The sequence below is a fragment of the Puntigrus tetrazona genome, unplaced genomic scaffold, assembly GCF_018831695.1.
Source record: "Puntigrus tetrazona isolate hp1 unplaced genomic scaffold, ASM1883169v1 S000000283, whole genome shotgun sequence".
Taxonomy (NCBI): Eukaryota; Metazoa; Chordata; class Actinopteri; order Cypriniformes; family Cyprinidae; genus Puntigrus; species Puntigrus tetrazona.
In genome coordinates this window covers 254,689-361,381 of record NW_025047944.1, presented here as the reverse complement: position 1 = coordinate 361,381, position 106,693 = coordinate 254,689, and the positions used below count along the sequence as shown (strand labels likewise).

Here is a 106,693-nt window from a genome sequence, read left to right as displayed (position 1 = left end):
TCTCAAAATGTCAGTATTGCAATGTGTTCACCAACAAACAATCATTATAATGTAATTCTGATGTACATTTATTAATGCAATAAATGAATCTTATGTAAGAAACAGGGATATTAAAAAAAAACAGAAACATTTGTTCAAATATGAAATGAAAGGACAAAGCAAAAGCTGGCTTTATAATGTGTTGGTATTTAGTTTTTGAGTGATATAATACCGAGATAAATGTGATATCAACATTTTAATACTGTTAAATAATTAACATCTTTTATGGTCCCGTTGTTCTCATAGAATAACCCTAGACGAATTCTCGATCTCATAGGGTATTACGGCCAGGGAGCAAGAAAACACAGAGGGACGTATATATCCTTACTCCAAAGTTTATTCCCAAATACAATGGTTTATATAAGCGTTTTCAGAGGGGAGTTTTACTCCTCTAGCCATTGAAACAAAAGACATGTTGTATGCATGTCAAAAGATATGTACTTATATAAGATAGAGACATCAAAAGGCAGTTAAGAATATATAAAGAATACTCTTAGACACCAAAACACACTTCTTATTGCCAAGTATCAAAAGTATAGCGTAAACCCATTCACCCCATGGATCGGGGGAGCGCACACACCAATGAACCCTTATAACATCCGGACGCATGTATCTATGAGAGATGCTACAGAACAGTGAGGAAAAATTAAATTGCATGTACACAGAAAAAAGAGAGGGAAAGCATCCATGTGGGAACGGAATAAAGAAACAAGAGTTCCAGGACATGAGGATCTCCCAGAGGAGAGCGTGTCAAAATCTAACTAATACCATCTGAGCAATTGAATTTATTTTGTATTGTGATTATACAGATGCTTATTTGCGTCAATTGTGTGTAGCAATGAACATTCATTTCTAAAGGATCTGAAAAATGTTGCAGCACTGGTTGACTGGGTGAGGTTTATTTCTTAGATCACCAAAATATCTGTGTGTATTGTTATCATACTGATCTTTCACACAGGTGAGGCTGCACGAGGCTTTGATCGACCTCTCCCAGTCAATATATAAGAATAGTTCGGAAATAAAAAGACGCTGCATTTTGGCACACACACAGAAATGCTCATACACATACATTCACGTCATTATGCTGCTGCCGCTGTGTATATCGGGGCGAGGCCATAAAAGGGCCAGAGGGCACAGATCCACCCAAGATTCATATTATCATTATTATTATTATTATTGTTTTTTTTAGCTATAGTAATTGAAAAAATGCATGGAGTGAAATGTAATTACTAACATCAAATATATAAAATAAATAAATGTGAGTAAATTAATTACGTTATGTCAAATCAATCTCAAAAAAGCCATCCAAACAGAAAACCGCCTCATAGTCATTCATTGTAGTACACAAACAGAATTAATAAATCATTTGTTGACTACAATGACGACAAGAAGGTTTTCTTAATAATGTATCTTTCCGTATTTTATGGCCCATAAACAGCACAGGAAAGCTGGTGTTGCTCAGACCACTGATTTAAAACACAATCACAGTTAGACTGATTTATTTAAGGTTCCCCCGTGTACTTATATTTATTTACTAGTATTCGCCTTCTTTCCTCTTTTTTCATATATCATCTACTTTTCTCCCATCATCTCTATTTCCTCCACTCTTTCTTTTATCATCCCTCCTCTTCCTCCGATTTCTTCGGTTATTTCTCTGTTCATTTCATGCTGTACTTCTCCCTATTCTTCTGGTAACTAAATTATATGTAGGAAAATCACAATTGTTTAACAAACATTTCGTAAAAATTGTGCATTAAATCGTGAATCATTTAATTTAGAAAAAAATAATAACTGCTCCAAAAACTGACCAGTTGAAGTAAATGTGTAAAAAAAATAGACTGTAATGATTTAAGGAATGCGTCTCATCATAATACAGGTTAATATGATTGTCTTCTATCTACGTCCATCTATTCAAGACTAAAAAATGTTTTTCTCAGTAGCAGGTGTACAAAGAAATACTGGCGTCATGTGACAAGAAAAAAAGAAAGAAAGACGAACTGGTTTGAATTATTGTTGGAGGTGGTGTATTGTTTAACCCAACCCAGGTTTTAGAAAAAGTCCACCCACATTTATTAATACAGTCATAGACAAAATTGTGAGACCTGAAGTTCTTTCTTCATTGTATTCCGTAACTGGATTAAGCATTACTGTGTTTTGGAATTGGCTGTGCATCAACATTTTGTCTCAGGTAATGTTACTTCGCCTCATTTTATCCCACCGAGCTGTTATTAAAGTTTCAGAATCTAAAATTATGTTACATATTATTTTGTAATAGATCAAATTTGATATTAAACATTAGTAAATAACGGCTTTCAACTATTTTTTTTCTGGCTCCTGACAACAAACTAAACAAAATTTACTACAATATCTCTAGAAACACATATTTCACATGTATATGTGTGTGCACAGGTGGGGGAGGTGCCGCTATTCACAATGAGCTTCATATTCTCATTGTGTGTTTCAATATTGTTACTGTATGGTGAGTTTATGCTTTTTTTGTGGACGAAAAAACACTGGAATTATACTGTATAAAAAAAAATGTGAAATTACTTTTATTATTATCTTGTCTGGTTAAAACATTATTCTTATATCTGTTTGCTTTAAAGGTGAAATAACTGATGGACAATTAGCAGGTAATTCTTTCCATTCGTTCGCTTATAACAAAACCTTCGCTTCACAAGTTTTATTACTGCTTCTCATTGTGATCTCTAGCTTTTCATTATACACAAATCAAACAAAAAGATCTTCACTGTGTAACATTGTTATGAACACATTATTTCGATAGCGCAGAGAATCAGCTTCATTCCCTGAAGAGTATTCAGTACTTCGTTATGCATTGAAATAGCTGGCTGAACGTAGACTTATGTTTAGATCTGTGTATTGTTTTGAATTGGCCTGGAGAAAAACAAATGACTTTTAATTAGTAAAATATATAGTAAAAACTATAAATGCAATCAAAATGACAATAATTAAGGAAAATGTAAATGTTTTCTGTGATTTCATGGTATGAAAGTCTCTAGTATTCCCAGTTAGATAGTGTTTCTTAACAAACTGTTAAGTTTGTTGAAATTTCACGCAAATGTATTTTTTTTTCGTTTTTTTGAGCATGTCACAATAGTGTATGTAACTAATGGAATGTACTAGTACGTCATGGAATTTAACCTTAAAAAAGGCGCATGCTGTAGGTGTGTGCATCCTGCCACCGTAAAAATCTATTCTGTCATAATTGACAGCCTCAGCTACAACCTTGTAGCAACTTCAATAAGTTCAAGGATAATATTTTTTAATGAAATTCGCACTAAAACGAATCTCATTTTTAAACAGTAAATTTTGATGTTTTATAACAGATGACCCCTGCTACAACTACAACGTGCTGGATGATCCCCGAAGAGCCACTAATAATCAATATTCCTCTCAAGTAATGTGTGACTGTGAGATCAGCTGGAACGGCTGGTACCGTCTCTACATTCAGAATCAGAGCGTTCAGATGCCAGACACATGTGTTGATCAGGAGAGCTGTGGTACTCATGCTCCACTCTGGCTGAGAGGAGGACATCCAACAGTTGAGGATGGAGTGGTCACTCGAGATGTCTGCGGTCACTATGACAATGACTGCTGCTCTTTTCTGTCCAATCCCATTAAAGTTAAAGCATGTCAAGATTATTATGTCTACGAGTTTGTGAAACCAGCTTTCTGCTATTTAGCATATTGCGCAGGTAAATATTACTATTATATATATTTATTTATTATTTGTTTTGTTGATTTGACTTTAATCTCTTTCTCCCTCTCTCATTTTATAGATGCAACAAACATCAGCTCCATATATACAATTACGACTGGTAATGTAATGTTTTACAATCTAGAGGGCTACTGTTTAGCATGAGCAAATTCGATTAATTTTGTGATTTTCTATGAATAATTGTGTGAAATGTGCAGTTGATTCAGATTTGTGTCTATGAGATGCTTGCATGCTGCAATATTTTCCATGATTTACAAGCACAAAAAGGAAATTAATTTAATTATTTATAGCCTTTCAAACGCCAATGCTTTGAAAAGGTCTGAACATTTTTAAAAGCACATGTTGCTGTTGCTTTTGCATTGTTGCTGACCATAAAGCTAGACTATATATTGCTGTTGGTTTTACTTTAACAGGGGGTTCTGAATAAATGAGGCACTTTTTGAGCAATGTTGCTTGGGTGTTTTCCCATTGAGAATAAATAAATGAATTCATCTCCGCAACCACCACTAGTGCGTAGCGCAGCAGCCACAGGATAACCGCGACAGTCGCTTACCACACACCAGCTACAGGTGAAGAGGAAAGAGAGAGATAGAGCCAATCAAGTGAAGAGGGATTATTGGGAGGGCAAGGGCCAGTGGAGGGAATTGGGCCAGGAGACCGGGGTTACACCCCTAATCTTAACGATGTACTGTATGTCATGGGATTTTTAATGACCACAGAAAGTCAGGACCTTGGTTTAACGTCTCATCTGAAAGATGGGCAACAAATCTCTATGTGGATCATTAGATCAGCTGTAGGCCCTGTGTCTCACATGGTTGCCGTTGATGGCAACACTGCCCAAGTTGCCCGGTAACATTGCTCAAAAACTTGCCCCATGTATCATCAACCTAAAAAGGATAGTTCACTCAAAAAAGAAAACTGTGTCATTAATTACTCACCCTCGTGTTGTTCCAAACATTCTGTTCATAATCAGCACACAAATGATAAACTCCTAGATCTCTCTGATTCTCCATAGACAGCAAGGTTATTACCACGGTCAAGACACAGAAAGTAAGGACATCATTAAATTATCCCATGTGACACCAGTGTTTCAACTGAAATTATAAGGAGCTATGTATTTTTAAGTCGTTTTTTTCCTTTAAACGCAAAATTAATTCTCATAGCTTTTTAAAATTACAGTTGAATCACTGATGTCTGTTTAACTATGTTCTTACTAGGAAATCTATTTAAATGCTATCTATGCAAGGATCATAAAACACTTGGATTTCATCAAAATTATGTTAAATATTTTTCCAAATATTGAACAAAGATCTTAAGGGTTTCTAATCATATGAGGGTGATGAGTAATTAATGACACAATTTTGGGTTAACTATCCCATTAAAGTGAAAACAGATCTCTACAAAAATCTAAACTAAACTTTCACTGATTAATTTCAGTCACATAAATAGCATGTTTTACAGAACATCTGTGTAGTACACTCTAGCTGGTATTTTGGCACAACTTACACAATGGAGAAAAAAAACGAAAACTTTGCTAAAACTAATTTAAAAGACAAGGAATCATAAGTGAAAAACAAAACAAAACAAACAAAAAAACAGAACTACACAGAAATGGAAAAAAAAAGTTAGATGTTAAATCTTACATTAATCTTGCAGTAGAATTCAGGCATGATCTTAAAAAGTCAGTCTACTCCAAAACTTTTTCCATCAATTTAAGATGAAAACCAGGAGGCTTGTGACTTTCACTTTGACTGCCTAGAAAGTTACACTGTCATGGTTCAGTAAAGTACGAAAAATCGGAACATTATGAAGCAACGGGAATACTTTTTATTCTACTTTTTGTTATTTATATATCTGTGTCTCTTTGTGTTATGACAAAATTTTCATTTTAGGGTGGAGTAACCCTTTAACACAAGTGAAAAGAGATTCTCAGACTTAAATACTGATTTAAACTTTAAAACAAATTATTTCATACTACAGCTATCCAACAATAAAATTACATAACAAAACCTACTTTTGCAAAAACATTATTTAATTTTTTCCTTATTAGCGGTTCCTCCTGTTGACCCCTGCAACAACTACAATGTGCTAGATGATCCTTGGAGAGCCACCAACAATCAATATACCTCTGAATTGATGTGTGACTGTGAAGTTAGCTGGAATGGCTGGTACCGTCTCTACATTCAGAATCACAGCGTTCAGATGCCAGACACATGTGTTGAAGAGTATAGCTGTGGTACTCATGCTCCACTCTGGCTGAATGGAGGACATCCAACAGTTGAGGATGGAGTGGTGACTCGAGATGTCTGTGGTCACTGGGACAATAATTGCTGCTATTTCAACTCCAATCCTATTCAAGTCAAAGCCTGTCCAGGCAATTATTTTGTTTACGAGTTTGTGAAACCCAATTTCTGCTCTTTGGCATACTGTGCAGGTAAGTACATAAATACCACCCCCCATTTGTTTACCTAAGTCATAATTAGATTGTTGTTGACATAAAATTGCTCAATGTTTTTCAGCTGTAGCAAGCATAAATGCTACCTATTCTACTGCCACACCAATGGAAACGTCAACAGCCAGTACAACAATCACCTTAACTGGTAAAGTACAGTGCTGAGTTGCAAATGATGCTTACACTAAATGTTTAATTTAATCAACAGAATGTAATTAAATCTATTTATGAAATTATTTTGACAGCATTCTCATTGAACTGCGTTTTTTGACACAGGTGTCTAAACCTAATTAACTCTGTGTCAGCTAAATCTCTTTGTGGAGCTCTGAGTGTTGTCAGACTACTTGTAAACTCATATTTCCTACTAACACAGCAAAAGATAGAAGTAACTGTCTTAAAATTTGTAGTTGGTGATAATGTATGTATGTATGTATTTTATTTTATTTTATTTTATTTTTTTCAGATACTGGGAACAACAGCATTTCCTACACTACTATCTTGATAGAAACACCCTTAAACATAAAAACCACATTAATAGAAACAACAATCATGGTCACTGGTAATGCAAAAAGTACTACCATAAATACAAAAACTGGTTCCACAACTCCTAAACGTACCGCAATAACAGAAAGTGCAATCAATGACACCACTACTTCAGAAAGCGCAACAACTAGGACCCCAACAACAGAAAGCATCACCACAGGCATTCTATCAGAGACCATGACAACAGAAAGCATCACCACTGGTTCTGCAACTCCAGAAAGCACAACAGTTTTCGAAAGTACAACCACTGGCACCACAATGCCAGAAAGCACTACAACGGATATAATTAAAACAGAAAGCACCACAACTGATTCTGCAACCCCAGAAAGCACCACACTGTTACAAAGTACAACCACTGGCACCACTACTCCACAACAGAAAAAAACAGAGACCGCAACAACAGAAACTACTACACCTAGGAACACAACAGAGACTACAACAATAAAAAGTACTACCGCAACTGAAATCACAACAACAGAAGACACCACAATGAAGGGCAGTAAAACCACTGAAACCACCACTTTAGAAAGCACAAAAACAGAAAATATCACACCTGGTATTACAACTTCAGGAAGTACAAAAAAGGAAACCACAACTACAGAAAGCACCACCACAGGTACTACAACGCCTGTAAGCACAACAGTTGAGACCACAAAAATTCTAAGTACTACCACAGACACCACAACAGACAACATGACAACAAAAAGCACCACCACTGGTTTTACAACTCCAGAAAACATATCAGTGTTAGAAAATACAACCACTAGTACTACTATTGGCACCACCAATTTAGAAAGTACAACAACAGAAAGCACTAAAACAGAAAGTACCCCTGATATTACAACTTTTGAAAGTACAACAATTGAAACCACAACTACAGAAAAGACCACTAAATATACCACAACACCGGGAAGCACAACAGCCGAGCCCACAACAATAGAAAGTACAAGCACTGGCACCAAAACAGACACCATAAAAACAGAAAGCACCATCGCTGGTTCTACTTTAGAAAGCACAACAGTGTTAGAAAGTACTACTGGCACCATCACTTCAGAAAGTACAACAAAAAAGATAACAACAGAAGGTACCACCCCGGTGATGACAACCAAGATTGCAACAAAAGTAAGTACAACCACAACAGATATCACAACAACAGAAGGTCCTACCTTGACAGAAAATTCTACCACACAGACCACAACAACAGAAAGCACTACCACAGGTACCACAACACCAGAAAGCACAACAACCGAGATCACAACAATAGAAAGTAATACCACAGCCACCATAACTCCAGAAAGTACTACATCTAGAACAGAAAGCAGCACAACTGACACTACAACAGAAAGTACAACCAATGGCACCACAAATCCAGTGAGCACAAACCCTGGTAACACAAATCCACAAATTAATACCGCAGAGACCACAACAACAGAAACCACCATAACAAACAGTGCAACTACAGGTATCACAACTCCAGAAAGTACTACCACCAGAACAGAAAGCACCACACCTGACATTACAACAACAAAAAGTACAACCACTAGCACCACAACTCCAGAAAGTACTACCACAGAGGCCACAACAACTGAAAGCAGCACAATGGGGACGACTACAATAGAAAGTACAATCACTGGCACTACAACTCCAGAAAGTACTACCGCAGGGACAACAACAACAGAAACCATCACAACAAAAAGTACAGCCACTGGCACCACAATTCCAGTAAGCACTACCACAGAGACAACAACAACAGAAAGCACTACCACAGAGACCACCACAACAGAAAGTACAACCACTGGCACCACAACTCTACAGAGTACTACCCCAGAGACCCCAACAACAGAAACCACCATAACAAAAAGTACAACCACAGGTACCACTCCAGAAAGTACTACCACCAAAACAGAAAGCACCACAACTGACATTAAAACAATTGAAAGTACAACCACTGGCACCACAACTTCAGAAAGTACTACCCCAGAGACAACAACAACAGAAACCACAACAAAAAGTATAACCACAGGTACCACAACTCCAGAAAGTACTACCACCAGAACAGAAAACACCACAACTGAAATTACAACAACAGAAAGTACAACCATTGGCACCACAACTTCAGAAAGTACTACCCCAGAGACAACAACAACAGAAACCACAACAAAAAGTATAACCACAGGTACCACAACTCCAGAAAGTACTACCACCAGAACAGAAAGCAGCACAACTGACATTACAACAGCGGAAAGTACAACCACTGGCACCACAACTCCAGAAAGTACTACACCAGAGACAACAATAGAAAGTTCAATCACTGGCACCACAACTCTACAAAGTACTACCACAGATACCACAACAATAGAAACCACCATACCAACAAATACAATGACAAGTGCAACAACTCCAGAAAGTACTACTACCAAAACAGAAAGCACCAAAACTGACATTACAACAACAGAAAGTACAACCACTAGCACCACTACTCCACAAAGTACTATCACAGAGACCACAACAACAGAAAGCACCACAACAGGGACCACTACAACAGAAAGCACAAGCACTGGCACCACAACTCCACAAAGTACTACCACAGAGACCAGCACAACAGAAATTACAACAACTGGCACCACAACTCCACAAAGTACTACCACAGAGACCACCACAACAGAAAACACAACCACAGGTTCGACAGCTCCAGAAAGTACTACCACAAGAACAGAAAGCACCACAATTGATTTTACAACAAAAGAAAGTACAACTACTGGCACCACTACTCCACAAAGTAGTACCACAGAGACCACCACAACAGAAAGTACCACAACAGGGACCACCACAATAGAAAGCACAACCACAGGTTCGACAGCTCCAGAAAGTACTACCACTAGAACAGAAAGCACCATAACTGACATTACAACAACAGAAAGTACAACCACTAGCACCACTACTCCACAAAGTACTATGACAGAGACCACAACAACAGAAAGCACCACAACAGGGACCACTACAACAGAAAGCACAACCACTGGCACCACAATTCCAGAAAGTACTACCACAGAGACCACCACAACAAAAAGTACAACAACTGGCACCACAACTCCACAAAGTACTACCACAGAGACCACCACAACAGAAAGTACAACTACTGGCACCACAACTCCACAAAGTAGTACTACAGAGACCACCACAACAGAAAGTATCATAACAGGGACCACTACAACAGAAAGCACAAGCACTGGCACCACAACTCCACAAAGTACAAAAGAAACCACAACAATAATTACAACCACAGGTACCACAACTCCAGAAATTACTACCACCAGAACAGAAAGCTCCACAACTGACATTACAACAACAGAAAGTACAACCACAGGTACCACAACTCCAGAAAGAACTACCACAGAGAACACACCAACAGAAAGCACCACAACGGGGACCACTACAACAGAAGGTACAACCACTGGCACTACAACTCCAGAAAGTATTATCACAGAGACCACAACAACAGAAAGCACCACAACAGGGACCACTACAACAGAAAGCACAAGCACTGGCACCACAACTCCCCAAAGTAGTACCACAGAGACCAGCACAACAGAAATTACAACAACTGGCACCACAACTCCACAAAGTACTACCACAAAGACCACCACAACAGAAAGTACCACAACAGGGACCACTACAACAGAAAGCACAAGCACTGGCACCACAACTCCACAAAGTACTACCACAGAGACCACCACAACAGAAAACACAACCACAGGTTCGACAGCTCCAGAAAGTACTACCACAAGAATAGAAAGCACCACAACTGATTTTACAACAAAAGAAAGTAGAACCACTGGCACCACTACTCCACAAAGTAGTACCACAGAGACCAACACAACAGAAAGTACCACAACAGGGACCACCACAACAGAAAGCACAACCACAGGTTCGACAGCTCCAGAAAGTACTACCACCAGAACAGAAAGCACCATAACTGACATTACAACAACAGAAAGTACAACCACTAGCACCACTACTCCACAAAGTACTATGACAGAGACCACAACAACAGACAGCACCACAACAGGGACCACTACAACAGAAAGCACAACCACTGGCACCACAATTCCAGAAAGTACTACCACAGAGACCACCACAACAGAAAGTACAACAACTGGCACCACAACTCCACAAAGTACTACCACAGAGACCACCACAACAGAAAGTACAACTACTGGCACCACAACGCCACAAAGTAGTACAACAGAGACCACCACAACAGAAAGTATCATAACAGGGACCACTACAACAGAAAGCACAAGCACTGGCACCACTACTCCACAAAGTACCACCACAGAGACCACCACAACAGAAAGCACAACCAAAGGTTTGACAGCTCCAGAAAGTACTACCAACAGAACAGAAAGCACCACAACTGACATTACAACAACAGAAAGCACAACCACTGGCACCACAATTCCAGAAAGTACTACCACAGAGACCACCACAACAAAAAGTACAACAACTGGCACCACAACTCCACAAAGTACTACCACAGAGACCACCACAACAGAAAGTACAACTACTGGCACCACAACTCCACAAAGTAGTACTACAGAGACCACCACAACAGAAAGTATCATAACAGGGACCACTACAACAGAAAGCACAAGCACTGGCACCACAACTCCACAAAGTACAAAAGAAACCACAACAATAATTACAACCACAGGTACCACAACTCCAGAAATTACTACCATCAGAACAGAAAGCTCCACAACTGACATTACAACAAGAGAAAGTACAACCACAGGTACCACAACTCCAGAAAGAACTACCACAGAGAACACACCAACAGAAAGCACCACAACGGGGACCACTACAACAGAAGGTACAACCACTGGCACTACAACTCCAGAAAGTATTATCACAGAGACCACAACAACAGAAAGCACCACAACAGGGACCACTACAACAGAAAGCACAAGCACTGGCACCACAACTCCCCAAAGTAGTACCACAGAGACCAGCACAACAGAAATTACAACAACTGGCACCACAACTCCACAAAGTACTACCACAAAGACCACCACAACAGAAAGTACCACAATAGGGACCACTACAACAGAAAGCACAAGCACTGGCACCACAACTCCACAAAGTACTACCACAGAGACCACCACAACAGAAAACACAACCACAGGTTCGACAGCTCCAGAAAGTACTACCACAAGAATAGAAAGCACCACAACTGATTTTACAACAAAAGAAAGTACAACCACTGGCACCACTACTCCACAAAGTAGTACCACAGAGACCACCACAACAGAAAGTACCACAACAGGGACCACCACAACAGAAAGCACAACCACAGGTTCGACAGCTCCAGAAAGTACTACCACCAGAACAGAAAGCACCATAACTGACATTACAACAACAGAAAGTACAACCACTAGCACCACTACTCCACAAAGTACTATGACAGAGACCACAACAACAGACAGCACCACAACAGGGACCACTACAACAGAAAGCACAACCACTGGCACCACAATTCCAGAAAGTACTACCACAGAGACCACCACAACAGAAAGTACAACAACTGGCACCACAACTCCACAAAGTACTACCACAGAGACCACCACAACAGAAAGTACAACTACTGGCACCACAACGCCACAAAGTAGTACAACAGAGACCACCACAACAGAAAGTATCATAACAGGGACCACTACAACAGAAAGCACAAGCACTGGCACCACTACTCCACAAAGTACCACCACAGAGACCACCACAACAGAAAGCACAACCAAAGGTTTGACAGCTCCAGAAAGTACTACCAACAGAACAGAAAGCACCACAACTGACATTACAACAACAGAAAGCACAACCACTGCCACCACAATTCCAGTAAACACTGACACACAGATCACCACAATAGAAAGTTCAATCACTGGCACCACAACTCCACAAAGTACTACCGCAGAGACCACAACAACAGAAACCACCATACCAAAAAGTACAACTACAGTTACTACAACTCCACAAAGTACTACGACCATAACAGAAAACACGTTAAGTGACATTACAACAACAGAAAGTACAACCACTGGCACCACAACTCCACAAAGAACTACCACAGAGAACACAACAACAGAAAGCACTACAACGAGGACCACTACAACAGAAGGTACAACCACTGGCACTACAACTCCAAAAAGTATTACAGCAGAGACCTCCACAACAGAAAGCACAACCACAGGCTGGACAGTTCCAGAAAGTACTACCACCAGAACAGAAAGCACCACAACTGACATTACAACAACAGAAAGTACAACCACTAGCACTACTAGTCCACAAAGTACTATCACAGAGACTACAACAACAGAAAGCACCACAATAGGGACCACTACAACAGAAAGCACAAGCACTGGCACCACAACTCCACAAATTGCTACCACAGAGAACACCACAAAAGAAAGTACCACAACAGGGACCACTACAACAGAAAGCACAAGCACTGGCACCACAACTCCACAAAGCAGTACCACAGAGACCACCACAACAGAAAGCACAACCACAGGTTCAACAGCTCCAGCAAGTACTACCACAAGAACAGAAAGCACCACAACTGACAATACAACAACAGAAAGTACAACCACTAGCACCGCTACTCCACAAAGTACTATCACAGAGACCACAACAACAGAAAGCACCTCAACAGGGACAGCTACAACAGAAAGCACAAGCACTGGCACCACAATTCCAGAAAGTACTACCACAGAGACCACCAAAACAGAAAGTACAACAACTGGCACCACAACTCCACAAAGTAGTACCACAGAGACCACCACAACAGAAAGTACAACAACTGGCACCATAACTCCACAAAGTAGTACCACAGAGACCACTACAACAGAAGGTACCACAACAGGGGCCACTACAACAGAAAGCACAAGCACTGGCACCACAACTCCACAAAGTACCACAAAAGGGACCACTACAACAGAAAGCACAACCACTAGCACCACTGCTCCACAAAGTACTATCACAGGGACCACAATAACAGAAAGCACCACAACAGGGACCACTACAACAGAAAGCACAAGCACTGGAACATTATTTCCAGAAAGTACTACTACAGAGATCACAACAACAGCAAGCACGGCAACAGAAAGCACAACTACTTTCAACACAACTCCACACAGTACTTCCAAAGAGACCACAACAACAGAAAGCACCACGACAGGGACCACTACAACAGAAAGCACAAGCACTGGCACCACAACTCCACAAAGTACTATCACAGAGACCACCACAACAGAAAGCACAACCACAGGTTCGACAGCTCCAGAAAGTACTACCACCAGAACAGAAAGCACCACAAGTGACATAACAACAACAGAAAGTACAACCACTAGCACCACTACTCCACAAAGTACTATCACAGAGACCACAACAACAGAAAGCACCACAACAGGGACCACTACAACAGAAAGCACAAGCACTGGCACCACAACTCCACAAAGTACTACCACAGAGACCACCACAAAAGAAAGTACCACAATAGGGACCACTACAACAGAAAGCACAAGCACTGGCACCACAACTCCACAAAGCACTACCACAGAGACCACCACAACAGAAAGAACCTCAACAGGGACCACTACAACAGAAAGCACAAGCACTGGCAACACAACTCCACAAAGTACTACCACAGAAACCACCACAACAGAAAGCACAGCAACAGAAAGCACAACTACTCTCAAAACAACTCCACACAGTACTACCACAGAGTCCAAAACAACAGAAAGCACCACAACAGGGACCACTACAACAGAAAGCACAAGCACTGGCACCGGCACTCTACAAAGTACTACCACAGAGACCACTACAACAGAAAGTACAACAACTGGCACCACAACTCCACAAAGTAGTACCACAGAGACCACCACAACAGAAAATACCACAATAGGGACCACTTCAACAGAAAGCACAAGCACTGGCACCACAACTCCACAAAGTACTACCACAGAGACCACCACAACAGAAAGCACAGCAACAGAAAGCACAACTACTCTAAACACAACTCCACACAGTACTACCACAGAGACCACAACAACAGAAAGCACCACAACAGGGACCACTACAACAGAAAGCACAAGCACTGGCACCACAACTCCACAAAGTACTAACACAGAGACCACTACAACAGAAAGTACAACAACTGGCACCACAACTCCACAAAGTAGTACCACAGAGACCACCACAACAGAAAGTACCACAATAGGGTCCACTTCAACAGAAAGCACAAGCACTGGCACCACAACTCCACAAAGTACTTCCACAGAGACCACCACAACAGAAAGCACAGCAACAGAAAGCACAACTACTCTCAACACAACTCCACACAGTACTACCACAGAGACCACAACAACAGAAAGCACCACAACAGGCACCACTACAACAGAAAGCACAAGCACTGGCACCACAACTCCACAAAGTACTACCACAGAGACCACTACAACAGAAAGTACAACAACTGGCACCACAACTCCACAAAGTAGTACCACAGAGACCACCACAACAGAAAGTACAACAACTGGTACCACAACTCCACAAAGTAGTACAACAGAGACCACCACAACAGAAAGTACCACAATAGGGCCCACTTCAACAGAAAGCACAAGCACTGGCACCACAACTCCACAAAGTACTACCACAGAGACCACTACAACAGAAAGTACAACAACTGGCACCACAACTCCACAAAATAGTACCACAGAGACCACCACAACAGAAAGCACAACCACAGGTTTGACAGCTTCAGAAAGTACTATCACCACAACAGAAAGCACCACAACTGACATTACAACAACAGAAGGTACAACCACTAGCACCACTACTCCACAAAGTACTATCACAGAGACCACAACAAAAGAAAGCACCACAACAGGGACCACTACAACAGTAAGCACAACCACTGGCACCACAATTCCAGAAAGTACTACTACAGAGATCACAACAACAGCAAGCACAGCAACAGAAAGCACAACTACTCTCAACACAACTCCACACAGTACTACCACAGAGACCACAACAACAGAAAGCACCACAACAGGGACCACTACAACAGAAAGCACAAGCACTGGCACCACAACTCCACAAAGTACTACCACAGAGACCACCACAACAGAGGGTACAACAACTGGCACCATAACTCCACAAAGTAGTACCACAGAGACCACCACAACAGAAAGTACAACTGGCACCACAACTCCACAAAGTAGTACAACAGAGACCACCACAACAGAAAGTACCACAATAGGGTCCACTTCAACAGAAAGCACAAGCACTGGCACAACAACTCCACAAAGTACTACCACAGAGACCACTACAACAGAAAGTACAACAACTGGCACCACAATTCCAGAAAGTACTACTACAGAGATCACTACACTTCAACAGAAAGCACAACAACTGGCACCACAATTCCAGAAAGTACTACCACAGAGACCACTACAACAGAAAGTACAACAACTGGCACCACAACTCCACAAAGTAGTACCACAGAGACCACCACAACAGAAAGTACAACAACTGGTACCACAACTCCACAAAGTAGTACAACAGAGACCACCACAACAGAAAGTACCACAATAGGGTCCACTTCAACAGAAAGCACAAGCACTGGCACCACAACTCCACAAAGTACTACCACAGAGACCACTACAACAGAAAGTACAACAACTGGCACCACAACTCCACAAAGTAGTACAACAGAGACCACCACAACAGAAAGAAAGCACAACCACAGGTTTGACAGCTCCAGAAAGTACTATCACCACAACAGAAAGCACCACAACTGACATTACAACAACAGAAGGTACAACCACTAGCACCACTACTCCACAAAGTACTACTACAGAGATCACAACAACAGCAAGCACAGCAACAGAAAGCACAACTACTCTCAACACAACTCCACACAGTACTACCACAGAGACCACAACAACAGAAAGCACAACAACAGGGACCACTACAACAGAAAGCACAAGCACTGGCACCACAACTCCACAAAGTACTACCACAGAGACCACAACAACAGAAAGCACAACAACAGGGACCACTACAACAGAAAGGACAAGCACTGGCACCACAACTCCACAAAGTACTACCACAGAGACCACTACAACAGAGGGTACAACAACTGGCACCACAACTCCACAAAGTAGTACCACAGAGACCACCACAACAGAAAGTACAACTGGCACCACAACTCCACAAAGTAGTACAACAGAGACCACCACAACTGGAAGTACCACAATAGGGTCCACTTCAACAGAAAGCACAAGCACTGGCAGCACAACTCCACAAAGTACTACCACAGAGACCACTACAACAGAAAGTACAACAACTGGCACCACAATTCCAGAAAGTACTACTACAGAGATCACAACAACAGCAAGCACAGCAACAGAAAGCACAACTACTCTCAACACAACTCCACACAGTACTACCACAGAGACCACAACAACAGAAAGTACCACAATAGGGTCCACTTCAACAGAAAGCACAAGCACTGGCACCACAACTCCACAAAGTACTACCACAGAGACCACTACAACAGAAAGTACAACAACTGGCACCACAATTCCAGAAAGTACTACCACAGAGACCACTACAACAGAAAGTACAACAACTGGCACCACAACTCCACAAAGTAGTACCACAGAGACCACCACAACAGAAAGTACAACAACTGGTACCACAACTCCACAAAGTAGTACAACAGAGACCACCACAACAGAAAGTACCACAATAGGGTCCACTTCAACAGAAAGCACAAGCACTGGCACCACAACTCCACAAAGTACTACCACAGAGACCACTACAACAGAAAGTACAACAACTGGCACCACAACTCCACAAAGTAGTACCACAGAGACCACCACAACAGAAAGCACAACCACAGGTTTGACAGCTCCAGAAAGTACTATCACCACAACAGAAAGCACCACAACTGACATTACAACAACAGAAGGTACAACCACTAGCACCACTACTCCACAAAGTACTACTACAGAGATCACAACAACAGCAAGCACAGCAACAGAAAGCACAACTACTCTCAACACAACTCCACACAGTACTACCACAGAGACCACAACAACAGAAAGCACCACAACAGGGACCACTACAACAGAAAGCACAAGCACTGGCACCACAACTCCACAAAGTACTACCACAGACACCACCACAACAGAGGGTACAACAACTGGCACCACAACAGAGACCACAAAACTAGTACCACAGAGACCACCACAACAGAAAGTACAACTGGCACCACAACTCCACAAAGTACTACCACAGAGACCACTACAACAGAAAGTACAACAACTGGCACCACAATTCCAGAAAGTACTACCATAGAGACCACTACAACAGAAAGTACAACAACTGGCACCACAACTCCACAAAGTAGTACCACAGAGACCACCACAACAGAAAGTACAACAACTGGTACCACAACTCCACAAAGTAGTACAACAGAGACCACCACAACAGAAAGTACCACAATAGGGTCCACTTCAACAGAAAGCACAAGCACTGGCACCACAACTCCACAAAGTACTACCACAGAGACCACTACAACAGAAAGTACAACAACTGGCACCACAACTCCACAAAGTAGTACAACAGAGACCACCACAACAGAAAGCACAACCACAGGTTTGACAGCTCCAGAAAGTACTATCACCACAACAGAAAGCACCACAACTGACATTACAACAACAGAAGGTACAACCACTAGCACCACTACTCCACAAAGTACTACTACAGAGATCACAACAACAGCAAGCACAGCAACAGAAAGCACAACTACTCTCAACACAACTCCACACAGTACTACCACAGAGACCACAACAACAGAAAGCACAACAACAGGGACCACTACAACAGAAAGCACAAGCACTGGCACCACAACTCCACAAAGTACTACCACAGAGACCACAACAACAGAAAGCACAACAACAGGGACCACTACAACAGAAAGGACAAGCACTGGCACCACAACTCCACAAAGTACTACCACAGAGACCACCACAACAGAGGGTACAACAACTGGCACCACAACTCCACAAAGTAGTACCACAGAGACCACCACAACAGAAAGTACAACTGGCACCACAACTCCACAAAGTAGTACAACAGAGACCACCACAACTGGAAGTACCACAATAGGGTCCACTTCAACAGAAAGCACAAGCACTGGCAGCACAACTCCACAAAGTACTACCACAGAGACCACTACAACAGAAAGTACAACAACTGGCACCACAATTCCAGAAAGTACTACTACAGAGATCACAACAACAGCAAGCACAGCAACAGAAAGCACAACTACTCTCAACACAACTCCACACAGTACTACCACAGAGACCACAACAACAGAAAGTACCACAATAGGGTCCACTTCAACAGAAAGCACAAGCACTGGCACCACAACTCCACAAAGTACTACCACAGAGACCACTACAACAGAAAGTACAACAACTGGCACCACAATTCCAGAAAGTACTACCACAGAGACCACTACAACAGAAAGTACAACAACTGGCACCACAACTCCACAAAGTAGTACCACAGAGACCACCACAACAGAAAGTACAACAACTGGTACCACAACTCCACAAAGTAGTACAACAGAGACCACCACAACAGAAAGTACCACAATAGGGTCCACTTCAACAGAAAGCACAAGCACTGGCACCACAACTCCACAAAGTACTACCACAGAGACCACTACAACAGAAAGTACAACAACTGGCACCACAACTCCACAAAGTAGTACCACAGAGACCACCACAACAGAAAGCACAACCACAGGTTTGACAGCTCCAGAAAGTACTATCACCACAACAGAAAGCACCACAACTGACATTACAACAACAGAAGGTACAACCACTAGCACCACTACTCCACAAAGTACTATCACAGAGACCACAACAAAAGAAAGCACCACAACAGGGACCACTACAACAGAAAGCACAAGCACTGGCACCACAATTCCAGAAAGTACTACTACAGAGATCACAACAACAGCAAGCACAGCAACAGAAAGCACAACTACTCTCAACACAACTCCACACAGTACTACCACAGAGACCACAACAACAGAGGGTACAACAACTGGCACCACAACTCCACAAAGTAGTACCACAGAGACCACCACAACAGAAAGTACAACTGGCACCACAACTCCACAAAGTAGTACAACAGAGACCACCACAACTGAAAGTACCACAATAGGGTCCACTTCAACAGAAAGCACAAGCACTGGCACCACAACTCCACAAAGTACTACCACAGAGACCACTACAACAGAAAGTACAACAACTGGCACCACAATTCCAGAAAGTACTACTACAGAGATCACAACAACAGCAAGCACAGCAACAGAAAGCACAACTACTCTCAACACAACTCCACACAGTACTACCACAGAGACCACAACAACAGAAAGCACCACAACAGGGACCACTACAACAGAAAGCACAAGCACTGGCACCACAACTCCACAAAGTACTACCACAGAGACCACCACAACAGAGGGTACAACAACTGGCACCACAACAGGGACCATTACAACAGAAAGCACAAGCACTGGCACCACAACTCCACAAAGTACTACTACAGAGACCAACACAACAGAGGGTACAACAACTGGCACCACAACTCCACAAAGTAGTACCACAGAGACCATAACACCAGAAAGCTCCACAACGGGGATCACATCAACAGAAAGCACAAGCACTAGCACCACAACTCCACAAAGTCCTACCACAGAGACCACCACAACAGAAAGCACAACCACAGGTTCGACAGCTTCAGAAAGTACTACCACCAGAACAGAAAGCACCACAACTGACATTACAACAACAGAAAGTACAACCACTAGCACCACTACTCCACAAAGTACTATCACAGAGACCACAGCAACAGAAAGCACCACAACAGGGACCACTACAACAGAAAGCACAACCACTGGCACCACAACTCCACAAAGTACTACCACAGAGACCACCACAACAGAAAGCACCACAATGGGGACCACTACAACAGAAAGTACCACCATTGGCACTACAACTCCAAAAAGTACTACTGCAGTGACCACAACAACAGAAACCACCACAACAGAAAGTATGACCACAGGTACCACAACTCCAGAAAGTGCTACCACAGCAACAGAAACCACCACAAGTGACCTTACATCTACAGAAAGTACAATGACTGGCACCACAACTCTACAAAGTACTACCTCAGAGACCACAACAACAGAAAGCACCACAATGGGGACCACAACAACAGAAAGCACAACCACTGGCACCACAACTCCACAAAGTCCTACCACAGAGACCACCACAACAGAAAGTACAACAATTGGCACCACAACTCCACAAAGTAGTACCACAGAGACCACAACAACAGAAAGCACCACAGCTGAAGGAACGACAGGCAGCACCACCACCGGTACCACAGCAGCAGAAAGCACCACAACAGCGAGAACAAGAGAAATTAACCCAAGTCCTTCATAGTTTTAAAGTCTTCATAAAATTAATTATATACATAGTAGCTCCAGAGAAACTAAAAAAAATAAAATCCATATCTATTAAATTGCAGTGGATAAAATAAATGTTTATGCCTGGTCACAGTGTGATCCTAATGATTAGCATTTAAGCACTTCATATAAATAAAAACAATGCACTCTGTAAGGAGATTATTTTATTTGGAAAACCTACTAATGAAAACAGTAACAATTTTAAGGTGCTTTTATAACTATTTGTTATTTTTATTTAAATAATTATTATTTAAATAATTTTTTACAATTTGTTAATCATCCTTCTGTAACAAGGTGTGACGATTTTGTAATTTAATAATAAAAGTAATACAGTGTGTCTTCTGGATGTAATATTGATAAAAAAAATTATAGAATAACCAAATATATAGATTTATAAAGCATTAAGATGGAAGTGTTTACTGAGAGATAATAAAAAGATTATTTTTCAAAATCGTTATATTCGTTATATTATTAACTTAACTCTACATGTTTTTTTTAACTTTCAGATGGTAGGAAGTTACTCTAATGCTTTAAAATGTACAATTGTGAAGTCAACACTTATGTCTGGAAAAACATAAAAAAACTTAATTGTTGTTTTTGTAATATTTACAGACCAATTGTTAACATATAATTTTTAAATAGCTAAAATAATTTAAAATAGTATATAAACTGTGATAAATTACCAGCATAAGAAATGCATCAATTCTAGTAATCCGAGACCCTAAATGCATCATCTGACACTTGATTATTACATTTATATAAACAGACCAAAAATGGGTCTCTCTTGTATCATTCTAAACTGTTTCAAGAGAAATTGGGAGAAATCTAATCATTTATTAAAACCATATATATCAATGAAGTATATATGAATATGCTGCGCCTGAAAGATAAAAGGTAGACGTTAATAACCTAGGTTTAATTATGAACTATGATTTAAATCTCACATTGATTAAGTGACAAGTTGTGTGAATTGATGTGGCAAGATGTTATTTTTATTTTCTTAAGCACTAGACCTACATTATATGTGCTAAACAAAGTTTGGTGAATGTTTTGTTATTATTTAATAACAGAAAGCACCATGACTCCAGGAAGGACCACAACGGAGGGCACCGCAACTCAAGAAAGTACAACCACAGGTACTACCACAGAGACTACAACAACAGAAAGCACCACAACGGGGACCACTACAATGGAAAGAACTACCACAATTGGCACTACAATTCCAGAAAGTATCACTGCAGAGACCACCACAACAGACAGGACAACCACTGGCACCACAACTCCAGAAAGTACTATCACAGAGAGCACCACAACAGAAAATACAACAACTGGCACCACAACTCCACAAAGTACTACCACAGAGACCACCACAACAGAAATTACAACAACTGGCACCACAACTCCACAAAGTACTACCACAGAAACCACCACAACAGAAAGTACAACAACTGGCATCACGACTCCACAAAGTAGTACCACAGAGACCACCACAACAGAAAGTACATCAACTGGCACCACACCTCCACAAAGTAGTACCACAGAGACCATAACAACAGAAAGCTCCACAACGGGGACCACAACAATAGAAAGCACAAGCACTGGCACCACAACTCCGCAAAGTACTACCACAGAGACCACCACAACAGAAAGTACCACAACAGGGACCACTACAACAGAAAGCACAAGCACTGGCACCACAACTCCACAAAGTACTACCACAGAGACCACCACAACAGAAATTACAACAACTGGCACCACAACTTCACAAAGTACTACCACAGAAACCACAACAACAGAAAGTACCACAACAGGGACCACTACAACAGAAAGCACAAGCACTGGCACAACAACTCCACAAAGTACTACCACTGAGACCACAACAACAGAAAGCACCACAACGGAGACCACCACAACAGAAAGCAAAACCACTGGCACCACAACTCCAGAAAGTACTACCACTGAGACCACAACAACAGAAAGCACAACAACTGACATTACGACAACAGAAAGTACAAACACTGGCACAACTGCGGAAAGTCCTACCACAGAGTCCACAACAACAGAAAGCACCACAATAGGGACTTCCACAACAGAAAGCACAACCACTGGTAGCACAACTCCAGAAAGCACTACCACACAGACCACAACAACAGAAAGCACAACCACTGGTACTACAACTCCAGAAAGTACTACCACTGAGACCACAACTGCAGAAAGTACAACCACTGGCACCACAACTGCAGAAAGTACTACCACAGAGTTCACAACAACAGAAAGCACCACAATAGGGACTACCACAATAGAAAGCACAACCACTGGTAGCACAACTCCAGAAAGTAGTACCACACAGACCACAACAACAGAAAGCACAACCACTGGTACTACAACTCCAGAAAGTACTACCACAGAGACCACGACAACAAAAAGTACAACCACTGGCACCACAACTCCAGAAAGTAGTACCACTGATACCACAACAACAGAAAGCACCACAACAGAGACCGCCACAACAGAAAGCACAACCACTGGCTCCACAACTCCAGAAAGTACTACCACTGAGACCACAACTGCAGAAAGTACAACCACTGGCACCACAACTGCAGAAAGTACTACCACAGAGTCAACAACAACAGAAAGCCCCACAATAGGGACTTCCACAACAGAAAGCACAACCACTGGTAGCACAACTCCAGAAAGCACTACCACACAGACCACAACAACAGAAAGCACAACCACTGGTACTACAACTCCAGAAAGTACTACAACACAGACCACAACAACAGAAAGCACAACCACTGGCACCACAACTGCAGAAAGTACTACCACAGAGTCCACGACAACAGAAAGCACCACAGTAGGGACTACCACAACAGAAAGCACAACCACTGGTACTACAACTCCAGAAAGTACTACTACACAGACCACAACAACAGAAAGCACAACCACTGGCTCCACAACTCCAGAAAGTACTACCACTGAGACCACAACAACAGAAAGCACAACTACTGACATTACGACAACAGAAAGTACAACCACTGGCACCACAACTGCAGAAAGTACTACCACAGAGTCCACAACAACAGAAAGCACCACAATAGGGACTACCGCAACAGAAAGCACAAGCACTGGTACCACAACTCAAGAAAGTACTACCACAGAGACCACAACAACAGAAAGCACAACCACTGGTACCACATCTCCAGAAAGTACTACCACAGAGACCACAACAACAGAAAGTACAACCACTGGCACCACAACTCCAAAAAGTAGTACCACTGATATCACAACAACAGAAAGCACCACAACAGAGACCGCCACAACAGAAAGCACAACCACTGGCTCCACAACTCCAGAAAGTACTACCACTGAGACCACAACTGCAGAAAGTACAACCACTGGCACCACAACTGCAGAAAGTACTACCACAGAGTCAACAACAACAGAAAGCCCCACAATAGGGACTTCCACAACAGAAAGCACAACCACTGGTAGCACAACTCCAGAAAGCACTACCACACAGACCACAACAACAGAAAGCACAACCACTGGTACTACAACTCCAGAAAGTACTACCACTGAGACCACAACAACAGAAAGCACAACCACTGGTACCACATCTCCAGAAAGTACTACCACAGAGACCACAACAACAGAAAGTACAACCACTGGCACCACAACTCCAGAAAGTAGTACCACAGAGACCACAACAACAGAAAGCACAACCACTGTCTCCACAACTCCAGAAAGTACTACCAAAGAGACCACAACTTCAGAAAGTACAACCACTGGCACCACAACTGCAGAAAGTACTACCACAGAGTCTACAACAACAGAAAGCGCCACAATAGGGACTACCACAACAGAAAGCACAACCACTGGTAGCACAACTCCAGAAAGTAGTACCACGCAGACCACAATAACAGAAAGAACAACCACTGGTACTACAACTCCAGAAAGTAGTACCACTGATACCACAACAACAGAAAGTACAACCACTGGCACCACAACTCCAGAAAGTAGTACCACTGATACCACAACAGAAAGCACCACAACAGAGACAGCCACAACAGAAAGCACCACTGGCTCCAACAGAGTACTACCACTGACACCACAACTGCAGAAAGCAAACTGGTACCACTGGCTCCACGGAGTCCACAACAACAGAAAGTACTAGGGACTTCCACAACAGAAAGCACAACACTGGTAGCACAACTGCAGAAAGTACAACCACTGGTGGCACCACAACTGCAGAAAGTACTACCACAGAGTCCATAACAACAGAAAGCACCACAATAGGGACTACCACAACAGAAAGCACAACCACTGGTAGCACAACTCCAGAAAGTACTACCACACAGACCACAACAACAGAAAGCACAACCACTGGCATCACAACTCCAGAAAGTACTACCACTGAGACCACAACTGCAGAAAGTACTACCACAGAGTCCACAACAACACCAAATCACAGAGTCCAGAACAACAGACAATAGGGACTACCACAACAGAAAGCACAACCACTGGTAGCACAACTCCAGAAAGTACTACCACAGAGACAACAACAACAGAAAGCACAACCACTGGCATCACAACTCCAGAAAGTACTACCACTGAGACCACAACTGCAGAAAGTACAACCACTGGCACCACAACTGCAGAAAGTACTACCACGGAGTCCACAACAACAGAAAGAACAACCACTGGCACCACAACTCCAGAAAGTAGTACCACAGAGTCCACAACAACAGAAAGCACCACAACAGAGATCACCACAACAGAAAGTATAACCACTGGCTCCACAACTACAGAAAGTACTACCACAGAGACCACAACAACAGAAAGCACAACCACTGGCACCACAACTCCAGAAAGTAGTACCACTAATACCACAACAACAGAAAGCACCACAACAGAGACCGCCACAACAGAAAGCACAACCACTGGCTCCACAACTACAGAAAGTACTACCACTGACACCACAACTGCAGAAAGTACAACCACTGGTACCACAACTGCAGAAAGTACTACCACGGAGTCCACAACAACAGAAAGCACCACAATAGGGACTTCCACAACAGAAAGCACAACCACTGGTAGCACAACTCCAGAAAGTACTACCACACAGACCACAACAACAGAAAGCACAACCACTGGCACCACAACTGCAGAAAGTACTACCACAGAGTCCATAACAACAGAAATCACAACAATAGGGACTACCACAACAGAAAGCACAACCACTGGTAGCACAACTCCAGAAAGTACTACCACAGAGACAACAACAACAGAAAGCACAACCACTGGCATCACAACTCCAGAAAGTACTACCACTGAGACCACAACTGCAGAAAGTACAACCACTGGCACCACAAATGCAGAAAGTACTACCACGGAGTCCACAACAACAGAAAGTACAACCACTGGCACCACAACTCCAGAAAGTAGTACCACAGAGTCTACAACAACAGAAAGCACCACAACAGAGATCACCACAACAGAAAGTATAACCACTGGCACCACAACTCCAGAAAGTACTACCACAGTGACCACAACAACAGAAAGCACAACCACTGGCACCACAACTCCAGAAAGTAGTACCACTGATACCACAACAACAGAAAGCACCACAACAGAGACCGCCACAACAGAAAGCACAACCACTGGCTCCACAACTCCAGAAAGTACTACCACTGAGACCACAACTGCAGAAAGTACAACCACTGGCACCACAACTGCAGAAAGTACTACCACAGAGTCCACAACAACAGAAAGTACCACAATGGGGATTTCCACAACAGAAAGCACAACCATTAGTAGCACAACTCCAGAAAGTACTACCACACAGACCACAACAACAGAAAGCACAACCACTGGTACTACAACTCCAGAAAGTACTACCACACAGACCACAACAACAGAAAGCACAACCACTGGCACCACAAATGCAGAAATTTTTACCACAGAGTCCACAACAACAGAAAGCACCACAATAGGGACTAGCACAACAGAAAGCACAACCACTGGTAGCACAACTCCAGAAAGTACTACCACAGAGACAACAACAACAGAAAGCACCACAACAGAGATCACCACAACAGAAAGTATAACCACTGGCTCCACAACTCCAGAAAGTACTACCACAGAGACCACAACCACAGAAAGCACAACCACTGGCACCACAACTCCAGAAAGTAGTACCACTGATACCACAACAACAGAAAGCACCACAACAGAGACCGCCACAAAAGAAAGCACAACCACTGGCTCCACAACTACAGAAAGTACTACCACTGACACCACAAATGCAGAAAGTACAACCACTGGCACCACAACTGCAGAAAGTACTACCACGGAGTCCACAACAACAGAAAGCACCACAATAGGGACTTCCACAACAGAAAGCACAACCACTGGTACCACAACTCAGGAAAGTACTACCACAGAGACAACAACAACAGAAAGCACAACCACTGGCATCACAACTCCAGAAAGTACTACCACTGAGACCACAACTGCAGAAAGTACAACCACTGGCACCACAACTGCAGAAAGTACTACCACGGAGTCCACAACAACAGAAAGTACAACCACTGGCACCACAACTCCAGAAAGTAGTACCACAGAGTCCACAACAACAGAAAGCACCACAACAGAGATCACCACAACAGAAAGTATAACCACTGGCACCACAACTCCAGAAAGCACTACCACAGAGACCACAACAACAGAAAGCACAACCACTGGCACCACAACTCCAGAAAGTAGTACCACTGATACCACAACAACAGAAAGCACCACAACAGAGACCGCCACAACAGAAAGCACAACCACTGGCTCCACAACTCCAGAAAGTACTACCACTGAGACCACAACTGCAGAAAGTACAACCACTGGCACCACAACTGCAGAAAGTACTACCACAGAGTCCACAACAACAGAAAGTACCACAGTAGGGACTTCCACAACAGAAAGCACAACCATTGGTAGCACAACTCCAGAAAGTACTACCACACAGACCACAACAACAGAAAGCACAACCACTGGTACTACAACTCCAGAAAGTACTACCACACAGACCACAACAACAGAAAGCACAACCACTGGCACCACAACTGCAGAAAGTACTACCACAGAGTCCACAACAACAGAAAGCACCACAATAGGGACTAGCACAACAGAAAGCACAACTACTGGTAGCACATCTCCAGAAAGTACTACCACAGAGACAACAACAACAGAAAGCACAACCACTGGCATCACAACTCCAGAAAGTAGTACCACTGACACTACAAAAACAACAGAAAGCACCACAACAGAGACCACCACAACAGAAAGTACAACCACTGGCACCACAACTCCAGAAAGTACTACCACAGAGACCACAACAACGGAAAGTACAACCACTGGCACCACAACTGTAGAAAGTACTACCGCAGAGACGACCACAACAGAAAGTTCAACCACTAGCCCCACAACTCCAGAAAGTACTACCATTGAGACTACAACAACAGAAAGCACTACAACTCTAGAAAGTACTACTACTGAGACCACAACAACAGAAAGCTCCACAACTGAAGGAAAATTATACAGCAGCACAACCACCACCAACGGTACCACAACAGTAGAAAGCACCACAACTGAGAGAACAACAGAAATGAACACAAGCCAATAATAGTTTTAATATTATCTTTGAAATAATACTACATATAGTGGCTATAGAGAAATGTATAATAAGACTCATATCTAATAAAGTGTAATGCAAAAGTAAATGCTCATGTCAGGTCACAGTGGGATACTAAGAAATAACATTAAAGCACGTTACATATAAAAATGCACTCTAAAATGCAGTTATTTTATTTGAAAAATGTGCTAAAAAAAGCATTAAAAATCTGCTTTAATTACTGTTTGTTGATTTAAATAGTTAATTTTACAATTTGTTAAATCATCTTTCTGTAACATGGTGCGAAATTTGTGTTATTTTTTAATAACTGCAATAAATCACCATCAGTCTTCTGGGTGTAAAATTGATCAAATTTCAATAGTCCAATCAGGAATTTAAATATCTACAGCATGAACTATGAAGTAATTCATGAGAGTTAATAAAAAGTATCCTTTGCAAACTGTTTCCTAGTGATATTCCTAACTTACCATCTAAAGTATGTTTTTCTCAATTGGTTGGAAGTTTCTCTAATGCTTTAAAGTGTACAGTTGGTGGGAAAAAACAAAACAAAAAACAATTGTTTTCTCTGTAATATTAACACTTAATTTTAAAGTAATTTAAAATAGAAAATAATCTATGAAAAAAATACCACAGTAAGCAATGCATTACTTTAAATCATTACTTAGACCCTAAGAGCATTATTTAAAATTTAATGATGAAATGTATCTTTAAAGACAAGAAATTGTTTCTCTGGTAGCATTGTAAATTGGTTGAAGAAGTACATTAGGACAAATGTAACCATTTATTAAAATAGGTGACCATGTATCAATAAAATATTAAGTACTATATGCTGCTCCTGAAAGATAGAAGTTAATAAAAGACCTAGATGTAATTATAGGCTGTGATTTAAATATTACATTAATCAAGAAACAAACACAATACTGAATATTTTTGCTTGTCTGATTACTTAAATGCTAAGTATAGTGTCTTATTTCTTAGCTGCAGCTAATAAAATGGTTTTATAAATTTTTCTTTTGGTTTTATTACAATTGCACGGGTTGCTACTTAAGCAAAGAATTGTTTTTTATGTTACTATTTTCCGAAATATTTCATCCTACTAATGGTCTTTTGACAAACTATAAAGAAAAACAATAAAACCTAAATGAATATGTGGTGTTCCTTTTGGCCACTAAACTAACGAACCATGTAAATTAGAAAGACGTCACAAATAAAAAGAAAAATAAATCTGACCAAGAGAAGCATATTTAAAACATTCATTTATATGTTGATATCAGTTTTAATTTGTGTGTAAATCAACGTGAAAAATATTTATTTTACTTTTTACATTTCTTGTTAAGCACTATAACCTGCATTTTATGTTTTAAAAGTGCTCAATGAAGTTTACTAAATGTCTTGCTATTATTTAATAACAGAAAGCAGCACAACTCCAGAAAATACTATCACAGAGTCGACAACAACAGCAAGCACCACAATGGAGACCACCACAACAGAAAGCACAACAACTGGTAGCACAACTGCAGAAAGTACTACCACTGAGACCACAACTGCAGAAAGTACAACCACTGGCACCACAACTCCAGAAAGTACTATCACAGAGAGCACCACAACAGAAAGTACAACAACTGGCACCACAACTCCACAAAGTAGTACCACAAAGACCACCACAACAGAAAGTACCACAACAGGGACCACTACAACAGAAAGCACGACCACTGGCACCACAAATGCACAAAGTACTACCACAGAGACCACCACAACAGAAATTACAACAACTGGCACCACAACTCCACAAAGAACTACCACAGAAACCACCACAACAGAAAGTACAACAACTGGCATCACGACTCCACAAAGTAGTACCACAGAGACCACCACAACAGAAAGTACATCAACTGGCACCACACCTCCACAAAGTAGTACCACAGAGACCATAACAACAGAAAGCTCCACAATGGGGACCACAACAATAGAAAGCACAAGCACTGGCACCACAACTCCGCAAAGTACTACCACAGAGACCACCACAACAGAAAGTACCACAACAGGGACCACTACAACAGAAAGCACAAGCACTGGCACCACAACTCCACAAAGTACTACCACAGAGACCACCACAACAGAAATTACAACAACTGGCACCACAACTTCACAAAGTACTACCACAGAAACCACAACAACAGAAAGTACCACAACAGGGACCACTACAACAGAAAGCACAAGCACTGGCACAACAACTCCACAAAGTACTACCACTGAGACCACAACAACAGAAAGCACCACAACGGAGACCACCACAACAGAAAGCACAAGCACTGGCACAACAACTCCACAAAGTACTACCACTGAGACCACAACAACAGAAAGCACCACAACTGACATTACGACAACAGAAAGTACAAACACTGGCACAACTGCAGAAAGTCCTACCACAGAGTCCACAACAACAGAAAGCACCACAATAGGGACTACCACAAAAGAAAGCACAACCACTGGTAACACAACTCCAGAAAGTACTACCACTGAGACCACAACTGCAAAAAGTACAACCACTGGCACCACAACTGCAGAAAGTACTACCACAGAGACCATAACAACAGAAAGCTCCACAACGGGGACCACAACAATAGAAAGCACAAGCACTGGCACCACAACTCCGCAAAGTACTACCACAGAGACCACCACAACAGAAAGTACCACAATAGGGACTACCACAACAGAAAGCACAACCACTGGTAGCACAACTCCAGAAAGTACTACCACAGAGACCACGACAACAAAAAGTACAACCACTGGCACCACAACTGCAGAAAGTAGTACCACTGATACCACAACAACAGAAAGCACCACAACAGAGACCGCCACAACAGAAAGCACAACCACTGGCTCCACAACTCCAGAAAGTACTACCACAGAGTCAACAACAACAGAAAGCCCCACAATAGGGACTTCCACAACAGAAAGCACAACCACTGGTAGCAAAACTCCAGAAAGCACTACCACACAGACCACAACAACAGAAAGCACAACCACTGGTACTACAACTCCAGAAAGTACTACAACACAGACCACAACAACAGAAAGCACAACCACTGGCACCACAACTGCAGAAAGTACTACCACAGAGTCCACAACAACAGAAAGCACCACAGTAGGGACTACCACAACAGAAAGCACAACCACTGGTACTACAACTCCAGAAAGTACTACTACACAGACCACAACAACAGAAAGCACAACCACTGGCTCCACAACTCCAGAAAGTACTACCACTGAGACCACAACAACAGAAAGCACAACTACTGACATTACGACAACAGAAAGTACAACCACTGGCACCACAACTGCAGAAAGTACTACCACAGAGTCCACAACAACAGAAAGCACCACAATAGGGACTACCGCAACAGAAAGCACAACCACTGGTACCACAACTCAAGAAAGTACTACCACAGAGACCACAACAACAGAATGCACAACCACTGGTACCACATCTCCAGAAAGTACTACCACACAGACCACAACAACAGAAAGTACAACCACTGGCACCACAACTCCAGAAAGTAGTACCACTGATACCACAACAATAGAAAGCACCACAACAGAGACCGCCACAACAGAAAGCACAACCACTGGCTCCACAACTCCAGAAAGTACTACCACTGAGACCACAACTGCAGAAAGTACAACCACTGGCACCACAACTGCAGAAAGTACTACCACAGAGTCAACAACAACAGAAAGCCCCACAATAGGGACTTCCACAACAGAAAGCACAACCACTGGTAGCACAACTCCAGAAAGCACTACCACACAGACCACAACAACAGAAAGCACAACCACTGGTACTACAACTCCAGAAAGTACTACAACACAGACCACAACAACAGAAAGCACAACCACTGGCACCACAACTGCAGAAAGTAGTACCACAGAGTCCACAACAACAGAAAGCACCACAGTAGGGACTACCACAACAGAAAGCACAACCACTGGTACTACAACTCCAGAAAGTACTACTACACAGACCACACCAACAGAAAGCACAACCACTGGCTCCACAACTCCAGAAAGTACTACCACTGAGACCACAACAACAGAAAGCACAACTACTGACATTACGACAACAGAAAGTACAACCACTGGCACCACAACTGCAGAAAGTACTACCACAGAGTCCACAACAACAGAAAGCACCACAATAGGGACTACCGCAACAGAAAGCACAACCACTGGTACCACAACTCAGGAAAGTACTACCACAGAGACCACAACAACAGAAAGCACAACCACTGGTACCACATCTCCAGAAAGTACTACCACAGAGACCACAACAACAGAAAGTACAACCACTGGCACCACAACTCCAGAAAGTAGTACCACAGAGACCACAACAACAGAAAGCACAACCACTGTCTCCACAACTCCAGAAAGTACTACCAAAGAGACCACAACTTCAGAAAGTACAACCACTGGCACCACAACTGCAGCAAGTACTACCACAGAGTCTACAACAACAGAAAGCACCACAATAGGGACTACCACAACAGAAAGCACAACCACTGGTAGCACAACTCCAGAAAGTAGTACCACACAGACCACAACAACAGAAAGAACAACCACTGGTACTACAACTCCAGAAAGTACTACCACAGAGACAACAACAACAACAGAAAGCACAACCACTGGCATCACAACTCCAGAAAGTACTACCACTGAGACCACAACTGCAGAAAGTACAACCACTGGCACCACAACTGCAGAAAGTACTACCACGGAGTCCACAACAACAGAAAGAACAACCACTGGCACCACAACTCCAGAAAGTAGTACCACAGAGTCCACAACAACAGAAAGCACCACAACAGAGATCACCACAACAGAAAGTATAACCACTGGCTCCACAACTACAGAAAGTACTACCACAGAGACCACAACAACAGAAAGCACAACCACTGGCACCACAACTCCAGAAAGTAGTACCACTAATACCACAACAACAGAAAGCACCACAACAGAGACCGCCACAACAGAAAGCACAACCACTGGCTCCACAACTACAGAAAGTACTACCACTGACACCACAACTGCAGAAAGTACAACCACTGGCACCACATTTACAGAAAGTACTACCACGGAGTCCACAACAACAGAAAGCACCACAATAGGGACTTCCACAACAGAAAGCACAACCACTGGTAGCACAACTCCAGAAAGTACTACCACACAGACCACAACAACAGAAAGCACAACCACTGGCACCACAACTGCAGAAAGTACTACCACAGAGTCCATAACAACAGAAATCACAACAATAGGGACTACCACAACAGAAAGCACAACCGCTGGTAGCACAACTCCAGAAAGTACTACCACAGAGACAACAACAACAGAAAGCACAACCACTGGCATCACAACTCCAGAAAGTACTACCACTGAGACCACAACTGCAGAAAGTACAACCACTGGCACCACAAATGCAGAAAGTACTACCACGGAGTCCACAACAACAGAAAGTACAACCACTGGCACCACAACTCCAGAAAGTAGTACCACAGAGTCCACAACAACAGAAAGCACCACAACAGAGATCACCACAACAGAAAGTATAACCACTGGCACCACAACTCCAGAAAGTACTACCACAGAGACCACAACAACAGAAAGCACAACCACTGGCACCACAACTCCAGAAAGTAGTACCACAGAGTCCACAACAACAGAAAGCACCACAACAGAGATCACCACAACAGAAAGTATAACCACTGGCACCACAACTCCAGAAAGTACTACCACAGAGACCACAACAACAGAAAGCACAACCACTGGCTCCACAACTCCAGAAAGTACTACCACAGAGACCACAACTGCAGAAAGTACAACCACTGGCACCACAACTGCTGAAAGTACTACCACAGAGTCTACAACAACAGAAAGCACCACAGTAGGGACTACCACAACAGAAAGCACAACCACTGGTAGCACAACTCCAGAAAGTACTACCACAGAGACCACAACAACAGAAAGCACAACCACTGGCACCACAACTCCAGAAAGTAGTACCACTGATACCACAACAACAGAAAGCACCACAACAGAGACCGCCACAACAGAAAGCCCAACCACTGGCTCCACAATTACAGAAAGTACTACCACTGACACCACAACTGCAGAAAGTACAACCACTGGCACCACAACTGCAGAAAGTACTACCACGGAGTCCACAACAACGGAAAGTACAACCACTGGCACCACAACTCCAGAAAGTAGTACCACAGAGTCCACAACAACAGAAAGCACTACAACAGAGATCACAAGAACAGAAAGTATAACCACTGGCACCACTTCTCCAGAAAGTACTACCACTGAGACCACAACTGCAGAAAGTACTACCACTGGCACCACAACTGCAGAAAGTACTACCACAGAGTCCACAACAACAGAAAGTACCACAATAGGGACTTCCACAACAGAAAGCACAACCATTGGTAGCACAACTCCAGAAAGTACTACCACACAGACCACAACAACAGAAAGCACAACCACTGGTACTACAACTGCAGAAAGTACTACCACACAGACCACAACAACAGAAAGCACAACCACTGGCACCACAACTGCAGAAAGTACTACCACAGAGTCCACAACAACAGAAAGCACCACAATAGGGACTAGCACAACAGAAAGCACAACCACTGGTAGCACATCTCCAGAAAGTACTACCACAGAGACAACAACAACAGAAAGCACAACCACTGGCATCACAACTCCAGAAAGTAGTACCACTGACACTACAAAAACAACAGAAAGCACCACAACAGAGACCACCACAACAGAAAGTACAACCACTGGCACCACAACTCCAGAAAGTACTACCACAGAGACCACAACAACGGAAAGTACAACCACTGGCACCACAACTGTAGAAAGTACTACCGCAGAGACGACCACAACAGAAAGTTCAACCACTAGCCCCACAACTCCAGAAAGTACTACCATTGAGACTACAACAACAGAAAGCACTACAAATCTAGAAAGTACTACTACTGAGACCACAACAACAGAAAGCTCCACAACTGAAGGAAAAATAGACAGCAGCACAACCACTACCAACGGTACCACAATAGTAGAAAGCACCACAACTGAGAGAACAACAGAAATGAACACAAGCCAATAATAGTTTTAATATTATCTTTGAAATAATACTACATATAGTGGCTATAGAGAAATGTATAATAAGACTCATATCTAATAAAGTGTAATGCAAAAGTAAATGCTCATGTCAGGTCACAGTGAGATACTAAGAAATAACATTAAAGTACGTTACATATAAAAATGCACTCTAAAATGCAGTTATTTTATTTGAAAAATGTGCTAAAAAAGCATTAAAAATCTGCTTTAATTACTGTTTGTTGATTTAAATAGTTAATTTTACAATTTGTTAAATCATCTTTCTGTAACATGGTGCGAAATTTGTGTTATTTTTAATAACTGCAATAAATCACCATCAGTCTTCTGGGTGTAAAATTGATCAAATTTCAATAGTCCAATCAGGAATTTAAATATCTACAGCATGAACTATGAAGTAATTCATGAGAGTTAATAAAAAGTATCCTTTGCAAACTGTTTCCTAGTGATATTCCTAACTTACCATCTAAAGTATGTTTTTCTCAATTGGTTGGAAGTTTCTCTAATGCTTTAAAGTGTACAGTTGGTGGGAAAAAACAAAACAAAAACAATTGTTTTCTCTGTAATATTAACACTTAATTTTAAAGTAATTTAAAATAGAAAATAATCTATGAAAAAAATACCACAGTAAGCAATGCATTACTTTAAATCATTACTTAGACCCTAAGAGCATTATTTAAAATTTAATGATGAAATGTATCTTTAAAGACAAGAAATTGTTTCTCTGGTAGCATTGTAAATTGGTTGAAGAAGTACATTAGGACAAATGTAACCATTTATTAAAATAGGTGACCATGTATCAATAAAATATTAAGTACTATATGCTGCTCCTGAAAGATAGAAGTTAATAAAAGACCTAGATGTAATTATAGGCTGTAATTTAAATATTACATTAATCAAGAAACAAACACAATACTGAATATTTTTGCTTGTCTGATTACTTAAATGCTAAGTATAGTGTTTTATTTCTTAGCTGCAGCTAATAAAATGGTTTTATTAATTTTTTTTTTGGTTTTATTACAATTGCACGGGTTGTTACTTTAGCAAAGAATTGTTTTTTATGTTACTATTTTCCGAAATATTTCATCCTACTAATGGTCTTTTGACAAACTATAAAGAAAAACAATAAAACCTAAATGAATATGTGGTGTTCCTTTTGGCCACTAAACTAACGAACCATGTAAATTAGAAAGACGTCACAAATAAAAAGAAAAATAAATCTGACCAAGAGAAGCATTTTTAAAACATTCATTTATATGTTGATATCAGTTTTAATTTGTGTGTAAATCAACGTGACAAATATTTATTTTACTTTTTACATTTCTTGTTAAGCACTATAACCTGCATTTTATGTTTTAAAAGTGCTCAATGAAGTTTACTAAATGTCTTGCTATTATTTAATAACAGAAAGCAGCACAACTCCAGAAAATACTATCACAGAGTCGACAACAACAGCAAGCACCACAATGGAGACCACCACAACAGAAAGCACAACCACTGGTAGCACAACTGCAGAAAGTACTACCACTGAGACCACAACTGCAGAAAGTACAACCACTGGCACCACAACTGCAGAAAGTACTACCACAGAGTCTACAACAACAGAAAGCACCACAGTAGGGACTACCACAACAGAAAGCACAACCACTGGCACCACAACTCCAGAAAGTAGTACCACAGAGACCACAACAACAGAAAGCACAACTACTGGCACCACAACTCCAGAAAGTAGTACCACTTATACCACAACAACAGAAAGCACCACAACAGGGATCACCACAACAGAAAGCACAACCACTGGCTCCACAACTCCAGAAATTATTACCACAGAGACCACAACTGCAGAAAGTACTACCACAGAGTCTACAACAACAGAAAGCACCACAATAGGGACTACCACAACAGAAAGCACAACCACTGGTAGCACAACTCCAGAAAGTACTACCACACAGACCACAACAAAAGAAAGCACAACCACTGGTACTACAACTCCAGAAAGTACTTCCACACAGACCACAACAACAGAAAGCACAACCACTGGCACCACAACTGCAGAAAGTACTACCACAGAGTCCACAACAACAGAAAGCACAACAATAGGGACTACCACAACAGAAAGCACAACCACTGGTAGCACAACTCCAGAAAGTACTACCACAGAGACAACAACAACAGAAAGCACAACCACTGGCATCACAACTCCAGAAAGTACTACCACTGATACCACAACAACAGAAAGCACCACAACAGAGACCGCCACAACAGAAAGCACAACCACTGGCTCCACAACTCCAGAAAGTACTACCACACAGACCACAACAACAGAAAGCACAACTACTGGCACCACAACTCCAGAAAGTACTACCACAGAGACCACAACAACAGAAAGCACCACAACAGAGATCACCACAACAGAAAGCACAACCACTGGCTCCACAACTCCAGAAAGTACTACCACAGAGACCACAACTGCAGAAAGTACAACCACTGGCACCACAACTGCAGAAAGTACTACCACAGAGTATACAACAACAGAAAGCAGCACAGTAGGGACTACCACAACAGAAAGCACAACCACTGGTAGCACAACTCCAGAAAGTACTACCACAGAGACCACAACAACAGAAAGTATAACCACTGGCACCACAACTCCAGAAAGTAGTACCACTGTTACCACAACAACAGAAAGCACCACAACAGAGCCTGCCACAACAGAAAGCACAACCACTGGCTCCACAACTCCAGAAAGTACTACTACTGAGACCACAACTGCAGAAAGTACAACCACTGGCACCACAACTCCAGAAAGTAGTACCACTTATACCACAACAACAGAAAGCACCACAACAGGGATCACCACAACAGAAAGCACAACCACTGGCTCCACAACTCCAGAAATTATTACCACAGAGACCACAACTGCAGAAAGTACAACCACTGGCACCACAACTGCAGAAAGTACTACCACAGAGACAACAATAACAGAAAGCACAACCACTGGCATCACAACTCCAGAAAGTACTACCACTGACACCACATCAACAGAAAGCACCACAACAAAGACCGCCACAACAGAAAGCACAACCACTGGCTCCACAACTCCAGAAAGTACTACCACTGACACCACAACTGCAGAAAGCACAACCACTGGCACCACAACTGCAGAAAGTACTACCACGGAGTCTACAACAACAGAAAGCACAACCACTGGTACTACAACTCCAGAAAGTACTACCACACAGACCACAACAACAGAAAGCACAACTACTGGCACCACAACTCCAGAAAGTACTACCACAGAGACCACAACTCCAGAAAGTACTACCACTGACACCACAACTGCAGAAAGTACAACCACTGGCACCACAACTGCAGAAAGTACTACCACGGAATCCACAACAACAGAAAGCACAACCACTGGTACTACAACTCCAGAAAGTACTACCACACAGACCACAACAACAGAAAGCACAACTACTGGCACCACAACTCCAGAAAGTACTACCACAGAGACCACAACAACAGAAAGCACAACCACTGGCACCACAACTCCAGAAAGTACTACCACAGAGACCACAACAACAGAAAGCACAACCACTGGCACCTCAACTCCAGAAAGTACTACCACAGAGACCACAACTGCAGAAAGCACAACCACTGGTAGCACAACTCCAGAAAGTACTACCACACAGACCACAACAACAGAAAGCACAACCACTGGTACTACAACTCCAGAAAGTACTACCACACAGACCACAACAACAGAAAGCACAACCACTGGCACCACAACTCCAGAAAGTACTACCACAGAGACCACAACAACAGAAAGCACAACCACTGGCACCACAACTCCAGAAAGTACTACCACAGAGACCACAACAACAGAAAGCACAACCACTGGCACCTCAACTCCAGAAAGTACTACCACAGAGACCACAACTGCAGAAAGCACAACCACTGGTAGCACAACTCCAGAAAGTACTACCACACAGACCACAACAACAGAAAGCACAACCACTGGTACTACAACTCCAGAAAGTACTACCACACAGACCACAACAACAGAAAGCACAACCAATGGCACCACAACTCCAGAAAATATTACCACTGAGACCACAACAACAGAAAGCACAACATCTGACATTACGACAACTGAAAGTACAACCACTGGCACCACAACTGTAGAAAGTACTACCGCAGAGACGACCACAACAGAAAGTTCAACCACTAGCCCCACAACTCCAGAAAGTACTACCATTGAGACTACAACAACAGAAAGCACCACAACTCTAGAAAGTACTACTACTGAGACCACAACAACAGAAAGCTCCACAACTGAAGGAAAAATAGACAGCAGCACAACCACCACCAACGGTACCACAACAGTAGAAAGCACCACAACTGAGAGAACAACAGAAATGAACACAAGCCAATAATAGTTTTAATATTATCTTTGAAATAATACTACATATAGTGGCTATAGAGAAATGTATAATAAGACTCATATCTAATAAATTGTAATGCAAAAGTAAATGCTCATGTCAGGTCACAGTGGGATACTAAGAAATAACATTAAAGCACGTTACATATAAAAATGCACTCTAAAATGCAGTTATTTTATTTGAAAAATGTGCTAAAAAAAGCATTAAAAATCTGCTTTTATTACTGTTTGTTGATTTAAATAGTTAATTTTACAATTTGTTAAATCATCTTTCTGTAACATGGTGCGAAATTTGTGTTATTTTTTAATAACTGCAATAAAAATTCATCAGTCTTCTGGGTGTAATATTGATCAAATTTCAATAGTCTAATCAGGAATCTAAATATCTACAGCATGAACTATGAAGTAATTCATGAGAGTTAATAAAAAGTATCCTTTGCAAACTGTTTCCTAGTGATATTCCTAACTTGACCATACATCTAAAGTATGTTTTTCTCAATTGGTTGGAAGTTTCTCTAATGCTTTAAAGTGTACAGTTGGTGGGAAAAAACAAAACAAAAAACAGTTGTTTTCTCTGTAATATTAACACTTAATCTTAAAGTAATTTAAAATAGAAAATAATCTATGAAAAAAATACCACAGTAAGCAATGCATTACTTTAAATCATTACTTAGACCCTAAGAGCATTATTTAAAATTTAATGATGAAATGTATCTTTAAAGACAAGAAATTGTTTCTCTGGTAGTATTGTAAATTTGTTGAAGAAATACATTAGGACAAATGTAACCATTTATTAAAATAGGTGACCATGTATCAATAAAATATTAAGTACTATATGCTGCTCATGAAAGATAGAAGTTAGAAATAAAAGACCTAGATGTAATTATAGGCTGTGATTTAAATATTACATTAATCAAGAAACAAACACAATGCCGAATATTTTTGCTTGTCTGATTACTTAAATGCTAAGTATAGTGTCTTATTTCTTAGCTGCAGCTAATAAAATGGTTTTATTAAATTTTTTTTGGTTTTATTACAATTGCACTGGTTGCTACTTTAGCAAAGAATTGTTTTTTATGTTACTATTTTCCGAAATATTTCATCCTACTGATGGTCTTTTGACAAACTATAAAGAAAAACAATAAAACCTAAATGAATATGTGGTGTTCCTTTTGGCCACTAAACTAACGAACCATGTAAATTAGAAAGACGTCACAAATAATAAGAAAAATAAATCTGACCAAGAGAAGCATTTTTAAAACATTCATTTAAATGTTGATATCAGTTTTAATTTGTGTGTAAATCAACGTGACAAATTTTTATTTTACTTTTTTACATTTCTTGTTAAGCACTATAACCTGCATTTTATGTTTTAAAAGTGCTCAATGAAGTTTAGTAAATGTCTTGCTATTATTTAATAACAGAAAGCAGCACAACTCCAGAAAGTACTATCACAGAGTCGACAACGACAGCAAGCACCACAATGGAGACCACCACAACAGAAAGCACAACCACTGGCTCCACAACTCCAGAAAGTACTACCACTGAGACCACAACAACAGAAAGCACAACCACTGACAATACGACAACAGAAAGTACAACCACTGGCACCACAACTGCAGAAAGTACTACCAAAGAGTTCACAACAACAAAAAGCACCACAATAGGGACTACCACAACAGAAAGCACAACCACTGGCTCCACAACTCCAGAAAGTACTACCACAGAGACCACAACAACAGAAAGTACAACCACTGGCACCACAACTCCAGAAAGTAGTACTACTGATACCACAACAAAAGAAAGCACCACAACAGAGACCGCCACAACAGAAAGCACAACCACTGGCTCCACAACTCCAGAAAGTACTACCACAGAGTCTACAACAACAGAAAGCATCACAATAGGGACTACCACAACAGAAAGCACAACCACCGGTAGCACAACTCCAGAAAGTACTACCACACAGACCACAACAACAGAAAGCACAACCACTGGTACTGCAACTCCAGAAAGTACTACCACAGAGACCACAACTGCAGAAAGTACAACCACTGGCACCACAACTGCAGAAATTACTACCACAGAGTCTACAACAACAGAAAGCACCACAATAGGGACTACCACAACAGAAAGCACAACCACTGGTAGCACAACTCCAGAAAGTACTACCACACAGACCACAACAACAGAAAGCACAACCACTGGTACTGCAACTCCAGAAAGTGCTACCACAGAGACCACAACAACAGAAAGTACAACCACTGGCACCACAACTCCAGAAAGTAGTACCACTGATACCACAACAGAGACCGCCACAACAGAAAGCACAACCACTGGCTCCACAACTCCAGAAAGTACTACCACTGAGACCACAACTGCAGAAAGTACTACCACAGAGTCCACAACAACAGAAAGCACCACAATAGGGACTACCACAACAGAAAGCGCAACCACTAGTAGCGCAACTCCAGGAAGTACAACCACTGACACTACAAAAACAACAGAAAGTACAACCACTGGCACCACAACTCCAGAAAATACTGCCACACAGACCACAACAACAGAAAGCACAACCACTGGCACCACAACTGCAGAAAGTACTACCATTGGCACCACAACTGCAGAAAGCATAACCACTGGTAGCACAACTCCAGAAAGTACTACCACACAGACCACAACAACAGAAAGCACAACCACTGGTACTACACCTCCAGAAAGTACTACCACAGACACCACAACAACACAAAGTACAACCACTGGCACCACAACTGCAGAAAGAACTACCAAAGAGTCTACAACAACAGAAAGCACCACAATAGGGACTACCACAACAGAAAGCATAACCACTGGTAGCACAACTCCAGAAAGTACTACCACAGAGACCAACAACAAAAATCACAACCACTGGCATCACAACTCCAGAAAGTACTACCACTGAGACCACAACTGCAGAAAGTACAACCACTGGCACCACAACTGCAGAAGTACTACCACAGACCACAACTCCAGAAAGTAGTACCTCAGATTCCAACAACAGAAAGCACCACAACAGAGATCACCACAACAGAAAGTATAACCACTGGCACCACAACTCCAGAAAGTACTACCACAGAGACCACAACAACAGACACAACCACTGGCACCACAACTCTAGAAAGTAGTACCACAATACCACAACAACAGAAAGCACCACAACAGAGACCGCCACAACAGAAAGCACAACCACTGGCACCACAACTGCAGAAAGTACTACCACTGAGACCACAACTGCAGAAAGTACAACCACTGGCACCATAACTGCAGAAAGTACTACCACAGAGTCTACAACAACAGAAAGCACCACAATAAGGACTACCACAACAGAAAGCACAACCACTGGCACCACAACTGCAGAAAGTACTACCACTGAGACCACAACTGCAGAAAGTACAACCACTGGCACCATAACTGCAGAAAGTACTACCACAGAGTCGACAACAACAGAAAGCACCACAATAGGGACTACCACAACAGAAAGCACAACCACTGGCACCACAACTGCAGAAAGTACTACCACTGAGACCACAACTGCAGAAAGTACAACCACTGGCACCATAACTGCAGAAAGTACTACCACAGAGTCTACAACAACAGAAAGCACCACAATAGGGACTACCACAACAGAAAGCACAACCACTGGTAGCACAACTCCAGAAAGTACTACCACACAGACCACAACAACAGAAGCAGCACAACCACTGGTACTACAACTCCAGAAAGTACTACCACAGAGACCACAACAACAGAAAGTACAACCACTGGCACCACAACTCCAGAAAGTAGTACAACTGCTACCACAACAACAGAAATCACCACAATAGGGACTTCCACAACAGAAAGCACAACCACTGGTAGCACAACTCCAGAAAGTACTACCACACAGACCACAACAACAGAAAGCACCACAACAGAGACCGCCACAACAGAAAGCACAACCACTGGCTCCACAACTCCAGAAAGTACTACCACTGACACCACAACTACAGAAAGCACAACCACTGGTAGCACAACTCCAGAAAGTACTACCACACAGACCACAACAACAGAAAGCACAACCACTGGTACTACAACTCCAGAAAGTACTACCACACAGACCACAACAACAGAAAGCACAACAACTGGCACCACAACTGCAGAAAGTACTCCCACAGAGTCCACAACAACAGAAAGCACAACAATAGGCACTACCACAAGAAAGCACAACCACTGGTAGCACAACTCCAGAAAGTACTACCACAGAGACAACAACAACAGAAAGCACAACCACTGGCATCACAACTCCAGAAAGTACTACCACTGAGACCACAACTGCAGAAAGTACAACCACTGGCACCACAACTGCAGAAAATACTACCACGGGTCCACAACTCCAGAAAGTAGTACCTCAGAGTCCACAACAACAGAAAGCACCACAACAGAGATCACCACAACAGAAAGTATAACCACTGGTAGCACAACTCCAGAAAGTACTACCACAGAGACAACAACAACAGAAATCACAACCACTGGCATCACAACTCCAGAAAGTACTACCACTGAGACCACAACTGCAGAAAGTACAACCACTGGCACCACAACTGCAGAAAGTACTACCACGGAGTCCACAACTCCAGAAAGTAGTACCTCAGATTCCACAACAACAGAAAGCACCACAACAGAGATCACCACAACAGAAAGTATAACCACTGGCACCACAACTCCAGAAAGTACTACCACAGAGACCACAACAACAGAAGGCACAACCACTGGCACCACAACTCTAGAAAGTAGTACCACTGATACCACAACAACAGAAAGCACCACAATAAGGACTACCACAACAGAAAGCACAACCACTGGCACCACAACTGCAGAAAGTACTACCACTGAGACCACAACTGCAGAAAGTACAACCACTGGCACCATAACTGCAGAAAGTACTACCACAGAGTCTACAACAACAGAAAGCACCACAATAAGGACTACCACAACAGAAAGCACAACCACTGGCACCACAACTGCAGAAAGTACTACCACTGAGACCACAACTGCAGAAAGTACAACCACTGGCACCATAACTGCAGAAAGTACTACCACAGAGTCTACAACAACAGAAAGCACCACAATAGGGACTACCACAACAGAAAGCACAACCACTGGCACCACAACTGCAGAAAGTACTACCACTGAGACCACAACTGCAGAAAGTACAACCACTGGCACCATAACTGCAGAAAGTACTACCACAGAGTCTACAACAACAGAAAGCACCACAATAGGGACTACCACAACAGAAAGCACAACCACTGGTAGCACAACTCCAGAAAGTACTACCACACAGACCACAACAACAGAAAGCACAACCACTGGTACTACAACTCCAGAAAGTACTACCACAGAGACCACAACAACAGAAAGTACAACCACTGGCACCACAACTCCAGAAAGTAGTACAACTGCTACCACAACAACAGAAATCACCACAATAGGGACTTCCACAACAGAAAGCACAACCACTGGTAGCACAACTCCAGAAAGTACTACCACACAGACCACAACAACAGAAAGCACCACAACAGAGACCGCCACAACAGAAAGCACAACCACTGGCTCCACAACTCCAGAAAGTACTACCACTGACACCACAACTACAGAAAGCACAACCACTGGTAGCACAACTCCAGAAAGTACTACCACACAGACCACAACAACAGAAAGCACAACCACTGGTACTACAACTCCAGAAAGTACTACCACACAGACCACAACAACAGAAAGCACAACAACTGGCACCACAACTGCAGAAAGTACTCCCACAGAGTCCACAACAACAGAAAGCACAACAATAGGCACTACCACAACAGAAAGCACAACCACTGGTAGCACAACTCCAGAAAGTACTACCACAGAGACAACAACAACAGAAAGCACAACCACTGGCATCACAACTCCAGAAAGTACTACCACTGAGACCACAACTGCAGAAAGTACAACCACTGGCACCACAACTGCAGAAAATACTACCACGGAGTCCACAACTCCAGAAAGTAGTACCTCAGAGTCCACAACAACAGAAAGCACCACAACAGAGATCACCACAACAGAAAGTATAACCACTGGCACCACAACTCCAGAAAGTACTACCACAGAGACCACAACAACAGAAGGCACAACCACTGGCACCACAACTCCAGAAAGTAGTACCACTGATACCACAACAACAGAAAGCACCACAACAGAGACCGCCACAACAGAAAGCACAACCACTGGCTCCACAACTCCAGAAAGTACTACCACAGAGACCACAACTGCAGAAAGTACAACCACTGGCACCACAACTGCAGAAAGTTCTACCACAGAGTCTACAACAACAGAAAGCACCACAGTAGGGACTACCACAACAGAGAGCACAACCACTGGTAGCACAACTCCAGAAAGTACTACCACAGAGATCACAACAACAGAAAGCACAACCACTGGCACCACAAATCCAGAAAGTAGTACCACTGATACCACAACAACAGAAAGCACCACAACAGAGACCGCCACAACAGAAAGCACAACCACTGGCTCCACAACTCCAGAAAGTACTACCACTGAGACCACAACTGCAGAAAGTACAACCACTGGCACCACAACTGCAGAAAGTACTACCACAGAGTCCACAACAACAGAAAGTAACACAATAGGGACTTCCACAACAGAAAGCACAACCACTGGAAGCACAACTCCAGAAAGTACTACCACACAGACCACAACAACAGAAAGCACAACCACTGGTACTACAACTCCAGAAAGTACTACCACAGAGACCACAACAACAGAAAGTACAACCACTGGCACCACAACTCCAGAAAGTAGTACCACTGATACCACAACAACAGAAAGCACCACTACAGAGACCGCCACAACAGAAAGCACAACCACTGGCTCCACAACTCCAGAAAGTACTACCACTGACACCACAACTGCAGAAAGTACAACCACTGGCACCACATCTGCAGAAAGTACTACCACGGAGTCCACAACAACAGAAATCACCACAATAGGGACTTCCACAACAGAAAGCACAACCACTGGTAGCACAACTCCAGAAAGTACTACCACACAGACCACAACAACAGAAAGCACCACAACAGAGACCGCCACAACAGAAAGCACAACCACTGGCTCCACAACTCCAGAAAGTACTACCACTGACACCACAACTCCAGAAAGTACTACCACACAGACCACAACAACAGAAAGCACAACCACTGGTACTACAACTCCAGAAAGTACTACCACAGAGACCACAACAACAGAAAGTACAACCACTGGCACCACAACTCCAGAAAGTAGTACCACTGGTAGCACAACTCCAGAAAGTACTACCACACAGACCACAACAACAGAAAGCACAACCACTGGTACTACAACTCTAGAAAGTACTACCACACAGACCACAACAACAGAAAGCACAACAACTGGCACTACAACTGCAGAAAGTACTACCACAGAGTCCACAACAACAGAAAGCACAACAATAGGGACTACCACAACAGAAAGCACAACCACTGGTAGCACAACTCCAGAAAGTACTACCACAGAGACAACAACAACAGAAAGCACAACCACTGGCATCACAACTCCAGAAAGTACTACCACTGAGACCACAACTCCAGAAAGTACTACCACTGAGACCACAACTGCAGAAAGTACAACCACTGGCACCACAACTGCAGAAAGTACTACCACAGAGACCACAACTGCAGAAAGTACAACCACTGGCACCACAACTGCCGAAAGTACTACCACAGAGTCTACAACAACAGAAAGTACCACAGTAGGGACTTCCACAACAGAAAGCACAACCACTGGTAGCACAACTCCAGAAAGTACTACCACACGGACCACAACAACAGAAAGCACAACCACTGGTAGCACAACTCCAGAAAGTACTACCACACAGACCACAACAACAGAAAGCACAACCACTGGTACTACAACTCCAGAAAGTACTACCACACAGACCACAACAACAGAAAGCACAACCACTGGCACCACAACTGCAGAAAGTACTACCACAGAGTCCACAACAACAGAAAGCACCACAATAGGGACTACCACAACAGAAAGCACAACCACTGGTAGCACAACTCCAGAAAGTACTACCACAGAGACAACAACAACAGAAAGCACAACCACTGGCATCACAACTCCAGAAAGTAGTACCACTGACACTACAAAAACAACAGAAAGCACCACAACAGAGACCACCACAACAGAAAGTACAACCACTGGCACCACAACTCCAGAAAGTACTACCACAGAGACCACAACAACGGAAAGTACAACCACTGGCACCACAACTGTAGAAAGTACTACCGCAGAGACGACCACAACAGAAAGTTCAACCATTAGCCCCACAACTCCAGAAAGTACTACCATTGAGACTACAACAACAGAAAGCACCACAACTCTAGAAAGTACTACTACTGAGACCACAACAACAGAAAGCTCCACAACTGAAGGAAAAATAGACAGCAGCACAACCACCACCAACGGTACCACAACAGTAGAAAGCACCACAACTGAGAGAACAACAGAAATGAACACAAGCCAATAATAGTTTTAATATTATCTTTGAAATAATACTACATATAGTGGGTATAGAGAAATGTATAAGACTCACATCTAATAAAGTGTAGTGCAAAAGTAAATGCTCATGTCAGGTCACAGTGAGATACTAAGAAATAACATTAAAGCACGTTACATATAAAAATGCACTCTAAAATGCAGTTATTTTATTTGAAAAATGTGCTAAAAAAAGCATTAAAAATCTGCTTTTATTACTGTTTGTTGATTTAAATAGTTAATTTTACAATTTGTTAAATCATCTTTCTGTAACATGGTGCGAAATTTGTGTTATTTTTTAATAACTGCAATAAAAATTCATCAGTCTTCTGGGTGTAATATTGATCAAATTTCAATAGTCCAATCAGGAATTTAAATATCTACAGCATGAACTATGAAGTAATTCATGAGAGTTAATAAAAAGTATCCTTTGCAAACTGGTTCCTAGTGATATTCCTAACTTACCATCTAAAGTATGTTTTTCTCAATTGGTTGGAAGTTTCTCTAATGCTTTAAAGTGTACAGTTGGTGGGAAAAAACAAAACAAAAAACAATTGTTTTTCTGTAATATTAACACTTAATTTTAAAGTAGTTTAAAATAGAAAATAATCTATGAAAAAAATACCACAGTAAGCAATGCATTATTTTAAATCATTACTTAGACCCTAAGAGCATTATTTAAAATTGAATGATGAAATGTATCTTTAAAGACAAGAAATAGTTTCTCTGGTAGTATTGTAAATTGGTTGAAGAAGTACATTAAGACAAATGTAACCATTTATTAAAATAGGTGACCATGTATCAATAAAATATTAAGTACTATATGCTGCTCATGAAAGATAGAAGTTAGAAATAAAAGACCTAGATGTAATTATAGGCTGTGATTTAAATATTACATTAATCAAGAAACAAACACAATACTGAATATTTTTGCTTGTCTGATTACTTAAATGCTAAGTATAGTGTCTTATTTCTTAGCTGCAGCTAATGAAATGGTTTTATTATTTTTTTTTTGGTTTTATTACAATTGCACTGGTTGCTACTTTAGCAAAGAATTGTTTTTTATGTTACTATTTTCCGAAATATTTCATCCTACTGATGGTCTTTTGACAAACTATAAAGAAAAACAATAAAACCTAAATGAATATGTGGTGTTCCTTTTGGCCACTAAACTAACGAACCATGTAAATTAGAAAGACGTCACAAATAATAAAAAAAATAAATCTGACCAAGAGAAGCATTTTTAAAACATTCATTTAAATGTTGATATCAGTTTTAATTTGTGTGTAAATCAACGTGACAAATATTTATTTTACTTTTTTACATTTCTTGTTAAGCACTATAACCTGCATTTTATGTTTTAAAAGTGCTCAATGAAGTTTAGTAAATGTCTTGCTATTATTTAATAACAGAAAGCAGCACAACTCCAGAAAATACTATCACAGAGTCGACAACAACAGCAAGCACCACAATGGAGACCACCACAACAGAAAGCACAACCACTGGCTCCACAACTCCAGAAAGTACTACCACTGAGAACACAACAACAGAAAGCACAACTACTGACATTACAACAACAGAAAGTACAACCACTGGCACCACAACTGCAGAAAGTACTACCAAAGAGTTCACAACAACAGAAAGCACCACAATAGGGACTACCACAACAGAAAGCACAACCACTGCTACCACAACTCAGGAAAGTACTACCACAGAGACCACAACAAAAGAAAGTACAACCACTGGCACCACAACTCCAGAAAGTAGTACTACTGATACCACAACAAAAGAAAGCACCACAACAGAGACCGCCACAACAGAAAGCACAACCACTGGCTCCACAACTCCAGAAAGTACTACCACTGAGACCACAACTGCAGAAAGTACAACCACTGGCACCACAACTGCAGAAAGTACTACCACAGAGTCTACAACAACAGAAAGCACCACAATAGGGACAACCACAACAGAAAGCACAACCACTGGTAGAACAACTCCAGAAAGTACTACCACACAGACCACAACAACAGAAAGCACAACCACTGGCACCACAACTGCAGAAAGTACTACCATTGGCACCACAACTGCAGAAAGTACTACCAAAGAGTCTACAACAACAGAAAACACCACAATAGGGACTACCACAACAGAAAGCACAACCACTGTTAGCACAAATCCAGAAAGTACTACCACACAGACCACAACAACAGAAAGCACAACCACTGGTACTACACCTCCAGAAAGTAGTACCACAGACACCACATCAACAGAAAGTACAACCACTGGCACCACAACTCCAGAAAGTAGTACCACTGACACCACAACAACAGAAAGCACCACAACAGAAACCGCCACAACAGAAAGCACAACCACTGGCACCACAACTGCAGAAAGTACTACCACTGAGACCACAACTGCAGAAAGTACAACCACTGGCACCACAACTGCAGAAAGTACTACCACAGAGTCTACAACAACAGAAAGCACCACAGTAGGGACTACCACAACAGAAAGCACAACCACTGGCAACACAACTCCAGAAAGTACTACCACACAGACCACAACAATAGAAAGCACAACCACTGGCACCACAACTGCAGAAAGTACTACCATTGGCACCACAACTGCAGAAAGTACTACCACAGAGTCCACAACAACAGAAAGCACCACAATAGGGACTACCACAACAGAAAGCACAACCACTGGTACCACAACTCAGGAAACTACTACCACAGAGACCGGAAGAACAGAAAGCACAACCACTGGCATCACAATTCCAGAAAGTAGTACCACTGAGACTACAACAACAGAAAGTACTACAAAAGAGACCACAACAACAGCAAGTACAACCACTGGCACCACAACTCCAGAAAGTGGTACCACTGATACCACAACAACAGAAAACACCACAACAGAGACAACCACAACAGAAAGCACAACCACTGGCTCCACAACTCCAGAAAGTACTACCACTGAGACCACAACAACAGAAAGCACAACTACTGACATTACGACAACAGAAAGTACAACCACTGGCACCACAATTGCAGAAAGTACTACCACCGAGTCCACAACAACAGAAAGCACCACAATAGGGACTACCGCAACAGAAAGCACAACAACTGGTACCACAACTCAGGAAAGTACTACCACAGAGACCACAACAACAGAAAGCACAACCACTGGTACCACAACTCCAGAAAGTACTACCACAGAGACCACAACAACAGAAAGTATAACCACTGGCACCACAACTCCAGAAAGTAGTACCTCTGATACCACAACAACAGAAAGCACCACAACAGAGACCACCACAACAGAAAGCACAACCATTGGCTCCACAACTCCAGAAAGTACTACCACTGAGACCACAACAACAGAAAGCACAACCACTGGCACCACAACTGCAGAAAGTACTACCACAGAGTCCACAACAACAGAAAGCACCACAATAGGGACTACCACAACAGAAAGCACAACCACTGTTACCACAACTCAGGAAAGTACTACCACAGAGACCACAACAACTGAAAGTACATCCACTGGCACCACAACTCCAGAAATTAGTACCTCTGATACCACAACAACAGAAAGCACCACAACAGAGACCACCACAACAGAAAGCACAACCATTGGCTCCATAACTCCAGAAAGTACTACTACAGAGTCCACAACAACAGAAAGCACCACAATAGGGACTACCACAACAGAAAGCACAACTGCTGGTACCACAACTCAGGAAACTACTACGACAGAGACCGCAACAACAGAAAGCACAACCACTGGCATCACAACTCCAGAAAGTAGTACCACTGAGACTACAACAACAGAAAGCCCCACAACAGAGACCACCACAACAGAAAGTACAACCACTGGCACCACAACTGTAGAAAGTACTACCACAGAGACCACAACAACAGAAAGCACAACCAATGGCACCACAACTCCAGAAAGTATTACCACTCAGACCACAACAACAGAAAGCACAACATCTGACATTACGACAACAGAAAGTACAACCACTGGCACCACAACTGTAGAAAGTACTACCGCAGAGATGACCACAACAGAAAGTACAACCACTAGCCCCACAACTCCAGAAAGTACTACCATTGAGACTAAAACAACAGAACGCACCACAACTGAAGGAAAAATAGACAGCAGCACAACCACCACCAACGGTACCACAACAGTAGAAAGCACCACAACTGAGAGAACAACAGAAATGAACACAAGCCAATAATAGTTTTAATATTATCTTTGAAATAATACTACACATAGTGGCTATAGAGAAATGTATAATAAGACTCATATCTAATAAAGTGTAATGCAAAAGTAAATGCTCATGTCAGGTCACAGTGAGATACTAAGAAATAACATTAAAGCATGTTACATATAAAAATGCACTCTAAAATGCAGTTATTTTATTTGAAAAATGTGCTAAAAAAAAGCATTAAAAATCTGCTTTTATTACTGTTTGTTGATTTAAATCATTTTAATCATCTTTCTGTAACATGGTGCGAAATTTGTGTTATTTTTTAATAACTGCCATAAAAATTCATCAGTCTTCTGGGTGTAATATTGATCAAATTTCAATAGTCCAATCAGGAATCTAAATATCTACAGCATGAACTATGAAGTAATTCATGAGAGTTAATAAAAAGTATCCTTTGCAAACTGTTTCCTAGTGATATTCCTAACTTGACCATACATCTAAAGTATGTTTTTCTCAATTGGTTGGAAGTTTCTCTAATGCTTTAAAGTGTACAGTTGGTGGGAAAAAACAAACCAAAAAACAATTGTTTTCTCTGTAATATTAACACTTAATTTTTAAATAGCTAAAGTAATTTAAAATAAAAAAAAATAATCTATGAAAAAAATACCACAGTAAGCAATGCATTACTTTAAATCATTACTTAGACCCTAAGTGCATTATTTAAAATTTAATGATGAAATGTATCTTTAAAGACAAGAAATTGTTTCTCTGGTAGTATTGTAAATTGGTTGAAGAAATACATTAAGACAAATGTAACCATTTATTAAAATAGGTGACCATGTATCAATAAAATATTAAGTACTATATGCTGCTCATGAAAGATAGAAGTTAGAAATAAAAGACCTAGATGTAATTATAGGCTGTGATTTAAATATTACATTAATCAAGAAACAAACACAATACTGATTATTTTTGCTTGTCTGATTACTTAAATGCTAAGTATAGTGTCTTATTTCTTAGCTGCAGCTAATGAAATGGTTTTATTACAGTTTTTATGGTTTTATTACAATTGCACTGGTTGCTACTTTAGCAAAGAATTGTTTTTTATGTTACTATTTTCCAAAACATTTCATCCTACTGATGGTCTTTAGGCAAACTTTAAAGAATAATAATAAAACCTAAATGAATTTGTGGTGTTCCTAACGAACGAACCATGTAAATTAGAAAGACGTCACAAATAATTATAAAAAAAAAACAAAACAGTTCAAAAGAACCGTTTTTAAAACAATGATTTAAATGTTGAGATATGCTTTAATTTGCGTGTAAATCAATGTGGCGAGTATTTTTTTTGTTTTTTTACATTTCTTGTTAAGAACTATGACCTGCATTTTATGTATTAAAAGTGCTCAATGAAGATTAGTAAATATCTTGCTATTACTTAATAACAGAAAGCATCACAACTCCAGAAAGTACTACCACAGAAACCACAACAACAGAAAACACATCCACTAAAGGAACCACCACCACCGGCTGAAAGCACCACAACTGAGAAAACAACAGAAATGAACATAAGCCATTAGTAGTTTTAATGTCTTATTAATTAATTCTATACATATTGTCTCCAGAGAATCTTAAAAATAAGATTCATATCAAATAAATAGCAGTGGAAAAAAAATGCTTATGTCAGGTCACCTAGACATACTAATGAATAACATTTAAGCACTTCATATATATATATATATATATATATATATATATATATATATATATATATATATATATATATATATATATATACACACACACACACACACACACACACATATATATATGTATATATATTTAACATTTATAATATATATATAAATCATTGCACTCTAAAAAGGCAATTTGTTTTTGAAAAAATGTTAAACAATAATAAATAATAAATAAATAATGAAAACAGTAACAATCTTAAAATACTTTGACTATTTGTTCATTTAAATAGGTAATTTTACAATTAGTTAAATCATTTTTCTGTAACAATGTGTGAAGATTTTGTTATTTATTTCTATTGAACAATCAGGAATATAAATATCCATAGCACGAAGGTTGAAGTGTTTATTGAGAGTTAATAAAAAGAATCTTTTGCAAACTGTTTCCCAGTGATATTCCTAACTTGACCATACATCTAAAGTATGTTTTTTTTTCAAATGGTTGGAAGTTTCTCTAATGCTTTAAAATGTACAGTTGGCTGGAAAAAAGAAACAAACCAAAAAAAAATTGTTTTCTCTGTAATATTCATAGACCAAATTTACTGAAATTGGTTTCTCTGGTATTTCTCATGAACCGCACCTCTGTAGCTCTCTCAGGCGGCCATCGGAGGGAACCCTCTCCTGAGTACTAACCGTTCAGAACTGCATTTCCCATCATGCCCCATACCTGAGACTGATTACCTGCCCAGGTGTAACCCATTAGATCCCTTTATAAACAGTGCTCAGACCACATCTCATTGTGAAGTCTTATCCTTTTTCCGGCTGGTCATCTTGAGCGTTAACATTTCTATTTCAGCTTCCTGTGCTGATCTTGGACTGTTTAACGTTTTACTGATTGTTTGCCGCCTGCCATTTGACCCTTTGCCTGTGTACCACGAGCTTGATTGCTTACTGCCTCACTCGACCCTCACTTGACGCTGTTGTCGATTCTGCCATTGACTCTGACGCTCTATTGTCAATCACTGCTTGTCTGACAAATCTCATTAAAGAGCTAGCAAATGGATCAGACTGTGTCTGACTCTCCATTACAGTGTTATTCTAAATTAGTTCAAGGCATATATTAGGGAAAATGTAATCATTTATTTAAATAGGTGACCATGTATCAATGAAATATTAATTAAAATATGCTGTCACAATATCACAATGTTCAAGTGACAAACACATTATTGATTATGTTTTCTTGTGTTGATTACTTAAATTCTATGTATACTGTCTACTGTGCCATGAGAAAATAAATGGTCACCATGAGATACTAATAAATATAATTTGGGCACTTTATAAAAAAGCATGAAGATGGAGGTGATCATTGAGAGCTACTAAAAAGATGCTTTTGCAAACTGTTTCTCAGTGATATTCTTAACTTGACTATACACCTCAACTATGTTTTTTCAATGGTGGGCTATCAGGGCCAGCAAGGCCTTCTCTGCTGGCTTAAACACTATCAGAGTCACTGAGTAGTTTCAATATATTGTTCCATGAATGTGTATTAAATGATCTACTTTTCTCTTTATCTAATAGCTTTTCTCCCTAGATGAGCTGCATCCAGTAGTGTATGTTTATATTACAGCTTTTATCCAATCATATTTCAGCAATCATGTTGCCAGGGTCAAAGAAATTTGCCTAAGGTGTTCAGTATTAACAGCGCAGGCATCTGTAGCTTAAAATAAATGGCAATGAAAACATTAGCATTAACCAATCAGATTTCGTGTTTCGTGTGATAATCAGAGAGTGTACCAGGTAAAGCTAGCAAACAGCACTGTAAATCATTTTTGTTTTCAGAGTATTATTAATGTTTCTCTGGTTTCTTACCATATATATTAATACAGTGCGTTATTGTAGATTTGTGCATTTTACGATACGTTACATTTAAACCACATACACTTTTTTCTTTAATGCCTCGTATAAATTATTTTAAGGTGCTTGCTTGCTTTACCAGGTAAAGCTGCTCTAACTTAGTATCATGTGTATTATATGAGACTCGTGAAGAGTTCTTTAAAGTGTTAGGTCAACTTTAAAACCCATGTAATTTGTATTATCTGTAAGGTATACATGCTTTTGAATTAATAAATGTCTGTAAGAACATCAGCTGTACTGTTTTATATATGTATGTATGTATGTATGTATATGTGTAGTTTTTATAGCCATGGTATGATTATGATAGCATTAAAAAGATACTCTAATGCTTTAAAATGTACAGTTGTGAAGCCAACACTTATGGTGGGAAAAAACAACAAACTAAAAATAAGGTAATGTAAGATGTAAGTGCATCATTTGATACTTGATTATATATATTTTTTCTGAATAGACTAGAAATTGGTCTCTCTGCTGTTATTCTAAATAGTTTCAAGACATATAAAACTGACTATGCATAAATGAAGTAATAAGTACAATATTCTGCTCCTGAAAGATTTATTATGGACCGTGATTTAAATCTCACATTAATCAAGTGACAAACACATTATTGATTATTTTCGCTCGTCTTGAGTAATTAAATGCTATGCATACTGTCTTATTTTCAAAGATCCAATTAATACAAAATTCAGCAGACAAAGTACCAATGAAGTTAAGGAGAAAATACTATTTTTATGCTTTTATTGCAATTACATTGGTTGCTAGTTTAACAAGACCCGTGGAACATATTTTCTGCATCATTCTGTGCCAAAAAAACTATATTAGATCAGAAAAGGAAGCGTTTTACTGGTGTTGTGGGGTAAAAAAGTTTATAATGTTCTCTTTTGTCGGGTTTAAAATGTGCCGTTCTTTTAACTTTTAGCAACAGTCCACATATTTAAACTGTTAAGCGCTGCAATACATATCAACGTAATAAAAATGCGCCAGGGTTGACGTTAACCTGTGTTTTAACGACACTCAGTGGACCTTTCTCTTTGAAGCGACGCACGTAAAAACTGTTGTATAAAAAGTGCACAAAGGTACATATTTTTTATTGGTTGGAAGGGTGGAAATAAAATGTTTGAAAAATAATAGAATAGAATAGCACCTGAGATGTAGATTAATCATAACACAAGACATTTTCCTATCTTTTTACTCAACAGCTTTAATCAGAAAGAGAGGGGCTTGAAAATGAGATCAAATAATGCAGAGGAGAAAAACAGTGAAAAAGTGATTGATTACCTGTAAGTCTACCTGACTCAGAAATTGTAGATTTTTTTTTTTTTTTTTTTTTTTTAATGATAGGCTGCCTCTTTTCGGGTGTAAGATTCCGATGCCCCCTCCAGACTGTCTGAGAGCCGTCACACGTCCTGCGAGGCTGAACGGTCCAGAACAGGTACTCTGTCTCTGTCACAGAACAGTGGGACGTCCACACCTGATGGACTGATCCCATCTCACCTCGCTCAGGTTTCTGCATCAAACATCAGAGAATCACACTGCTGCTCGTGATGCTCTTGAACGCTTACATACACAGCTTACAACTAGTAGAGTTGCTGGATTGTGAAGTTGGGAGCAGCAGCAGTTTTTGTGTGAATTAGCTCAGGCGGGACAGTAACACATCCAATTCTGGATACATTATTGATAAATGACAGTAGAATTGTTAACGCTTTACGATAAGGTCTCATTTGGTAACATTAGTTAGCGCATTAGTGTACATTTTGCAAACTGATGTTATTTAAAAATGTTCATTTTTACAGTGCTTTTGGGTAAAACAAGTTAAACTTAATGTTGTAAACGTACCGTTCATTGCTAGTTCATCTTGTGTGATATAAACAAATGAAACCTTTTTGTAATGTGTTCAAATATCGAAACAGTCTGTGCACATTTTTCATAATTGTAACACATTTTGCGAATGTAAAACGTTAAAACTGTTAAAATGTCTATTAGAAAAATCACATTTGAAATATAAAAAAAACAGTTTCCATAAACTTCCACAGACTTTTCCTTTCAACTCTAAAACACAATGTAATGCAACTAAAACAAGACTAAAAATGAACACCCTGCATTGGTTTGCTCCATATTTCTGTTTAAACATTCATAACGTTCATGTTTTTTTGAGTGCGTATGCACTGCATATAGATGCTGCATTCTGCATAAATAGCCCGGATGGTTAGAGGAGGCTTTCATCAATACATTCTCTGTGTGTAACGGCCACATGAAGATCCACATCTACAGCAGGCTGCACGGGTTCAGTTCTACACTAGAGTGTGCTGTGACCTTTTTATATATATTTGCAAACAAACCTCATTCAAGTGTTTGGGATGTTTGCTATCATTAAATTACATTTGTTTGATTAGCTTTGTATTACAGTATGAGAATGAGAATGCATTTCAGTTTGTTCAGAGTTTCTAAATTATTAACAAGAAAAAAAGAAGTTAAGTTAACAAGGTGCTGCACACTTTTGCACAATGCACATATTTATGTTTTTTAACCAACTCTTTTAATTGCGGGGTTTATCAGTTTTACGTTTTTTTTGTTTGTTTGGTTTTTTTTTTAGAAAGGTAAAAAACAATTGGTATCATTATTATTGACATAGACAATATTGCAGAAGGAATTTCCATGGATAATATACACACATAGTCTCACAGAATATTGAGAAGTCACAATGTCTCTCATTTAAATAATTCCCATCCACAGACTTATACAAAAAAAGGGCCGAGCTGCTCTAGCTGCTCAATTTTGGGGTTTGTTTTTATGTCACCCAGTGATTTCCTATCAGTTTTTAAATATTCAATTTACTGAAATTACAAACTTCAGTCGTTTTTTATTAAATTTCCTTACAAGCAGGTGCAATAATAATAATAATAATAATAATAATAATAATTATAATAATGTAAAGTGCACAAGCTCAATCATCGATATCCTACTCAAAGATTCAATGGCTTTGTTTTGATCCAACAGCAAATCATCTCATTACAGCGCCACCTAGTGTTGTATAGATGTTTGATTTTGTGCCTGTTATAATGCGCTGATGATTTATGGAGTCTGACACCTAAGCATTTTATTTTTAATTAAAAAAATAAATAAATAAAAATTCAAGAAAGAAGAAGGACGCAGAAAAAAAATCAGAGCTAAAGAAAATAGAAACTGGCAGACTCTGTCTCTTTCACACGCACAAAAATCAAAACAGAAATCACTGACAGCATCCATACGAACTTTGACTCATTTATAAATCTGAAGGAATTATCACAAAATGAAAACCAAAAGTTGTTGTTCTAACAGCAACACAAGTTACAGAGAAAGGATATGAAGTATTTTTTTCTCATGATCATAAAGGTGTCAGTAACCTGTTTGGTCAATATAAACTCTCATGCATTCTTAATTCAAGTTTACATAAAAACGTTTGTTAGGAAAATCAAACAACTGTGTCGAATTAGCCGATATTTCATCCAGCTCATTCTGAGAATTAATAAGATGAAGCCAAACAGAATACACTATTTACAGTTACACTGTATATTCTGAAAAATGTATTTATGTTTGTGCAGTTTTTTTAGTTTAACACTAGAGGGTGCTGTGACTTTTTGTATCTTTCAACCAACTTGTGTTAAAAATCCTGAAGTTTGAAGGATATTTGCTGGATTTGGCATTACATTAACAGAGCCAGCCTTTGAGATCGACAACCTTTTCAGCCCATTAGTTGAGATCCATTACAGTAGAAGAATGAATTTCAGATTTATGTAAAATATACTTAAACGAAAAAAAAACTTCATTTAGGACATTTTATTGATTTTTACGGGTTGCTACTAAACCACAGTGAAATCACCTTTTATTTGTTTCCCTTATTTGTTTAAAGTCTGACTGTGTCATTATATGAAAAAAACATCCGTACAAATGAAAGTGTGACGGGGGTTTAAATCCGAAAATGAAAAGAAGCATTTGTGACGACTTGCCCCAGTCACATCTATCAGGTTTGTCAGCAATGTACAGAAACAAAGCTGCTGTTATTATGGTACAACAGACTGAACAATGTTGGAATTTCCATGGCTAATATACACACACGTTCTCCCATAGAGAGTCACAGGCGGCTGGAGACAGCAGCATGCTTCAGTGCATTTAGATTTATAAACCCTGAGTGTGTGTGACACTGATGAATGCAACTGTGTAGAAGGGAAAAACGCTTAATGCATTGCTCTACTTTACAAAGTCTCTGCATGTGCCTCTTCTTCTCAAAATTATACATGAATGCACTAAATAATGGGTGTTTTCTTCCAGTGGTGAGAAGCGTTTCACATATAACATGTATTATATATATAGTATCTCTCTGAATGTTCTAGGTTTGTTCTGTGTGGAAGAGAAAGGCAGGGAATGAGAACAAATAAACAGTGTTGCTGTCATTCAGGCACCTGCTTTCACTTGAAAATGTTGTCTTTGCATCCGCTTTAATATCCTATATCCTTGTTTCTGGAGGAAAACATGATTATTTTGTGCGGAAAGCAAATTGCTGCGTCTCTCTTTGACATTTTGCCATCACCTCACAAGACCAATGGGGCAAAACTGAAAAGTGGGCCAAATCAGCCACTGTACATGTTCAGGTACAATGCACCAATTACGTGTGTGTGTGTGTGTGTGTGTGTGTGTGTGTGTGTGTGTGTGTGTGTGTGTGTGTGTGTGTGTGTGTGTGTGTGTGTGTGTGTGTGAGCGAGAGAGAGATGCAGTTTTCACAAGCTAAAGCTAAATATAATCTCAGCACAGATCTGGGAGCTCGATCAAACACTGCTTTAATATATTAAATCATAATATATTACATTCTGTTTAAATGTCTGTAACTTTATTTTGAATGCTGCATGTGGCGGTACAGTTCTGTTTCAAATCTGTAAATAAATCACTGAAATGTACTTGACCAAAATAACAATAATTGCAATTATCATTATTGCCTGGACTGTAAAAAAAAAAAAGTCTTTTTTTTGTTGTTTTACAAAAAATCCTGTTTCGTGTGCAGCTGCTCTTTCTTTTTTTTTCTTTTTTTTCTTTTTTACTGTTAAAACATTTTCATTTGAATCCAGAATTCAAAGCATACAGGAAATTATTTCACAACTAATAAAACTGAGCTCCGTATATCACTCATTACACCAGACCAAGTCAGATTTTTTTTTTTTTTTAGCAATAAAGACATTTAATGCATGCAATTTTTTCTTTTTCTTTTTTTTTTTTGAAAGAGTCAGCTGGCTGGTAAAATGCCCTCCACTTAATCTGACACCTTCTAATTAACTTTTACCGCAGGTTTTTACAGACCTCGTTCCTGTAGGAAAGCTGCTGGTTTACTATTAAATGAAGATTGTCCATCAACAGATAAAATCCCAGAAGTGAGCGATTAATTTCAAGTTGTCACTCAGTAGGACGTTGATGGTAATGAACCACCAATCAAAAGTCTGAACAATAACGTTTACAGTCATTTCGAAGGATTTCATAGGTATTAAACACCTCTTGTAACAAGTCGTTTAATACAAGAAACGTGCTACATGTTTGTTTTGCTTCTTTGGTTCATAGATTTTTATGATAATAAACACAGTTTAATAAGATTCGAGGAAGCTGATGCCAGAATCCATTAAAATTCCTGACACACGAGCTCCGTAAGTGCGCAGTTTCTTTAAATACGGTGTATATTGACACATAATGTCTGGCTAACGGTGATTGTGTTGTTTAGTTTCTCTGTTAACCATTAGAGCAACTATAAAAGCTAATTACAGCAGAATTCCTCAAAGACTCTGCGCTAAAAAATTTGATGCCACCGTTCGTTTTTTACACCTCTGATGCACCGCAAAGCACAAATTAGAACTGTTTTGTGTTATAAATATCGTACCAGAAGTGACCGCATGAATTATCTCGCATATTATCCCTCTGAAGATACACAGAGCCAGTCAAAAGTTTGGACACCCCTGAATGAATGCGCTCCTCATAATCCTACAGACCTTTTGGCCTAGAGGCTTATGCTTAAACCCTTGAAATTAGGATGGCAGACAAATATAATTTAAGAGCAGACGCCGAAGCAGTCGTCTGTCCAGGTAGAATAAACTCCTTCGAAAATGTTTAAAAAGCATCCCAGAATGCACCTAATGAAGAGAGGGATGTCAAGGACGGCGACTTTGAAGGAGCTTAAATATAACAAAGCTTTGATTTAAATAGGCTTTACTGTTATTCGGAAATACGGAAAATAACTGTAATATAAAAATGAGCGATCTGTCCAAACTTTAGATTCTTATAGTGCTGATATTATTTGTGTTTTGTGTATTAGGTATTAAACTTCAAGCCATCATACAGATTCTCATTTAAAATCTTTTGTGTATGGATTTTAAACTAATAAATATTAATATTTTAATAACAAGATCAGAACATACCATACATAGCAAGCTTGCTCTGGTACGATAAAAGAGTCACCATAAAACAGTTTGCTCCAGCAAAAGTGTTTTTTATCTCACTTTAGCTTTTGTTAGGTTTATTGTCGATGGTACATTATCAAAAACAACAGAGCGTTAACCTTTTAGCACCACAGGATATTTCATTTCCAAACTGCCATGATACTGTACGTACAATAGTAAAAAACGTACTGTAAAAAAATGTTGCCAGATTTCATCAGTTTCTGATGAGGGTTACTATCGTTCAAGCCAAAAACATTAACAGACAAACAAATAAAATACAATTAACATTTAAACAAAATAAACATGGACTGAAATTCCAATAATTAATTTAAGCTATTAATATTAAGCTTAATCTAAAGTACTAAAACTGAAATAAAAGTTATTATAAACAGACATATAAAATAAATGGCAAAGACACTCACCAAAATAAATAAAACTTAAACTGAAATTAAAAATGAAACTGCACATAAAAATGATGGATAATGACATAAATCGAATGCACTTTTAGCACATTTTACTTGAAAAGTATTGTGAAACATGCAGATTTTATAGCCTTGTTTATTATTTAATCGTTTAATTTTAACAGAAGCAATGCCTGATACTTATTTTTAAAATATGTTTTTATATCTCAAATGCTTTCAAGGAACACTCTACTTTTTTTGGAAATAGACTCATTCGTAGTTAATAAGTTGAGTTTTTATTGTTTGGGAATCAGGTCTGGTGATAGCACTTTCAGCACGGCTTAGCATAGATCATTGACATAGTTGTTAAAAACAAACACATGCACTATGCTGTGTGTGCGCACCTGGTATTTATCACGTTACGGGGACCAAGGACAGGTATACCGGTCAATTTTGATGTTTTGGGGACGTTTTTTAGCCCCCCATGAGCTTATAAAACATACAGAATACATTTTTTTTGAAAATCTATAAATGTGAATGTTTTCCAGTAAAGGGTTAGGTTCAGGTGTAGAGCAATAACACATACAGTATAAAAACATTACACCTATGGAGAGACCCCATAAAACATGGAAACACAACGTGTGTGTGTGTGTGTGTGTGTGTGTGTGTAGCAGAACGGTCGTGCTGTGGTGGGTTTGGAGCATCTGTGCAGGCATCAGTGTGTGCCGCAGAATGAGGCTAATTAAAGGTTCCATGTGGCCGATCAGTGTTTTAATGTCCCTCCCCACCAAACATCCGTCTCAGGTAATGGGGTGTGGCTTCACACACACACACACACACACACACACACACACACACACACACACACACACACACCCTCCCGAAGGTTTTAACACTTCCTTCAGGACCGTATGCCTGACTGGAGGAGCACCATTCCCGTATTAGACGTCACAAGTGCATTGTGGGATAGCTGTGTCATGGCCGGCACCTAATAGATGGTGCAACAGGAGCGCTGAGGCATCTGTCTGGTGACAGCGAGTGATGTATCGAAGGCCCGTTTCAACAGTCTGACCTTTTTAAGGAAAGACAAAGAAGAATAACCATCAGTGAAATATGGATCATTCGCTATAAGTTATTGAGAGCTTGTATAATTCATTTGCATTAGAAATCATTTGTTACAAACAGCGTGAACATCTTTTGTGCTCTACATGAGGACTGAGGAGGAACTCTTAAAGGTTGTCATGATAGATGAGGGACATGCAGATCCATCTGTTCACACTCAATATTTTAATATGTTCTAAACAAGAATATTATAGTCAACTACAAAATGCTAAGTTAACGGTAATAAAAAAGTCAAGTTTTTTTTATTTCATTTTATTTAGAATTTTTAATTATTGCATAGTTTAACTGGACGTACTAAACACACTAAATCAAAGTAAAGTGAAAATGGTAAATAAATTATTTATATATATAAATATATATATATATATATATATATATATATATATATATATATATATATATATATATATATATATATATATTATTAATTATTATTAATTATTATTATATTTTTAGTATTCTGAACTACATTTTATTATTCTTTTTATTCTAATAAATGATTCATTTATTATTTAGTTACATGTTATATATATACAATTATTATTACATACTTAAATTCTTAAAAATATACAACATCAAAAGACATCAAAACCACTAAACATGTAACTAAATAATAAATGAATCATTTATTAGAATAAAAAAGCATAATAAAATGTAGTTCAGAATACTAAAACTATAATAATAATAATAATAATACATCTATGATACTAAAGTAACGCTGGTTATCAGTTTACATAGCAATATTTAAAGTTTAGACACTATTCATGTATGAACCTGTATGTTTTGCCTGTCCACTAAAGCTGGTTAGCTCCTGCTGGGAGATATGGTAGCTACATGATTCTGAGTCTTTTTTCCACTGACAAGCACGTCTTGCGTATCTCCAGGAGCCGCGTCTTCCATTGAGATGAATGGGAAGGCTAAAGCGAATAGCTGTTTGCATGTATCGCAGACCTCCTTGATAAGCACAATGCTGTTTTACTGCTCTGGTGTAAAATCACATATGACAGGTGAATTCTGACAGTACAGCAAACCTTGCCTGGGTCGTTAGTGCTAATATCACATTTCTTTGCCAATCCCTCATCGTTTTTGTGCTTCATTGACTATTTCTCTTCAAAAGATATTAAGTATTCAAACCTCATTTGCGTCCTTATTTTTCAATTTGCTGCCGCAGTAGTTTAATTTATTCCATATAATTTCTTTTTTCCGAGAGGGACATTAATCATTGCCTGTTCCTTTTAGTGCCTGTGGGATTCTTCTTCCTTCTGTTTTTAATCAATAACACGAGGGCCCCTCCTTCGCTGAGTAAGATAAAACAGTTAGCTAAAGGATATCTGCTCTCTTTACTGGAGTTGCCGTGCACCGAAGGCGACCGGGTCTTACAAATACAGGTTCGAATCCTAAAGACATCCAAACCGGGGTTCTGTGGCTTTTACTGGATGCATACATGCAAACTGACCAAATTAACTTTTAGAAGATTTATGCGCGCGGTAGCTAACAGCCAATCACGGTTCATGGCTAAAGAGGTTTGACTACTTTTTCTGGAAATTAAACATTGTGACGTCAAATGAGATGACGGGGTAGAGCTATATACTATAACCTTGTTTGTTACCATTCATTAACTACATCAGTTAAGATTAAGCTAATAATGAAAGTCTCTTCTAAACCATTCAATTTTTCATTAACATTTGCATCAACATTTGCTAATACATTATTAAAATCTATTGTATGTACTAATATTATTTAATGGACCTGAGTTAACGTGGAGTAACAAAGAACAATTGTATTTTTTATTAACTAACAGCAACAAAGATTAATAAAAACTATAACAAATGTATAGTTCATTGTTAGCTAAAGGAATATTTTACCTAAAACTGAAAATGTCATAATTTATTCATCCTTGAGTAGTCACGAATGAATTTCTTTGTTCTGTCAAACACAAAGGAAAACACTTTGAAGAAAGTTTGTAACCAGGCCATTTTGGGTCACTATCGACTTCCATAGTATTTTTCTTCCCACTATGGAAGTCAATGGTGACCCAAAACAGCCTGGTTACAAACGTTCTTCAAAATGTCTTCCGTTTGTTTTCTGCAGAAATTCATACAGGTTTGAAACTATGGTGAACTATATTTCAATTAAATTTAATTAAATATTGTTTATAAATGGGACATAACGTAAAGTGTTACGGTCATTGCATACGTGTGAAGTTTTCGTCCAAATTTTTTGCATGGTAAAAAATATATTTGAGCACACTGTAACTTTCATCCATCGTAAAGATTTTTTGAGTTTTTGCATCTAACATTTTGCATTTTGATACAAATATGAAAATAAAAAATGCATATAAGAATTTCAGTATCAGTGTGCAAGGACCTACTGACAAAAGCTTTAAAAATGTCATGGTATTAAACTAATATTATCATAAATACACTGAAATTAAGTTTCACATTTAATACGTGTAGAATGCATTATGTTATGTGCATCATGTTGAATAAATTCGACATTTTTATATGCTTCACTCATTCATAAAATGTGTCATACATTGTTAACATTGTTAATAGCCTACTGTATGTACAAGAAAAAACTAGAATAATAAGGAACTTATTGAACAGTAATAAAAATAAATAAATAAATATACTCCGCTCAATTCATTTATTATCTTAAGACTTGAATAAACCTGATCAAGAACACGGTTCCCTTGAAGGCAATCTGTTCATTAAGATAATATGTTAATTTATGGGAAGCGCTATTAAGATGTTCTCCAAAAAGAGTGCCGGTCAGCATTTTTCCAAACTTGGCCTCCTTAATTACATCATTCTTTCGCTGTCATTAAGGATATTAAAAATTCATTAACGGGACAAGTACTGCTGAGCTGCAACAAATCAGACGAGAAGCCCCTTGATGTTCTTCTAAAGGCCATAACTGTCATTAAGTCCACTGTCACGCCAACCAAGTTTTAGAAGAAAGTCTACACTGAATTAACAAAATGACATGTAAATAATTTAATTGCAGATAGCATTTGCTAATAAAAAGCCCTCAAATGAAGAAACATTACAATGCTGCCATGTTCTTTTTTCCCACCAATTCCTGTAGTGTTCGTTTTTAGGTTGCAATGCTCCTGTTCTTGGCTAATTTTACCAAATAAGTGTCAGACAGGCTATTGAGAAATCCCGTCAGTTCGTGTTTGTTGGTCGAAAAGCTCCTCTAATGCGCTTGTGCCTAATATCTGACTGTATTTAACATTTACACCCCATTTTGTCGGTCACGGCCCAACGATTCTGCACAACAATTTCACCGGAGCTGAGGGCTGGCGCGCAGACTTGTGGCTGTGTACACAGCTCAGTGGGTGTATGCTGTAGAGTTTTATTGATATTGCTCTACGATAGCTTTGCTCTGGGCCTCCCTGTTTGCCCCGCCATCGAGGAGTCAGCGCCGTAGGTGACCCGACAGATCAATTTATCTGAGCGAGAGCAGCAATCCGTGAGAGGCATCTTTACCGAAGAAAGAATTAAAGAAACGTGGTGACGGCCTGGAGTCCAATACAGTTGATCTTCCAAATATTGCTGCCCTGATTTGAGAAATACTCTACAAAAATGTGCCAGTTGTTACTTTAAAAGCATTAAAAAGCAGGAAGCCTTCAAACGTAGGGCTGTCGCGGTAGTTTAATAAAAGCTATATATATATATATGCTTACAATAGACTAACGATATGTTATGTGGGCCGTTATTTTGTCATTCTCTTCTGTTTAGTTCACTTTAGTTTCGATTTAGATCCGGTTTTATTGGTTTCGGTGGTTTCTGAATATGACCTTGAGAATAGACACGAATAAACACAGTTCACTGGTCCTAAAAGAGGACCAAAGACTGAAAAAGTCACAAAATCACAATCCTAAAAATTAAAATGGCTGTATATCTGCTTAACAGAAGCAACAGCAAAATAACAACACATCAAAAATTACTTTGTTAACAATTACTTAAAGCACAATTAAAGTGCATTAAGCACAAAATTGTTTGTTACAACTTTGAAAACTTAAAATCAGACTTTAAATCAGTTAGCAATTGTTATGAAGCGCATGCTTATGTAAACGTGCTAATATACTAAATATATTTTTACCTTAATAAATTCTGCCATATGTTCCTGTGTACTGTTTAGTGGCCAACTGGGCTAAAACGGTTTGCCATTTCCAACAAGTAACGTCCTGAATAACAGGAACCAGTCCGTTTTCAGTCCGTAAATTCTTCACCGCTTGAATTTTTAAACAACCGATGAAAAATTGGACAAGCTAAAACAATCATGTTATGTCAGGGCAATGATTCGTAGCTCATTCATAGGGTCTCTTAACCTCTTTGGGGTTTCCGTGACTCCCTCTAATACTCCTCATTTTGAACACTGCACTGCAGTAATCATATTTCCAAAACTGCTAAATTTTAACAAACAGCCATATCGCTAATCTTCTGGTGCTAATCTTCTTTCTTTAAAACTAAAAGCGTCTCATGCACCCCCCGCCCCCAAATCGCTTCATCGACATTAAAGCGCGTCTTCAACCGAACGCCAGATAATGGCGAGTTAAAACGTCTACAACCCCATGCATGCAGCCACGGGAAGCTGGCGGACAACGGTATAAACGTAGGGTAAACGCGGGGGTAATAACGCTGATGAGATCTTAGCGGGGGTGATTTCATTCAGATGTGAATTAGAGCCAAAAACCGGACTCACGCTGGGATCGTACTTAGGCCAATCTCTGTCACTTACACTCACTTACTGTTAATGTGGCCCCCTCCAGGAAGCACGCGATTAACTAGCCCAAACTCCAGGACTTATTTCTGGATTATTATTATTACCGCTATCCCGAAACAGCGAGAGTGCGCGTTGGTTAATGGTTATCTCAATGGGCCTGTGCGAAAGGCGGTGAAGATCCCTATAGCTTTATTTCTGTTGACAGACAGAAAAGTTTCGCTCAAATAAGAGGACATTAAAGTGCGAACGAGTCGCAGCAGGAGCCGTGCGGTTATTGGGGTTCAAATGGAAAAGTTAGTTTTGGTGCGTTCGCGGGGTGTGTTTACTTCAAATGGTTTTCCAGATCAGCGGTTTAGCCTCCATTACTTTGATGTAAACAACAACACCGGGGAAGCCGTCGATTGGCGAATCAGGTGATAGTTCAGATGTGAGCGGCGTGGTGCCGTCAGATATATTTACAATACTGCAAGACTATTAGTGCCATATTGCTTTTATGAAATGATTTCAAAGGTTATAAAGCATTATTTTGTGCGTGTGTGTAATTTTTGGAAAAATTTGTGACGAGGAAACCAGATGTGGCATATGCATTTTAATAAGCATTATAATAATTATAGTTATTATAGTATCATATTAGCTCTATTCTCTCCATATTAGGAGTATATTATATTATAGTAATTCTATTAAAGTAAGTAAACTTTTGGTGATACTTTATATAGAATTTAGAAATAATAGGGAACACTATTTAATATTTACGCATTTTACGGCATTTCCTTTTTAAAAGTTAATAATTTTTCATTGGTAATAATTACGTTTAGGTATTGGGTAGGATCAGGGATGTAGAATAAGGTCATGTACAATAAGGTACTAATATGAGTTTAATAAGTACTTATAAATGGCTAATATTCTAGTAATATGCCTACTAATAAGCAACTAGTTAAGAGACCTTAAAAGTGTTACCAAACTTTTTTTGATTATTATGACTCACTCACAACTAAAAAAAAATAAACAAACAAATAAATAAATATAATGCACTGAGTCTTCTAGTTTGCTACATAATTTGTATGTTAAATCCTTTTTTCACATCATGTAGCTTTATGCATATTTAACTACATTGTAAAATATTCCTATTATCTGTAAATAAATATTATTTTATATTTTTGTCTTTTCTGCTGCTTGACATTTCTTTGTACAGCAATTTCTTATTGAAAATTGTTAAAGCAAGTCTTACACCTTTGATGTAAGCGCACCGTTTGTTTGTAGATTTCCTTGAAAGCGTAAAGCTGTGTGACTTTCTAAGGATTTTGTTCAGTTAAATGTACATGGTTTCCCACGCTGCAGTGCTTATGACTGAGGAATGAATAATTTGCACCAACCTGAATAATGCGATAAAACCAAATGCATGTTTGTTGAATATGAATTTGCCCAGGAGACTTGCAGGGATTTTTGTGCTTGTTATTTTTGAATGAGTAAAACTGAGGGAAAATGTCCCTAAAGACTCGAAGCCTCCAGCTGGGCTTCTGTTCCGCTTGTTTTATGTGGAATCTGTCAGCCGGCGTTTCCTGAAACTGAGTCATCTGGACCGTGTGCTTAAGAGCTAGATCTGATATTGAAATGATCTCACTGCAGACATGCCTGTTAAGTGTGTGTGTGTGTGTGTGTGTGTGTGTGTGTGTGTGTGTGTGTGTGTTCTGTCTTCTCACGGCCTCAGGCCCTGCATTAGAAAAGGTCTGGATTCAGTATGGGAAACACATTGCCCGTGTTACAGAAGATAAAAATGCTAATCACCCGCGGTGTGTGTGTGTGTGTGTGTGTGTGTGAGTACATAATAGTTTAATATGCAAAACATATTTGTGAAATATTACCACATACAGTGCGGTAACTAATAGTGTCAGTATTTCTAATTTATAAAATGCAGTACTGGTATTATGTTAGTGTTGTATATTGAATTTCAATTACATTTTGTGTGAAACCTCATTTTATTAATCATTTCAAATGCCATATTTTTCTGATATCTAAACTAAATATCTAATAGTAAAAATCTTACAATATTTTATATATATATATATATATATATATATATATATATATATATATATATATATATATATATATATATATATATATATATATATATATATATATATTATTATTCAATTATTAGTGAATTTAAAAGGTATAGAATTTGACTTTCATGTAGAGAATTATTCTTAACACAAATTTATTGTATTATTCAAATGTGTGCAAATCCACATGCTGTAGGAAGGTTAAATCATTAAATCATGTGCTTTGCATTGTGGGAAATAGCATTTTGTACAGTGTGCTTTGCTTCATATTACACATATACACCATAGAATCATAACATTAGACATTTCATGTCAATCAAGCTTAAAATGGGACTTGCATATTAAGTCAGGAAAATGGACACCGAAAAAACAACACACTGAAACGTTCCTTTATAAGCCCATATTCTATCCCTTGCCTTTCTGTCTCTTTCAGTCTCTCTGAATACATCAGGGTAATCAAACACCCCCTGTCGAGTATTTTAAAAGACCATATAGATCTGTGGCAACAGACCCGCCGAGAACAGCACAAAAGCTCCAGCGTATCTCTAGGGCAAACATGATAGCATTACAAAACGAGCAGCTTGTAAAGTGTCTGTGCATTGATGGAATAACATTTAATGACCGTCCAGAGGGAATGAAGGGCCTTTTGAGAGGGTCTAAACCCCACTGAACGCCCTTCTCACCCTCAAAACACACCAGGATGCTTTAAATCCCCTCGGAAATGCAAGGCATTGAAACTCATTGAATACATTTTACATTTATTTAAAAACAAACTTTTTCAAATAAAATTGCAATGCCATAATAATAATAAAAATAATAAAAATTAAATCTTAGGATTAGTACTACCTAGTGTTATTTTAGTTTTACTGATATATTATTGTTGTTTGTGTTAATATTTAAAATTATTTCATTTTTATATTTTTGTGTTTTTTTAGTTTTACTGAATTTATTATGTGTTGTTTATATATATATATATATATATATATATATATATATATATATATATATATATATATACTGTATATATATATATATATATATATATATATATATATATATATATATATATATATGTGTATATATATATATATATATATATATATATATATATATATATATATATATATATATATATATATGTGTATATATATGTATGTATGTATATATGTATGTATATATGTGTGTATATATATAGAGAGAGAGAGAGAGAGAGAGAGAGTTAACATTTAACCTCAAGTAAAATAGTTCATTCAGTGTTTTTATAGGACATTTTATATCTTTTTCAAACATTTAAAATGTGTACAAATTAAACATTTTAAAATGCATTGAGACCCATTTATTTTTGTATTATTTCTTACATTAGAATGTGATTCTGTTACATTTTTGCAGGAATAGTTAGTACAGAAAGACATTAGTTAGTACAGAAAGAAGGGAAGGAACAGTGTTCTCCACCTTGCATAAATCAGTTTACATATTTACCCTATTCCAGGGCTAATTTTGCAGGTTTATTTCCTAAAATGAAACCTCTTCATCAAACTCATTGATCCTTGCAAATCTGGAGCAATATGGTTGTTTGTATAATAAATTAACTTATGATTCATCTGATGTTTGGGGCTGGAGAGAGGGAGGGCTGCGTTTAGCTGGGGCTGCACAAGTTTCTGTGGTTAATTTAAAACATTAAAGCACGGGAACGAGCTTCTCCATCAAATGTCCAACTTCCATTTACATTTCTTGCATACAAGTCAATTTGTGTCTGGACCAGGCCATAAATCACTGCCAGGCCGGGCCACAGAGCCTGGAGATCCACAAATTAGCTGTGCACGCTTCTTAAACAGAAAAAAGGGCTCCAATTTAAAAAGCCATTTACACACAGAACCAGCACTTAGCGCTTCAGTCTCTGCCCTCTCAGCGAAAACAGAACAAACCTGTGCTGTTTCACACAGTTTGACAGCAAGACGCTAATGTTTGCTTCCAGAAAACATGAACGTGAGATCTCTTTAAAATCTCCGTTGCTTTGTTCCCCGTTGTCTTCTCTCGTTAATCTCCTGTTTGGAGCTCTCGAGCTGTTCGGACTTGATAGAAGTGAAAACGTTGAAATGATATGAAATCAAACATTTTTCCATCAAAGATCGCATATTTTTTCCCCTTCATCATTGAAATCATTTAAAGCATATTTCTTTCAAGGAAGAAAATGCGTTTTATGGTTTTCGTTGATTGCAATAATCCTGGTTTGCATTTTAAATCAAATCTATATCTTGTTTTCATTGTTCTACACCGTTCACAAAACTAACAGCAAGCTACTTATAAATATATCGGAGTCTTTTCGATGCACACCGAATCTTCAGACAAACGAATTCAATGCTTCATCGTTGCGTGCTCACGGATGAAAAAGATGCGAAAGGAAGAAAGGTGATGCAGTTGATGAAAGCATGCACCTGTGAACACATGAAGTCAGTCTGCCTAGTCTTTCCCTGGTACTGATCTCCCCTGCAGAAAACTCTACAGCTACTGCACTCCGACACGTTGCAGGAAATAATTGATGACCCCCTTCACGGGATCCTCAGACGGCACGTTGGGAAATCATTTTCAATCTTTGACTTAGCAGATGAAACAAATGCTCCCGGCTTACTTTGTCAATTCTCACTCCTTAGGGTCAAACAAAGTGGTTTTCCAGGGCCGGCCATGAGGCGAGTACGCGAGCAGCCAAGCTGAAAATGTCTCTTGTCCTCCACAAAATGGTGCAATGTAGCATTTCATTTAGCCCCCCTTTGTTATTTGTCTTTGACAGAGTTGTAATAGGAAGCACCTTCATATTCATTGAGCAGGTGACCCCTGAGCGCTGCGGGGCCCCTGAGCACGGCGGGCCCTCGGTGTACAGTGAGCCGACTCAAAACTATTTATTCTGCACACTGAGAGCAGAACGGAAAAGTCCCGAAAAGTCAGCAAGGAGAGTGAAGTAATATAATAAAATGAAATGAAGGCACAGAAAAAGAAAGAAAGAAAGAAAGAGCTGTAGGGTGATTATCAATTACCTTTAAAAAAGGTATATCATTTGTGTATAGACATAGCATACAGTTATAGACTGTATAAAGTTTTAGTAATATTGTAATGTTTTTATTCATTATATTTCAGATTTAGGTTTAGTATTTTAATTCACATTAAACAATCAAAAATGAGAAATATTCCCATGGCAACTAAAACTTTTAAACTTTAATTTTATTTCAGTTAACAATTAATTTGTATTTCAGATATTTTTTTAAATATATACAACATGAGGTACACACACACACACACATCAATATCAATATTTATTTTATTCAAGTTTTTATATTTAATATGTTTTAATAGCTATAAAAACAACCAAACCAATCTGAGATGAAGAAAATAAAAAAAAGGGGGGAAAGGACGATGATTGAAAAAAAATATATATTATAGTAAAAATAATGAGAAAAGACAACATACAGGTATGTGTAACTGAATTATGATGCAGTGAAGATTTGCAAATCACTTAATCATCAAATAAAAAGTGTATGCTTCAGCTTTTTACTTATAATCTGCAAAGTATCTTATCCAGAAAGTTTACAAACGATTTTACAGAAATTGTATTAATTACAAAGAAACCCCAAGTAAGATATTGCATTAAAAGTAAACTTTTGAAGCAAAACAACTGAAATAGTATTTCCAAAGATAAAACATACTAGAATTATTTGAATTTTAAACTTTTTTTTTCAGTCTATTTCTTGATCAGGTCTATGAAAAAGTAAAAGCACTCTTTTGCAAACAACTCAGAGTTTTAAAGATTAGTTCAAGTATTTCCCACCTACTTCTGAGAGCCTCTCTCTGTGTGTGTGTGTGTGTGTGTGTGTGTGTGATTCTGTAGCTGAGGGCCAGAAGCGTGCGGCATTATCAACACAATACAGCCATATGGAGAACAGACGGCTCTCGCTCTCCGTCAGCATTCAGACAGACCCCTGTCCCCCGAACGCCCCTCCACCAACACCACGGTCACTTTAGGGTTAGCGCTTTAGCATAACAACAAATGAAAGGGAAAGGCCATTTAATTCCCATTCGGAGGCATTATTGTGACGGACGCCGGCGGAGGCAGCCGTTCACTGTGATTTAGAGCTTGAGCTCTGTGGACAGGGCGGCCTGGAGAATAACAGGAGATAATGAAAACATAATTTATTTAATTCCCCCGCACATCGGCGCCATGAGAAACAAGAGGCGATGGATGTCGAAATGTAATTTGTCTCAACTAGGTGACAACACGTGACAACATCAACAGATTAGATCAACCGGGAACACTTAGCTAGCCTCATAAGAGAAGCGTCACTGAAAGGACTTTTATCTCGTACCGCTGCAGTTCAGATGATTCTGGAGTCAATGCTTGAACGACACAAACTTCTACTGCAATAATGTTTAACTTAAAATTCACAAGTACATTTTTTACGCTTTCAAAAGAGCAGTTTCACCCTCAAAAATATAAATAATAAAAAAAAAAGATTTTATTTAAGGTTGTAATGCAAAATAAAAGTCACTAAAATCAAATGTCTTTGTTTTTGGGGCAGGTGTCATGATAATATTATTTCTTTGAATTGCACTACCACGCAAAAGTCATGCCGTCTGTAGGATTTTTAAAATGATTTAAAAATAAGCATTTTATGCTCGCCAAAGCTGCATTTATTGGATTCAATTTTAATAATATTACAATTTTTATTGCATTTTTAAAGTAACTGCTTTCTGTTTGAATGAACTGTTAACTGTATTTTTTTACTGTGATCACGGCTGTATTTTCAGCATCATTACTCCAGTCTTCAGTGTCACGTGATCCCTCAGAAATCCGTGTAATATACTGTTTGATGCTCAATGCATAATTATCAACGTTGGAAACAGCTGCTAACTGTGATGCATGTGATACAGCTTACTTTTTTTCGGCATGTCAAAAAAGAACAGCATTTATTGAAACAGAAATCTTCTATACGGTTAAAAATGTCTTTTGATGCAATTTGATGCTTCTTTGCTGTATTACATTCTATTTAAAAAAAGTCTTACTGTACCTTTAACGGTAGTGCATAATGCAAGTAACATGACATGAATATAGTAATCGTTCAGCACGATAACATCTAACTATTGCCACTATTACCACTAAGGTAATTAGTTATAAGGATAATTCAATCAAAAATAAATAAATACATAAATCGATACAGGCATGCATTTATTTATAAAATAAAACAAATCGAGTGCTGCTATACTCTAAGCCTCAGGTATGAACTAATGAATTAACAAATACATAAATGAAATCCTCTGGCTCTTCTAAGACGGGCTCTGGTTTAATTATCAGCGTGGATGGTGTCGATAATTATCGGTCCATCTGCGTGTAATGAATAGACTGAGTCATAATCTCTCTCTGATGGCTTTAGGACACAGCAGGGTCCTCTAAAAGAGACTAGACTCTATTGATCCTCAACGTAAACGCTCTTTACAATGTTAATAGTCTAATTTGCTTCAATGATTTCTCCCTGTGTTTTGCTAGTCAAGGACAGGCTAATTTATACTTAACTGGAGGTCCCAGTCAACAGCCCGGGAACGAGAGACTTCCTGTATGAAAATGTAGGCCATTCCAGAGGGAAACCGATGATCGCGCTGACCATTAGTTCTTCTTTATTTGCCCTTCTACAGGCAATTATCATGAATTAATGCGGCCGTGCCCGGTTACCCTGTCAATGAAATTAAATTCTCTGGGCCAATAAAAGGCGCAAAACACACAAAGCTCTTAATGAGGATGAGGCGAGACATTAGCGTCGTCTCTTCTGGAACTTAATAACATATCGCTTGCTGAAATGCTCCTTTTCAGCTTTCGATAGCCAGAGATGCGTGAGCCGTATAGAACGAGCAGCGTTTTACGTTGCATTCATGTTATACATCTCCGTAGTGCAGCTGTTCAGCTCTCAGCGCAAGGAAGATGGAAATATATTCTTTCCTTAAAGGTGCTGTTTTTGGGATTTTGCACGTAAAGAGAGAGAGAGAGAGAGAGAGTTGAAAACCAATCAATACACTGACACTCTCCTGCTGGGTCGGTGACAGACACGATTAACCTTAAATCAACCTGTTTTCTAAATCACTGTCACTCTAAGCTAATAACAAGTGTAATCAAATACATTATGGTAATATAATTTGATTTCTTTGTGCATTATGCAAATCGACCCTAAATATAATGAGTCGTGACACATGACCGGGCATTAAAGAGTCTGATATCTGTTTCGTGGCGCCGATGTGTTCATGCTAATGTGAACCTGCCGAATTACCTGCAAAATATACACGGATTCCAGCATAGGGTATGGTTGCATGCCAAATCAAATAGATAAATGTACAGCTCGAAAGCCTTTTCTGTTTAGCAAGGCTGTTTATTTGATCAAAAATCCAGTAAAAACAGCAATATTGTGAAATATTATTACAATGCAAAGAACTGCTTTCTATGTTAATATGTATTAAAATGCAACTGATTCTTACGACGCAAAGCTGTATTTTCAGCATCATTACTGCAGTCTTCAGTATCGCATGATCCTTCAATAATCAATCTAATATGCTGATATTTCTGATTATTATCAATACTCAAAACAGTTGTGTTGCCAAATATTGTGATGCATTTTTTCTGGATTCTTATTTGTATTATTTAAAACATTATGTCTTTGCTTTCATGTTTGATCGATTTAATGCATACTTTTTTTTTTTCTAAATAATAAAAACCGCCTGTAAGATTTACTGACCTCACGTTTTAAATGGAAGCATGCATTAAATATGATTAAATGATTTTCCCATTATTAAGAAAGACTCAATGCATTTCAATACGCATTCTGCAAGATAATGGTTTAATTTAACGTGTTCACGTTACCAAAATATACACATCGCACGATGAGAAAAGCTCGGTTTAATCATATCTTTTCCGAACCCACACCCTGATTGTAATACACGTCACAGAGTGGCTAATCATAGACAGTAAAAGACAGATATGGAGAGAGTGAGAGAGAGGAAAATGAGCTTCGATCTTTCCCTGAGCTCACCCATCAAGAGATTTGGAGGTTAGTGAGTTGCTGCGGCCGATCAAGACCTTGCCCTGAGTGAGTCAGGCTAAATCAATGCTAATTACGCTGCCATCTGCACGCTACCGTGTCCCGAGTCACACCTGTTCACTCCGAGAGAGACATGAGCGCTGGCTACGAGTTTCACGTCATTCCAGCTCGTGAGTCACCCAGAGTTTCATGCCGCAGCGATCTAGCCCAAAAACCTCCACCAACCAGGAAACCCGGTCAAACCTGAGAGGCTGATCCAGCGATACGGCAGCACTGCTTCTGAGGCGTCCGCTCACCAATAATCAGTGTCTGTCAATGTTTTGCCCGCCGAAAGTGAGCTGCCATTACATCAGGCAGAGAAACAAATGAGGGCCATTTCTGCACCGCTGCTCTGTCTGATATGTCAATAAACTCGCAGCAGCGAGAGGAACAGCGCAGATGGATTTTTCTCTCGCAGCCAGACAAACAGAGGGACGCGTCTGAGTTTTCTCTTAAAGGCGGATTCAGTCAGACAAAACGTGACGAGTTACGCACAACTAGCGCGAGTGATGGAGATGCAGGAGGGAGATTTGTGTGATCGACCGGAATCACTCGGATCTCGGAAGCGTGTGGATTTTAGAATCGTAAGATCATAATTCGGTCAATAGTTGCATTTATATATTATACACTCCCAGTAAACATGGGACGGTAGGCATGCGGCAGGAATCCCTCGTGAGTGCTCTGAATGTGGTGTATTAATCATCATCATTATCGTGGTCGTAAGCGACGCGGTGACGTGACACAGCAAAATCTTAGAGAAAGGGAAAAAAGGAGAAGGTGGATCATGAAATAGGCAAACAGATGGTTTTTAATATGACTATAGAGTATTCCCTGCAGTTTTGATGCATGGCTTCATCAGTAGCTTCACCCAAGTCTGGTTCTGTACAGAAGCACATGATAATAAAGACCGCAGGCTGATTTTTGTCTCTTTCTCTTCTCTCTCTCATGAATGCAATCAAGACAATTCTATTTTTACACTACTATTAAAGGATAATTATTATTGTTTACCAAGTCAACATAAGTGCTTGTGTGCAGGAATTTACTTCCAGTAATAAGAATTGCAAGCAGGAGAATTAATTTCTCATTAACTATTTATTCATTTTTATATATGTGACCCTGGACCACATAACCAGTCTTAAGTGTCAATTTTTTCCACAAAATCTTAAGTGTCAATTTACTAGGCACTTTTATTTTTATATTTGCTAAATATATTTACGAAAATGTACTTAATACCACAATGATTTTTGGCACATAATAAAAATCAATACTTTTGATGCATATATTTTTGGCTATTGCTACAAATAAAAAATATATGATGAAAAAAAAAAAAAAAAAAAAATAATAATAATAATAATATATATATATATATATATATATATATATATATATATATATATATATATATATAATATATATATATATATATATATATAAGATGATAAGAATATAATATGATATAAGGAATAAATAATAAACAGTATATAAGCCATTTAAAAACAACAATTAAAAAACTAATAGAAAACAACAAAACTACTAAGATTTTAACTAAAATTAACACAAAAACAAAAATATTGTTACAATTGTTATCTCAATGACTCTAAAATAACAGCGGTTAGGGAAACTATGATTTAACATCATCAAAGTTTATAAAAATGTCAGAATGGCCATCACCGAATTCCCAAAGTTCCTTGACCAGGTCTAATAATACAGCTTTCAAACCATAATTTGAGCTTGTTTCACAGTAAGGTTGAATCGCTATCTAATGCAGTCATTCCAGCTTTCATGATCTGTCATGTTGTATCTTGACGTGCAAAACCTGAAAAGAATGCAAACACCAAAAAAACAAAGACGCCCACCCAAGGTTAACTGCTCAGGCTTGAGCACTATATGAGAAAGGGGGAAATATTTCTTCAATAACTATTATTACTGAAGATTAACAATAATAAAACAAACCCTCCCCCTAGTGAAATGTCATGCCTGCATTAGCTGTCAAACCTGTTCAGCTCACCTTTCCTGTCTATTATAAGCAATTAAAATGAGCTGCCATACCACTCAGAGAAACTATAATGCTTTGCATGCTTAAAACTCATCTCCGTGAGCGAGAATCACTTCAGCGCTCCGTGGTGTTGGCTAATGAACTGCGGGTTTGAGCCGAGCATTAGAACTCATAAAGTAAATCATGCGGTAATGAAGACGGACAGACAGCGACGATGTAGACCTAAAAACAAGGACACGCGATCTTGAGTGTCCGAAAAGATCTTCGAGATAGATGTGGAGAGGAGGAGAAAATGGCTAACATTTATTTATTCTCGCTGTTCTCTTCTCCACTACGACGCCATTAGAGTCAGTGGAAGTGTCCCATCGGCAGTCATTATCAAGGCTATCAGACCGGCCCAGCTAGACTCCAACACAGATATAAATACTATCCTCCACACACACACAGTTTAATGATGGAGCCACAGCTAATGTCTCTCACCCCCTCCTGGTATCTCCTCAAGACTGCTAAAAACTGGAAACTGGAAGGACAGATATGCCGTGCATTTATATATATATATATATATATATATATATATATATATATATATATATATATATACCATGTATACCTTGAAGAAGTGTGTGGGAAAAGATTTTGCTGTATTGTGGTAGATATAGACAAGTCCTATGCATTTCCACAATACACAGCGGCTTCAAGAAATGCTTATGTCTATGTTTATAAAATCTTAATATATGCATATTGTGCCTAACAGTGACATATTAATAACCTAATAGTGACCTTCCAAGACTGTTAACCATGGTATAAATTCTACATCTTTTATTAATATTGAGACTGTACTCAAATGGCGATTAAAATTTTTACTTAAAATGGTCAGGTTTATTTGTTTGCCTATTGTAAATGCAAAACAAAACTAAGTTTATATGAAATTATTACATATGCATACACATATAAATATTCGGCAACACAGAAAGGTCAGCTCGTAAGAATTTTTTGAGTTGTAATGATATTTAACAATATTGCTTATTGAATATTTGATCAAATAAATAATCATATAAAATAAAATCTTATATAATCAATAATATATAAAAATATGCTAAAAAATGCAAAACGATTCTATAAGACATTTTTGTAAGAAAACATATCCAACTTTATATGAAGAACTGTTTCATAAAATAAGCTTACTAAATAAGCCAGGTTTATTTAAGTTAGTTAGTGACTTTGTCGATTTATTTGGTTCAAAATAAGTCAGAATAACATAAGCCTGGCATATTTGATAGAATTGTTATATGAAACAGTTCTTCATATAAAGTTGGATATTTTTTCTTAAAAAAATGGTATATGTCTCCCGGTCAACAACAAAAAAAAAAAAAACATTAGGCTGCAGAAATTTGCTATAGTATATAATTACTTACAATATATACTATATAGCAAAAGTAACAGTAAATCTAACTGTATTACAATATGCACCATCCTCAAGATTTTGCTTGTCGCCCAACCCTATGCCGACATTTTAGACCCTACACTAAACCAAGCTCAATGTTGCAAGTGAAAATTAATGAAAAAAATGTAAAACGGTATGGGATGCAAACAATATACTACAAAGAGAACAAAACATGATTGATGGGCGGCCCGATACTGTCCTGAGTTTCTGTCCTAATGCTCTGCGCTCACTGCTGATAGGTGCATATATCCATGAAGATGTTTCGACAGCGGTGCTGGGAAAAAAAAAACCAAGCCATCATGTGGTTTTGTTATTAATGGGTCTGTATCGTATGCTCATGGCCAAGGACACAATTTGTATCACAATGCAAATATCTGTCATTAAACGCTGACAGTTCATTTTTCCTGCTAGGGAAAGAAAAATGTTTTTGGTTTTGGTGGGCCACGGCGCTTCAACCAGACTGACTTGAAAGGCGATTTGTAGACAAATGGGTGCCGCTATCAGTTTAGTAGGGATAAAATGGCGTGGAGAGCGCTCTGTCCTATTAATGAATAAAATGTGTTTAAAATAAACATATAAAGCAATCAGTAATTATTCAAAATTGATATTGAAGCAATTCAAAATTGAATTTTGTCATTTTCTATAGGCTACAGGTGTAACGCTCATCGACGCTGGTTTGTTATTTCGGTTCCCATGAGCTCTGTGTGTGTGACCTAGTTTCCGTCTCCTGTTGATAGTTTCATTTGGTTCAGGTGTGTGTAGTTAATTATCGTCATTATCTCCCCATTATAAGTTGGGCTCTGTTCTGTGGGAGTTTGTCTGGTCTCGTCGAAGTTGCGTGTTTTCTATTACCCTTCATGTTGGATTGATCTCTGTGGGTTTATTAAAAAGGACTATTTTGTAATCTTTATCTTCACGTGCTCCTTACCTGACTGTACCGTGACATCAAAATAATGTACGCTTCAAGGTCTGCTGAAGAAAAAGTAAAAAAATTTCATTTAAATTAAATATGTATAATTAAATTTATCCTATTGTTGCACAAAACAAGAATTTATTTTATTTTATTTTATTTTATTTAATTTTATTTTATTTTATTTTATTTTATTTTATTTTACAGAAATCACTTTTTTTGTGCACGCGGTTGGGTTCTTTTCATTGATTAACAACAACGTAAATTACTAATACGTAGGTAATTTACAAAATTAAAAGTTAATTTCACATGTGTTTTTTTTCCCATATTTGTTTTATACCAAAAGCAGATAACTCCTACAGTCGTTTTTTTTTTTTTCCTTACATGAACTGTATAGATGTGATACACACATACAGAGAGCTTTTCCCTCATCATCAACGCACTGCTTTTGTAAGGTTCAGTGAAAACCTTTCAGCTTTTATTTTCCTTTTACGCCCTGAAGAAGATATCACAGGTTCATCAAATTCATCAAAATTCTATTCTCAGTCGCTTTCAGTGAGCTTTGAGGAAACTCCTCTCAGCTAGCGTGAAAAAAAAGGTAGCCTTGTCACCTGACCTGAATACAACAAGCTGATTCGCTAAAATGGACTCACCGGCTTCTGTTCAAAAACTTCTGCAGTAAAACGTGAACTCGCGATGCCTTGAAAGTGGACAATAGCGACTTTTCTGACATAACATGTTTAGGGTTCATATCGTGCTTTATGCAGAGAATAATGCATGACACTTGGCACATTTCTCAGTTTTGGCAAATTAACTCCAAATGGCAAAATGCATTTTTTTTTTCACTTTTTAATTAAAATTTTTACAGTCATTTTTACAACATTGTAAAATCGTGCACTGGAGGCCCGTGAGCAAAGGTTGCGTTCACAGTAATGGATGGTCTCATGAGAGGGGCAGCTTTGACGGCTATTGATTTTCCCATTCTTGAGTATCCATTCATTCTCCACTCACTCTTTCTTTTTTGCAACTCCGATCAGTTAATTTACATTTAAGCCAGTTGCTGCTGGAGGCAATTAACTCTACAGGTTCATTAGAGCTTGCTCTGACTTATTAATTAATCAATCCGTGTGCGTGTGTGTGTGTGTGTGTGCGCGTGTGGAGAATTAGCATGGTATAAAACACACACTCCTTAACAGCTTTGCACTTCCTCACAAATTTAGTAGTGCGCTGCTGATCATGCAATACTGAAGCAATGAGATACAGCAAAGTATTATCGAGAAGGTCTGGAATACCTGGAGAGAGCGATCCATTCCAGTTCAGAAGACTCCCTTAGAAATTTGCCTTCTTTGCTCATGGTGGTTCAGTTCTGGCAGCTGTTTGTTCTTGAGCCGTAAATGAGGCATCTAGTCAGTCTAGAGCTGCAGGAAAAACACGACAACAATGATTGGCTGATGACACCACAAGAACACAGACAGTCACTAATGACTATCCTGAACAAAACAGAAATGATGAAACACTGTTGCTTGCAAAAACGTCCGAAAAATGCCATCTACCAGCAGGGACTAACCGGTCCACACTAACAGGCCGGACTTTGACCACCCATGTATAACCTAATCTCAGTGGCTGTTTTAAAAGCAAATAATGAGGAAAGAGAGAATTAGGAGAGATATAACTGTAAATGAGCCCTGAACGCTGCTCTTGGCTCGTTGGCTGGCGTTGGCTCACATGCACCGCTGGGTTCAAACTTGCTGAGCTATGAACTCTCATCCACACACACACACACACACACACACACACACACACACACACACACACAGTTACACAGAATTACATTCCCATGCAAGATTTTGGGGTCAAGAAAAGAAAGCAATTATTACTTTTATTCATCAAGGATGCATTAAATCGATCAAACTTAGACATTAAGTCTATGTAAATAAACATGTTCTATTTTAAATAAACGCTGGGTTTTTTTAAACTTTCTATTCATCTATAAATGCTGAAAAAATTAATTTATCACAGTTTCCCCAGAAATACTGAGCAATCAGAAATGTTTATTGAGCAGCAGATCAGCATATAGGGATGATTTCTGAAGGATACTGAAAACTGGAGTAATGATGCTGAAAATTCAGCTTTGATCACAGCTGTTTAATTACAATTTACAATGTATTCACCCAGAAAACAGTTTTTAAATTGTAACAATATTTCCCAATATTAATGTTTTTAATGCATATTTGATCCAATATATGCAGCCTTGGTCAGCCTAATAAAATTATTTTAAAAATAATAATAATAATAAAAAAATATATAAATTATAAGCCTGTAAAATGAAAAGAAGTATTTATATTTGACTCTTTCTTTTAAGAAATGCACTCTAACAGGTTTGTGTGTGTTTTGCAGCCAACTGAATAAAAGAAGCTAAAAGACGACCGCTGTGAACACAAAGCAATTCATTATGATTATTTATTAGACTCGTCCCCAATGATTTACGTTTGTGAATTTTTCATTCTTCCAATTTAAATTCTGCTGAAATTAGATGTTACGTATGTCATCATTATGTTCATTGGGTGTAGATGGAATTTGTGGGCGGAGCCTGTGCACTGCTGAGAGCTTAATGATGCATAAGATTAAACTGACGCTCAGCTGTGGTGCTGTTCTCTCTTCCTCTCTCTCTCACACACACACACACACACACACATTTGCTTGTTCTTCTGCCTACTCACACCTGAACATGTGAGTGTGTGTTTCCAAAGAAGTCCACGCCAACACCAACAGCATCATGCTTCTAAACAATCCAGTAAAGGTCTTAACGTACAGGAGGTTAACCTTTTCCCAGATCACAGGATGCCTCTTTGACCGCCGCATGATGGCTGCCACCGCGCGCTCTGTTCATTAGCAGCCTGACGCCTATCACGGCCCCTCTGCTCACAGCCGAACCCCCCACGCCGGACTCCTCTGCTCTCAGCACAGCCCTCCCTATTCCCAGCGGACAGATCCCAGGCAAAAAACTAATTCTGCTTTTAATAATGTGTCAGGAGAAAGCGGGTAGCTCATAAATTATGTGTCTGCGCCGGTGCAGAGCCGGCCACCAGGGGAAAATCAGGCCGGGGAGCAAAAAAAATCAAAGCCTAGCTTTGACAAACTTTTGTGGAAGATAAATAATAACTTACACATTGGATTAGGTGTTAAGTCATGGGCGAGGGGAGCCGGGAGAGCTGCTCCTTTCAGAACTGTGCAGGGTGAGGAATTTATGCGAGGAATCTGTCATTTGTTTTTGCCTTCTCCCACTGTTTTTTTATTTGCATTTTCTTCCAGATGTGCCACAAAGACGTCTGTTTGTGACTTCCTGCTACACCTGTGCAGCTGCCTGCTGTGTTTCAGTCACTTGGCCGGCCTCTCTCACTGTATTAACTAATATCTAGGATAATATGCATGTTCTGTAAGTATTTTAAGTATAAAAAATAAATAACTACATGATTGCACCTTATTTTGCTTAACGGTATGATAATATTTATATATCAAATCTAAAATCATACACATTTGATATTAGAAAATATATAATACTATATACGTATCAGAATATATCAAATATTATATATTAACACAATATAATGTAAACATTATAATGTCACTTACAAATTAAGTATCAAAAATAGTGGTAATAAAAGCAATATAAAATGCTTAATATGTAATCAAATTAAAATGCAATACTTAATTTTGTTGATTGATTGACTGACTGACCAGCACAACAGATACTGTTGTATTTACTGTTTAAATTAAAGGGATCATATGATGCGATGCTTTTCTATGTCACAAAGTGGGTTTAATTCTGAAGACTGACCAAATGTTATGCAAAGAAAGAAACCAGAGCTATTACTCTCACTGTGTTCAGAGGAGACACAACTATAAATCAGCAGTGAAGTTTCAGAAGTTCAACCCAAATATTAGAGTGTGTTCAGCGCGTTTACAGAGAACGGACTGCTAACCTGGAGAGTGACCTATGCTGGCTGTGCACCGAGACTATAAAGTGAAGCAATTCTACCTCTGCAAGGACAGTCTAGTGCTTCTGACTCACAACCTTTAAGTATGTTACGTTTTCTAATTAACGCTATTATAAGGTGCGCAACATTTCTGCCACATGCTTGCGGCAATCAGCCAGTCACAGTGCACTGGATAGCTGCCCAATCAGAGCAGACCTCACTGTTTCACAACGATGAGCTTTGTACAAATCGACCCGTTTCAGGAGGCGGGGCTAAGAGGAGAAATAATAATAATGTGTTTTATGCACCTTAAACTGCACATTACATTACACCAAATACCATCAAAATTAGGTGGTATTAATTGTTTTTACAGTCTAAAAGATGATTCATGGATTTTTTACACACACACACACACACACACACACACATATATATATATATATATATATATATATATATATATATATACATAGCACTACACACACGCAGCACTAATTCCACCGTGCCTTTGTGAAAAAATTTTACCTAAATGAAGATATAAGTCTTGATGGGTTATAGCCGTTATCATGTTTGTTCATGTGTATAATGGTAAGGCTATAAGAAGCGTGGTCCTGCTCTTTGGCGCGATGTCAATATCTTCACAAACGATCAACATGTATCATAACTGCGGCCCTCTATCACGCACAGACTAAAGAACAATCTCTATTAGCTGACAGCAGGCGGCTGCCTTGATAAATGTTCCCTGACCAAACGGAAGGAATTGCGTGAAATAAAGAGGCATGTTCCAACAAGTCGTGTCAAAATGGTATTGATTCAATCATCTCCAGAAATACACACTCTTGGGCAGTGTAGCGTGTAGCAGATCTGATATGCTCCGCAGAGGTGGGCGACAGTGATGGCAAACTCTGATGCTTATTTCCACACTTTCCTTCATTGAGCTTTCAGGTGATGAAACACACGAGACGCTGACTGATTTTACCGGCACTTCTCTCTTAGATGTTATTCTTACGACGTGCCAAAGATTCCACTCTATCTGCGTCTGAAAGACGTCCCATTATGAAACAGGTGGGTGAGGTGGTGTAGAGCAGCGTATGGCTGTTTGTCCAATACACGGCGCACGGGAGGTAAGTAACAGCGGCGTTCAATCATTCAGACACACTGCTGGAGCCCCTGCAGCTGACCACAGAAGTGGAAATGTTTACATTAACTGAGCATGCCCAGCGTGCTCCTGCTGCATGTGCAAAAAGCTAATGAGAAGAAAAATACAAGCTCACAAACAACATTAGTAGCTGCAGTGATGTTTGGCATAGATCAAGGGAGCACAGGACCTTCCAAAACGTACACTGTAGGGAAAAAAAATATGAGTGCTGGATATTTTCAGCCAAGACATTTCCTCTACCCCTGAACGCATAATTCAAAATACAGGTAAAATCTATGTAAACGTAAAACTAGTTAATATTAACGTGCTGTGCCCTTTATGTATTTTATGTATTAGGTTTTTACGCACTAGCTGGGCTTTATGTACTTTTATAGAGTGTAGTAATATAAACTGAGAACATTTCAAGTAGTCATGCATTGATTTATTACTTTTTTTTTTTTTACCTAATTAAAGCTTAAAATAACAAAAAAAGAAACTGAAAATAAAGTTTCTGTAATTACATTTGGGTACTGGTACTGTTTATGCGGTTCAAGGTGTTGTATTCTCAGGGGATAAATAAAAGCTACAAATAAACTGGAAACCAGACTACTACAAAATTTTATCAAAAATGCCATTATTAGCATATTAGGTGCACGTTTTGAAATCATTTGTCTATTGTCAACAGTGTGTGAATCACAGCTCACACAAGCTCACACAGCTTTTTTTTTATCAACACCACAAATTCATGTGACCAACTTGTAAATAAATGAAAACTGCATGGGGGCATCTGGCTAAATTCCCAATTGCACATATTCACATATTCATATGCTTTTTACCTATTTTAGCAGTATTGCTAACATATTTGCCTATGTACGGCATATTTGCCTGTGTAGAATATTCAAGAATTGCCTCTTGTGAAGTAACACCTTGGTTAAAATGAGCACAAAATAGATAGCAGAATATAGATAGAGTTCATCAGGTTTTGGAACAGAAAGAGAGATAGAAAGAGAGAGAGAAGTGGAGAGTGTGTGTCAGAGAGAGAGAGAGAGAGAGAGAGAGAGAGAGAGAGAGAGAGAGAGAGAGAGAGAGAGAGAGAGAGAGAGAGAGAGAGAGAGAGAGAGAGAGAGAGAGAGAGAGAGAGAGAGAGAGAGAGAGAGAGAGAGAGAGAGAGAGAGAGAGAGAGAGAGAGAGAGAGAGAGAGAGAGAGAGAGAGAGAGAGAGAGAGAGAGAGAGAGAGAGAGAGAGAGAGAGAGAGAGAGAGAGAGAGAGAGAGAGAGAGAGAGAGAGAGAGAGAGAGAGAGAGAGAGAGAGAGAGAGAGAGAGAGAGAGAGAGAGAGAGAGAGAGAGAGAGAGAGAGAGAGAGAGAGAGAGAGAGAGAGAGAGAGAGAGAGAGAGAGAGAGAGAGAGAGAGAGAGAGAGAGAGAGAGAGAGAGAGAGAGAGAGAGAGAGAGAGAGAGAGAGAGAGAGAGAGAGAGAGAGAGAGAGAGAGAGAGAGAGAGAGAGAGAGAGAGAGAGAGAGAGAGAGAGAGAGAGAGAGAGAGAGAGAGAGAGAGAGAGAGAGAGAGAGAGAGAGACAGAGAGAGACAGAGAGACAGAGAGAGAGAGAGAGAGAGAGAGAGAGAGAGAGAGAGAGAGAGAGAGAGAGAGAGAGAGAGAGAGAGAGAGAGAGAGAGAGAGAGAGAGAGAGAGAGAGAGAGAGAGACAGAGAGAGAGAGAGAGAGAGAGAGAGAGAGAGAGAGAGAGAGAGAGAGACAGAGAGAGAGAGAGAGAGAGAGAGAGAGAGAGACAGAGAGAGAGAGAGAGAGAGAGAGAGGGAGGTAATCCTTGTTTCTGACCTTGACTCTGTGGTCTGGTAGACGATGAGAGGGTAATACCTTATCATATCCAGGGCAACTTTAGATGCAGTGGGGAAAACCTCATAAAACAAAAGTATAACAGGTTAAATAAACCATCAATAAACCACCCACACAAACAAACACTCATTCAGGGCCACTGTGAGTCTGACCTCCAGTACCAGAGGGTTAATTCAGTTTTCAGTCACTGAGATCCTCATGCATACATCATGCACACATTGCAGAGATGAAGCTACTGGAAACAAGATGCACCACAGTTCTTAGCTAAAAATATAGGCTCCAAATTAAAATATTGCTTCATTAGGAAATGCAAAAGTAAACAGGCAATTTGACTGAAATATAATCATCATATATCATCAGTCATATTTTTGTGCAGTTAAGCACATTTCTTCATTTACATTATACACAGCATGTGGCTCAATTGTTTGCCAATGATTTGTATCATAAAATACGCTTCAACATCAACCAAAATTCATTCCATGCAACACTCCATAACCAATTTCATAGCCAGTTTTAAGTATTTTTAAGTACTATATAAGTACTATATTCCCATTTTGCAAAATTTCACTGCATCCCTCTCCTAAACCAGCCAGTGAGAATTTGCTGCTTATAGTCACATTCTTCCTGGAATTGCTTTTGTTGCTCGAGTCCTTGGAATTGTGATTTCCACAGCACATATTAAAGAATCTTCATAAATGTAAAGCTTGGAGAGCCTGACATTCACAGACAGCAGCGATCAGTCACACGGGCCAAAAGAGACAGAGTTAGTTGGTCACGCAGGAAAAGAATTTGAGGTAAATATATGCGGCCGCTCTCCACAGCAAGGACAAAGACAATGAAGATGGCTGCACCTGCCAAAGACCAACCAACTGAGACGTTTACCACACACCGACACCAGCCTGCCTTCTCCTACCACGCACCATGCTGCCTTCAATTGGTTAAAGATGTAAATAGCTGCTTATAATTGGCTCGATTTCAAAGTGTTTCAATGGCATTAATGATTCGCATTCAGTTATTGCAAAGAATCAGTAATGGTAACAAAAGTTAAGATGCAAATTTGCCAAATTGACTTCAGTCCGAGAAGGCTTTGGGTCTTGGGCAGTTTGAATACAGCTTAGAATCATATAGATGGAACAATAAAATGCTATCTATGCAGAGCGTATAGAACAATGGAATTATAGAACTGGATTGGATGGATGGGTGGATGGATGGAAAGCCTTATCACCTCTGTAACTCCGCTCCAAGAGTCACTGAGCCTGTACAGCAGTCTCACACCAATTTAACCTTTGCAGACGTCGGACCTCGAGCACACTGTTTAATAAAGCATGTCATGTGACAGATTTCCTGCTTGCTCAGCCAAACAGTGCCTATCTGAAGTGCCACGTTCTGTCAGATTTGTCACAGATGCAGGTGCAAATTCTGTCTCAGGTCACCGAACAAGGTGTAAAAAACGTCCAAGTGTGCCATGTAGATTACCGAGCAAACGAGGAGCATGCTAATTTTCTTATCAAACTGAAAATTACACAGGAATGTTTGATAAGGCTTTCAGTCAGACTTGATCTTTGAGTCAATAACAAGTGTTCCCACTCGGAGTAATTAATAGGAACGTCAGGGAAATTTTATTAATTGTATCTTGTATAACATCAATTTAGCTCAGATTGCCTTTCTGACAAGCCATTTTAATTAAAAATATCAAGACTAACATTGAAGAAGCACTGCAGCCGTTTTAGGAAAATATCAGATAATACTGCCATCTGGCACTTAAAGCGTCTCTTGTTTCAGGACTAATTAGAAGCAATGCCGTGAAGTCAGTAACAGACTCAGAAAAATGGCAGGGAGAGCTGAAGCAATGGTTTTCATAACGATTAAAACAATGTCTTTAGCTTTAGGATGCATTCGTTAGCTGCATATGAACTGCAACCCAACAGCAACATGGTCCCAGGCTTGCACGCAAAAAGTGTGTTTCTGTCACACGTGTCGTACATTTTAATAAAATTAGCTAGATGCATATGCAATGCACAAGCACATACTTTCCCTCCACCAGTACAATCCGTACTTGTAGTGCATAGTGCTGACTATGTCCAAGATAGGGTAAACGTTACAAGATATTAAGAAGTTCAGCAGATAGTGAGCAAGAACAGCGTGTAAATTGCGAGTGTGTGCGTGCTTGTTGACCCCGTTGCCGGCTCGTGTCTCCAGTCACTTTCCTCGGTAACTATGAGTCATGCTTTGTTTCACCTGACGTGTAATTATTTTTTCCATTAAACACAGAGTCATATTTCAGTTTGTCGGTAAAATTTCAATCAGGGTGCACTAATGCACACTAGACAGAGAAACTTTAGAACAATAACAAGATGCAAGCGCAAAGAAAATATAACACGTCAATAAGGAGAGAGAACGCGTGCACGGGAAAAAAATCATTTGCAATCTGAGGGTGATGTATACGTTAAAGTGTCAGCAACTGATGAAAAAAAATTAATAGCTTTCTGCCAAGAGAGAAACATTGTTTGATGGATATGCGCTCATTTGCATATTTTCCTTTACACTTGGAGTGGCGCCTGAGTGATATTTAAATCTTCACCTTGACTGCGTAATGAGGGGCGGGGCTTTGCTCCGCACAAGCTTTTATTATTGACCTGCGTGTCAACATGTTGTGAACATCTACTGTACAGTGACAAGAGCTGTGTATGCAACGGATGTTTGTGCCAAATGAAGTGATCAGAACGACAGTACTGCAGCGCCTCCTTTTGAGTAATGAATTATAAAAAAAGCAAGCTCTAACGTGTGAGTTAGTACGTTTATATTGTGCAATTCTTGTGTGGAACATAAAAATTAAATAAAAAAAGTACTTGGCAATTGTTTTATCTACCTATTTTTGTTTATATCTCTCCGTTCTTTGGGTTAAAATCATCTTAAAATCAGAATTGCAATGTATAAACTACTTGCCTTTTTTACTTTATTTATCCCATGGCGGAAACAAGCTTCCATATTTTCATGTTGCCCGTTTTTCTCTGAACACAGAAGACTACATTCCAAAGAATCTATATGATAGCTTTGCGTGAAATTTAATCGAATGAGAAGCCCTCAAAGTCTAAGAAATGACGATCAGTGGTACTGATTGATCTTTAGAACTTATCAAAAACTAATGACTGACTTTCTTGATAGAGTTGGCTGAAGACCGCACAGTCCTGAAGCCTTGAATATAGAGATCACTCCATTTCTCAGGCCCTGATATGACCGGCTTTTCCCTCACTGTAGTAATGGGCAGTTGAGGGGATCTGATGCGTGACATTTCAAGCGTTCAGTCTAGAGGTAAGTGACAGAGAAATGATCACGCCTCGGAGTTAATCTAAAGTCCTGATACCTGCGCAGCTGAGTTCATGTACGCTCTCACAGATGCACTCTGTTATAGAGAGACTCCGCTGCGGGCTGTCACTGATTTCTATCAAGAGCTGTCAGATAATTACATGACCGAGAGAACCTGAGCACTGCTGTGGTCCATCAACCCAGAGGAGATCTTAAAAAAAAAAAGAGACAAAAATTCAACGCACACCTCAAACGGTGGTCCAGTTTATAAACCGAACTGAAACTGAACTGGTGTCAGTTTATTGCAGATTACACTAAATGTCAAATTAAACCCTCAACAAACAATAAATTCATGACGGAATCGACTTTTCTCGTTTATTTTAGTTCTTTGTGAGAACTTCACAGCTTCAGATTAGATGCTGTATGCTTTTACATTTTATAAAAGTTACGACTTGTCCACACCCCTCTAAAATGTCTGGTTTAAACATAAACCCACTTTGTGACATCACTAATTGGGGGCGTGTTTTCGTAACACCGCCCAAATTTTTTGCAAATTTACAACGCTGTTCCAAAACACAAATATTAAAGTGTGTTCAGCGCTTTTACGGAGGACTGTTTCCTGAACCTGGGAGCAGCCTATGCTAGCTGTGCACAGAGGCTACTGAGATAAAAAGACACTACTATGTCATGATAATCAGTAATTATGTTTCCACTGGATGCAATAAATGCCTCGTTTGTGATGTGGCTTATTGTTTTTCGTGTCATAGCACGTTACGTTTAAGGGGGTAACATTTCCGCCAAACGCTTGAGGTATTCGGCCAATCACAACGCACTGGATCGCTGGCCAATCAGAGTACACCTCAGATTTTTAGAGCAATAAGCTTTGTACAAATCAACCCTTTTCAGGAGGCGGGGCTTAGAGGAGAAACAGTAATGTACAGTATGTGGAAAATAATGAAAATCATATAAACACATTGCATTACACCAAATACATAAAATAATGTTCTCTTTATCAACATGATGCTTTAAATGATTTACTGGTGAACTACACCTTTAAATAGTGGCTACGATAATTTGCTTATTGCAAGACCTAAATGTGATATTACTGGAAGCGTTCAACATCACCTTGAGTGAAACCTCAGAATAATAACTTTTTTTTTTCTTTTCAGGATTTATAAAGCTTAGAAATATTGCTTATGAAATAAAAATAATCATAATGATGAAATACATAATGAAAATTACATATGAAATAATGCAGCCTAAACACGTAACAACTTGATAATAAAATAATAATAATTAATAAATGAATAGTGATATATACATTGTGCTAAAATACCAGCGCTCAATGCTCTAGCAAGGTTGGCTATAAAGGAGAGGCACAACCTATCAAAGGCCAACAAATCATGCTGTAATCACCCTTTCTGTCCTGGATCACCCATGCATACCCAACGACCCCATTCCAGTGAGGCCTGGGTGACCCCACACTGCTGCTGACCCCATCTGTACAGCACCTCCTTCTGCGTGAGCTGCCCTCCTCTACTGCACAAAAGACAGCTTTAAAGACTTTTCTTTTAGATTTTCTCTTTCTTAAGAGCACAAAGAATAAGTTTTTAGGCACATATATTGTACGTTTTGCACACTTTTACTGCAAAATAAATACATATAACGCATCGGTTTGTTCACTTTTAAATCAAAATACACTAAAGCTACTACCTTTATTGAAACTTTCTAAGCTTTACCACAAACTTTGCTTAAACATGCAAAAATAAGTTGTAACAACTATATCATTAACAACAAAGGCCCCGAAAGCTCTATTAACGCATTCATCTTTCTTTGCTTTTATCAGTTCAGTTATATCAAGTTCTTCGGCCAAGACCTTAAGCCCCTGAAGCGAAACTAACAAAGGAAGATGAATTCCTCCATTTTCCTGTCAAGCCATCACTCTCTAAGGTGCCTTGCACAAAAAGAGACGGCAAAGGTGCCACAGCTGTAGTCGGGTCACTCGAAGGGTTTCTGAAGTGATTGAGAACGCGTTTATGTGCTCAAGGCCACGCAATACAGAAGAGTACAGTTCCAAACACAAGGTCACAAACACACACACGGCTCTCTCAGGCACTACAACAAGGACAACTCTATATTGATTATGACATATCAACGGTAGGCTATGTGCTTAGGATGCTTAGAGAGATCATCGAGATGGATGGCGGTGGACCGCTCGGATACAGAGTGAGTTTTTGATAAGTCCGCTGCAGAAGTGACTCACGATGTGGAGATACGGTCAGTTGAGCAGTCAGAGATGTAATGGTCCGGTATCCAGCTCACACTACAACAAACCTCTTTATCTGCTTCTCTGAGGTTTATTATAGAGTTGGCTTCATTTGTGATGTTTGGACAACTCATTGTAATCGCAGAGACTATAAAACTGGATACTGCGCACTGGAGTAAGCGCATAATAAATTAAACCCCTAACGTTAAATGCCGCTATGGTATTCGTTCGTTTATTTTTTCTACGTAAGTTGAGGAACGTTTCTATAGTGCGTTTGATGGGCTGTAAAGTTGACAGTATATTTACTTACAAAAGGTTTATATATAGCTAATATAACATTAGCAGATTTATTTTTATTTAAAAACAACATTGTTCGACCCATTAACGAGGCTAGGTTTTAGCCTAATGGATAATTAACGACTCATTATAATAAATAATCAACAAAACTGTCAATATAGTAACTTAAAACACGAACAAAACAAGCAGCAGCGTTATAAACATTATTATATGGACGGAGAGCCCCATTCCAGCAAATATCTACTCAACTATGTAATCGTAAATAGTCCTGTAGTTCGTTCTCGGTTGTTTTGAGATCCGACATTAATTTGTATTTTAAATAAAGCAGTTAATAATACGTTTTATTTACCTGTTTGATGACGCTCTAATATGATGCTGAAAGCCGATTGGGTGGAATAGTTACCTCTGACAGTGATTGGTAAAATATGCAGGCAAAAATTTAATCTTTTATTATTATTAATACTCAAAAACAATAAACAGACAGCAACAAATAACAACAACAAGAAACCAAATACATGGGGAAAAAATTAAATAGGCCGATATTGATATCAGTTGCTATATTGGAAACAATTTTGAGAATTAAAAGTCACTAAACTGCAAACAAATAATGTTTTTAAAATGGTTCTTAGACTAATTAATCAAGGTATTTAATTATTATGTTTTTGCCAAACAACGCTGCTTTATTTGAATATCCAATATGATTGGTCAGTCTAACAATAAGCCCAGTCCTTCTACTTTATGTCAAAGTTGTTTATATTCAGTTATTAAGACTCCTTTATAGAGAAGCTATAGAGAGAGAGAGAGAGACATTAGGGTACCTAGATCTGAAGCAAACACATTTAAATCATTCTGGGTTTTGTCCCTTAAATGCCTATAATGATTCCACAGCCATACTGTTGTGATAAATCAAGTTATTACACATAATGCTCTTGCATAAATAATACTGATTAATTAGCCAGTCAGACCAACTGAGGATGAAGGGTGTAGTATATATCACTGTCAGAAGCCCTGAACAAATCATTTACACTGCTATGATTTTAATTAACTAACTAGAAACCTCTCCACGTCAAGAGGAAATTAAAAGGAATTATGATCTAGGGGTCTAATTGTCCTCCCAGGTTCACAAATCTTTCGATTTCTAAGCGTTTATCAGTGTCACAGATATGTTTGAAATCTATTTGATAAAATAATAATGCAGCTTGACGTGAAAAAGGACACTTTCTGTTATTGTTTGAGAATCTGAACTTTTTATTTTTTTATTTATTTTTTTAAATTTTATCAATTACGTTTGAAAACCAAATCAAATAAAAGAAGATTTGTTTTATTATTTTACTACATTTATTTTATTTAACAATGTCTATTTGATTGTTTGCTTAGTTAGTGGACTATATTTTGCGGGACTGTATATTTATTTAAAAGATGAAGTTTGATCAAATCGCTAGCGGCCATAAATAATTGCAATCTGTTTTTTTTTTTTTTTTTAAACGGAGGAGAGAGTCAGCATGCAATATTCTGCATTCTCTTTGCAAATGTGTTTGTTTTGATTATGGCGTTTGATGAAAGTGCCTCATAAGATTTAACATCGCTGTGCAGTCTTAAAGAACCGGTTTAACAGAAATGAAAACTAGGCTGCCTTCAAGAAAAACGGACCAACGATAGAGATTTTCATCTCAGGGAAGACGAGACATCATCATACCAAAGCCGTTAGCCCTCCACATACGGGTTAGAATGATCGTCGTGATCATGCAGAGCTACAGTACGGCATAAAACACAAATAAAGCACCTAGCTCTCTGGAAAATGAAAGTCACACTCGAGTTGAGTAGGTTAATTAAACCTCTCTAATGAGGCTACTAAACCAGGATCTAATGTAGCTTCTCGGCAATGCTCGTGGGGAATTGCGGTGCTTGGGTTTAATAGCGGTGGCTATGTTTTGCCCTGCCGAGGCTGTCCGTGGTAATGGAGCCCGTACATGGCACATAAAAGCCATTGTCTTTGTTCTTTATGGACTATCCGTGTCTTCTGCTCAACATTCATCCATTACGCACAAAAGAAGGAGGGCTGTCCTGCGCTGCCTTATAAATCTCAATAACGAACGACACCCAAATGTCCACAGTCTCAAAAAGGTTTAATTACGGTGACTCTTAGAATCCCTCCTCATATTCAACTTGATTACAGTACAATTGATACCCAGGTAATTGATAATGCCTGGGTGAATAATGTTGTCAATTTTCTCCCTAAATCCCATTTTGGTAGCCATCTGGGCCACGTAAACAGCTCCCGAGGGAGGAGGGCTATTAGACAATAATTACTCAGAAGTCATTTATTCTTGAGGAGTGTTTAGCGTTTATCTGTTTTACAATTAAAATGGAAAACAGGCCTCTCCGCACACTTATTCTCAATATACAGAGTGTTCCACCTCCTCTGACAGCACTTGAACTCTTGACACACTCTCATTGTCTCTCGATAAGAGGATCTGGGACGGCTCGCGCTCACGCGCTATGTCGCTACGCAAACAGCAGCCAGCACCCGCTAATAAAGAAGTGATTATTAAAACGGCGGACATGTTAAAGTGACTACTTTGTCGGAAGATTAGGTAATTACCAAAGTAGTTGGATGAGTTCACAAGGATATGCACCTTTGCCTTGATTTCTTTAAAACAGCAAAGTCCACACTGAGGTTGGCTGAGCAAGGTAATTAAGAATGTTTATGACTTCTGGGCACTTCTGCACAAACTGCCCGTTTATTCATTCAACCTTGCCGTTTGCTGACTAGCAAAAAAAAAAAAATCATAATTTTCTCACTTTGAATATATAGATATTAAGGGGGAGAGATTATTTAATTATCACGTGCAGGTATAATGACTGATTATTTTCTGATTTATATGGGTTTCGTGTCTGCACCACCTTTGCATTTAAAGTGGCGCAAATCAGGTGTGATCGTATGTGAAACTAGATTTCTGCATGTTACGACGGGGCTCTTATTCCTTTTGCAGACCAAAGATTGCTTGGAGGACAAAGGCATGGAATTTTATACAGGGTATTTTTTGAATAAACTTAATTTTGATAATCATTTTACTAACTATATGTAACTTTGTAACTGCATGTCAATTAATTCTCATTCATTTGTATGTATATATAACTATATATACAGACATGTCTACTAACTCTCACAATGGAGTAGATCCAAAAGTAATAGGAAAGTCAGACATTGCTTAGGTTTAGTGGAGTAAGCTGATATATTGCAACATTTCTCATAGTCAGTGTGTTGTGGACCCATCAAAATAAAGTTTAAGAAGTAAGCAGACAGTTTACTCAATTTCAGAAATAAAGGTAGCTGTCACTGGGGTGGTACCTTTTGAAAAGGTACACTTTTGTACCTATTAGGTTCAAATATGTACACTTAAAGCACTAAAATGTACCCTTGAGTTGAAAACGAATCATAAAAAGCAAGACTGAATATGCCAAACTACATGTTGACAAGCACCAAAATAGACACTTTGGGTACAAACATGGCACATCAAAGACCTTCTGAAAACATGGAGGAGGCTCTACTGCTGCTTTGCAGTGACAGCTTTTGTACCTTTATTTCTGAGAGTAAGTATGTCAATATAAAAACAGGACAATAAAATAAAAAAATTAAAAAGGAGCTGAAACATTAAAATTAAAAATGTGTATGTATATATATATATATATATATATATATATATATATATATATATATATATATATATTATTTTTTTAAAGTTATTTTTGACCATTGTTTTTTTTTTCATTGACCAAAGGGTACCAACAATTTTGTCCACGTCTGTATAAGCATTTTATATAATAAGCAACAAAATAACATTATAAAAACCTTTAATCATTAAGCAGCAGTTCAGTGTAGTTAAATGTTGATTCAGTTTAGTTCAATATGTAGGCCTATATCATATGTATACCGTATTATATGCACTATATCATATGTCATTCACATCTTATGATATATATATATATATATATATATATATATATATATATATATATATATATATATATATATATACTTGTGTTCCAGTTAATTGAGCCTTTGGAGTTTTAGACAAACTGCTAAGTTGTGTCACGTGACTTAAACCCTGATCTTTCTTGTCTCATCTGACATGCCTCCACTACAGGAGTGTGTCCTCTGCTCAGTTTCCCTTCATGATCACACACACCGCCCCTCTCACGGCAGGGTTAACAGCCATCAGGGGGAGTAACACACGCCGCATAACGCCTGACTTAGAAAAGGAAAACACCACTCAGCCAAAACCGCCAAGACCACCTCGCGTCCCCTCGTCTAGAGCAGCATATTTTAATTCCTCACTGTGTTAAAGATTTAATCCTCATTTGCCCGAGGCCCTCTGGGCACGAATCACTGACATTTGGAATAATTGTTGTTGCAGGGTAATCTCACGAGGGGGCACAGAGGCAGAGAGAGGATCTGCGGAAAGGACTATGTCAGCTTTTATTTATTTGCACAGGAATCGCCAGAGGCATCTCCTCCTCATCACAATTATGAAGCTGGCCCTGAGAGAGAAAGTGAGAGAGAGAGAGAGAGAGAGACTGCACAAGAAAGAACTCAAACTTAGCATGGTTTGCTAAAGAAATGGCCATGTAAGTACAACGGCTCAATGCAACACTAGCAAATTTTTAATACCAAGTATATGCTAAACTTTTAACACTGATCAAAAGTTTGTGTCCCTCAAATGTACGTTTAATTTGATCTTCTCATCACTTGCTCTGCCAAAAACCACCGCAGTACTTCACACAGTAAATAAAGTAGCTTAGGTTGTTTAGCACGCTACACTGTTACACCAGGAAGTGGTGATGAGTTACTGTCCCTGTGAGTGATTCATGGAATCATTCATTCAACTGAACTGTTCAAAAACACTGATTCATTCAGAATCAAGCGACTGATTGAATTTGTTGTTCATTCAGAAACGAAACACTTGACTGCCTCGAGTCACTGAATCGTTTGCTAATTATCGATTCTATAAAAAATAACTGAATGGTAACAACGTGATTTTCAAGAGACTATATACGGTGCAGTTCATGCGTTTGGACTTCTTAAGATTTTTTTATGTTTCTGAAAAATGCGTCTAATGCTTACAAAGGTTGCATTTCATGAAAATATCATTAAAAATAATAAACTGTAAATTGTTATTAAAATTAAAAAACTGTTTTATATTTATTTTTTCTATATATTCAATTTTTTTTTTTTTTTTACTGTGACACAAATGAGAATTTTCTGCAACATTACTCCAGGCGTCGGTGTCACATCATCCTTCAGAAATCCTTTTAACATACTGTTTTGCTGCTCATAAAAGTTCTTCATTTATTATTATCAGTGTTGAAAACATTCTTTTGTTGCTTGATTTTTTTTGCAGGAAACCCAAGGTCACAAAACGCCTTCCTTGTCTAATAATATGCATTTATTTTTATTTTATTTGCTTAAAGACTCACAAACGATCAGCTCAAGGATCAATTTCTCCAAACCCCTCCTTTCTCCCCTCCTATCTGATTGGTGATTGGTCGATTTAATTTCTACCCAGCCGTTACCGTGGAAACGACTATTTTATCTCTCTAAAAGCGGCACCTAGTGGCAAAATATAAACTTGCATTTTCATTTAAAGTGGGCAGGAAATATGCTAATATTTTATTTTGTTGCCACCATGAATCTGCTCGGGACTCGTTTTAAAAACGACTCGTTTCATACGATTCAGAGCCGACTATTGAGAGACAATAACTTTGTTATAGAATTTTGTTTTCATTCACTTAGAGCTGCATGAAAGATCATATTCGAAAAAGGGACACTGTATAAATAGTGCGTAATCAAACTCTGAGCAAGCGATTCGAAACAAGTGTGCAACGGCTTCCTTAAGTTACCAGAAACAGCTGAGGCATTAGCGATGCCCAGGGCCTCCTCAAGAATGTGTAATCCTCAAGAGTCTGCATTGAAGCGCTCTTTCTCATTGTCTGTCGCCCTCAAAGGGAAAAGAGGGAGGAAGCTTTGTATTGGGGAGCCACACGGTCCTTTCTGCCGGCCCTCCTTCTGAAAACACCCCAAGCTTTTGTCCAAATATTACAATAACACTTTTTTTGATCTATTGTGCCCTCTGTTGACTGTGCCTACTGATCAAACGGACTGGACACGGAGAGGAAGTGACCCTCCCGAGCAAATGAAAAAGCGAAAACCCCTTTTCTTCTTGTTTGTGAGTCGCCCCGTGTTTAAATGTGAAATTAAACTTAAGAAGCGAGGGCACATCAAAACAATAGATGGGTGGAAATAATACAAACATCCAGAAGAAAGAAGAAAGAAAGAAAGAAAGAAAGAAAGAAAGAAAGAAAGAAAGAAGACGGTCGGTTTCGTGATCATTTTTTCATTCCTCTATCTGCCCCCTAAGCAGATGCTGAAGCAGATGGCGGAAAATGAGCTGAAGGTTTATGAGGAGGAGGTGAGAGATTGCAGGAGGGCAGCTGGGAAGGTGAATCGGAGAAAATCCAAAGAATCGGGGCAGGAAGTCAACAGTTCAGTTGAGAGGAAGTGATGCCGTCTCCAGCAGCAATGCTCAGTTTAAGCCTCTATGTAGATTTCTAAGAGACAAGAAAAGGGTTTGGGCATTTGACCTTCGTTGTTCACAAAAACAAGTACAAGACGTTCCTGGAACAACATTCCAATCAACCAATCAGATTTGAGGGATCATCTGGAAATGTTATTTTTAGTCTCATGGTCAGGGTTAGTTGCTTCCACATCCTTGTTAATCAGTTATCATTTCCCGCGGGATAATTTAGGGATCATTTTGAGTAGGGATTGAGTTCAACAGCCTCTTTGCTGACCCTGGAACAACACTGTGATTAGCCAATCAGATTTGACGAATCAGTTTATAATTTTAGGCTTACAATCAGTGTTTGATGCCATTCATCTATCATTAAATCTGGTTTTAGGCGTCACTAACGGGTAAGTTGAGGTTCAGGTGTAGAGATACGGCCAAGACTACATTTTTGGATTAAAAGGGATTGGATTGAGGGTTAACCAAAAATGTCGAACCAGGAACACGTCGAACTTGGCAAGATCAGGACACGCAGGGATTGGGTTCTCGTCTATATTTTTGGACAGTAATGTTGATCCAGGATCAAAATAAAATTTTGCAAAATCACAACAACCTTATAACAACACATACAAGACATAACAAAAAAACCTTTAATACACAAGGCCTGTTCAATAAACAAATAAATAATAACCTACCTTAATAATTATAATTAATTATACATTATATTAATGTAATTATATTCTGTTGTCATAAAATTATTCTTTTTAATTTGGGGGCAATTATAAATAAAATGTGGCAGATTTCCTGCAATGTTACTTCTTCGTGATCTGTAAAATACAGATTATAATTGAATAATAACGAGGAGAGAAATGCAAAACTATCGAAATGAACTGATGAAATCAAAGAGAAAAATATAAAATATATTTTAATGCAGGCAAATAATGTGCCTACTATCAAACCATCTCCTGGGAACTATTTTCAACATTTCATTCAATAACTTTTTCTTTTTTAATTGGATAATTTCTGTATTATTTATTATATATATATATATATATATATATATATATATATATATATATATATATATATATATATATATATATATATGAATAATATTTTTTATTTAGATTATTTTAATTTAGATCATTTCATATTAGATTTAAAGCTTTTTTTTTTAGTCATTCAGTCTTTTTTAGTCATATTTAGTCTTCAGAGAACACTTGGTTTGATATTTCGTCTTGCGATGCAGCGCCGAGCGCTTCGAGTTTTGGCACTAATGCTCTTTTCCTTCCTTGCGGAGACGCGGGGATCACATGCGATTGCATTAAAAGATGCGATTCCAGCTGCCCGAGAGATGGATGCGATTCAGCCGGAGCCATCAAACCTCCTCCATCCTCAAACAGCAAAACAGCATCTCTCTCCAGAGGGGCCGCAATCGCTGTTTTTACATTTCACCATCATTTCTGCCCATGAGGAATATGGATGCGAAATGAAATATTCAACCCTATTGTCTGATTTATTTGCTACATTATCTGGCGGCATCACCTCGGCAGTTTAAAGGATCGCTCCTCTCCGTTCAGGACCTGCCCGCTGGGGGTCCGACAGCCTATCTGCTTCCTCTCGCATAAACAGGGCCCGTTTGTCTGAGCACTTCAATATGTTCTACTTGAAGGTTTTCAGCATGCAGAATTTCTAAGTAGAGACCGAGCGGACAAACCTTGGGGGAATAAGGTGGTAGGGCTCTGAAATGATGAATCTGCCCGCCGTCCCTTCTTGAAATGGGTGAACAAAATGTTATTAATTTTCAAACTGATGGCAGGGCCGCGTGTAACACTATCCCGGACTGTAAGTAATATTCCTGTCAGGAGGAGGTGAGTGACAGCGGCTGTTTCTCTAAAGCGTCTGTCAGGTCTGCTCTTGTGAATGAAGATGCATTTGCGAGACTAACCTTAACTTAACCACTAACTAACCACGGTGATGAAGGTTATGGCTGGACTTGACCGTTTTTTATCGTAAGTGTGTCTACACGTCAGAATAATTCCATCACAGCAATAAATATTATTTATAATAAACAAATAAATATCTCTAAACGCACAATGGGTGTGATTAATATTTTTTTATTCTGTTTATTAGAATAAAATACATGACAAATGTACATGAAATACATTTGTATTATATTTGCATTAATTAAAAAACAATAAATAATTGTTCAAATTATATCTTGAAATATTACAAAATTATTAATATGTAAATTTTTGTGTACGTGTGTGTGTACTGTGAATATTTATGTATATATAAATACAAAAACGCAGGCTGTATATTTGTGTACACTTTGACTTATATAAATATATAAGTATAAATATATATATATATATATATGTATATATATAATATATGTATGTATATAATATATGTATATATAATATACATATATATATAATTTAAGTTAAAATCACGTGTTTTATATAGTAATAATAATTATTATATATGTGTATATATATATATATATATATATATATATATATATATATATATATATATATATATATATATATATATATGTATGTATATGTATGTATATGTATGTATATTATTAATGTATATTATAAATATTTTTCATTGTTGCCCAGCACAAATTAAAATAAAACTAATTTCTTATAATACTAAATGTATAATATATATGAAATGTATAAATATGTAAAATATATAAAATAGAATTTTATAATAAAAACAAGTTATATACATTATGATACATTAATATTATTTTGATATTTATAATAAGATCTATCTATATAATGTATTTAAAATCATTTTATGTGTACAGTATTATTTTTTATTATCAATTACAGTATTCATGAATTAATAATTAACCAGATATATTCCATATGTCTGCATCTTTAACAGAAATAAATAATAAAAAGGTCAACTTTTGCGTAAAGTTACCACTTTTGTCATCTTTTTAGGACTGTGTATCAAACAATAAATGCTTTTATCCCCGTTGTTTTGAGAATGCAGTGAGATAATCATGTCATATTTAATATGACCCAGCTTGTAAACGGATACGTGCCGGTGTGTCCTTGCAGGCCAAATAAAACACCGTTTCATCGTCGGTGCTAAACAACGGGCCGCAAATTTACGGCATGCGTCCCGAAGTCATCGTAAGAGCAGGACGCTTCGTAAAAAACACCTCACCGTGAGTTTCAGAGGAGCCGGGTTCCTCTCCTGACCTTGAAGACGGAGAAGGAGTTCAGACTCAACACAAAGCTCATTAATATCCTCCAGAACCTCTAGATGTCAGACTAATGCAAAAGTGCATCTTTTACTTTGAACCTGTATGCTGTTGTTTTGCCTGTATGTATGCCTGAATTTTGCATATATATATATATATATATATATATATATATATATATATATATACATATATATAATCACAGAATTGCTTTCTGAAATCACGCAGTAGTAGCTGTGTGTGGTTCAGACACTTAAAATCAAGTATTTATTCCCAGTATTGAATCGACTTTTTTTTCACTTCACTATCCGAGTGACTCGTTCACTCTTTCCTTCTCAAACCTTCATCAAGAAGAGATACAAGAGCATGAATTTACAGCCGCTGGAAAGCAGAAGTGATGTGCTCTCAGAATAGTTTAATACGCTATTAAGCCGCTACTTCAATTTCATTTCATGAATATTTTCCTTGGGGGTAGCGGGCATCAGCAGAGAAAGATAGAAATTTAAAAAAGATAAATAGTGCCATTAATCCAGCGTGTTTCACTTTCATTATCCTTGAAAATGAGGAGCTATTTTTCCGATGAAACGCTCCTAATTAGCTCCTTGCACTTGATTCGCTAGCTAGAAAATGACCACGTTCAGAAAATTTTAATTTGTAATTAAGTGGCATTCAGCATAATGTAATTTA

At 38.9% G+C, this 106,693-nt stretch overlaps 3 protein-coding genes across 3 annotated transcripts; all 3 read left to right on the top strand.

Moving 5' to 3' along the window:
• Positions 1-3,460: 3,460 nt before the first annotated feature.
• Positions 3,461-19,458, top strand: LOC122333472 (mucin-22). The gene is made up of 16 exons (XM_043231105.1): positions 3,461-3,755; positions 4,498-4,627; positions 4,794-4,828; positions 5,829-6,212; positions 6,298-6,378; positions 6,859-8,235; positions 8,589-8,646; positions 8,714-9,800; positions 10,634-10,719; positions 12,059-12,570; positions 12,887-12,945; positions 13,569-13,962; positions 14,821-15,281; positions 16,554-17,418; positions 18,474-19,304; positions 19,409-19,458. The coding sequence occupies exons 1-16, from the start codon at positions 3,461-3,463 to the stop codon at positions 19,456-19,458; spliced, it is 6,705 nt and encodes a 2,234-aa protein (XP_043087040.1).
• Positions 19,459-19,546: 88 nt separating this feature from the next.
• Positions 19,547-21,530, top strand: LOC122333522 (mucin-22-like; the record flags this gene model as incomplete). The annotated part of the gene is made up of 1 exon (XM_043231188.1): positions 19,547-21,530. A coding segment is annotated over one exon (1,809 nt), but the record flags the coding sequence as incomplete, so codon positions are not given.
• Positions 21,531-22,249: 719 nt separating this feature from the next.
• Positions 22,250-102,774, top strand: LOC122333471 (integumentary mucin C.1-like). The gene is made up of 7 exons (XM_043231104.1): positions 22,250-22,272; positions 22,449-22,607; positions 22,801-23,027; positions 28,347-28,408; positions 34,914-34,967; positions 39,589-39,639; positions 102,631-102,774. The coding sequence occupies exons 1-7, from the start codon at positions 22,250-22,252 to the stop codon at positions 102,772-102,774; spliced, it is 720 nt and encodes a 239-aa protein (XP_043087039.1).
• Positions 102,775-106,693: the final 3,919 nt, after the last annotated feature.

Coding starts and splice junctions, on each gene's coding strand:
- LOC122333472 (XM_043231105.1), top strand. CDS start 3,461: ATGTGTGACTGTGAGATCAGCTGGAACGGCTGGTACCGTCTCTACATT. Junction 4,829..5,828: donor CCACGGTCAAGACACAGAAA/GTAAGGACATCA, acceptor TTTCCTTATTAG/CGGTTCCTCCTGTTGACCCC. Junction 8,236..8,588: donor AACAAACAGTGCAACTACAG/GTATCACAACTC, acceptor ACAACTCTACAG/AGTACTACCCCAGAGACCCC.
- LOC122333471 (XM_043231104.1), top strand. CDS start 22,250: ATGCTGCGCCTGAAAGATAAAAG. Junction 22,273..22,448: donor CTGCGCCTGAAAGATAAAAG/GTAGACGTTAAT, acceptor ATTTAATAACAG/AAAGCACCATGACTCCAGGA. Junction 34,968..39,588: donor CCACAACTGCTGAAAGTACT/ACCACAGAGTCT, acceptor ACCACAACTGCA/GAAAGTACAACCACTGGCAC.